The 144179-nt window shown below is 41.2% G+C and overlaps 1 protein-coding gene across 1 annotated transcript; it reads left to right on the top strand.

The window, feature by feature from the left end:
- Nucleotides 1–49527: 49527 nt before the first annotated feature.
- Nucleotides 49528–112102, top strand: LOC136879305 (protein pangolin, isoforms A/H/I/S). The gene is made up of 4 exons (XM_067153125.1): nucleotides 49528–49822; nucleotides 50236–50314; nucleotides 111110–111235; nucleotides 111966–112102. Exons 1-4 carry the CDS (start codon nucleotides 49673–49675, stop codon nucleotides 112100–112102), a joined length of 492 nt encoding a protein of 163 aa, XP_067009226.1. The 5' UTR covers nucleotides 49528–49672.
- The last annotated feature ends 32077 nt before the right edge of the window (nucleotides 112103–144179 follow it).

The raw sequence follows: 144179 nt of genomic DNA, 5'->3' as shown, positions 1-144179 counted from the left end.
CTGAGATTTTCGAGTCATGAAGCTGTGAACTTGCATTCGGAAGATGGTGGGTTTCAACTCCCTTGCCGGTATCTCTAAGAAGGGGTTTTCGAGGTTTACTATTTTCACACCAGGTAAATATCTACATTATTTAAGACTACGGTTACTTTCTCTCTCATCCTATCCCATCGTCGCCATAAGATCTGTCTGAATCAGTGTGACGCAATTTCAGTGCCAAAAAATAGACAAAAGTAAAGAACCTGGAACCAATGGACGGAACATGTACAAACGTACAGTATACAGGTTGTACCATAACTTAAGAAATAGATTCCGCATGAAGCAAAGTAAAATCATCTCCGTATAGGCAACGAAGGCCGTTGGAGGGGTAGAAGGTAAAGGCTTCCACTATCCGTAACCCCGGCACTTGATGGGGTGGAGTGGTTAGCTCTGCGTCCCACCGCCTTTGTTCCCAGAAATTAACCTATTACTCATTTTTGGTGTAGGCTAAGTGAACCTCAGGGCCATTTGCAACTCCGGAAGAGGAAATCTCGTTTCTAAAATGTTTTGACTTCCTGGTAGGGGATCGAACCACGTCCTTCCGGGAGAACCGAACACGCCTTTACAGCCTCGCCCAGACAGCCCCTGTTTCGCACGTAGAGAGAAAAGGAAAAAGAAGTGTGATAACACATGTCTGGAACTAATTACAGAGTTATCCGATCTAAACTTTAGTGCAATCTGAACACTCCTAACACTGTTCCTCTGTTACACTGAATATGTCTCTAACCCCAGTTATAACACTCTGTTCACGAATCAGATGAAATGTCCAAAATGACGTTCTCCTATCAGAATAGGCTACAGGACTCCGCTCGCCTTCTCACTGAGTGGCAAACAGATGAGAAATGCATGGTGTAGAGCATAACGTGTGACACGCTGGAGTGTTGGTTCATCGTCAATACCAGTCGAATACACAACAGACTTCATGTCTCACCATCAGTCAAACTCCAGGGAGTAAAGTCAGGAGAATGTGGTGGCCAAACAAAGGCATTTATGCAATTATGCATTTCCGGACCCACGTTGTCATAATATTATTTTTCCCCTCTCTCTATGAGGAATCCAATCTTGAAGTTTTGACGTTGAGTTTATCTACGCTGCCCTTATTCCGCATGCCCTGCTACTGAATATGATAAATAACATACTTTTAAGATCGACCCTCACTCTCCACATCGTGCTCAGTACACGGAGATTGCCGAGCAGCGAGTGCCGCTGCTAGGAATGATAATGTCTCAGAGGACGGAATATCCCGGGTACTGGCGTAGCACGATGTTTCCTGTGTAATTCTGGTCTTGATTCTAAGGAAACTGACACAGAATCAACGAATTACAATTTGCCTTACGTCACATAGATAGTATTATGGTGGTGATGGGAGACGAAAGGCCTTGGACCTGGAAGGAAGCGACCGTGGCCTTAATTAAGGTACAGATCCAGCATTTGGCTGGTGTGAAAATGGGAAACCACGGAAAACTACCTAGGGCTGCCGCTAATGGGGTTCGAACCCAACATCTCCCGAAGGCAAGCTGACAGGTACGTGACCCAAACCACGCGACCACACGCTCGGTGACAAATTCGGTGTGAACATTGTGTACTGCTCTGAAATGGAACAGAATATATGTTCTTCTCCCAGTAAGGCCGTTTGGAATCTCTTTAAATTTCTCATTCATTATTATGCAAAAATGAATGGCCACCCCGCGTAAAAATGAAATAAAATCATTAAGTGCAAATTGAGCAAAACAAATCTTTAAATGTATTGTTTGTTTGGCATGAATAAGGGGATGAAACCGGGTAATGGTCTTTGACAAGGCAACACGGGTGTCATCTTTGTAATTCACAATCGATTTCAAATATTTTCGTGACAAATGTTCCGCATTGCGAGATTCACATTTCACACATTTATAAACAGCGATCAGCAGGTTACAAATTAATGTAGGTATTTAAAACTAATTTGCAATAAAAACAGACACAAATGTTAACCGTTCATCACTGATGCTTTATAATTATTACTATGCATTGCTAAAAATAAAATTGCTCACGTATCCTTGTGCGAATCACGTTAAAATTATAGTGAATGTAAATGTTAAATTTGTGTACTTTATATTCCCTGAACCGAAACCAGGGAACCCCATTGAATCAATCAATCATCGCCACTGATCTGCGTTTAGGGCAGTCACCTATGAGGCAGATTCCCTATTAGTTGTTTACCTAATTTCAAAGAAGTTGGATATTTACCGAACATTTCCCTTGGTAAATTATTCCAATCCCTAACGCTTCTTCCTAAAAGTAAATATTTGCCCCAATTTCTCCTTTACAGTTCGGAATTTTTCTTCATCTTTCCTACTTTTAAGAACACCACTCAGCCGTATTCGTCTACTAATATCATTCCACGCCATCTTTCCATTAGCATGCCGGAACATACCGCTTAGACGAGCAGCTCATCTCCTTACTCCTAAGTCTTCCCAGGTTGAAGTTTGCAACATATTCGTACCACTACTCTTTTGTCGGTAATCAGCCAGATCAAATCGTGTTCCTTTTCTGGGGTCTGGAGTATGGAGTCTACCACATTGAATATACTGTAGCTGCGTAACGTGTTACGTCAGGGAAACGAAACGTCTGATCTCTACCCGACTTAAAGAACATATTCGGCACACCTAGAACATAGACACAGATATTTCAGCTGTAGCCAAGCATTCCTACGAAACAAAATACGATATATCATTTGACAGAGCCAATGGAATCTTGAAAGGAAAATTCGTGAGGCTATCGAAATTGAGAAACACCCGAACAATATGAATTTAGAAGGAAATAAAATGAGCAATTCTTGGATGCCTATCACACACAGATTAAGAGATGCAGATTTGTAATTGATAAGTGTGGCCATTCATAACTGGTTACAATTGTGTGTGTTTCAATATGTGTGTGTGTGCATTTACTAGGTACCGGTAATGAAACAGATGCAGTTTTATTCGTAACAATGTTCTCCTTCACTGACTTCACTGGGTATTTTACTTGTATCAGGAAGACTGGTTTTCTGATTTAACATGGCAATACGATTCAGGATGTCGAGTGGATTCAAGCAATCCATAGTCTCCGCCGCAGGGTTCCGAGTTGTAAGTACGTAATCATTAGCAGTCCTAATGAGCGTGTTGCAGGCATTTGTGTGCTGTAAGTGACTACTTAGTGAGTGAGTGAGTGAGTGAGTGAGTGAGTGAGTGAGTGAGTGGGTTGGTGGGTTGGTGGGTTGGTTTGCTTCACGTCACATCGACACAAATAGGTTTTATGGTGACGATAGGATAGGAAAGGGCAAGGAATGGGAAGGGATTGGTCCTGGCCTTAATTAAGGTAGAGCCCCAGCATTTCCCTGGTATGGAAATGGAAAACCGAAGCAAACCAACTTCAGGGCTACCGACAGTGGGGTTCGAACCCACTATCTCCCGATTGAAAGTTCACAGCTGTGCAACCCTAACCACCGCATGGTCAACTCTCTCGGTATTTATATGAATATCAACTATTTATTTTCATCTTGAAGGCCTATTCCTCCAACACTGTGACCATACCATTCAGCAGCCTCTCCAGATCTTCTTCAGGCTTAGATAAAATAATATCATGGGCAAATCTCAGAGTTTTGATTTCCTTTCCTTAGATTGTGATTCGCTTTCTAAATACCTCTCTGATTTTCGTTATTGCCTGTTCTATATAAACATTGGCAAGGAGAGGGGACAAACTGCAGCCTTTCCTCACTCCTTTCTGGGTTTTTGCTTCTTTTTCATAGCCCTCGATTCTTATAAAGCAAAATAGTCCAGGAATTTTCACAGAACAGTTCCCTAAAATTATTAAATGTTCCAGAAATATTCTAAAAATGTAAACATATCCCTCGTGCATTTAGAAATATTCTCAATTGGCCAGGAAAAATAGCGTTCCTAGTACCGTATATTACGAGAAATATTTTCGAATATTCCAGGAATGTTTTAGAAGTAAATAATTGCATTACAGTATTATTCCTTTATAGAAGAGCAATAATAAGTTATTGCTATTTGGTGCCCTGGATCCGGTCCAACAGGTCCGTTTATAAATTCGTCGCTGGCCTTTAAATAAATACACCAATCCCGATCGGATACTTTCCCATGTTAATAATAATATAAATATCTGTAAATAATTGCATTTACAGTCGAACATCGATATGTCGAACCTCTATTACTTGAATTTCCAATACCTCGAAATAATTTCAATTTCCCTGCCATTTGTTCTATTCTACTCGTGTACTTATTTCTCTATTACTCGAAATTCGATTACAGAATTTCTCCGTTTCTCGAAGCAAACGTCTCCTCCATAGACACTCTAATAATTTCGTGTGGCTATTTCCAGCCGAGTTCAGCCCTTGTAAGGCAGACTCTCCGATGGGGGTGGGCCGCATCTGCCATGTGTAGGTATCTGCGTGTTATTCCATAGACAATGAAAAAATTCTGTAATTCGAATTTCGTACAACATTAACTGTGCAATACGGCATTTAAGGTTTGCATGTTATCGTGCCTTAACGTACTACAGTATAATCTTGCCTATCCACCCCTGGTGTGTTGATCATAGGCGGCTGGAGTTGTATGAATACTCACCTAGATCGTCACTAGACCAGGCGTTAAGTGCGCTGACTGTTCTTCGATCCTACCTACCAGTGTTGGCTACTGAATGCATGATTCGAAGCAGTGTATCGATTCATTCAAGTGTCCGAGTGAATCGATTCACAGGAACGGCAAGCTCACGGCACACGATTCAGCTTACTCCCAGCGGACAGTGCTGAGTGGCGCACTCGCTGGACGTTGACGGGGAGCCGAGCTTCCGCTGCAGCGAGACATACAGTGAGCCATGGCCCATGGCACACCGAAAGAATCGTGAACGAGCACGGCTCAGTGAGACACAAGATACACACTGCTCTTTATCGGCACACTGGACAGTGGACACTGGCGGAGAGCCGGGCTTCCTCTGAAGCAAAGTAGGTAGGCTATTAGGTTATACTATTTATTAGTTTAATGAATATTAGTACTATAACTTAATTGACATAGCCGGCCCCGTGGTGTAGGGGTAGCGTGCCTGTCTCTCACCCGGAGGCCCCGGGTTCGATTCCCGGCCAGGTCAGGGATTTTTACCTGGACCTGAGGGCTGGTTCGAGGTCCACTCAGCCTACGTGATTAGAAATGAGGAGCTATCTGACGGTGAGATAGCGGCCCCGGTCTAGAAAACCAAGAATACGGCCGAGAGGATTCGTCGTGCTGACCCCACGACACCTCGTAATCTGCAGGCCTTCGGGCTGAGCAGCGGTCGCTTGGTAGGCCATGGCCCTTCAAGGGCTGTAGTGCCATGGGGTTTGGTTTGGTTTCTTAATTGACATTTGACAATTAATTAAACTCGACTCTAGCCTGCCCTACGACTATGAGTCATGCTCATGATCACTACCTGTTTTATATTGGGAAGAACTTTCAGTATTGTCTCAGTTCGTATGTCACATCATTGCACAAGACTTCAATGTGGACAGCAAGTGAGTCGACTGACGCAACAGTATGTTGAATCAAAAAACCAGTGGGCTACTGTACATCTCGGGTAGCCTATACAAAATATGACGATTTAAAAATCCTCTGCTGATAGAAAAAAATACAATACATATTTTCAAAAATGACTTAGCGAGTTGGACGTGCGGTTAGTATCGTGTAGCTATGCGCTTGCATTCGGGGGATGGTGGGTTCGAATCCCACCGTCGGCAGCCGTTAAGATGGTTTTCCGTAGTTTCCCCATTTTTACACCAGGAAATTCTGGGACTGTACCTTAATGAAGGCCATGGCTGCTACCTTCCTAATCCAGGACCCTTCCCATCCTGCGTCACTGAAACCTTCGATGTATTAGAGTGACTAGCATTTTTTTTTTCTAAGAAAGGAGTTCATAGTATGAAGACCAGATGGCAGGAGCGAACAATGAATGCTGTTGCTGCTGTCTTACCATTACATACTACACAGATGCAGTAGGAGCGGTGACTGTAATGTGCCGTGAATCGGATCACTGTATCGATTCAGTGTCCGGCTCCATGGCTAAATGGTTAGCGTGTTGGCCTTTGGCCACAGGAGTCCCGGGTTCGATTCCAGGCAGGGTCGGGAATTTTAACCTTAACTGGTTAATTTCGCTGGCACGGGGGCTGGGTGTATGCGTCGTCTTCATCAACATTTCATCCTCAGCACGACGCGCAGGTCGCCTACGGGAGTCAAATAAAAAGACCTGCATCTGGCGAGCCGAACTTGTCCTCGGACACTCCCGGCACTAAAAGCCATACGCCATTTCCATTTCATCGATTCAGTAACGTGAACGGAATCAAATGAATCGATTCAGTAAAATGAATCGAATGTCCCATCACTACTACTTACAGTCAGTCGAATGTAGGTTTAAATGAAAATGTTGTTGAAAACTATGAAAAACATGTTCCTCTAGGCCTACTGTATATATTCTGTCTTCACCTGCTTGTAATAAGTGTTGTAAATACAATGGTAAAATGACACTATCAAGCCGTCGTTGACGTGATTCGGTTACGTGCAATATTCAAGTACGAGAATTCTCTATATCTCGAAATTTCGATAACTCGAAATAAAATTAAACTCCCCAGGTGATTCGATATGTCGAGGTTCGACTGTACTTACATACATCCTTTTAGTTGAGTAGGTACGTCTGGAGTGAAGGTAGGCACATAGTGAAAAATGAATTGGCAAGCCTGAAACCAGGGGCTGCCTGGCCGAAGCTGTAAAGGTGTGCTCGATTCACCCAGAAAAACGTGGGTTCGATTCCCCGTCAGGAAGTTGAAAAATTTAATAGAGGTGCCATTGGCCCGGAGATTCACTCAGCCTGCCCCAAAAATGAGTACCAGGTTAATATCTGGGGCAAATTGACCGGGCGTACAGTTAAGCACTCCACCCCATCAAGTGCCGAGGTTACGGATAGTGGAAGCCTTTGCTTTCCATCCCCTCCAATGGCCTTCGTGGCCTGCACGGAGATGACTTTGAAGCCTGTAACTAACCAATCAACGATGGGTTCACAACAGGAAGTTTTCGATAAAGTTCTAACTGTATCATTCCAATCACGAGGTCTCACCCATTTAGCACTATCCTGCTGTAGGCTAATTCCGACCTAGGCTGTTATGTCCCAAGTTTCGAAATGAGAGTTAATTTATTTATACATATACATACATACATTATCATTATAGACTGGTATGCCTTTCAGCGTTCAGTCTGCAAGCCTCTGAGATTCTACTAAACGTCGCCACAATCCTCGATTTGCAACTAGTGCTGTGGCCTCATTTAGTTCTATACCTCTTATCTTTAAATCGTTAGAAACCGAGTCTAACCATCGTCGTCTTGGTCTACCTCTACATCTCTTACCCTCCATAACAGAGTCCATTATTCTCCTAGGTATTCTATCCTCCTCCATTCGCCTCACCACCGAAGCCGGTTTATGTGTACAGCTTCATCCATCGAGTTCAATCCTAAATTAGCCTTTATATCCTCATTCCGAGTACCCCTGCCATTGTTCCCACCTGTTTTTACCAGCAATCATTCTTGCTACTTTCATGTATGTTACTTCTAACTTATGAATAAGATATCCTGAGTCCACCCAGCTTTCGCTCCCGTAAAGCAAAGTTGGTCTGAAAACAAAGATAGTTTCGTCTGAGAGCTGACTTCCTTCTTACAGAATATTGTTGATCGCAACTGCGAGCTTAGTGCATTAGCTTTACGACACCTTGATTCAATCTCACTTACTATATTACCATCCTGGGAGAACACACAACCTAAATACTTGAAATTATCGACCTGTTCTAGCTTTGTGTCACCAGTATGACATTCAATTCTGTTGAATTTCTTACCTACTGACATCAATTTAGTCTTCGAGAGGCTAATTTGCATACCATACTCATTGCACCTCTTTTCAAGTTCCAAGATATTAGACTGCAGGCTTTCGGCACAATCTGCCATTTATTTATTTATTTATTTATTTATTTATTTATTTATTTATTTATTTATTTGCCACAGCATTGTCTTTTACAAATGTAACTTATTTTCTTATGCAAGTGTTTACAAACTGCTTTAATGGCGTCCTTTGACTTCCAAATTCCACCAACGCTGGGTGGCAAATGGGCGAGAGTTTCCTGGCGTCTTGTAGAAACACGCTCGTATCATATTTCATTGCGTCCCCTGCTTCAGCCCATTAGCTCATGGCAGCCTGCACCTTGGGGTCCACACAAACATTCCACAAATTTCGGTTGCGTCATTGGCTCGTTTAGCGATACTTCACCTTTGAAAAGCGGTGATTAAGGAACCAGAGCTTTGACATTCATTTTACATCAGAGTTCAGTATCAATTTAACATGTTCTAACATGCTTGATGAGAATGAAAACATAAGGAAAAATGAACTGAAGTCAGTAGGTATAAGATACGAGGAAGGTCATCATCATCATCATCATCATCATCATCTGTTTACCCTCCAGGTTCGGTTTTTCCCTCGGACTTAGCGAGGGATCCCACCTCTACCGCCTCAAGGGCAGTGTCCTGGAGCTTCAGACTCTTGGTCGGGGGATACAACTGGGGAGTATGACCAGTACCTCGCCCAGGCGGCCTCACCTGCTATGCTGAACAGGGGCCTTGTGGAGGGATGGGAAGATTGGAAGGGATAGGCAAGGAAGAGGGAAGGAAGCGGCCGTGGCCTTAAGTTAGGTACCATCCCGGCATTCGCCTGGAGGAGAAGTGGGAAACCACGGAAAACCACTTCCTGGATGGCTGAGGTGGGAATCGAACCCACCTCTACTCAGTTGACCTCCCGAGGCTGAGTGGACCCCGTTACAGCCCTCGTACCACTGTTCAAATTTCGTGGCAGAGCCGGGAATCGAACCCGGGCCTCCGGGGGTGGCAGCTAATCACGCTAACCACTACACCACAGAGGCGGACTACGAGGAAGGTACTAAAATAAAATAAAATTAAACACTTTTCATGAAAATATGCCTAGAGTATGTCCTTTTTTTTCTAACAATTAAACGACACAAATATATAAATGAAAATGCATATTTATAACTAGCTGCAAGCCTCACTACGACTGTAGCAAGTGCTTCCAGAATAAATACCAGTATTTCGTTGTGTGTTCTACGCTGGGGTCCGTGGTTCATATCCCAGTCGCTCCATGTGAGATTTGTGCTGGACAAAGCGTAGGCGGGACAGGTTTCTCTCCGGGTACTCGGGTTTTCCCTGTCATATTTCATTCCTGCAACACTATCCACTATCATTTAATTGCATCTATCATTCATTAATCATTGCCCCAGAGGAGTGAGACAGGCTTCGGCAGTCGGCACAATTCTTCTCCTCGCCGCTAGATTGGGGCTTCATGCATTTCATTCCTGACCCGGTCGAATGACTGGAAACAGGCTGTGGATTTTGATTTCATTTCGTTGTGTGCTCTATGACGAGAACACACACTGCCTCGGCGTCGGAACGTACTATAACAGCGACCACTGAATCAGGCGGGTCAGAGAAATTACGCTGTTGCCAATGTTAACCAGTAACTGGTGTAGAAATTTCAGACAGAACACACCATTTCGCAGTGCAGGGCAGTTTGTTCTCTCCCGAACTCCTGATGTTATCTGCAAAACTGTTGGAAAACAAACTATATTATAAGCTTCAGAAAAGACTGCTAATTTCAATGGTATAACTACTTTCCATCCGCCTCTGTAGTGTAGTGGTTAGTGTGCTTAGCTGCCACCCCCCGGAGGTCCGGGTTCGATTTCCGGCTCTTCCATGAAATTTGAAAAGTGGTATGAGGACTGGAACGGTATCCACTCAGCCTCGGGAGGTCAACTGAGTAGAGGTGGGTTCGATTCCCACCTCAGCCATCCTGGAAGTGGTTTTCCGTGGTTTCCCACTTCTCCTCCAGGCAAATGCCGGGATGGTACCTAACTTAAGGCCACGGCCGCTGCCTTCCCTCTTCCTTGTCTATCCATTCCAATCTTCCCATCCCCCACCAAGGCCCCTGTTCAGCATAGCAGGTGAGGCCGCCTGGGCGAGGTACTGGTCATCCTCTCCAGTTGTATCCCCCGACCCGGAGTATGAAGCTCCAGGACACTGCCCTTGAGGCGGCAGAGGTGGGATCCCTCGATGAGTCCGAGGGACAAACCAACCCTGGAGGGTAAACAGAAGAAGAAGAAGAAGAAGAAGAAGAAGAATATCCAACCGGAGATAAAAAGAAACTGCAGGGGAAATTTTTGAAGTGTACAGACGCAATTATATTTAGATATTTCATAATTCCTATCCTGTATATCTGAATAATCTTTCGTACTAAGAGGTATTTTGTGCTGCTGCTGCTGCTGCTGCTTGGCTGAATAGTCAGTGTACTGGTCTTCGGTTCAGAAGTCTCCGGATTCGATTCCCAGCCGGCGGAGGATTTTAGCTGCGTATGTCATTATAAACGAGTGGGGGTGTTATACTAATGGCGTTCGGCCTCAGAGTGCCATACGGCGAGTATTTACCCCACTACAGTCTGATAGATGCTGTCTGACTTGCTGACTGAATGGTCAGCGTTGGGGCCTTTAGTTCAGAGGATGCCGGATTCGATTCCCAGCTGGGCTGAGATTTTAATCGCATCTGGCTATTCCTTCTGGCTCGGGGAGTGGGTGTTTTTGTTTGTTCCAACGCTTTCCTCTTTATATCCAGTCAACACACTACACTAGCTACCACCACAGAAACACGCAATAGTGATCACATCCCTCCATACAGGGTTGACGTCAAGAAGGGCATCCGGCCGTAAAACATGGATTAATTCCATATTTGTGCTACAGTTCGCACCCACGACTCCACAGATGTGAGAAAAGCGGCAGAAGAATTAGAGTGCATAATTGTGGAGTTAGGTTTGATGAGAAGATGATTATTTGATGTTGGCACTGGGGTATTTAACTTTACTAGAAAAGAGTACAGGTGGTTCTACTGTTAGAAGTACTTTTTTCATGACAGTAGGATTAGGTTCAAATCGGCTATTTTTCCAGGGTCTTCTGGGAAGTGAGGGATGTCCAATACATTCATGAACCAGTGTCATTGTAACCTAGAATTATCAGTCGAATGAGATGGAAAATTATATACAACAAAATTGGGCTTATTTTAGTTTATAGGCTACATATTTACTTTCAAGACTTACATTAAGCGGTAAAATTGAAGTACGTGCAACATAAAATACAGTATTAAATATCATAAGAGAATGAGTATGTGTGTCCGATTCATTGACTGAATGATCAGAGTACTGCCCTTCGGTTCAGAGGGTCCCGGGTTCGATTTCCAACCGAATCGGAGATTCTAATCGCTTCTAATTAATTCTTCTGGTTCGGAGACTGGATGTTTGTGTACGTCCCAATCCTCACATTCAGACAACACACCACAGAAACACGCAATAGTGATTACATCCCTCCAACAGGGTTGGTGTCAGGAAGGGCATCCAGCCTTAAAAACAGAGCTAAAGCCACATGTGCTACGTAGTTCGCACCCGCGACCCGACAGATGTGGGAAAAGCGATGTGTCGAGCGGTGCGGCTGTCTATGGCCTATGGGGCCTGCTGGGAACTGTTCTTTGGTTGGTTTCGGCACCATTTGACGTTAAATGTGGAAGCAATGCTGAACTTAAGAGCAGGGCGGAAAATAGAAGGGACTGGAGAGTTGCTGCAAACCAGTGCACGGATTTAACAGTTTTTTATTCAAGTTGCTTTATGTCGCACCGACACAGTTAGGTCTTATGGCAACAATGGCATGGGAAAGGGCTAGGAATGGGGAAGGAAGCGACAGGAAGGTACAGTCCCAGCAGATGGGATTGTAAATAAAGGGTACAGATCTCTGCACATGGTTATGAGGGTGTTTAGGGGTTGTAAGGATGTAAAGGAGAGGGCATATAAGTCTCTGGTAAGACCCCAACCAGAGTATGGTTCCAGTGTATGGGACCCTCACCAGGATTACCTGATTCAAGAACTGGAAAAAATCCAAAGAAAAGCAGCTCGATTTGTTCTGGGTGATTTCCGACAAAAGAGTAGCGTTACAAAAATGTTGCAAAGTTTGCGTTGGGAAGAACTGAGAGAAAGAAGAAGAGCTGCTCGACTAAGTGGTATGTTCCAAGCTGTCAGCGGAGAGATGGCGTGGAATGACATTAGTAGACAAATAAGTTTAAGTGGCGTTTAAAAAAGTAGGAAAGATCACAATATGAAGATAAAGTTGGAATTCAAGAGGACAAACTAGGGCAAATATTCATTTATAGGAAGGGGAGTTAGGGATTGGAATAACGTACCAAGGGAGACGTTCAATAAATTTCCAATTTGTTTGTAATCATTTAGAAAAAGGCTAGGAAAACAACAGATAGGGAATCGGCCAGCTGTGCGACTGCCCTAAATGCAGATCAGGATTGATTGATTGATTGATTGATTGATTGATTGATTGATTGATTGATTGATTGATTGATTGATTGATTGATTGATTGATTGATTGATTGATTGATTGATTGATTGATTGATTGATTGATTGATTGATTGATTGATTGATTGATTGATTGATTGATTGATTGATTGATTGATTGATTGATTGATTGATTGATTGATATGTGAGCGAATCTGATCCACGAAATGTCACTATAATATTTGTTCCAAATGGATGATAATAATTGCTTTTACTCAAATAAAGTCTAAAATCTGAGGTAAATTAATAAATAGGCCTACCGTCGTTACTAGATAAATATGTATATGTAGTTACGGGCTGTAGACAGGACTCCATTATGTTGCATTCCGCTGCCCCCGCCGTCTTTTGTTTCTTTCTTGAGGTCCAGGGCTACATAGCTTCAACTAATGCTAGTGCTATGTCTGTGAATTCTCATTAACTTTGTCCATATGACTAGCGCGGGCTGTTCAAACAGCAAAATAGCATGATCCCTGAACCAATAAATATATTACTGTTATGTTGTCCGGCTCCATAGCTAAATGGTTAGCGTGCTGGCCTTTAGTCACGGGGGTCCCGGCTTCGATTCCCGGCAGGGTCAGGAATTTTAACCATAATTGGTTGATTTCGCTGGCACGGGGACTGGGTGTATGTGTCGTCTTCTTCATCATTTCATCTTCATCACGACGCGCAGGTCGCCTACGGGAGGCAAATCAAAAGACCTGCATCTGGCGAGCCGAACTTGTCCTCGGACACTCCCGGCACTAAAAGCCATACGCCATTTCATTTCATTTCACTGTTATGTTGAAAGGAAAATAGCATGATCCCTGAACCAATAATAATGAATAAATTAGGGCACAAAACGAATGAGCAACATGAAGAAAACAACACCTAATTCGAACAACTTCAGTGAGCAAAGACATCATACATGACAGTGTTAGACAAACAAAACACTTACGGAAGCGCTGCGACGTAGCAGAAATACTGTAGTAGTTGTAAGGCAGTAAAGTATGTATTCTCTACAAATCAAATATTTCGTATTATTTCTTAATGTACCTCAGATTTCAGACTTTATTTGAGTAAAAGCAATTATCCTCAATTTGGGACAAATAATACCGTGACATTTCGTGGATCAGATTCGTTCACATAACCGTCCCAGCATTTGCCTGGTGTGAGATTGAACACATGACGAGATGGTTAATTCCTCTAGTTCGGGGACTGGGTATTTGTGTTCGCCTCAATACACCACATTACTAACCACGGTCGGCGGTTGCAGAGTGGGCTTCGACCTACGAGTGGTCCGACAGTTCTGCACTCCGAGCGGCCAACCGAGCAACACTCTGCGTTCGGGTGACGGAGAATGGTTTTCCGTGGTTTGCCATTCTCCTGCACTAAGGTGAATACCGGGACAGTTCCTAGTACAGGCCACGGCCACCAACCCCCTCACCTTCTCTACGCATCACCATCGCCACCACAATTCTCCTGGACTACCGGGCTGAGTGGCTTAGAGGGTTGAGGCGCTGGCCTCTTGATCCCAACTCGGCAGGTTCGATCCTGGCTCAGTCCGGTGGTATTTGAAGGTTCTCAAATACGTGAGCCTCGTGTCGGTAGACTTACAGACACTTAAAAAGAGTCCTGCGGGATAAAATTCCGGTACCTCGACGTCACCGAAAACCGTCAATAAGTAGTTAGTGGGACGTAAAACAATAGCAGTATTATTATTATTATTATCTATATATTAAACGAGTTTACTAAAACAGCTTTGGTAAACCCGTCCGTCCGTTCTACTAGACCGATTTGGTTCATTTCCATTTTATTTCTTCTTATTCTTTTTTTTTTTTTTTTGCTATTTGTTTTACGTCGCGCCGACAGAGATACGTCTTGTGGCGACGATGGGATAGGAAAGGCCTAGGAAGTGGAAGGAAGCGGCCGTGGCCTTAATTAAGGTACATCCCCGGCATTTGCCTGGTGTGAAAATGGGAAACCACGGAAAATATTCTTATTCTTAATCTGCTTTCACTCCAGGGTCGGTTTTTCTCTCGGACTCAGCGAGGGATCCCACCTGTACTGCCTCAAGGGAAGTGTCGTGGAGCTTCAGACTCTGGGACTTTCAGTAATCATAAAATCAAATCATTGAATAATCACTCCAATAATTGCAGGCGAAGTCTTACCCTAATCCGCAATATATTCTGTATTAGCAGCTTGCTAAGCGACCAACACTATCATGCACAACATCAAAAAGGACCTTGCGTACTTCAGTCGTATCATTCGCAATGATAAATATAGACTCCTTCAGCTTATCTTACAAGGGAAAAATGAAGGAAGGAGAAGTAGGGGAAGAAGGAAAATACTGTATCTTGGCTACGGAATCTACGAGAATGTTGTGCATGCATGGGGAGGATGATCAGTGCCTCGCCCAGGCGGCCTCACCTGCTATGCTGAACAGGGGCCTTGTGGGGGATGGGAATATTGGAAGGGATAGGCAAGGAAGAGGGAAGGAAGCGGCCGTTGCCTCAAGTTAGGTACCATCCCGGCATTTGCCTGGAGGAGAAGTGGGAAACCACGAACACTTCCAGGATGGCTGAGGTGGGAATCGAACCCGGGCCTCCGGGGGTGCCAGCTAATCACACGAACCGCTAAACCACAGAGGCGGACCATTTTCATTTTCATCTCCAGAATTACCTCGCGGTGAATCATGAGACATTGATTGGTCTCTAAGTTCAGCCAACTTTGAGTAATCATAAAATCAAATCATTGAATAATCACTCCAATAATTGCAGCCGAAGGCTTACCCTAACCCGCAACATGTTCTGTATTAGCAGCTTGATAAGCCACCAACACTATCATGCACAACATCAAAAAGGACCTTGCGTACTTCAGTCGTATCATTCGCAATGATAAATATAGACTCCTTCAGCTTATCTTGTATGTACTGTATGTATGTATGTATGTATGTATGTATGTTTAGTCATCAGCCCGAAGGCTGGTTGGATCCTCAACAGTTCCGCCATGAGCTGTCATAGATGGCCTAGGCATCACATAAGACGCGTACTAGGGAAATGAGGAGTGAGGTAGTTTCCCGTTGCTTTCCTCGCCGAGCCAGAAGTTGCTATTACATATCACTTTGCAAAGCCCACTGAAATGCATGCACCAACCGACCCTGTGAGCAATATTTTCACACCATTCATAGCAGGGACTGGCTGCGTAAGGAATGGCATTACTAGCATCGCTCATACCTCAGTCACTTTCATTTTGTCAAAGCCAAGGGTAACACAGAGACAGATCAATGAAAGTAACAAAATGCTCTAGCTCATACCAGAAGACATAGTGCACTGTAAACACTAGGTCCCGCCAGCAAAGGCATCAGCTTATCTTACAAGGCAAACATGAAGGAAGGAGAGGTAGGGGAAGAAGGAAAATACTGCATCTTGGCTACGGAATCTATGAGAATAGTATGTGCTCAATACGCCCACTCTTTTCCGAGTTGCTGAGACGAAGATTCAGGTCACCCTGATGACAGCCGACATCCAATGAGGATATGGTACAAGAAGAAGAAGTGCTTGGTTCCAAAAGCCGTAGCGCACAATCCCGCGACAACTCCGCTCGGTGTGCCAACCCTATGAATTACAGTTTAACCTCGATATCTCGAGTCACCTCGGGAGCTAAATTTTATTTCGATTTATCGAAATTTCGAGATATAAAGAATACCGTTTTTTGAGCACGTATAGCACATAATTAAATCATACTGTATGTATCTATGAGCTTATACTGAATACATCCTTGTTGTGCATGCATGACCTCTAGCTCTTTGTTTAGCTCTGCATTCGGAAAACGCGTGGGTTCATACCCCACCATCGACTGTCCTGAGAATGGCTCTCTATGGTTTCCTATTTTCACTCCAGGCAAATGTCGGGGCGGTTCAGTTTCATAGACCACGGCCGATTCCTTCTATATCCTTACCCAGTTTAATTCACCACCATTCATTTAATCTCCATTAGCTCCTCAACTGCGACTGGCGTCAGGAAGGGCATCGGATGAAAAACATGCTATAATCAGCAATCTGTCTATAAATATAAAATAAGAGTTTTGTCTGTACATTGCTCAGAAATTGAAAAGATTGGTACTTCTGTATCGGCTATATCCACAGTAACAATGAAATGAATGTTTTTCCTTTCTGTAATGTCTGTCTGTCTGTCTGTATGTATGTATGTATGTATGTATGTACACACATCACGAGGAAACGGCTGAAGAGAATTGAATGAAAATCGGATGTAAAGTCGGGGGTTGAGCCACTACAATTTAGGCTATAAATCATTTTATTCACATTGAGTGAAACTGTAGTTTAGGGGAAGACCTAAAATGTAATTTTCAGGTATTTATATTGTTAATGGGCCCGCAGTATACGGGGGAACGTGTTCGCCTATCACCCGGCGGCCCCGGGTTCGATTCCCGGCCGGGTCAGGGGGTTTTAATTGTAAATGATTAATATCCCTGGCCTGGGGGCTGGGTGTTTGTGTCGTTCTTAACGTTCCTTTCCTCACATTCAACACTTTACACTTCCGACATTTACATAATACACGCAGGTTCCTCACAAATGGTGCAAGTAGGGGCAAAAGATCTTCATAGGTTGACGCCCCGAACAAATAGCATTTACAAAAAGTGATATAGAATTAAATTTCCGATCATTTATGTCTTATATATTTTTACCGTACTGGCAATGATAACACAGATATTCATGAATTTTTATTTTTGTTGCTAAGTCCGTATCAACGCCGAGCTACGAGAAAATGGGTTAACAGAATTTAATTAAAATAGGTATATAGAGTCGGGGAATAAGAAACTACCGTCTAAGATATAAACAATTTTATTCACCCTGGATGAAATTGTAATGCTGCCATTATAATGAAAACTCCCCAACCTGATTGGCGGACAAGCGGGCCTACCATTACAATGAAAATTCCCTAACCCAGTCTTCACATGAGAAAAGACATATGGTGAATTTCCCACCGCGTTTCTAGGGTAACGTTAAGAGCTATGCAGTTTTATACAATCTTGCTCACAACGTGTACACTACCTAACCTAGAATTCTGTATACATTGTAGAATTCTGTAGCGAAGCACGGGTACATCAGCTAGTCTTTCCTAAAGCTCTTACTATAATTTGTTTTGCAACATTGTAGGAGTTAACATCAGGAGCTTGGGAGAGAACGAACTGCCTCGCGCTCCGAAATGATGTGTTCAGTAATAGACAAGGTTGTGTCCCATTTGCCATCACAGCAGAAATTGTCCCATTTGCGATCACTCCTATTACCGTGAAAAACAAGAATGTGAAGAAAAACCTGTTCGTGTCCCATTTGCGACCACTGTAAAATTATCAGCAGCCTATCAGGGTTTTCCAACGTCCATGCAGCAGGGGGACTGCTAACTGGGGCGTACTCCACACAACCTCTCTCTTGAAAGGTTTTTTTTTTTTTTTTTGAGATAATATTACTCTATAGTTTTTAACATACTGTAATTATTCCAGCTGTAGACATCCATCGTTGATGCAGCTTTTGTTGTTGTTAGGTTCTGCGTGCTTGCCTACGACATGCAGGTCATTGAAACGAATCGAGACAAGCCTTGTGCTTTATATAATGGATACTGTTACAGAAATTTACTGAAAAGTCAGGGATGTTTGGTGACATAGGTTTCCCATCGCTGGCTTTACATCGCACCGACATAAATAGGTCTCATGGCGACAATTGGATAGGAAAGGGCTAGGAGTGGGATCGAAGCGACCGTGGCCATAATTAAGGCACAATCCCAGCATTGTTTTGCTTGTTGTGAAAATAGGAAACCACGGAAAACCATCTTCAGGAATACCGACAATGGGATTCGAACCCACTATTTTCCGAATGCAATCTCATCTTTTCGCGCTATCATTATAGAATTATCATTTCTTCAACTTATTTTAATCTAAATATTTTCTTGACATTAAGTTCTAGAGTCTTGCACATCTAATCCGAGCGTAGGCCTACAGACAAAAATTATCGTTTTATTTATGTAGGTGAAAGTAAGCTGAGTGGCCGCGCGTGTTAACGCGCTACGGCTATGGAGCCAAACTCTGCATTCGGGAAACGTATGGGTTCGAACCCCACCGTCGGCTGTTCTCAGAGTGGTTTTCTGTGGTTTAATATTTTCACTTCCAGGCATATACCGGTACATAGACCAGAGAGTCCTCCCACCCCCACATTTCATCTTCATTAGGTCCTCAACTGAGGTTGGTGCCAGGAAGGGCATCCGGCCGTAGAAACATCCCGTGTAAATTATTCCCATCTCATCTTGACCCGGTGTCAAGAAACGGGACTAAAGGGTAGACATACGTACAGATAGGTGAAAGTAGACTAATTATATTTTGAGCAGCTTCTTACTTAATGTTTCAGTATGATATTTGAACAGTTTGAACATAATTTAAGCAGTAGTTTAATAGAGTCCCCTATTGTACAAGAAAGTGTAGGTTAACTGTTAAGTTTGAGATGAGCTACAATTGCTTCAAAAGGGTAGCACACCGAGCTCGATAGCTGCAGTCGCTTAAGTGCGGCCAGTATCCAGTATTCGGGAGACAGTAGGTTCGAACCCCACTGTCGGCAGCCCTGAAGATGGTTTTCCGTGGTTTCCCATTTTCACACCAGGCAAATGCTGAGGCTGTACCTTAATTAAGGCCACGGCCGCTTCCTTCCCACTCCTAGCTCTTTCCTGTCCCATCGTCGCCATAAGACCAATCTGTGTCGGTGCGACGTAAAGCAACTAGAAAAAAAAAAGGGTAGCACTATCGAAGAAGTAAAGTGTTACAGCAAAATCCTTTGTTTTGAAATTGGAAAGTGTAAAATTCAACGTTTCAATACGCCCATCTTTTGTCCTACATCTTAAAACTCCTTTAACCGCCTCTGCACCCACAACCATCTAGTAACTCTAAATAACAGGTTCATTTGAGTCCTGTTTATTCTCTGTCAATACCGATATTAACGCATCGGTTTCAAACGGTAAACATAAGTAATTTAATGACTTTCAACGTACGATTCGTAAGAATCCTCGTGTTTAGTTCCGCCAGTTACTTGAGGGATGTCTTCCTGTACCAGTCCTTCCTTCCCTCACAGCAACCTGACTGTTTGTATGTCACTGATAAGAGAGATCGCAAATGGGACGACACCATAGACAATCGGTACATAACCTTGGCAACAGCGTAATATCTCTGACCCGCCCGATTTGGTGGCCGCGACAATAAACTTAAATCGTCTCCTTATACAAAATTAAACACTCTAAATTTCAGTTATGGTGTATTGTTTGACTAGCCGTATGAACTTTTCGACAGTGAGTAGCACAGCAACTTAAAACCCTCCTTTAGGCCACTTCGCAACCGCCAGCAAGCGGTTTACATGCAGTACGGTGACAGTCCTCAGTTGACGAGGACACATATGGCGGGGTTAATCTCTTAGAGAATATTGCAGGGAGCACACGATTACAGATTACTTTTCAAAAATATGGATTTGTAAATAACTTATTCTAAAATGACAATGTTGATTCGTATGGCAACAGAAAACTTTTAATACGATATCCAATAATGTGAACATTTTAGATATTAAAGAAAAGAACTATGTCTAAATCAGGAACTAAACATAACAGTACAGTTGACATTTTTTTCTGGAGCCGTAGTAATATGGGCTTTTTTTAATATCGCGAAGTATTTTCAGCCTCCTCAGGCAGAGATATCGAAGTTCGACTATAATTAACGCAAAGCCCGGATTTTCATGCGGTAATAGATTGCAAGCCGGCCTCTTACCCGGAGGCCCCGGGTTCGATCCCCGGCCAGGTCAGGGATTTTTACCTAGACCTGAGGGCTGGTTCGAGGTCCACTCAGCCTACGTGATTAGAATTGAGGAGCTATCTGACGGTGAGATAGCGGCCCCGGTCTAGAAAGCCAAGAATAACGGCCGAGAGGATTCGTAGTGCTGACCACACGACACCTCGTAATCTGCAGGTCTTCGGGCTGAGCAGCGGTCGTTTGATAGGCCAAGGCCCTTCAAGGGCTGTAGTGCGATGGGGTTTGGTTTGGTTTAATAGATTGCAAACTAATTTGATTAGTGGGAAATGCTGGCCATCCGCAATTCCATAATGTAGAAAGAGTAACATAAATGATAGGGGTTCTGATGGGCCGTACCCCTAATGTTTATACAAACCCCATAGCATAATCGTTGTGAAGGTAGACTATACTTGCTTCTCGCTTCAGTAAGTTTGCATTCTAACCTATTAGTGCATAAAATTCTGGGCTTTAGTCATTGGCAATGTACTGTACGTGGGAGCTAGTCCCCTCTGCTAATGCTAGACTAACGTTGTGCAAGAGTTGTCAGTTTGGACGCTGTCTCCTCCGGGGATTTCCTAAGTAACAACTTGTCAAGGTGATTGCTATTAGGGTGAGGAACAAGGTAGGTTTGGGATTCCAGAGCTGTTATCACGTTCAGTCATCGGGTTCGTCTGCGGAGTGGGGAGAAGGTGGGGTGTCAAATTTAGAAACATCTTCTTGCTTCAGGGTTGGTCGAGCCCAGCTGAAAAACATTGACCTCTTCAAGGTTATAACCGCAACATGAAAGTACGATTGTTATGATCATTATGTCGTTAGTCAGATGAATGTATTAAACAATGGAACGTACCAAACATAAACCACAGACTGTTCGGATAGTGCAAGCTACTGGGAACTGTTCTTTCTTTAGTTTCGATACAGCCATTTGATGGAAATTATAGCTGAGTCTGTCCGGCTCTATGGCTAAATGGTTAGGGTGCTGGCCTTTGGTCACAGATATCCCGGGTTCGATTCCCGGCAGGGTCGGGAATTTTAACCATAATTGGTTAATTCCGCGGGCACGGGGGCTGGGTGTATGTGTCGTATTCATCATCATTTCATGTCATCTCGACGCGCAAGTCGCCTACGGGTGTCAAATCAAAAGACCTGCATCTGGCGAGCCGAAATTGTCTTCGGACACTCCCGGCACTAAAAGCCATACGCCATTTCATAGCTGAGTCCGTAAAGCACGTGCTGCAGTAAACATTTTAAGAATTAAGTACGGTACCTATAGTCCGCCTCTGTCGTAGTGGTTAGTGTGATTAACTGCCACCCCTGGAGGCCCGGGTTCGATTCCCGGCTCTGCCACGAAATTTAAAGTGTTACAAGGGCTGGAACGGGGTCTACTCAGCATCGGTAGGTCAACTGAGTAGAGGGGGTTCGATTACCACCTCAGCGATCCTCGAAGTGGTTTTCCGTGGTTTTCCACTTCTCCTCCAGAAAAATGCTGGAATGTTACTTAAGGCCATGACCGCTTTCTTCCCTCTTCCTTGTTTATCCCTTCCCATCTTCCCATCGCGCTACAAGGCCCCTGTTCAGCACATACTGGTCCTCCTCTCCAGTTGTATCCCCAAAACCAAAGCCTCACGCTCCAGAACACGTAGAGGTGCGATCCCTCGCTGAGTCAGAGGGAAAAAAAACAACCCTGGAGGGTGAACGTATTAAGAAAGAAAGTGCATATACTTAGAAATCGGATTAGTAAAAACGTACTTTGTTCCTTAAGAGATAACTTAAAATGAAGTTGCATTTATAAGGTTAAAGACGGTGGTCCTACAATGCTTAAGAAACTGCCTAAATTGGTTAGAACCTATATCTGCCTACAGGCCTATTCCAGTAATTCCTATTTTTATCCCTAAGTCAGTTAAAATGCTTATAATTTATTCCGAGAAAATAAAATATTTGCCGATTCGTTTTAAGTACCTTACTACTAACATGTTTTCATTCCTCCCCTGAAGGAGGAGGCGGGCCTCTCAAACCGGGGCTCTTGCACAGTATTGAACCCTTACATTTACCGTTCCATCGTTGGTCGTCTGCCTCGGCTACTTCGGTAGAATAATATTGATTCTCAGATCTAGGGTCGTGTAGATTCTATTTCAGTCACTTTATTGGCAAGGGAGATGTTCAATAAATTTCCAATTTCTTTGAAATCATTTAGGAAAAGGCTAGGAAAACAACAAATAGGGAATCTGCCACCTGGGCGACTACCCTAAATGCAGATCAGTATTGATTGATTGATTGATTGATTGACTGCTCGACAGGGTTCAGAGGAGAGCTTAAGTTAACTACTTCAAATGAGGAGCAAAAGTGTACTTACTAAAAATGTCAACAAAATCAACATAATAATGTTTTAGTGAGCATTCCCCCCCCCCCCCTCCCCAAAGAAAAGTAATTTAAATTTGTCACAACATTTAAAAAATTGTTTTTGCTATTGATTTTACGTCGCACCGACACAGATATATCTTATGGCGACGATGGGACAGGAAAGGAAGTGGCCGTGGCCTTAATTAAGGTACAGCCCCAGCATTTGCCTGGTGTGAAAATGGGAAAACGCGGAAAACTATCTTCAGGGCTGCCGACAGTCACAACATGTTATAACGCAGTCAGTCACAATGCATAATGTGAATGGTGAAAAAATCTTGAAATTATTTACATTAGTGTCTTTCAAAGCGTGAAAATGCAATGTAAGACTTGTTGACAGCAAAACCAGAAAATGAATAGAAAACCTGAAAATCGGGCAACATTGACCCAAATGATAACTGAGAGTAAACCCACACGACCCGTGGAAAATCTGACCTTCAACAAGCAGAATTAAAGATTTATAGAAATTTAAGGTTATCCACCAGTCGACTATCCTCTCGAATACACGAGCATATCCCGAAGGGATCCTTAATCGAACCAAATTAATAATCAGTTGCTTTGGAAAGGTTGAGAAATATTATTTGAAAGCATTGTGTTTATTACAAGTTAACTGCAATTATCACAATCTGAAATAAAATTACATCACGTGTTGTCATCTCATGACACCCTTAATTAAGTTGTAGATGAGTCCAGATGCTGAAACATGCATTACCCCACACAGATGTTCAGAATGAACCAACAACACTTGATCCGAGGGGATCTTACGTTACATCGGTCTGAAGGAACAAAACTGCGAAATGCAGGGAAACACTGATTCAATATGCGTTTAGAAGAAACGCCAAACGCTGAAGTTAAATAAAAGTAATAAATCACCCGAAAAATCTTACCAAACCAACTTTCAGGTTAGGAAACAGTTAAGTCGTTAAATTTGTTAAAATACAAGACCACAATATAAAACAAACAGCATGAAATATTTCCAGTTCTGCGTAACTACAACAACAATTACATATCGGTCTACCTATACTTGTGCCCTTAAACTAAACTACAAATGATCGGTAGATCAACGTCTCACCTAATTGATGTGAATAATGTAAAATTAAATTAAAATATTATAGCAACTGACGAATCGTATCGGGATTCGTAGTGTAAATTCTACAATAATAATAATAATAATAATAATAATAATAATAATAATAATAATAATAATAATAATAATAATTGTCAACACACTGCACTATCCTAACATACCGCACACCCGAACAACGAATCTTGTGAAGTAAAGAAAAGGAAACAAATAGCAATGAAAATTCATTGAACTTGAACGCGCGCGGATAAGCAGTAGGGACCAGTCTCCATTACCCAGGTTTCCAAGTGGGACAACCCGTACATTTATGCCACTACTGATGCAACGCTATTATGGGAGCACCTTCCATCTAGAAAAGATTATGCCGAAACATGGTCTAAATAACACCTGCTAATGTCTTCCGTACTTGTATCCACTACTGCAGACACTAACATCGTACAAGTCGATTCACAAACATGCCTAACCTATGACTTGGCTATGTACAGACGGCGTCCTAATCCTGTCGTTGAGTCAACGCTAAAGTGTTTACACGCCTCTAACTACACAGTTCAAAAAAATTAGGGGAACATGCTTTTGAACGTATGCCATGCTCCACAACACAATACCTCACACCCAGGTATATCACCAATAAACCTTTATTCTTTACCGTTGAAGTACACAAAAGAACATCGATGGATTCGCGTTCATTGTCAGAACACAAACGGAAATGTCCAAATAGTGGCGAAAACAAAGTGATAACAGTCCTTCAGGGTAGATTTTTATCACAGTTGGAGAGCTTTACTATGGAGTATGTCCCCCACGAGCATTTATCACAGCTTGGCAACTACGTGGCATGCTCCGTATAAATCGACGGAGGTCACGTTGCGGTATCAGGTCCCATTCTTTAATGAGAGCTTATTCGAGGTCTTGGAGAGTCTGTGGTGGAACAGGACGCCCACGAACGCTTCTGTCAAGCCTATCCCACACATGCTCGGTGGGATTATGATCGGGACTCACTGCTGGCCATTCCATCCCTTGAATGTTCAGTTCTCGCAAGACAGGTCTGGTGATGCGCGCTACATGAACCCTGGCATTATCGCGCATGAGTACGAATTCAGGGCCAACACCGTATGCAGCAACCAACACGTGCTGTAGAAGTATCTTTTCGATGAACCCCGCAGCGGTAAGATTACTACGGACGACGACAAGATCCGTACGGCCATCAATACTGATGCCACCCAACATCATCACAGAAACTTTTCCGAATCGGTCACCTTCCTGGACAAAATTTGGCATGTACTGCTCACTACGGCGTCTCCATACACGTTGACGTCCATCACTCTCTGTCAAGGGAAATCTGGACTCGTCTGTGAACAACAAAGGTCTCCATTGGCGAAGTTGCCAGTTGACGTGGGTACGGGCAAACAGAAGGTGAGCTGCGCAATATTGCTTCGTTAAACGGTGCACTCAAAAACAGGACGTCTGGGTCGTAAGGACACTTCTCTTAACCTGCTCCGTACTCTCTGGTCAGACACCGTGACCCCAGTGACCCTCCTGAGGTCTTGTTGCAGTTCTCTGGCAGTTGCTCAACGACGCCGAAACGCACAGATGGTCAGATATCGGTCATCCCGTGGGGTTGTTATGTGTCCACGACTTGTCCAACCCTCCTTGTGAACTGGTCTGTCTCATTATAGCGATTCCACAAACGTTGAATAACTGACGGAGAGACATTGAGATCCACAGCAACACGACGAAAAATCCATCCTTCCTGGATCAAAGTGACGGCCCTTGCAACTAGAACCTCGTTAAGATGTCTCATGGGATGTGATGGTCTACGTACAACGTGCTTATATGACTGCAGTAGTCTGTGTACCTCACAACGACACACGGACGCACCTCTATTCACTTTGCTTTGAGGGGTCAGCTGACAGTTTAATGCATGGCTACGCCTACAGATGGAATATAACTTCGATTTGACATATTCTCAGTAGCTAAGATCTCAAGGTATGTTGTACGACCATTGGAACACCATCTACCAAATTACCGTTCACATACTAGACGTTACAAAACATCTTTCCCTAATTTTTGAACTGTGTATAATTATATACACGTGGCATCCTGAACCTATCGTTGCGCCAACGTTATGGTATCTACGCTTCGCGCATTCTGCCGGGCGAAATTGAAACTTTAATACAATGTCAGGATATTTAAATATAAATCTCGTTGAAATTTTAACACATGAAGTAAAATTCGCTACAGAAATCAACTCGAATCTGGTAATATTAACTATGTCTAATTCCTAAGATAAAGCGTGAAATCGAAATCAAATAACATATTTGAATAGTTTAATCTATTACTCATTACAATTTAAACACATGCGGTGAAGTTCGCTAAATAAAAGTAAACTCAAATCCCGTTTGATATTACGTAATATTACTGAAAACAATAATCACAACCATCACGACATTCACGGCATAACTCGAGTCTGAGGCCTCAAATGACCTCCAATTACAACACTCCAAACATGAATCAACGTAAACTCCTCATTGAAGTAAGATCTCATCAACATACCCGGGATAAACTCTCAATCTAATAAAATTCATTCTCTCATCCGCAATATTTCCAATTAGCTATGCTTTCGTCTCGTAAAGGTACAGAATAAAATTCAATTCACGATAAGTAAATATTATCTCAAGCGTGGGTAAGAATGTATTTTGTTCGTGAGGTCGGCTATCACAAAATGCACGTCGCTGGTATCAAACAGAATCGTCACCTTGACTTAACTGACGTTACCTACGGTCTTATATAAAATAATAATCATGGGAGAACATCAACTTGTACTTAAAATGTGCGTTACAACGCTTACACTTTCAATATTTCTGGATCACTACAGGACATCGCTCCTCTTATACAGCCTGTCTCAGAAATATTACACCAACATATACACCCTGTTATAAAAATTCCTCTCCATCGAAATACAGGGCCTTTTCTCCTCGGCATCCTGCTTGTTACAAATCACTCTAAAATACAGGCTTACTCTGCCTTAAACTTTCTTCCTAATTATTCTCGTAATAGTTCATTTTCGTTACAATCCGTTTTCTTCTTGCTTAAAAATGTTTATGTGCAAATGATCCCATAACCAAACAACTTTATAAAGATCTCAAAATTAACTTCTCGATTTTTTTCCAGACCTCAGGAGCAAAATAGCATGCCGTAATTCTCTATCACAAATACATGATGTCTCAAAAATTAAATTTCCAAAATTCCAAAATTTATCTTGTTTCACTGGATTTCGATATAAACTGCAAATCTCGCTTACCTAACTGCTGAATGCATTATTATCTCAGTTTACTCTTAACGTTAATATTACTGTTATTGTTGTCGTTATTTGACTGCATCACACTTATAATTTTTTTTGCTAGTTGCTTTACGTCGCACCGAAACAGATAGGTGTTATAGGGACGTTACGATAGGAAAGGCCTAGGAATGGAAAGGAAGCGGCTGTGGCCTTAATTAAGGTACAGTCCCAGCATTTGCCTGGTGTGAAAATGGGAAACCACGGAAAACCATCTTCAGGGCTGCCGACAGTGGGGTTCGAACCCACTATCTCCCGGATGCGAGCTCACAGCTGCGCGCTCCTAACCGCACGGCCAACTCGCCCGGTCTTATAATTGTTATCTTTATCATTATCATTATCATAACTTTTACCGGGCCGAACATTGTTTCACTGATTTTCATTGCAATATTTAACTTAACATTTTTTAAGAAATTTAAATACAGTTTAACGCTTTGCGCGCCGACACAAAAAAAGACAAATGCACCTACAATGGAATACCGACAGGACACATCCACGTCATTGCAACATACTTAATTCTACACACGCCACATATACAACGCGGTGTTATGATGTATTAGTTAGTTTAAAGGGATAAGCATTTACATATCTAACTACAAAAACATAATATTTGAATTAGACAGACCTGTAATTGTGCCATTTGACGTGGTGTCATCCTGGCTGCATCTTAGCAAGCCAGCAGCCTCTGAATTTAGCCTCTCGCAATGGTAGGAGGTATTATTCGCTTAAATACTACCTTATCAATACACTTATTCTGCATTTCTCTTAAGGCAACACACGTTAATTTTCTTGAACACGAATTAACCTAATAACCAAATTTTATTATACACATATAAACAAAAATGGGCCTCACCGCATCGACCAGTCAACTGGTGCAGTCGTGGAAAATTTTCACCTCCTCTTCACCAGGTGTTCCCCAGACGAAAATGACCGTGGGACAGTAATGCTATCTCTCCCAGAACCCAACAGTTCTCCCTTACAGATTATCAAAATAACCTTGTCAGCAATAATTCCAAAGAGCTATCTGTGACTTCGCTGCCTTCCTCGCAGAAGTTCATGAATCCTACAAATAAGTATCTATGATATTCCCAATACCAGCATGGATGTTGTAAATGCAATGTTTAAATTTCTAAGTCATCTCCTCATTAATACTTTGTAAAATTTTTCGTCTCTCAAGCCAACAGGCTATTGAGGTCCCCCAGTCTATCTCCTATACTTTAACTTTTGGAAGTCCTCTTCTTGATTTCAATTGACGTAAGTTCTTCCTCTCGGACCACTGAATGCTGAATGACTGACTGTCTTGTTATCGTCGGGGTATTTATGTACGATCTAGAGACGTGGTACACTGCATTTTCTATCTATCATTGTGCAATCGTTCCATTTGATGATCGCTGGACCGATTTCTTTGAGACTCACCCCCAGAGATTCCGCCTACTTTTCCAATCATAACGGTGTTCTTCACTGATTTATCCAGCTTCTTTCAAGGGCGTAATTAATTAATTGAGTGTACGATGATTCCCGCGTATTTTGACCGTATGTCCTTGACACGTGTAACTTCACCTGCCGACAGACATGTTAACTTCTCTCTGGGTATAATTAAATATATTCCACCCTGCAAAGTTAGCTTCACAAACGTTTCCCAAAATTCTTTATTAATTATTCCCTCGCTAATGACAGTGCCGAAATCTCTCACAATGAGGGTTATTAGCCAGAATTTAATTATTAATTTCCCGAGATCTTCCAAATGTTCCGACCTCGCTCGATATTTTGGGGATCGCCTCTTGCTGTGAGTTCACAAGCCACGGACCTGAGGATAGCTTGCAATCAGTGGCGTATGCTGGTATCAAGACGTGGGCTACCACTAGACTTAGGCTACCCCTTTCGCGATAGTTGGTTTAGGGAACATCAACCCTTAAGCATTTTGAGCTGCAGCTAACAGGCAACGGAGCTGCCCGCTGTGTTGTCAAGGCTGCTTCACAAGCTACTGCCCTGGCCTCTGCCACCGCCAATACTCAACACCTGACCAATCGAGTTGGTAGCCTAAGGTTTAGCAAATTGAAGTCCAGCTTTGAGGCTAAATGGATAGAATGCTTGCCTTTGGTCCGACTGCCCCGGTTCAATTTTCAGAATCAACCCCCTCATACTGTTAATTCCCCTGGCTTGGGAACTGGGTGTTTATGACATCTTCGCCATTCATCTTATCCTTATTAGGTCACCAACAAGCCTATGTAGATGTCATGCACCATTATTATTATTATTATTATTATTATTATTATTATTATTATTATTATTATTATTATTATTATTATTATTATTATTATTATTATTATTATTATTATTATTATTAACATCATCATCATAATCGTTAAATAACAATGCTGAATTTGACAGCGGTCGAACCCATCGTTCAATGGTTAATTATCTTCCTCGGAAGATCAGTGGTGGTGTCCGACCCATGATCACGGCTTCGATTCAAACCAACAAAAGAGAACAGTAAACCTGAAAGATTGCGTTTCATTTTAGCAGATCTACCAATAAAAAGAAAACGATATTACTCCTATAACAGTAGCCCTGCAGTATCTTCCTACAAGGATGTAGAAGAAAACGGGAGTGAAATACCAGCACTCCGTTATCTATATATTTAAGACAGAAGGATGAGGTGAGGAAGTATATACAATGAGTAACGCATGGTGATAGCAGTGGCGATCTGACAGACCGAAGCCTAGCACAGCTATCCTCCGCCGGTCCCCGCGCCTGTAGGCACACAGCAGCAAGCCGCGTGACTCGAGTCGATGGGAAAGGACGAGAGTCTGGGCTGCAATATCAGTTTCCGAAGCCTTGTTCTCAGAAATATGTGCGACGTGTTTTCTCATTGCTTCCAAGGTTTGCAAATGGAACAATGTGTCAGATGCTTACAATATAACGTGCTTTAGATTTCCATCGCTCGCATTTGCGGTTTGGGCTTCACTGATAGCCTTGGTAGCCCTCAGTATACGCCACTGCTTGCAATTCAAGATGGTTTTTTTTTCCTCTCTCTCGCAGTTGGCCCTACATAGCCGTGCGGCGGTGTTTTCAGCAATGTAGAATTATGGACTCTGTATATTCTTGAAATATCTTTCAAACAAATCTTAAAACTGGGAACCTGTACACCATACTCAGCGGAAGTCCTTAAGAACCTCCTGCAGTACATGCCCGTAGCCTGTGTCACGAGTGTACATTGATCTACTGAAAAAAAAAAAAAAAAAAAAGAAGTGTCAGCTTCCAAGTCGTCTGTAAAAAAATGGTTACAACAGTTTCCACGCCTCACATCGGATGGTAAAATTATATTCTGTGACGTTTGTGGCAAAGAGGCGAGTGAAATTTGTTAAAAAGAGTCATTATCAATTTAGCAAAATAATAGCTGTGTTTTAACTGATAAATGTATTAATTGAAGCTGCCTAAAATATATATTTTAGAATCTATTGTTTCGCCTTTGAAAACATATTTTAGGCACCTAAAATATTTCTTAGTAGCTAAAAATCCGAGGTCAACTTATACTCGGTCTTTGGCTGACCTGGTCAGCGTAGTGGCCATCGATTCAAAGGAATTCCCCTCTCAAACATTTTATTTAGCCAACTTAACAGACTGTGGCTTTACAAGTATTTTTCTTTGTATATTATATTAATTCACCTGAAATAATGACATAAAAGAAAAGAAATACCCTTCACACGATAGTTCCGCGGATCGAACACGTCTGTCGAATACCGACCGCACACGCAATAATTTTCAACACGATAACATTTATTTTTACTTCAATTACAGGATCGCGGCATCAGAATGACCGCTTATTTACCTCTTAATGAAATGATGCGATACTTAGAAAAGACTATCTCCCCTGGGAGATGATCCAACAGCCACCTCCTCCAAAACCTATCTTCCTCTGTTGGACTTAGTCTTACAATCGTTGGTTTATGGAGTTGAACGGAAGTGCGTGATCTCTCCTTGAACTCAATACACAATGGGTAATTTCAAGATGGCGCACCCTGCTTTCATAGTTTTTATCCCCACTCTCATGCAATTTTCCCTCGCCGCCAAGAATTTTACATACATTTCCCTATCCCATGAAAATGTATTGAAGGCAGGGTTCACGGTAACACAGTACTTGCTAACTGAGTAGTAATATTATTTATGAGCATTTAAGATTTATTCTTAACAAATTGACTAGTTATATTACCTCATATAATAGGCACTATATTTTTGTTTATGTAACAGAGGTAGAACGAACAGGCGTGTCTTTCACCAATTTCCTCCAGAAACTGTTTAGCGATCTAAAGTCTGTATCATTAAGCAACAAATTGTTTCACATACAATTTCCTGATATTTATTATGTTAGTTTCGTTGCCAATTGCTTTTAAAATGTACTTTTATTAAACCAATAATTCCCCTGTATCCTTGCTTCCATTCCACGTGTGGTTGACGTATTTCTATGAGCGTGGGAAAGAGAACTACTACCCGTTCTGCCACGTGCCGTCTCTGCGAGATAAAAATGTAGTTAAAGCTCCTCGCTCGTGATTGATATGGGGCCTCATGTAATGACTTTTGGATTCTGATTTCAATATATATCCTTATTTATATTGTTAATGGAAGCATCAAAACATTGTTGGCAAATACGTAGTTCAAATTAAAAGGAAAACAATGAGCTAACTAAAATCTTCATTTACATGGTTGCCACAATTAATTACAAGTTCTAAACTGCAAAATTTAGGGGGAGGGGATTTATCCCCCCGCCCCCATCCCCTTTTCTGCGTAGGCCCCTGTACAGAGAGACCATTGATAACTAAATGGATAGCCAACAATATAAGAACCAGTGTCCTTGTTATCGGTCACTACCTTTCTCTTGTATTTCTTTTAGGCTTAGGGTAATTGGCGATTTGTGAAGTTTAGTCTTATTAATTTTTCACCCATTGTTCGATTAATACGATTAAGATAGTACTTATCTAAACAATCGCTTCAATATCAGAAATATCATTAAATTGTATCGATAACTTAAAAATATTGAAATAAAATATCGATACTAAAATACCCAATATCGATAGAAACAGTCATTAATATATCACTTTGGGAGTGGCGACCCCATCGTACTAACAGACTATATATGCTTCATTCATTACATTCCTGACCCGGTCAATGACTGAAAAACAGGTTGTAGGTTTTCATTTTCATCGATGAAAAATATCGATATTTACTTTTTTTTTTTTTTGCTATTTGCTTTACGTCGCACCGACACAGATATGTCTTATGGCGACGATGGGATAGGAAAGGCCTAGGAAGTGGAAGGAAGCGGCCGTGGCCTTAATTAAGGTACAGCCCCGGCATTTGCCTGGTGTGAACATGGGAAACCACGGAAAACCATCTTCAGGGCTGCCGACAGTGGGGCTCGAACCCACTATCTCCCGATTACTGGATACCGGCCGCACTTAAGCGACTGCAGCTATCGAGCTCGGTCGATATTTACTTATATCGATAATATCGCAATATCCCTAGTTATAACGATATCCAAAACACCTGATAAATTGTGTCATTATAAACGAGTGTCACGGTAACCGAGAATTATTTTATCAGTTGAATTAGGGGGGAAATGATACTGGTAGAAAAAAATAGGCTTATTTTAGATTGCAGGCTACGTATTTATTACCGGGCAAGTTGGCCGTGTGGTTAGGGGCGCGCAGCTCTGAGCTTGCATTCGGGAGATAGTGGCTTCGAACCCAACTGTCGGCAGCACTGAAGATGGTTTTCCGTGGTTTCCCATTTTCACACTGGGAAAATGCTGGGGCTGTACCTTAATTAAGGCCACGGCCGCTTCCTTCCCATTCCTAGGCCTTTCCTAGCCTATCGTCGCCGTAAGACATATCTGTGTCGGTGCGACGTAAAGCAAATAGCAAACAAACAAACAAAAAAAAGGAATTAGAAATATGTTTTTGAAGACATTCGTCTGGAGCGTGGTTTTGTATGGAAGTGAAATATGGACACTTGACGACAGTTTTAACTCACGACCATCGTCGAAGAAAGCGCACACCTGTGATCCAGCAACTCTTTACAATACTTGTGACTGTATTGGCGATAACTAGCTCAGAAGGAAAGAGTATGGAAGCTTTTGATTATGTGGTGTTACAAAAGAATACTGAAGGTGAAATGGGTAGATCGAATCATAAATGAAATACGGAATTAAATTGGCGAGAGGAGAACGAAATGGCTAAGTTTTACGAGAAGAAGGGATAGAATGGACAGGACAAATCTTAAGACAGCCAGGAGTTGTTCGGTTGGTTTGTGAAGGAAGTGTAGCCGGTAAGAACGGTAGGGGTAGACGAAAGTATGAATATGACAAGCAGATCAGAGCAGATGTAGGATGCAGTAGTTACGTAGATTAGCACAAGATAGGGTGGCATGGAGCCCTGCATCAAACCAGTCTATGGATTGATGACTCAAACAAAAAAGCAACAACATGTCGGGTATACCCTAAAAAATTATGGAATTACTTTTGTGTCGGTAGAAAATGAAGTTCAGTAACAATACAAATATATATATATATATATATATATATATATATATATATTGCTAGGGGCTTTACGTCGCACCGACACAGATAGGTCTTATGGCGACGATGGGATAGGAAAGGCCTAGGAGTTGGAAGGAAGCGGCCGTGGCCTTAATTAAGGTACAGCCCCAGCATTTGCCTGGTGTGAAAATGGGAAACCACGGGAAAACATCTTCAGGGCTGCCGATAGTGGGATTCGAACCTACTATCTCCCGGATGCAAGCTCACAGCCGCGCGCCTCTACGCGCACGGCCAACTCGCCCGGTCTATACAAATATAAAACTGGTTTAAGTTTGTAAGGAAATCTATACCATATTTGTGTTTGTAAGATGTTTGTAATGTGACGTGGAGAGAGAAGATGTCAAAAACCAAAATTTTAGACACTGTGAACCAACTGAGATCAATATTGCGCACAATTCGTATCCATGGTTGCGGTCACCTAAAGCGACATTCCAATTTAATTAGAACTGTGGCAGAAGGCCACGTAGAAGACCTAGAAATAGTTGACATCCAGGCACAGAATTATGTTTCAATGAAGGAAACGGCGATTGATTAGATGATCAGGAGTGCAAACCAGTGATGATTATGATGATGATCATGAGGAGGAGGATGATTGATCTTCATTACTTTTACACTTCTTCATAAACACATAGTTAATCATTTCATGCTACAATGTCATCGGCGCGGGGTCCTGGCCGAAGTTTGGCAACGCCCCAGGGAGCCACGGCACAAACTTTGGGAACCGCTGGTGCAGTGTTTGGCGTGCTGATTGTAATTTATTTATATATATATATATAAAATTCGCTGGGGCCATCAAGGACCACGTTAAGTCTTGTTGCATTTGACACTGAACTTGGCCTTCTTTAGAGCCCAAATTTCCCTCATTCTTTGTGAGTGGGCCTGCTTACGCTCCTCTGTCCAAGGGGCACCGTGTCTTCTCTTCGGTTGCTCGTCTCGGTTTAGCCCGTTCGTCAATATTTTCTTGCGGAAGAGATCTCTGTTAAAGGAGTCTTCAGCTGAGATATGTAGCATTTGCAGGTCTTCTTTGGTATTTCTAAACCAGGGAATTGTGGTTTTGGGGTTTGAATCAAAAAAGTGAAAGATTTCTTTAGTTAACTTTCTTCTGTCCATTCTTTTCAGATGACCGTAAAATCGTGCCCGTCTTTTTCTGATTGTGTCGGTAATTTTCTCTATTTTGCTGTAGACTTCCTTGTTGGATCTCTTGTGATGGATTCCATTTCTGTACTTTGATCCCAAGATTCTCTCACAATTTTGCGTTCTCTTTTCTCCAGTTCTTCAAGGAGTCCTTTGTTGGCATTTAGAGACAGGGTTTCGGCTGCATATAGAACTACTGGCTTCAGAACTGTTTCATAGTGACGTATCTTGGTGTTTTGGGAAAGGCATTTTTTGTTGTAGATTGTGCGGGATGTTTGGTAGGCTATTTCCAGTTTGCGTACTCGCTCCTGAAGTGCTTCTTTGTCCAGTCCATTTTTCATGATGATCTCACCCAGATATTTGAATTTGTCTACTCGGGTGATGTCCCCGCATTTTGTATGGAGTTTTGGTGGATCCTCTTTGATGTTAGTCATTACTTCTGTTTTCTCAAACGATATCTACAAACCAGTTTGTTCGGCAATTTCCTTTAAAATTTCAACTTGAGCTCTAGCGGTTTCTATCTCGGTTGAGAGAACAGCAATATCATCGGCAAATGCTAAGCAGTCTGTTGCGATCCCCTTGGATTTGGTTCCTATTCTCAATGGACTGTAGTTGGTTTCCTGTAATCTCACCCGCCAGGTTCTGATGATCTTTTCAAGAACACAGTTGAAGAGTATCGGGGATAGCCCATCACCTTGTCGGACTCCTGTTTTGATGTCAAAGGAATGCGAGAGACATCCGTGGAACTTCACCTTGGATTTTGTATCGGTCAGGGTGGCTCTAATTAATGCCAGCAGTTTCAAATCAACTCCAAATTCATGTAAGATGTTTAGCAGGACTTCCCGGTCAATTGAGTCGTACGCTTTCTTAATGTCCACAAAGACAGACACATACTGCTTGGAACTTAGTGTACAATATCTGATTATCGTTTTGAGATTTTGGATCTGTTCAGCTGTTGAGCGACCTTTTCTGAACCCCCCTTGGTATTCACCTATTTGATGTTCGACTTGTGCTTCCAAACGCTCCAGGATGGCAAGTGATAGAATTTTGTAAGTCACGGGTAGCAAAGATATTCCTCTGTAGTTGTTGATGTTCTTCATGCTGCCTTTTTTGTGTAATGGATGGATCAAAGCTATTTTCCAATCTTCGGGTAGGATCTCCTTGTTCCAAATTTCTTCTATTTGCTTTTGCAAGATATCAAGTGATTCTTCTGGGGCATATTTCCATAGTTCTGCTACTACTGAGTCTTCCCCCGGCGCTTTGTTATTTTTGAGACGAGCAATGTGGCGCTTGATTTCATCTCTGTCGGGTGGTCTGGAATCTGGGTACCTGAGTAAGGGTTCCTTGGTCTCAATGGCGCTTTGCGGTTTAGAACAATTAAGTAAATTCTTGAAGTAGTCTGCCAGAATGCTGCAATTTTCTTCATTTGACGTCACCAGTGTGCCGTCCGTTCGCTCAAAGCATAGAGATGGTGGTTTATAGCCAGTGAGTTTGCGTTTGAAGGCTCTGTTGTACTCTCTGCTTTCATTCTTCCTAAAGTTTTGTTCTATCTTTTCAATGAGAGATTTTTCGTATTTACGTTTCTCAGTTCTGAACACCCTAGCTGCTTGGGCACGTTGGGTTTTGTAGGTTTCCCAATTATTTTCTGATTTCGTAGAGTTGTACTGTTTCCACGCATTGAGTCTTTCATGGAGGACTGATTCGCAGGTACTATTCCACCAGGCATGCTTTTTGCTTCTCTTGATTTCTGCAACGTCTTTGGCGGCCTCAACAAGGAGACTTTCGGCGTTGTTAAAGTCACAGTCATTTGGTCTAGCCTTCTCCTGGAACTCCTCGACCCTTTGCCGAAGTTTATCATTGTCGAAGCGTGTGATCTGTTTGGTTGTCTTCCTTGTGTTTGCGGGAATTGGTTTGAATTTGATAAGAGACATATAATGATCTGAGGCCACACTGATGCCCCTCTTTACCTTGACATTCATAATCTCAGGGCTGTTTCTCCTGGAGATCGCAACATGATCAATTTGGAACTCTCCGAGAGCTTGGACGGGAGAACGCCAAGTCATTTGCTTTCTGGGTAGATGGCGAAAGTGGGTCGACATGACCTGCAGGTTGTGATTTTAGCAAATGGTCACCAGTCTTTTGCCGTTGGGATTGGTTCTTTTGTGAGCAGGGTAATTTCCTATAACTTTCTTGTACTTCTGCTCACGACCTAGTTGGGCATTGAAGTCACCCAAAAGAAGCTTGACATGGTGTTTTGGGATTTTGTTCAATTTCTCATCCAGTAGGTCCCAGAAATTTATTTATTTATTTATTTATTTATTTATTTATTTATTTATTTATTTATTTATTTATTTATTTATTTATTTATTTATTTATTTATTTATTTACAATTTGCTTTACGTCCCACCGACACAGGTAGGTCTTACGGCGGCGACGATGGGATAGGGAAGGGCTAGAAGTGGAAAGGAAGCAGCCGTAGCCTTAATTAAGGTAGGCCCCAGCATTTGCCTGGTGCGAAAATGGGTAAACCACGGATAACTATCTTCAGGCTTGCCGACAGTCGGGTTTCAATCCACTATCTCCCGAATGCAAGCTCATAGCTGCGCGTCCCTAACCGCAAGGCGAACTCGCTCAGTGCTGATTACAAGAAAACCGAGCTCGATACCTGCAGTCGCTTAAGTGCGGCCAGTATCCGGTATTCGGGAGATAGTAGGTTCGAACCCCACTGTCGGCAGCCCTGAAAATGGTTTTCCGTGGTTTCCCATTTTCACACCAGGAAAATGCTGGGGCTGTACCTTAAGTAAGGCCACGGCCGCTTCCTTCCCACTCCCAACCCTTCCCTGTCCCATCGTCTCCATAAGACCTATCTGTGTCGGTTCGACGTAAAACAACTAGCGGGGAATTACAAGAAACTCTGGGAATGTTACATCGAATCAAACTGCTTTGTCTAGTTTTGCATCTCTAAGGACAAAGTCTGCAAAATATCGGCATAAGACGAGAAAATCTGAAGAAACGCGTTGATTTGTATAATTGATTTTCTTTTTCAAGAACAAAAAAATGGTAAAACTTTTTTTTTTCCTCGCTCCGAGTTGGTGTGGCTATGTTTAGGCACATCCCCAATAGAAGTGAACTAAATGTACTTTTTTTAATTACACAGCAGACACACCTCCTGCCAATTTATGCAGTGGCGTGCACTGAACCCCATCTACCCCAGCGCTGATGGGGTAAATAACTTTGTATTTACATTTTCTTATTATTCCTTAGAACGCTTTTCATGAAGTTAAAAAAGCTGCGAGCATCTAAGACAAGTACAGCTGTGTCGACAATCCGCTCGCACTACCGCAGTTCAGCTTCTCCAGCGAGCTGGGTTTTCTTGCTGGCGCGAAAGAGAGCTAGCTACTCCTAGCGAAATTTAAGTCGCTTGGTTGACGCATGCACTTGAAGCTTCCTTGTCCTGGGAGCGGGGCGGAGCTGTGAGCCCTCCCCCGACAGCAATTTACGGTGACAGGCCAGCTAGTTTAGGTGACGCATGTTAGTTTTAATACTTGACACTCGAAGTGATCAGCGGCACACAGTAGAGACTACAATAAAAATGTAAACATGTTAACAGTATAGCCACATCGTCTTGCTAATAAAATTAGACCCAATTTATGAAATCAAATGTAATATAGAAGAATATATTTAATTTTTGGATTTCGGCTGTATAAAGTTTTTTCGAGTTATTCGTTGATGGCACGTGTAGAGAATTAAACACGAAGTAAAAGATTTTTTTTTAATTTGGTTGTCTAAGATAGTGAATTTTTGTAGTGTTCCTCTTGGATTATAAGTGAAGTTTTCGTGAGTTCTGTGCCATTCAACATTATTATAACGTGCGTTATACGTCGTGACGAATATTTTCCCTCGTTTGTCGCTGATGTACGTGCACTCAATAAGCGAGCGAAACTATAAAAGTTCGGCGAGGGTAAAATACCAGTTAATTTTTTGCTAATTCAGTTTAGGTTAGGCTTTTTAAATTAAAAACAAATAGTCCCAGTGTATTTTCGTGGAAACCATGACTGTACTATCACGAAAAGTCACCGGGTGAAACTGTAAGTACATTGTTTAAAATCTGCTATAGATTAGGTTGTGATGGTGTCGTAATTGTCATGCATATCAGTTTTGAAATATGAGCGAGTGTGTAGTTGAAACCGGTCTCGAAAGCCCAGAATAACGACCGAGAGGATGCGTCGTGCTGACCACACGGCCCGTCGTAATCTGCAGGCCTTCGGGCTGAGCAGCGGTCGCTGGGCAAGCCAAAGCCCTTTCAAGGGCGTTAAGTGCCGTGGGGTTTGGTTTGGTTTGGTTTGGTTTGGTTTGGTTTGGTGTAGTTGAAAATGTTATTGAGAGACCTTTCTCAGGTAGACCTTTCCACGAAAAATGCAGCCTCATAAAATGCTAATATTGACTTTAGAGAGTGTAGTGGGGCTACGATGGCTTATATTTTAAGAAACATTTTTGCAGTTGGGGTAACGAATGTGTTCACCGCACGCCACTGAATTTATGACAGTACCGGGAATCGAACTCAGGCCTAACAGCAGCTAATAGCGCTAGCCGTTACACTGCGAAGAGGCGCAAGAATAATATAAGTACATTTCTTTGTTTTGCTATTTGCTTTACGTCGCACCGACACAGATAGGTCTTATGGCGGCGAAGGGACGGGAACGGCCTAGGAATGGGAAGGAAGCGGCCGTGGCCTTAATTAAGGTACATCCCCAGCATTTGCATGGTGTGAAAATGGGAAACCACGGAAAACCATCTTCAGTGCTGCCGACAGTGGGATTCTAATCCACTATCTCCCGGATGCGTGCTCACAGCTGCGCGCCCCTAACCGCACGGCCAGCTCGCCCGGTAGTACATTTCTTTATCAATGACAATGTGATATAGGCCTAATCTATTTCCTTCCTTCCTTCCTTCCTTCCTTCCTTCCTTCCTTCCTTCCTTCCTTCCTTCCTTCTTTCTTTCTTTCTTTCTTTCTTTCTTTCTTCTATTGGATCTAACACAATACTAACACGACTTTTAGTACCAGGAGTGTCTGAGGACATGTTCGGCTCGCCTGGCGCATGCCTTTCTATTTGACGTCTATGGGCGATCTGCACGTCTCGTTGTGTGATGATGTTGATGAGGTAGGGAGAGTGTGAAACACGGTATAGGCACATAGCCTACTCCTGTCGAATAACATCAAGGGTCTGCTCAAGGATTAACGTGCCCATCCGATGGAAGATTGATTCTCAATCCATATGAACACGGCGGAAAGGTTTTGAATTAAATCCAGCTTTTTGGCATGCAATCTAGTGATTGGAAATTGTATAAAATCTCTCCTTCTCTGCCGCTCAACATTCACGAACGGGACTGGAACCGACAAAACACGGTGTCTGAGGATACAAACGTAACACCTTAACGATAATAGCCACTGGGTGGGCGCACAAATTCATAACGAAGTTGAGTTGCAAATAGATCTACGTCCCACTAACTACTTGTTACGGTTTTCGAAGACGCTGAGTTGCCGGAATGTAGTCGTTCTTTATCGTGCCATTAAATCTACCGATACGAGGCTGACGTATTTGAGCACCTTCAAATACCACTGGCTCAGAAGGCCAGCGCCTCAATCGTCTGAGCCACTCAACCTGGCTGGAAATAGATCTAGAACAGGGAAGGAAGCAACAGTAGCCTAAGTTACGATGATGATAATGATTGTTGTTTTAAGGGACCAAACATCATGTTCATCAACCCAAGCCTCATTAAAGTACATACTTATGCATCTCAGCGTTCAGTCTGCAAACCCTCTTTGAACTGAACGCCGCCACAATCCTCTGTTTACAACTAGATTTGCAACCTTGTTTAAATCTACACCTCTTATCTTTAAATCATTTGAAACTGATTCTAACCTTGATAATTTCCGTCCCTCTTTACTTCTGTCACCACCGGGCGAGTTGGCCGTGCGATAGAGTCCCGCAGCTGTGAGCTTGCATCCGGGAGATAGCGGGTTCGAAGCTCACTGTCGGCAGCTCTGAAGATGGTTCTCCGTCGTTTCCCATTTTCACACCAGGCAAATGCTGGGGCTGTACCTTAATTAAGGCTACGGCTGCTTCCTTCCTACTCTTAGGCCTTTCCTATTCCATTGTCGCCATAAGACCTATTTGTGTCGGTGCGACGTAAAGCAACTAGAAAAAAAACTTATCTTACTCTCCATGACCGAGCCCGCTATTATCCTAGGTAACCCGTCCTCCTCCCACCACCGAAGCCGTTTATGCGTTCAGCTCCATCCACTCAGCTTTCAGTCCCGTAAAGCAAAGTTGGTCTGAAAACAGACCGGTGTAAAGATAGTTTCGTTCGGGAGCTGACTTTCTATTTGACGCCCATGGCGACCTGTGCTTCTGGGTACTGGTAAGTACCGGTGCGAAGTAGGCAACCACAGAAAACCATATTTAGGGCTACTGATGAAGGTGCCGATGACCACCGGATGCCGAACTGAGTCTCGTACTTGAAATACTTGGAATTGAACTGACCCAGAGCGGATGATTAGCGTGCACTGGAAAGTTCTACCGGCCACAGAGACTTAGATCCCTGCTAACAGAACAATTATGACCTAGGACACCACAGCTCAATCAGGAGAACATCCAACGTGAATTTCGAAAGATGTTAGTTCGGATCCCACCGATGTCCCGTTGGCCATTATTGTTCTGTCTTAACATCTCTTCCGCATGTATTCGAAACGACCTAATATATTCCTGTGAGTCGAAGCCGGGACTAAACTGCTAACTACTGCAAGAATCCTCCCCTCCTTTTCTACGTTGTGCAGTCCAAACAATGCTCAGTAGTCATTGTGCGCTAATTACTGAAACTAACGACAAAATGAATTAAACTAAATAATAATAATAATAATAATAATAATAATAATAATAATAATAATAATAATAATAATAATAATAGTGATTTCGTATGGCTATTTCTTTTTTTTTGCTAGTGGTTTTACGTCGCACCGACACAGATAGATCTTATGACGACGATGGGATAGGAAAGGCCTAGGAGTTGGAAGGAAGTGGCCGTGGCCTTAATTAAGGTACAGCCCCAGCATTTTCCTGGTGTGAAAATGGGAAACCACGGAAAACCATCTTCAGGGCTACCGACAGTGGGATTCGAACCCCCTATCTCCCGGATGCATGGCTATTTCTGGCCTAGCGCAGACCTTGTAAGGCAGATCCTCCGATGAGGGTGGATGGCGTATAGGAAACTACGTCTTATTGTAGTAGAGGATAGTATGTTGGGGGCAGTTCAAACACTCAGTTACCGAGCCAACGTAATTAACCATTTAAGGTTAAAATTTCCAACCCGGCCGAGAATTGAACCCGGGGTCCTTTGAACCGAAGAGCACTACGCTGTGCCGGACCTGTGCAATCTATATTATTATTATTATTATTATTATTATTATTATTATTATTATGCTATTATTGTTGGATTTGCGCCGCACTAACTACGGCTAGGTTTTCAGAGATGCCAAGGAGCCGGAATTTTTTCCCGCACGAGTTCTTTTACGTGCCGGAAAATCTACTTACACGGAGCTGTTGTTTTTCTTTTCTATTTTGCAGAAATACCACTGGACTGATACAGGTTCTAAAAGCCAGCTTGGGCTCAAAAGGAGTTCTTTTGGTGTCTGAATTCGAGTATATTTGTCATTATTTGGGAAAAAGACTCCACGAATTGACTTGCTTTCATGCTGGGTTTTGAATGACTCTTCCCCAATAACCGTTCGCCAGAAAGAGACACAGTAACAAATTTAGAGGAATATGAGCGATTTACAAATATGTACAAAAATACACAAATATACACACACTCTCAAGTTAATCCACTCAACGGCTTCTTGTGTTAGGTTGTGGATATCTTATTAGACACTGCAGTCGCAATGAGGTGAGGACTTCCATCTCAAATTGTTCAGTATTGCTTCGCATCTTCCCTGGTCAGTCATTATCCTATTCAGTACACACCACTGTCGTCGAGGTGAATGAAAGCCTGCGGACTGCTCCCAAGGAGTTTTAATTAAGTAATGATGTGTCAGGGAGTTTTGGCTCTGCCACTGATTGTTCCATGCATCTAGTATTTTGAAGAGATTGACATGCAGGCTGATTACTGTTCGCCACGATGGTTTTCTAGACTTTAATCGCAGCGGTAATAATACTGCACAATCTAAATGTATTGGCAACAGTGGGTTGTTTTCAATTTTCTTCCATGTGTTCAGCAATGTCTGGGATCTTCTTAGGAGTGGGAGTGGAATGTTACGTAGAACAGCATTATTCTGAGTACGAAAGAGCCAGAGCTGTGGATCTAAGGACTGATGCATTGGCACCTCAGGTGGTCCCTGTTAACTTCTGTAATATGTTGTTCCGGGTTTTAATTTTAGCTGCTACATTCTTGAGATGCATTTTGAATGTTAGTGATCTATCCAGGGTCATCCCCAGGTATTTAGGCTAACTGCAGTATTGGAGAATCTCATCTCTGAAACTGATTGTAGGATTGTAATTTGAATGTTTGTTCCGCAGATGGATAGTTGATACAACAGTCTTTTGAAGATTCGGTCGAAGAGAATTATGTTCGAAGTACTCATGCAATATCTTCAGATCTGATGTTGCTTCAGCTTCGGAGAAGCTTTGATCCTGTGCTATCAAGGCAATATCATCAGCGTAAATAAACTTCTTGGACTTGGTATTTGGAAGATCGTATGTGTACAAATTAAAAAGGAGTGGATCCAGCACAGATCCCTATGGGAGCCCATCATTTATTTTGTGCACCCTACTGGTAGAGTTTTCTAAGAAACACTTGGAAATATCTATTGCTCAGCATATTACCTATTAGAATGGTTTGTTTCCGACAAGGGATGACACTTATGAATTTGAGCAGCAGTTTGTCATGCCAAACGGTATCATAAGCAGCAGTTATATCTAGGAAGACACCCATGCTTATCAACTTCTTCTCAAAGCCATTTTCGATATGAGTTGCTACTGCCAACACCTGTTCCTCACATCCTTTTCCTGGTCTAAATCCAGCTTGTTCTATAGAGGTAACCTTGTTGATGGCTGAGGAGATTGTATTGTGAATCAGTCTCTCTAGCAGCTTGAATGTGACATTAAGGAGTGCAATGGGGCGGTAGTTTTCAACTTTTTTAGGGTCTTTGTTTGGCTTTAGTATAGCAATGATCTTGGTTTTCTTGAATAGTGGAGACATATAACCTGTTTCTACAATGTTGGAAAATAAGGTGTTCAACCATCTGACAGTGGCTAGACCACAGTGTAACAGAAATTCGGGGTAAATTATAACAACACCTGCTGCCTTCCAGGTTTCATGCACTTCGTAGCTTCTATAGTCTCTTCTAGTTGAAATGGGGCAGAGAACTCAGAGGATTGTGGTGCTGACATTTTCCTTTTAATCAATTGTTGTCTGACTTATCTTATGATATCAGTTGTTGTCTGACTTATCTTATGATACGTTTTTCTTTTCTTGACTAGGAGATAATGATCATGTGTTTGGCCATATCATCTAAGTTGTCCGGCTCCATGGCCTTTGGTCACAGAGATCCCGGGTTCGATTCCCGGCAGGGTCGAGAATTTTAACCATGATTGGTTAATTTCTCCGCAACGGGGGCTGGGTGTATGCGTTGTCTTCGTCATCATTTCATCTTTATCAAGACGTGCAGGTCACCTACGGGTGTCAAATGAAAAGACCTCCATCTGGCGAGCTGAACTTGTCTTCGGACACTCCCGGCACTAAAAGCCATACGCCATTTCAATTCAACTAAGTTTATGTTATATTTTTGCCTGATGGTATTTTTTGCTGTATCCAGTTTCCGGATTAAGGACCAGGCCTTTCTGCTGGTGTGAGTATGGTCCAAGGATTCTACGGTTTCTTGCCATTTGCTTCGTCTGTTTCCGTTTAGTGATTGTAAAAGGACAGAGGCAGTTGCAGGATCACCATTATCTTCATATTCATTGAGAAGGTTTTCGCTGTCTTCATTCCAGCCAGGGATGTATTCTTTGCGGTAACCTCTTGGTATGCGTCGTTTGCTGCACCTTTGAAAATTCTGTCCAATTTCCTTTGTTGAAGTTCCATCGTGGTCCCGGGTAGGAAAAGATAATGGGTATGAACAGATCTGTCTGGAGAATTACTGGCTGGTGCTGGCCGTGAGGGAACCTGGCTAGTACTGTGCGATGCACCTCATAGGAATCGTTTGGAGACTGCGTAATGAAGCACAGCTCAGGTGTATAGCCATGATTCCATCGTGCAGAGATAAAATTTGCCTTATCTTTAGCATCATAAACGAGTTTGAGGTTTACTGTATCGATCTAGTCAACAAGTTTTTGTCCATTTTCAACGCACTCCTGATATCCCCAGAGAGAATGATGGCTAATGAAGTCTCCAGCGATGATACTTGGCTGTTGCTGTGAGGGTAGGGGTGGAGAAGGCCAGATGAATCCTGGTGGTTTGTATAAGTTCATTATCGTCAGGTTACCCACCTTAACTGTTGCTGCAAAGACATTGTCATCTGAAGTTGATGGCAGGACTTCGTAGTTGCTGATATTATTTCTTATATAAGTTGCTAATCCGTATTTAGAATGATTGTTTGTAGCCACAAGCTTAAACCCTGGAATCCTTCATCTGCTGTAAAGCGGTAAGTCATCGTCAGCATGGGTTTGTTGGAGTAAGATGTCGTCAATTTGATGGTTCTTCAAGCTTTTGGATAAATGTTCGCATTTTGCTCTGCTTATACCCTCTACATTGAGTTGGTAAATTTATGTTGATGGTCCAATCGTACGAACTTGACGGTCCTGAGAAGGACCAATTCAAGTATTTTTTCTCCTTAATCGTTGACTGAGAGGTAAATTCTGCGGACGTGAGCAACAGTGGATATCCACAGTAATAAATAGTAATGAAAGATTTAAAAATGCGTAAACGGAATGTTGGCCTTATTGTCAATGGCTCTAATGTGTCGTTTGGACATAATCGCGTTTCCTAAAACTTTAAGATATGACCTAATAATCCACCTTACAATCCCGTTTGAACACAACACTGAATAAGCGGCGTTCGTCAACGACGAAAATAAGGTAATATAAGATCCAACAATTCAATACTTTAAGATGTGAAAATGGGGATACCACGCAAAAATATCTTCAGGGCAGTCATTAGTGTGGTTCGAACCCAACATCTTCCAAATGCAAGCTAACAGCCACACGTCCCAAACCGTACAGAAAACTCACTCATTTCTACGCTACCCGTTACGTGCTTCGGTGCACCTAACATCGAAAATCACGAGTTTCTGACAAACGCATTGTTTGATAATGTTAATTAGCGAAAGTTTTGTGTGTCAAAGCCGATGTGAGACAAATCGAACCTTAGAAAGGTGATGATGGTGTTGTGGCGGTCATTCTTCTTCTTCTTTTCCTACCGCCTTTTCCCAAACCTGTAAGGTCGCGGATGCGAACTGCGTTGCAATGTGGATTTGGCCCTGTTTTACGGCCGGATGCCCTTCCTGACGCCAACACTATGTGGAGGGATATAATCACTACTGCGTGTTTCTGGGGTGGTTGGTATTGTGGTATGTTGTCTGAATATGAAGAGGAGAGTGTTGGGACGGACACAAACCCCCAGTCCCCGAGCCAGAAGAATTCATCAGAAGCGATTAAAATCCCCGACCCGGCCGGGAATCGAGCCCGGGACCCTCTGAACCGAAGGCCAGTACGCTGACTATTTAGCCAACGAGTCGGACGATGTTGTGGCGGTTATTATTGTTGATTAACAATGTTACTGATTTTATGTACCATTGACAATTTTCATGGAATTTTGTCCCACAGGAGTTCTTTAACGTGCCAGTAAATCTGCCGACTCGAGCCTGACGTATTTGAGTACCTTCAAAATACTACCGTACTGAGCCAGGATCGAACCTCCCAGGTTGGGCTAAGAAGACCAGCTCTCTACCGGGGGGGGGGGGGGGGTAGAATAACACCCATGGTATCCCTTGACTGTCATAAGAGTTGACTAAAGGGTCCCCAGGGGCTCTCAACTTGAGAGCGTAGGTTAGCGACCACGGAGCCCTTAGCGGAGTCCTGGCCTTACTTCCACTTAATTGTACCAGCCTCCTCACTTTCATCTATCCTATCCGAACTTCCTTGATCAATTCTTGTTCTTTTCTGACTCTGACGATATCAGGTTCCGAGGGCTAAGGGGTCTTTTTGATGCCCTTTGTGGCCCTTGTCTTTCTTTGGCCGATACCTTCATTTTTCAAAGTGTCGGATCCATTTTCTCTCTCTGTTGTACTTTATCTTAAAACAATAATCACCACCACCAACTGAGCTACTCAACCCGGCATGATTATTGTTTAAAGAGGAAGTACAACTGGACAACCATCCTCTACATAACATTAATCAGAGAGAAAAAGGGCGAGTTCCTATCGTACGAAGAATGAAGGTATCGGTAAAAGAAAGGGAAAGACCACACAAACTCCTTGAAATGAAAGGCACTCTAGGCCTCGCAAACCTAATACCGTCAGGGTCGGAAGACAGCAAGTGTTGAACAAAGGATGTCGGATAAAAAAAAATTAAAATGAGGACTCTGGCACAAGTAAGTGGAAACGATAGACTCAGCTACGGAACCCGTGGTTACACCCACGCTTCTAAGTTGAGAACCCCTAGGGTGCGCTCTCAGTCGCCTCTTAAGACAGGCAACGGTCACCGTGGACTTATTCTACTGTCTCCACCAAAAGGCGGAGATCCTTGGACAGTATACCCGCACTTCCAAATTGGATCAGCAGTAGATTTCAGACCTGTGAATTCCAAAATTGTGAAGTCAGACCTTGTAGAGGTAGTCAGAATTCTGAAGTTGGGAAAAGTCACTTCTGCAGTCCATGTCATGCTATTTGGCATGTAAAAGATCTGGCTTTAAAAAAATGAAAAAAAGATTTGGTGCTCACCCGACAAAATTAAAAATCAGCCATAGGTCACCTAATGTAGAACCATTTCATCTGCCATCTGCTAGAGTAAAATGGAACGTGGAATCTGACACACCGACAGCCTAAATAGCGTCAAACATATGCCTGCTGAGTCCATACGATATTATTATTATTATTATTATTATTATTATTATTATTATTATTATTATTATTATTATTATTATTATTATTATTACTGATGTTGCAACATAGGATACATAAATGAAGAGAAACTCTTTTTAAAAAATCTCGAACAACTTTCATAGATGAATGCTGGAACAATAAATGAATGTTCTCATGTGGTTCTGCGGATGATTAACAAACGAAGACGAGAAACGAAATTTTGATGACCTCATCATTGATTTTTCTACAATCAAATTTAAAATAATAAATCCATTCTCAGCGAATACGATGTCCCAAGTAATTCCATTGGTGAAGAGAAGATGATGTTCGAAACAAAAATAACATTTCAGTTCTATCTTTTTCACCCACACGCTTCCTCGTAGCGCAACTGGCATTATTAAGTTACTTTCTTATATATTCGATTATTATTATTAGGGGGCTTCGTGATTAACGTTGTGGCTTAACTGGCAGCTTCCCACTCAGAAAGCTGAGGTTCGAGTCTCGGTCGATCCTAGGTAGAGATTTTCGTCTCAAAAATCACGTCGTCCCGGCCAAAACCTATATAGGGCTGGGTGGCTCCAGCGACCCCAGGAATACCTGTGATAAGGTGACGAACGTTCAGAGGGTCCCGGGTTCTATTCCCAGCTGGATTGAGGATTTTTATCACGTCTGGTTAATTCCCTTAACACAGATACTGGGTGTTTGTGTTTGTCCCAACACACTCCTCTTCAAACACACACAACAGACCGCATTACCAAACAGCACAGAAATACGCAATGGTGAAAACATCCATCCACAGAGGGTTGGTGTCAGGAAGGGCAATTGACCGTAAAACAGGTCTATATTTTTCACCCGAGACCTCATCAGGATGTGTGAAATTATTACTGGACATAGGAAAATTGACAGGAGGACTCGCATATCTCTTTATGCTGGAGGGGCGGGGGATGCCTACGGGGTGTTGATTCGGCCCTAATTTGATGAGTCCAACTGACAAAGTGAACGCCCCTCTTCTTGGCATTACATTATTGAAAATTAAAATGAATCTAACCCAACTGAAGGCGATTTCGAAGGCAATTACATAATACCAATATCTACCTCCAACTCTCTTTCTAACTTCTGAATGTATCGCTAATGAATGCACACAGATGTAATACGGCAACACTTCTAGGAAAGCATCCTTTTTCTTCTTGAATCTCCCATCGGTGATCATATTCGCGCACGAAGCAGACAGCGCCTCGCTCCCATGTGACGGCCACGCGCCGAACTTGGTGGTTCATAATAAGATTCGTGTATGTCCGTTCCAGTTCGTTTGGCGCTCGGGTTTGAACTGGCTGCCATTACCGTGTTCGAGGCGGTCCGCGCTGTTCTGTCTGAGGGGGGGAAACCTTTACTCCCGTCAACATCAAAGCGGCACGCTGATTGGTCGGCCGCTCAGCCTCGTTCTAGCGGCGGCCCTGACTGCAAAGCGCGCCGGCGAAACTGTTCTCAGTCAGTCAAGTATCCAGTGGGATGGCCGCTGAGCGAGCCTGTGTCAGTGCTGTTCTAGTACCAGATTTACTTATAAAGTGATTCGGAATTCCTTTCTTCTTTCTCTTCCCCCTACTACAACCGCACTTGGGGGTAGGGGAAGATCAGTGTTTTTTAAAAAAGTGTTTTTGAAAATGCCGCATGTGAGTAGCGGGGGTGGTGGTGACGACCTAGGCAGCACAGATGAAGTCAAAGTATTCAAAGATGAGGGGGAAGATGAGAAGAGGTCGTCTGAAAACTTAACTGAAGAGAAAAGTAGCTTGATAGACCTTACAGAATCTGAGGTATGTAATGGTCTTATCTGTCCCAGTTTTCCAGTCGACCTCGTGTTTTCAGAGTGTTCGTCTCTTTGTTGTCAATATTGTAATCTCTGTGTTTATTTTAGTGATGGGTGTTGTGTGCATTGCATTCTCTGTTGTTGTGCTTGGAGAAGTTTTGATGACGTCATAGAAGTCACGTGTGTAATCAAATTTCTGTGTATAGGTGTCGTGTGTCATGATCAGGTTATGTTCATATTTATGCATGTAGATGTTTTGTTGTGAAAATATTGCGTGTGTTTAATATTGGTGTTTATAGTTCTTTATATAAAAGAAATGAAAACAACGAAACTGCGGAAGTATCCCGAAGAATCACATCTTGATGTTGTAAAGATTCCTTGAGGAGACCTGTGAGATGTGTTCCTGGTTTTCTTTTCCAGGAAAAGAGCGGCTCGTTACCTGGCCAGAGTTATTCCTCCAGCAAGAATGCGTCGCGGACGGATCACAGTCCTGTGTTTGGTGAGTCAAAAATTACCTGTTTATTATTTCTTTTATCAAGGTCACTCCACCTGTATACAATTCAACACAACAACAGCAACAACAACAAAGATACTTAAAAACAGATGAACAAGCTTGGTGCGTTTTTAAAATTGACATTTGGCTGTTTAAAGGACTATTCTGGGAGTGAAAATGTGGAGCATGATAGGAGTTAGTGGGTTACTTACTTTCATTGTAGTTCTCCTTACGTGCATTCTCCGATTTATTTATTTCTTAGAATGTTAATTATATTACTTCATTTTAGCTATCTGTGTTAATCTGAGCGATGTTCAGGTTACCATTTGTTTTCTTTGTAGTTCGTAGTCAAAAAGGGGTAAGGACAGTAATACAATTTGAATTCGAAAACAGTTGAGAGAAGTGGTTAGACAACAAGGCATCGTTGAGCGCGTGTTAAGTTTGTAACAGCCTGCTTGTGAGGTTAGATAGATTGGATGGTTGTTAGGAAGGAGAGGTTTTTGAAGGTCGTTCAGAGCAGCGCAGCACAGCCTGTACAAAGCGAACACAACGCGGTGAAAGCAGGCTGGCTGGTTGTGGCTTGCGACGTTGCCCGTTAGCAGGCTGCCCAAATGACGGCACTGAGGAGCCGAGAGTAGGCCTAATGCAGTGCCCGGGGCCCGATCGGCTTCTAACCCGGCGAGCGACCGCCTACTTGCCCAACAAGTTTACGACTTGCTTGCGGACGGAAAACACGGGGTGTGTTCTTTCTACCAGGCCCCAGTTTTACACTTGCATTATCTTAACCGCATGTTATATAATTATACGTGTTACAACCCTATTCTATTTCTAAACAAGGGTGTGGGATCTTAGTTCAAATACAACCTATAGCAGTATTCATTAAGAACAACCTGTAATTAGCATTGTACTCTCTTTTGGCAGTTTAAACAAGGATTTTATCCTTCACTTTGTCATTGTTGTCATTTCATGTTGCCTGTATTATTGATGTTCTAGTGTTTTCTAATTTACCTAAGTTCCTTGCTAATTTTACTTCTTTGAGGCCTAGTGTAAGACACATTTATGACATTGGTTAACGATTTGTGTAGGACTCCAATAATTATAGGAGGCTTAGTCCAAGGGAGATGCCATAAATAATAAGATAGAGTAGTAATAAACCAGGTATGCTTTTATGGTCCAGGATCCTATGAATGGCTGTTTCAAGCTAACATTCACCCAAGCTTGTAAAGTTAACAACCACCTTCCTCTCCTCTCTTAGGATTACCCCTAAACCATTCATGAAAGCCCAAATAAGGCCTATAAGTTAGGGTTGCCCAAACGTGTAAACATATCCTCATGGCAAATAGGCCTACTATAAATGGCAGCATACATTATACATGGATGTGTTACAGTTTTAACGACAAGTTACGTAGTTTATGTTATCCTAAAATGAAACAATCCTGTCCAGTTTTGTAATTTCAATATTTCTGTCAAGTATTTCTTCTCGAAGTGCTGTACGAACGTAATTTTTCGGATTTTTCTGATGTCCGACCTCTTTTATTCCTATTCCTGTATTTAAAAAGAATCCTTGGGAATTAAGGTCGTCCATTGACAGATAGGACGATTTTCGAAGTGCATCTGCAAGAATCACGAAGAAACGAATTTCTTGTATGTTGTTGGCAGATCGTGATAGTTGATCAGATGAATGATAAGCTTTCAGATTTTTCCCACAGAATAAAATGAAGCGTAAAAATAATCACCCTAGGTAAACAGTTGATGGGGAATCTGTCTCCTTGGCGGCTGCCCTGAATGCAGATCAGTGGTTGTTGTTTGTTGATTGATTTATTCATTCATTCTTATTGTAATTCGTTACTGAACATATGAGTAGATTTCGCTATTGCAATCATTAATAATTTTTAAAATCTTCAGTTGTTTTCATTTCATTCTTACACGCTGGAAATCCTTTTTTCCCATGTTCACATTTTTCTTCGTTGCTATCATCTTTATCTGTTGTGTAACAAATATTTACACAGGGTAATCTCTGGAATTATACAGCAGGTAAAACTGTAAGATATTCTTAGACTTCGTTCTTTGTTAACTCAACAAAAACATCCTAATTTTGAACACGATTTTATAGATTTATTTTTTCTGATTGTAATAAATTATCATTCGTAATTTCTTTTTATTTTCCATATGTGGTACTTTTTTTTGCAAAATGCCCCAGGTTTCTCTACTAAACTTCGTACGAAGTTTATGAATCTTCATGTCGAATATAAATGTTGGTTTTTGTAATGCCTGGTCATTGATGCACGACTGTCATACGTAAACTGGAGACCCAGAAAATGATTATTTTTCGGTTTTTTAGTCATTCTCCCTTCAGTTCTTTTCAGTGTCGTTCAACTCGGAAATAATTTGCGGACTGTGTTTATTCAACTGTATACTATATTTTATTGTTACCACTATATTTTCCGTCAGGTTGATCACGATCATCATTTTAATACTATTTCATAGATTTGTAGTTTTATTTAAAGTGATGCCTGTTATGGTTGTCAAAGAACAGGTTTAGATTCCCATAGTAATGACGCTAGAATTGGTAAATTCTACCACCCGCTCCTGCGTCATTCGTAGGTTTGAGAAGATATACCGTAAATTTATACTTAATTGCTAGCTAACCGTTGATTTAAAAATGTTAATTGTATATAATATAACGTTACATTTTTTCTTATGATTGCAGCTGCATTTTATAACATTTTCCTGTACTTTTGCTAGGATTATATATCGGAGATTAGATAGGTATTAATCCTGTCTTTCTGTCCCGTTCCATGTATCTTCTTTCAATTTATCACCATTATCACTAATATCATGATGCTGTAGAAAAGTAGGAAACATATTGCAAATACGTACGTAGAGGCGATTTCCTAAAATTTTTTTACCCACCCTCCGTTCTTACATTTCGAATTAAGTTAATCCTATATTTAGGCCTAAAAAGGGGGGGGGGGCATTCAGTGCTGAAAAAATCTGTATTTAGTTTTAAATGTCGTTTTAATTTACTATTAAAAAGCTAATTGTTAAATGTAGTTTGTCTTTTTGCCTATGAAAAACGTTTGGAATAAAAATAAAAATAATATACGCCTTAAGTAGGTGCCCGACCATTTCTATCGTGTTGAAAGTTATGTAGTTCTATGGTGTTATTATTCTTAAAATTCTTTTAGATTTTAAACAAATGTGTTATTTCTAAATGAGTCTTGTGTGTGCTGAGACCTATTCATCATGGCTTTAAAACCGAAACGGGTTCTGTTAGGCTGCATGCCAATGTATAATTAGATATGCTAATGCTCATCCATTATTCGTTAAGAAGACTGGGGTACTTAAGTCTTCGCAACAAGTCTTGTCAGGCGGGTGTACAAATTGCGCCTCCCCACCTTCCTCCCTCTTAATATCATTCACGAGATTGAAACACCTGTTCACGTTTTGAGTTATGATGTACAGTCTAGTGCTTAGAATAGAGTTGGAAGGTTGTAGATGGCAAATAAACTGAAGAAAATTATGATGGATATCTTCACTTCTCACGAACTTCATGTTTATACGATGTTCAGATTTAGTCTAAAATTCGTTAACAATTTTAGGTAGTTATCTCATCAGATTCTCCATTGTTGAACTAAACGTACATTTTAAAAATGTATTTACATTTCTTCCTAATATTGTTGCACCTTAGAATGGTTTAGTGTCCTAGTGCCTCCATGGATTTAAGAATGCAACGTTTTCTTTGTAAATAAGCGTGTCTCTAAATAATTTTTCCTTTCGAGACGGATACTCATGCGCGACTTTAGGCTAGTTGCATTTAACAAGATCCAAGGTATTTGTTTATAATAAGATTATACAATTCCTTCATAAACATATCTTGTCAAAATGTTCTTTTCTTCAGCCCTCGTTTTTGTATATGTCGTCTCTGTATGCTACATTTTTATAACAGCATTATATCAGGTCAAATCTAATAGTGAACTACAATGTAAATAAGTTATTATGTCCTTACAGTTGGGCTCAATCCCGATCTAGTGCCGAACCCAAGTAAATAAAAAAAAATGATTAGGAATAATAAAATATGAATTTGCAGGTGTTAACGTCAATTAAGTTACATTTGGGAATTTTTTTTCGCTAGTGGCTTTACGTCACACCGACACAGATAGGTCTTATGGCGACGATGGGATAGGAAAGGCCTAGGAGTTGGTAGGAAGCGGCCATGACCTTAATTAAGGTACAGCCCCAGCATTTGCATGGTGTGAAAACGGGAAACCACGGAAAACCGTCTTCAGGACTGTTGACAGTGGAATTCGAACCCACTGTCTCCCGGATGCAAGCTCACAGCCGCCCCTAACCGCACGGCCAACTCACCCGGTTTGGGAAAGATAGAGCCTTTTCATTTACTGGTTGATATGATTCTCTTGAATCAAGATTTATTCCTATAGACATTTAGGCATATTTCTTAAAATTTTAACATTCAGCCTATTTTGGATTCATCAATTCAACACTAGGCCTACTAGCTCTGTTCTCACTGCTAGTCTCAAACTGCCTGTGAACTGGAAACACTCGTGCCGCATTTTTGCACTGATAGAGATATATAATTTCGTGGGAGTGTTGATTTAGGAAACATTTTTACGAATTTTGCATTGGCCTATACTGCGAATTAATTATTTTACTCGTATTTCTAAATTGTCGTTTCAGTGGATTTCTTCAGGAACAGAAAATCTCATAAGTTACGGTTCATGAATATAAAATGCAATCAAGGACATTTACAAACAGGCCTTTACGCTCTTTGTGTTAATTTATGATGCCCATCCACCCCGCTTTTGTATAAACGCGAGACCAAATAATATTTGTTCAAGATTTGTAATGAGAGTACAAAAATAATTATTGGTGTAATTCTGATTTAGTTCTCGTTACGATTTATTCTTGCCTTTTTTTCATGCAAACTGATTCTTCGAAGAAAACTGCTTGCAGAATAACCATTATTGTCTGAGGACGAATTCACTTTCCCTGGTTCTCTGGGCTTTTTGCATGAGTTCAGTGTTATAATTCGGGTAAGGTAACTCTTCGGTGTCCTTACAAGTTTGAGTAAATCCCTTTTCCAGATACCGAGAACAGCCTGGAATAAAATGGAATAAACCTTGGGGCTATTCGGACAGCAGTCAAGAACTTCCTTCAGGCCTCGGCGGCAATCCTTAAAAGACTGACCTGAAAATGTGGATAAGATGATGAAAATGACAGTGTAAGATATTGTGCTGAATGCTTAACTCTCGTGGCAATGAGAAATTGTTATTGTATAGTACGGCGACGAAATGAACTCTGCTATTTGTATCTTTTAGTAATATTTGTTGTAAAGTAGGCCCACGTCAGTGCGATTTTATTGTAAGTACTGTATATAATCTATAATTCATTTTAGTATTGCTCAGTTTCGTCTTATTCGCGAAATTCGCGTTATTCTGAAGTTTGAGAAACTTGAGAAAGATACCCAAGTTACTCAGAAATACTTGAAGGCAAAATAAAGCCCTCACGACTCCAACGAATATGATACTTTTAGCATGTTATCTATTGTTTATTTTGTGTTTTACGTTTCGGATTTAGTTGTTATAATGAATTTTATATGACCTGCCCAGTACAACTGATTATCATAAAATTACTCTTATGTCTGAAAAATACCGGTTATCTCTAGTTACAGTAGGCAGCACTGGATGATAAGTCATTTAAAACAACCCTTGCAAAATGTTAGTCGTGATAAATTCACTCCCTGGCCGTTATGCGCGAAAGCACTCGTGAAATATGAGATTATGTCGGTTGAATACCACTAATGGTTACTTCAATAATTGTAACCATATAATTAACTCTACGGGCATCACAATATGTCATTGCTTCAAGTATGTTATTACTATTAGATACAGTGCTATCTGTTAGGGACTTTCTTTCCCTATAATATTAGTACTATTATTTTATTTCTGCTTGTTTCTCTTCGCGTTGCGTTATGCCGAAAAACGTTCCACCTGCAGCATCCCATTGATGAACTGAGCAGAAATCGGTATTGCCATAAAAGGAAGTAATGCTGCAAGTTATGCTTGGCAGTTTACAACGCTTTATACAAATTGACAAATAAACACTGGCAAATGAGTAAATTTTATTTCTAGGATAATTACTGAAGTGTAGAATATATATTTTCAAGAAAAATGTTGTAGTTAGTTGTATGAAAATGAAGCTTATTCCGATTTTAGAAGCTCTTTGTAGACTCTTCACTCTTCTTATAAACGTTAACACCGACTGGATTAATTTGTTACAACGCACTGTCCATGGTGACAGGCTTGTCGGATTCGTGAAATGCATAGGTTCGAATACCATCATCGGATGTCGTTTACATGGCTTTGTTATGCTTCCCAGTTTACAACTTATGCGACACTGAGACTTACCTTTCAGAAAGTCCACAGTCACTTTCTTTCCAATATCTTACGTAGCTTTTCCTCATTCCTCTATCACACAAAGATCCATATCACCTGGGTGATACGTCGATCTACTGTACCCTGTCGTCGTCAGAATAAAACTATTTACAAGCTACCGGTCGAGTTGTCATTGCGGTTAGGGTCACGAAGCTGTGAACTTGCATTCGGGAGACAGTGTGTTCGAACTCCACTATCGGCAGCCCTGAAGATGTTTTTCCGTGGTTTCCTCTTTTTCACACCTATTTTTCCTATCCTATTCTCGCCGTAACCTTTGTTTTTGTCTAGTGGTTTAATCTCGCACTAACACATCGAAGGTTTTCGGCAATGCAGGGATAGAAAAGGCCTGGGACTGAGAAGGTAGCGGCCGTGGACTTAATTAAGTTACAGTTAATTAAGTTAAGTTACAGTCCCAGCATTTGCCTGATGTGAAAATTGAAAACTACGGAAAAACATATTCAGGGCTGCCGACGACGGGATTCGAACGCACCATCTTCCGAATGCAAGCTCTCTGATTATAACAAAACACAAAAGTAAAGCAATAATGATCACAACCTCCTCAACGCTGTCTGTTACACTAGTAGGGAACCATTTCTCGCAGAGTCCGAAAGTGTACCCACGTTTGAGGAAAAACCTACAAAACAATAAGGTGGACTGGAATCGAATTGCAGGTCAAGACAGACGAAAGTCTCTTCATACAGAATTAAGAGTGGTGTGATATGCTTGATATTATTATGATATACCGTAGGTTTTAAGTCCCACTGAATACTTTCACGGTTTTCGGAGCCGCAAAGGTGCTAGAATTTTTTGTCTCGTGGGAGCTCTGTTACTTTCCAGTATATCTAATGACGGGTTAGGCGTATTTGAATATCTTCAGATTCCGCCGAATTGAGCCGGGATCGAAGTCGGCAACTTGACCTCGGAAAGCCAGCACTTATACCGTCTGAGCCACCCAGCCTGGCAAGCTTGGTTTGAAATAATTTTTTATTACTAACATGGTATCCGTCTCCGTAGCGTAACTGATAGTCCTTTTAGCTGCCATCCTCGAAGGCCCGGTTTCGATTCCCGGTACCTCCATAGATTAAAAATAGCAGGAGGGCTGAGATGTTTGAAAAACGGTACAGGCAGCTTACCTCCAGCGGAGATACACCTAAAGAGAGATGTACCACCGCGGAACGAGGGTACGAGTTTACTTTGCTGGTGTGGTTAGACCTTTCTTGACTATTCCACATGCTCATTCGCTATTCAGAGGTAACGTGAATTTACAGCGAACCCTCTGCGGTCTATATTATTACATGTAGAAACTAATGGAAATACATTTCCGAGTGTTAGCTGTGGTGGATTCCAATTTATTGAATAATTACTGTATAAAGAAATAAGCTGCAGAAAATGCTACAAGTTAAATAAATGTATAAAATGCTAAATTTAAATTGCATTATTATTATTATTATTATTATTATTATTATTATTATTATTATTCTGCCGCTTTTCCCACATCCTGGTGGGATCGTGGTTGCGAACTGTGTTACACATTTGGAATTTACCCTGTTTTACAACCGCATGCCCTTCCTGACACCAACCCTAAGCAGAGAGGTGTAATCAGTATGGACATTCCTGTGGTGATTTGTAGTGAGATTTGTTCTGTGTAAATGAAAATATGTATTACGACTAATAGAAACTCCATATTTCCGAGCTACAATCCCCGGCTCGGTCTAGAATCGAACCCGGTGTCCTCTGAACCGAAGGCCGCTAGGTTTACATTCAGTATTATTATTATTATTATTATTATTATTATTATTATTATTATTATTATTATTATTATTATTATTTGCTAGTGGTTCAACTTCGCACCACAAAAGTTTTAGGCGACTGAAGGATGGGGATAATAATAATTTAGTGTGGCTATGTAGTCTATTATTGAAATTAGACTTTCTTCTCTGGGTGGGCGACGTCTGCCGTGTATGTGGAAACTGCATGCCAATGTGGTCGAAGACGGCGTATTTTTGTAATGCGAGAGTTGCAGAAATGTTGGGACAGCACAAACACCCGGTCCTGAGGCAAGGGAATTAACCGTTTATATTTAAAATCCCTTGACCCTGCCGGTAATCGAACTCGGGGGCCACAGAGACTAAGACGTTGGTCACTCAGCCATGGAGCCGAATGACATTTATAATAATAATAATAATAATAATAATAATAATAATACGTAGAACCGCGAAAGTCGTAAAATTCTTCTTATCCTACCGCTTTTCCCATAACAGGGTTTCGCGGGTGCGAACTTTGTCGCATATGTGGATTTGGCACCGATTTTACGGCCAGATGCCCTTCCTGACGCCAACCTTATATGGAAGGATGGAATGTCGTAAACCTCTCGTAGTAATAATAATACAAATAATAATTGGATAATATAAGTGACGGCTGCGCGGTTTAGTGGTAGCGTGCCTGCCTCTTGCCCAGAGGGCCCGGTTTCGATACACGGCCAGGTCAGGGAGTTTTACATGGATCTGAGGGCTGGTTTGAAGTCCACTCAGCCTCTGTGATTTCAATTTAGGGACCTTCTGATGGTGAGATAGCGGCTCCGGTCTAGAAATCCAAGGTTAACGGCTGAGAGGATTCATCGTCCCTACCATACGACACCTCGTAATCTGTAGGCCTTCGATCTGAGCAGCGGTCTCTTGGTGGGCCACTTGCTAATTTTACTCTTTTTTCTAGATGCCAAGGTGCCAGAATTTCGTACAGCTGAATTTTTTTTTTACTTGCATGTAAATCTGTCTACACGCGGCCACCTGATTGAGCCGGGGTCGAACCCGCCATTTTGGGTTTTGGAGGCAAACGCTTTTCAGTCGGAGCCAATCAACCTGGTTGATACGTTCGTATCAGAATTTGTAGTAGAAGGATGAATTCCAAGAGCTATTTTACCCCCCGCCCCTCTTTCTTCTGTATTGTTGATCGAAATAATGTAAATTATATTGTGAACTGTGTTTTATTTATGGTCTATTTGTGAATGGGTCTTCCTAGTTAAAATTGAATATCGAATGTTTGATAGTAATTTTTGTCCTTTCGGATGTATTACTGGGCATTTTGCAATTACAGAATGAGTTGTAATAAATCGAGCTTTTTTATTATCGTACTGGTTTTGCGGCATAAGAGTTTCACCTCTTCTTGTTACGTTTATTTTCTGACAGTGCGTTTAATGGACTAGAAATGAAATCTCACAGCCAAGATCATTACAGAGCGTGTGAGATATCCTAGTACCGATTACGCGAACGTTTATTACGGTTGCTGCACTCGCACTACATTGCCAGCAGGTTTTCCCTTTTTTTTCCCCTTTGAGAAAAATGCATTTACTCGTATGTTTTGTCTGTAATAGTTCGCGTATTTGAATCGTAATATTTAAATTGTTACTTCGAATAACATTCCTTCACTTGAGAATACTTTCAGTTGTACTATAGATTCAGCATTCAGAAACTGAACACAAAATACGGACAGATAAAACGGGTTCCACACTTCAAATACCTTGGTGAAATTTTAGAACCAACATTAGCTTTTCTACTGTACTAGAAAATTATAAAGTCTGCTGAGAACGTTGGAAGTTGTATTTTAAATTTTAGTTCTCTTTCTCTGTCGCGTATCCTGTCACTTCTGCGTCTCTCAATCCTTTATCTGCTTTTACATTTACCAAATGAAATTCAATGATATATGTAAAGATTGCATTTCCTGAAGGATGAAGAATTGTGTCATACAGTTAGCACAGGGATATAAAGTTTTAATTGCATACAAATAACAGATACTCATATACTGCTACCACAGCCTTTCTGTCGCAGTGTCGTTCAGATTCCATCAGCTCGTCCTTGCATTTGACAACGTGAGTCCTTTCTTTTTATGCCAATCATCAGATTTTTGTGAATAAAGATTTCTGTTCGTATTTATAAGAAACACCATCAATTTTCAAAGCCAGTGCTGTAGTTGCAAACTTTATTTTCAGAGAGTACTGTTGAACTCACCATTATGTCGAAGTATGTTGAAGTATGGCTATGTAATATATTTTCATTTTAAAGCTAAATAAATTCTATGGCTAAATAATTCTTCAGAACGGTTAAATTAGCCACAAGTGGTTGCATTGGCAAGACTGGTAAGTTCATTCCTTCTCTAGCAACCTGACAAAACGGCGCCTTCCCGATTATTGAAATGGAGGAATGACTGCAGCAGAATATTTACAGGTGTTTCATCATAAGTGTAATGTGAATTAGTCAGTTAGAGGATAAGTCACGAAATGTTGAAATTAACTAATTACTTCACAGTAACTCTCAAGACACTGTCCAGAAAATTCAAGAAAAGCAACCAATCGACAGGTGTTTCAACTAAGGGAATATTCATTTAATAAAAGTAAAAAATACAATACAGTAGTTGTAATAAAGTTTCAGACAGCTAATAAGTAACTTCAGCTCCTTATAAAAATAAAAGAAATATTTTTAATTGTATAATTTTTCGCCGGTACGCTTTCGGCATATATCCTGGTACGCTATATGCCTAACTACAACACTGCCCAAAGTATATTATTAGAGTCACCCGGTAATATTTTATAAGTTTATGTAAATGTACTGCTAACACAACTGTAATCCAACTTTCTTGATAGTGGGTTTGAACCCCACTGTCGGTAGCCCTGAAAATGTTTTTCTGTGGTTTCCCATTTAGACACCTGGCTGTACCTTAAATAAGGCCTCGGCCGCTTCCTTCCCACTCCCAGGCCTTTCCTATCCCATCGTCGCCATAAGACCTGCCTGTGTCGGTGCGACGTAAAACAAATATCAATACTAAATGACTTTCTTGACATCTCCTTGGACCATTATTTGAAGAAATCATCAAGTTAAGAACCTGATTTTATTTTACTTGCCAAGTGCAGATTATTAGAACTCAACACATTCGAGTATTAATTACTCCTCATTCGTTTTAAGTTATTTAGCTGCGTTCTTCTTGATATCATGATTAGTTTTACCTACGTACAGTTTTCTTCATAATATGTTGAGAGATTGTTCTCATTTTTATTGAACCTGAAAAGGAGTGTTAGTTGGCATTATGGTTGGTAAGTCCCTTTCACTCGTTGCAAATCTGTAGGCTACTTCGGAGTGATCATAGGAAGACTAGCTGTACTACATGTTATTGAACAATTTACAAACCATGTGGTTAGCAGGAAAAGCTAATTTTATACCACCACTGCCTTCGTGATGTACTCCAATGTAAAATATTTTAAACTGTATAGAACTGATATTACCAAAGGAATTTGGAAGCTTATGAGGAATGTAATAATCGCGAATATTTCCGTTAGTTTATTCCCCGCACGATAAAAACGAATTAAACTTAAAGATCGGAAATGATATTTTGCATAACTTTGATTCTTTTTCATACTCGGAATATATATTTAACAACGGTTTATGGTAAATACGTGAGCAGCAGTCACTTGATAGGTCATGGCCCTTCCGGGCTGTTGCGCCATGGGATTTGGTTTGGTGTTTATCGTAACTATGATTACTATAATTTTTAATTCCTTCCCGGATTGGGGAGATGAGTCTCTAAAAGGTAACGCCTTCTCTCTGGCCAAGAGATTCAGGTGGGTTAAAGCTGAAGTGAAGGATTTAGGAGCTGGGTAAGAGATTTGAGGAAAGAAGTAGATGGAAGAGGTTTTATTCTCTTGGCTAATAGTATTTGTTCTTTAAAAAAAATATTATTCAGTTTATATTTACAATGTCAGTTTATCAATATGTTGCATGATAGAGTACACGCGTCGCTTTTGACCAAGTTGTTAGTCTTCTATAGGAAAAAAGTGGTCTACGTGATTATTAAATAATATCGTGCGGCTTCCGGAGAGGCCTCGTGCAAGTCTTTCGAGTTGACGCCGCGGAGGCGGTCTACGCGTCTGTGAGGGTGAGGCCATACGTACGATGAATTCTAATGCTGAAGACTGCACAGACACTCAGCCCATGAGCCAGGAAGTAACGAAGGTTAAAATCCTCGACCCGACCGGGAATCGAACCCGGGACTCCTCGGACCGAAGGCCAGCATGAATTTGGCCATGGAGCCGCGTACGTGAATATTGTTATATGTGTTTTATTCGATTTTAAGAGACGCCAGATTTATGAAATGTTTGCCCTGAACGAGACATTTATCACATGCCAGTAAATTTGCTGATAAAAGTAGCATATCTTGCGTTTAAGAACTCGTAAATACTACTGTCTGTGTCAAGATTAGAATCCCCAACCTTCAGCATAGACGACGAACTTATCCAGCAGAATGAAACTGCTCAATATACCATAAGAACTGCGTGGGTTTTTAGTATGCTAGAATAATTAAAAAATGTGGCTGTGACAAGAAACATGCTAAAAATAACTCGGATAAATTACTTCTACATTCACTCTGACACGCAGGTTTTCGGCTGCGCTGGGATAGGGAAAGAAGCGGTCGTGGCTTTTATTAAGGTAAAACTCCAGCATTTTTGTGGTGTTAAAATATGAAACCATGGAAAAGCATCTTCAGGACTACCGACTGTGGAGATCGAACCTACCATTTCCCGAGTGCACTTTGTTAGAAGAAAAGAAAGCGTGACCGTATATCCTATTTCTGAATGTTTAGGGTATTTCCGTCCACCTCACTTTTCACCCTTACAACGTGTATCAGTAAGTGTTTTTTTTTTAATTTTTTTTTTTTTTTTTTTGCAGCCTAGAGCACATCATGGTTCATAAAAGGAACCTTCATAGGCCCATATATATTCGCACACATTATAAACTAAAGGGTGGAAAGGGAGATGGTTGGGAATACCTCCATGGCCAGAATTACTCCAACTGACCCTAACCAATACGAAATAATTCATTTTTGAGCAAAGTAGAATGTCAAATAGTTGGTGGCCTAGGCATCACTGAAGAGGCGTGCTTGGGAAATGAGGAGTGAGGTAGTTTCCTGTTACTTTTCTTACTGAACCAGAAGTTGCTATTACATATTAGTCTGCCAGGCCCACTGAAATGCACGCACCAATCGACCCTATCAGCGACATGTTCACACCATTCATAACAGGAACTGGCTGCATAACATCCCTCATATTTTGATCACTTTCATGTTGTCAAAGCCAAGGATGAAACTGAACAGAAGAAATGAAAGTAACACCATTTGTTCTAGCTCATGCCGGAAGACACAATGCACTTTCAACACTCTCTCACCAGCAAAGACATTTTATTGCTAGACTGCAGTAATAGGAGAATCTTTGCACGAAGCTAATGGCAATAACATTTTGAATCGGGCTGTATATGACAAGAAAACAGAAGATGAAGAAACCGTTAGGCTAGTTTCATAAATATACTTTAAAACTTTGAATATCAATATGGGATAATAAATTAGCAAGATACCAAAACTCTTGCTTTTCACACTGATATTTACTTGATTCCATTTGCCAAAATGTGTCCATTGTAAAAATCACAGTATGCTATTTTCCATCGATTTATATTTTGCTAACGATAATTTCGTTTAGGGAACATTTTATTTTATGTTCATGGATTTCATAGAAACTCGTATCTTAAGCCTTCTTTTTGCAAGAAAAACTGTTGGCCTTCCTTCATGCTGAGTTTTGGAATTGGATTGGTGTTTGTAGAAATGGTGCGCTGGCGTGAACCACAGAGAGCCTTGACTTGGGACTGAAAGCTCCTCTCTCCTTGACGTTTATGTTCTCAGAAATATTTGTTCCATGTCCAAGTTTGAACTTGCTAACCCAGAAGCCATATTTCACTTTTGTAGTCATGTTACACGCTGTAGATATTGGCCCATAATGTTCCTTTAAACTATGCTTCTAGGTTATAGTGCTTTGAAATGATGAATTGATTCTTGAATTACACTCACCAAGGCTCTAACTTCTCTTCAGTCATTCAAACATTGTTGAGGTGAATAGAACGCATAATTAGTATCATGAAATAGAATCGAACTTGAACAGTTTATGAAAACCCCAAATGAAACGTAGTTGATTATTGAAGAAGTGTTCACATTTCTGCTTTGATTACGTCTCAGCCCTGTGCTCCGTTTGAAGGGCGTAAAAAGTCCATTCGACACGCCACGTTGTATGATGCCGCCTTGTGAAAGATCTCTGGTGACACATTTGGTGTTCAACCGACATAATTATTTAAAAGTCAGCCATAGTTCTTAATCTTTAGTACTCTGCCATCTATTAAAATAAAACGGGACCTTGACATACAAACAGCTTTTATGGAATCTAATCAAAATGTCTACATATCTTGTTATTCGTGTTATTATTATTATTATTATTATTATTATTATTATTATTATTATTATTATTATTATTCAAAATAATACACAAGTGAAATAGCTTATTTGGAAACAAGTAGGTTTTTTCTTACAGGCTTTTAACTTTTTTTTTGTGTGTATTACCCAGTATTCCAATTGTGTGTACCAGAACTTGGTGTACTAACTGAAGGTTAATTTTTCTGCAGCCCGTCAAATTAGAATTTTGTTCATAACCAAGTCAACATTTCTAGTCAAGCGCGTTGGGCAACTTGGATTTCCCACTTGTTCGCAATCTGGACTGTTCGCAATTAGGACACCATTGGAAGTCCACAGTATGTTTCCAGTCGTTCGACCGGGTCAGAAATGGAAAGAATGAAGACTGATAGATGAAACGAAATGATGTTGGAGAGTGGTGCTGTAATGATAGGTGACAGGGAAAACCGGAGTACCTGGAGAAGAACCTGTCCCGCCTCCTCTTTGTTCAGCACAATTATGGCATGTAGTGACCGGGATTTGAACCACGGAACCCAGTGGTGAGAGGCCGGCGCGCTGCTGCCGGAGCCACGGATGCTATAATAATAATAATAATAATAATAATAATAATAATAATAATAATAATAATAATAATAATAATAAACAACATAGTACTTTTGTTGAAAAGTACAAGATTATTCTAACATACATTTGCAAATCTCTTTAATTTTGGAAATAATGAATTTTGCAATAATAATAATAATAATAATAATAATAATAATAATAAATAATTGTATGGAACTTCCTCACCTCTCTGACGCTAATATTTTTAAGACAGTGATTGGGGATTACTTCGCGATAAAGTTCTGTTGTTCTACAAGAATTTCACAAAAGTCGTCACCAAGGAAATGCTCCTTTGTCCGTGGAATTACTGGGGTTTTATTGGGTGTATAGATCAGTATTGGTATTCGGGAGATAGTAGGTTCGAACCCCACTGTCGCCAGTCCTGAAGATTTTTCGTGGTTTCCCATTTTCACACCAGGCAAATGCTGGGGCTGTACCTTAGTTAAGGCCACGGCCGCTTCCTTCCAACTCCTAGTTCTTCCCTGCCCCATCGTCGCCATAAGACCTATCCGTGTCGGTGCGACGTAAAAAAAAAAAAAAATATCAGTATTGCCCATAAATTGCTCTGACCATCTGTTGAGGTCTTTGTAAGTCCAACTATCAGTCTTAATTGTCATTATCAGTCACCCTCTTCATTGTCAATTTGCCATCAGATCCGTAGGAACTAGTTACTTCCGACGAAATTCCGCGGTTATTACAATGTTTAACGTTAATAATGTATAATTCACTTAATAGAATCACTAAACTTAAATCTTCAAAGTCACTAGGCACATCAGAGAAAATATGCACATGCAATACTTCCAAAATTTCAACTGTTCTGCAAGCTGACATTGCAACGGCGCGCCATACCGCGCGGTAGAATTAACATAATTCATTAGACTTCATTTCAGGAATCGGTATGCCATCCGTGTGAAAATATGTCTAGTCCTGGAGTAACCTATAGGAATTCATTTATTACTCAGCAGAACTGGAGAAGGAAAATGTACAAAAATTAAAGGCGGTCAAGTAACGTTAATTCACATAGCTCATCGTGTGTTAAGATTTCCTTATTGAACTTTTGATAGCTGAAAGATGAAGTAAGGTAATTCCTTCGTACAGTATTGAAACTAGGGAACTTTAGAAGTTCTGTAAGTAGCGTAGTGCAGCATGTATGATAACTACGCAGCTCAGCAAGGACCTACTAACCAACCAGTCTAGCGGATGGGTGGGTGTGGCGCAAAGCGTGGGTGACCACTGACCAGATGGCTTGCGTGGAATGTGAGAAGGAAACCCATACGACTGGAGAACCAAATCTGCAAATTGCTGACACTGGTCACTGCCCTTGAAGACATGGTTGTTCCGTTCCGTGTCTTTATTCAAGCTGCTGTGCTTATCACATCCAGCATGCCGTGAACGAGGACGGCAAACATCTGTTCTTATTGAGTCAGTTGTATTTTTAAGCCTTAGATTTCAGTGCTTGTATAAGCATAATTTTCCTCTCGGGACTTATTCCATTTATTTGAAGTTCTTGGAACCACCGAGACTAATAAGTTCGCAACGTTAGCCTAGAACTGTGAAATTCCAGCACTAAACTACTATCCCAGTAGTTCCACTGCTTTCCTCCCCCTTCCCTTCTGTTTCCAGTCGTGTAAAACAGGTGTCAGGCTGTTGTCTTTATTTTGTTATTTTTCGTTTTTTCCTATCTGCTCTCCCATGACAAATTTTGTTTTCCCAACCCGACGTTATAACGTTCTTAAGGTTTACGCTGTATTATTTTCCGGTCTTGGTAACTGAACTCATTCAATTCAACTTCAGCTATTAGGTCTGACATTACTTTCACTTGTGGCTCCATTTCCTCTCATTTTTCCTGTTTCTCCCCCTCTTATTTTGTTTTCCTGGTTTGAGTGGCTTCGATGGTAGAATACTAGCTTTCTAAGCCCGAGTTGGTGGGTTCGATACAGGCTCAGTCCGAGGGTATTTGAAGGTGATCAGATACATCAGTCTCGAGGCGGTAGATTTGCTGGCACATAAGCATACTTCTACGGAGCAAACTTTCGTCACCTTGGTGACTCCGAAATCCGTGAAAGTAGTTAGACTTAAAGTTATTATTATTATCCGCCTCTGTGGTAAATGAAATGAAATGGCGTTTGGCTTTTAGTGCCGGGAGTGTCCGAGGACAAGTTCGGCTCGCCAGATGCAGGTCTCTCGATTTGACACCCGTAGGTGACCTTCCCGACCCTGCCGGGAATCGAACCCGGGACCCCTGTGACCAAAGGCCAGCACGCTAACCGTTTAGCCATGGAGCCGGACCGCCTCTGTGGTGTAGTGTTTCGTGTGATTAGCTACCACCCACGGAGGCTCAGGTTCGATTCCCGGCTCTGTCACGAAATTTGAAAGGTGATACGAGGGCTGAAACGGGCTCCATTCTGCCTCGGGAGGTCAGCTGAGTGTGGGGGGGGGGGGGGTCGATTCTCTCCTCAGCCATCCTTGAAGTGGTTTTCTCTGGTTTCTCACTTCTCCAGGCGAATGCCAGGATGGTTCCTTCCGATCTTCCCATTCCCTCACAAAGGCCCTGTTCAGCGTAGCAGGTGAGGCCGTCTGGGCGACGTACTGGTCATCTTTCCCAATTTCCTCCTCTCCCCCGACCCGTAATCTCACGCTCCAGAACACTGTGGCAGTGGAAGTGGGATCCCTTTCTGAGTCCGAGGGAAAAGCCAACCCTTGAGGTTAAACGGATTAAGAAAGAAAGATTATTATTATTATTATTATTATTATTATTATTATTATTATTATTATTATTATTATTATTCTCTCCCGCATTAGGGTATTTCAGACTGATGTTATCTTTCATTTTAACTTTTATTCAGAGTGTATCAACATTCAATAGGCTACTCCAACTTCTAGGGATGATTGAAGAGGTCGAAATATACGTGGTTTTTTTTTTTTTTTTTTTTCTTCGGTGAATAACCATGGGTCCGAAACAAATTTTAATTGACAAAATAAAAGACTGTACTGCAAGGGTATATCAGTATTGCATACTCATTTTGTTCAACACACCATGAGGTCAGAATGCTGTGCCTGTGTTTTTGACAATACGCAGTACGGTTTCGTTCTTTTAGAGCAGAGCGAGAGAGTGTATGAGACGCCAAGGAAGAGCTCTTCGATCAGGTGCTTGCAGCTGCATAGTCGCTGCATCACATGCCTGGGATCTTCGAATGTGTACGTTGTTGCAGAGCGTGTTGAGGATACAGTTTTGAACATTTTTTTTAATAGTACAATTAAATTGATGAGTAATACAGCAAACTCTCGATTATCCGGGCTAATCACCAGACATATTCGCACGAATAACTGAAAACACGGATAGTACGATTTTGTGCATTTTAATGCACAAGCGAATATTTAATAAATACAGAACATACAATACTGTCTGGAAATGCAATAATGTCAAACAATTAACACAGTCACTAACCACTTTTATCAATATAAAATTACTTACAACGTCCAGTGTTGGTAAAACACTTAATAATGTTATTTGCTTTACGTCCCACTAACTTCTTTTACGGTCTTCGGACACGCCGAGGTACCGGAATTTAGTCCCGCAGGAGTTCTTTTACGTGCCAGTAAATCTACCGACACGAGGCTGTCGTATTTGAGCACCTTCAAATACCACCGGACTGAGCCAGGATCGAACCTGCCAATTTGCGGTTAGAAGGCCAGCGCCTTAACCGTCTGAGCCACTCAGCCCGGCTGGTAAAACACTTGAGGTGCAAAAATGGTACAAAACGTCAGTTTTTGTCGTTTGGTGAAAAATAATCAGTAATGTTCTTTTGCTTTCGAGATTCGTGTAAGTTATTTGATATACAGCTATGAATGTTCCGAAGTGCAACGACGTCACTATAGTTAAAATCTGTTTGTTGAACATAATGCTGAAGCATGTCACACACGTGCACCAATAGCACGGATAACTGAAAACACGGATAATAGATTTTAATGCACAAGGAAACTTTATTAATACAGAACATACAATAGTATCTGAAATGCAATAATGTCGCCAATTTCTTTACCGATTCTCCTTTCGCAAACTTTTCAATTAACTCGGGCTTTTGTTTTAAAGTTAAAAGCACTTTCTTTCGCTTTGTAGCCGTGGCTGTTATCACAGAACACCAGAAAAGAACTACTGAAGGGACCGTGCGCGCACGAGATTTTTAGTAGCTAGCGCCCCTAACGGAAACAGCTGCAGTCGTTTGACGGGGCACTCACGAGACCTTTGATAGTGCAGTTCATTGCAACCAGGCAGTAAGCTTTGACTTGTGATTGTAAAATAAAAAGGTAAAGCCAGACAATAATGATTTCGACAGTAGCAGCGACCGGTACAATTTATGTAGGGTTTCAGACAGTGCAGCACTCCGATTACTTCCGGAAATCTACGTTAAAGAAAGATGAAGATTTAAATAGCAGTAATCATGTCTTTGACGTGAAGGAAAGTTTAGGGCAATAAATATACGGCAAGTGTCTAAGGGAAAAGAGTATTAATCAGCCACCATACAACGTTGAAATTAAGTTATTTACTATATTTTATTCCTACTTCGGGAAATTGTTAATTAATTATTTATTCACAATAACTTTAGTTATACACCAATGAATCATTGCGCGGGGCTATTGCATACACTGAGTCTTAAAAGAGTTATAATCATGAATTTAAAGTCGGATGCCTTTCCTGAAACACAATTCTTTCAACTGAAAATCGCACTTCAATGACACTGGGGTTCAAACCACGGTCACTAAAGTCAGAGGCTAGCAGCTAAGCTAAAATAGGGAAAGCAAGCCAGTTTTTCTCAGTTATTCTACTATTACAAAGGAGGTAGCGAGCGGCTTGCCTCAATTCCCGGTGACTGTGGTTGAAATTCCAGCAGATTTTCAGTTTATAAATAATGAGTGAGGAAGGGCAACCGACGTGCAATTCATGGCGACAATTTCTTCTTGAGTGTACTTCCTCTGCGCAGGCGGGATAAGCTGTGAAAGATGATGAGATGGTTCAAATATTGATGTTGTTTGAGTCATCAGTCCATAGACTGGTTTGATGCAGCTCTCCATGCCACCCTACCCTGTGCTAACCTTTTCATTTCTTCGTAACTAATGCATCCTACATCTGCTCTAATCTGCTTGTCATATTCATACCTTGGTCTACCCCTACCGTTCTTACTACCTACACTTCCTTCAAAAAACCAACTGAACAAGTCCTGGGTGTCTGAAGATGTGTCCCATCATTCTATCTCTTCTTCTCGTCAAATTTAGCCAATTCGATCTCCTTTCGCCAATTCAGTTCATTATCTCTTCATTTGTGATTCGATCTATCCATCTCACCTTCAGCATTCTTCTGTAACACCACATTTCAAAAGCTTCTATTCTCTTTCTTTCTGAGCTAGTTATCGTCCATGTTTCACTTCCATACAATGCCACGCTCCACACGAAAGTCTTCAAAAACATCTTTCTAATTCTTATATCAATGTTTGAAGTGACCAAATTTCTTTTCTTAAGAAAGCTCTTTCTTGCTTGTCACATTGAGGGGCACGTGTATGCACTTTTGCCTCTTTATTTTGCACACTGACGTACTTACAGTGACAAAGATACATTGTATTCGGTCCCAAACGCTTTCAGGGGTTGAAGAGACATCGCTTTCTCTGTTTTGGCCAATGTTGAGAGGCTTACCATGCTGTAAAATCCACCTTATGTCTCATAATAAAGCAAGGTGAATAAAACGAGGCAAGTTCATTTTAATCTGAAGTAGAAGTCCCCTTCAATAAATGTTAATGTCAATTCCTTGCTGGGAGATGAGTGAAAGTTTTTTTGCTTTTACTCCTTCGACTCTCCATTCTTTCAGTTAACACCGACATAAACTAACTGGAGCGCTGGCCAGCAGCTTACCCCATCAATGGTTTTCTGAGGTAGTCGCAAGAGCGCACCACTCGCCATTCGCACGGTCCCTTGTGTTCAGTTCACGAAAAAAGTATGCCTCCAACACACTTGCAGTCGAGAGTCACGCTGGAAGTTCAAGCGCCCATTTCACACGTTTTCACAATTCGTGACAAGAATAAAGGAAATAAAATAAAACATTAAACCTGGGGGTGCACGGATAATCCGTATTCGGATAAGCGGGAGTTTGCTCTAGTTTTATTCTCAGCCGCCTCAGAATGTATATTCGCTCAAAGAAAAAAAAATGAGCGCATGGTAATGTAGATTATGCCCCTCGCATTTAATATTTTATCAGATTTAATTTTAATCATCTTCATCAGAATATAATTCACTCCCATTTAGATACCCATAACACACATTATATCTATAGGTTCAGTTGTTTCTGAGAACAGTATACCTGCGACGAACTTCACACACTCGTTTCTTTTTTGAGCGGCTGCAGCTTAAACTATTGATTTCTGACCTATGATTATTTAATTTTAATAATCTGCTTTTGTCTCCTCTGTCATCCCTAGAAGTTTGAGTATTAAGTTTTGATACACTTTGTATTTCATGGCTTGTCATCTGTGACATCCTCATATCCACAATTTTGCAACGATTGATGCCCTTCACCATGGAGTTGTCGACCTAGATATTTATGCCGCAAAATGTTTAAATCATCATCCAGTTCATACTATGGCACGGATGGAAAAAGAAAGCCGAAGCACTGGAGGCGACGTCTTAAAGGCCTGATCCCGAACTTGTACTATAGAAGTAACCACACCGCTAAGAACACAGAACGCTCAGATCTGTTGGCTCAACAATTGCGTAGACTGCCCCATTGTGTACGCAGACGTGTTAGACCCGCCACTTGCTTTGTGTTTACCTTACCTTGTGTGAATATTGGAAGGATTAGCAAAGACAGCAGCGGCTTGTGAAGTTGGGTATATTTATTCTCCCGCCTGCCTGGCCAACATGTTCAGCATATCGCTTAAAAAACAGAGCTACTGTTGTGGTAGATTCGTTGGAAAATTTAAGTCCTGGTCACATTATAGGTCCGGCTCCTTGCGTGAATGGTCAGCATAGTAGTGTTGGGTTCAAAGGGCTTCGTGTTCGATGTTCGACCGGACCGTAGATCTCATCCATGCCGGTTAATATAATATAATCGTCAGTTTCGACGTTCGTTTCTCTACGAGATGGGAGAATAAACCGCATCTTTTCTGGGTGATCTGTGGCTCAGTTTTGAATAATTTGTTTTCGGGTAAACACCACATGTATCGCCAGAGATCGTTTCCACGCGGACATCGTTCGACATGGAGCATCAAATTGCTTCTTCCCCCTTAAAAAATTAGACTACTTCTGCCGGATTTGAACCCGCGATCTTGAGATCCGGAAGCCGTACTCTACCACCGATCTTCAGCTGGAACTATACTACTACTACTACCAACAACAACAACAACAACAACAACAACAACAATAATAATAATAATAATAATAAAAATAATAATAATAATAATAATAATAATACGAGACCGAGCGAGTTCGCCGCGCGGTTAATGTCGCGCATCTGTGAGTTTGCATTCACGATATACTGAGTACGATACCTCGTAATCTGAAAGGCCTTCGGGCTGAGCAGCGGTCGCTTGGTAGGCCAAGGCGCTTACGGGCTGTAGTGCCATGGGGTATTATTATTATTATTATTATTATTATTATTATTATTATTATTATTATTATTATTATTATTATTATTATTATTATTATTATTATTATTATTGTTTTTTCGGAATTGGACGGGGCTTGATTAACGTATTGGTTTATTACTAGCATTTCACTCAGATGACCGGGGTTCGAGTCCTGATGAATATCGGAATTTTCGCTTGGAAAATCGCATTGTATCAGGAAGGGCGTTCAACCAGAGACCGCAGAGAAAATTCAAACTGAATCGGGGTGAATTCAGTGATCTCAGAACTAGGATTAGCTGAAGGTCAGATGGAATTCGAATAAGTACCCTTAGGTCTTGAGAAATCTATATTATCGCATTATTTGTCTGGACTGAGTGAAGTGATGGAGGGGAACTCTAGGAAAGGCCGCATTATTTCGCCACTAACTTTGGATCGAGACACTTGAAACTGTCTTTCCATTCACACCACGGAACGTGAGTTCGCACCTTTGTGATTGTGGATGCTTGGCTAGCTGTGAATTGGAAGTCGTATTTGGAGAAATAGCATTAAAATTTCTGGAAAATCGTAAGGGAAATTGAGTGTCAATACATATGGTTATACATCTTTGAGACGGACTGATTTTTGAAAAGAGGATACGGTGAGCCTGGTCCCCACTGAAAAACTGGCGTACGCCAATAATAATAATAATAATAATAATAATAATAATAATAATAATAATAATAATAATAATAATAATAATAATAATAATAATAATAATAATAATAATAATAATCATCATCATTTCCAGCAAGTCGTGTGCTGTTGTTTATCTTGTACTTTCACTCCTTTCAAATTAAGTTTAAAATACTCTGAATATATATTAGTAATGAGTATAACTAGTTATGTACACATTGTCATTCTAGTTTGGTAGAATGTTAGTTTTTAACTGCAGCAGTAATGCCATCTAGCAGAGATGAGTGGCTGCAGAAAAACAAAAACACACCTCAAGTAACAACAGTAGTCAGTCATTTAGGAGTTGAGGACATTGTAGGTCGTCACATTTTGTTTTCTTCCTGCTCGACGGCGTTACGGCATTCGAGGCTTGGGCTTTCAACCCGCACATCCTATTCCTCTTTATGATTCCTTGCACTCTCATTCTTCGAGTGGTCCCTCCTTCACCTTTTCCTTCTCATTTCGATGATCTTCATTATCTTCCTGATGAATAGGGGCTAATGACAATTCAGTTTTGCAGCTTATAAAAAAGAGTCATGACAACAACTTACCACCATCGCCAGTTAGTTCGTTACCATGACGCTGAACAGTATTTCAATGCCTGCGATGTGAGCCAGGTCTGTGGTTCGAATCAATGATGGCAGCTTGTCTGAGGTATCTCCGATGGGGCATTATCTCTTTCATTTTACTTTCGCTTCAAATTAAACCAAAACGGTCAAACAAGTCGGGGCGTTATATTAATTTCAGAAACACGTTTTCTCCATGGTCATTGAAAAATAATATCCCATATGTATTGTTCAGCAGCTTATCAACAGTTCAGTAAGTGGTGGTGTCGATGGATCTTCAACGTTTTCATGTGAAAGTTTCCTTATTTACAAAATGCCCGCATAACTCTGCTTTACAGATGTTTAAAAAGTGATACCTTTAATTTTTTTTTTTACAAAATGCTTTACCTTGCACCGACACAAGTGGGTCTTATGGCGACGATGGGATAGGAAAGGACTAGAAGTTGGAAGGAAGTGGCCATGGCCTTAATTAAGGTACAGCCTGGTGTGAAAATGGGAAACCGCGGGAAACGATCTTCAGGACAGCCGGCAGTGAGGTTCGAACCAACTTCTCCCGAATGCAAGCTCACAGCTGTGCTGCCAACTCGCTCGGTGATACCATTAATAGTAAAAGGTGTTCGTTGAATACAGATAACATATGGTAGAACTTTTGGAAGGAATCTTTCCACAATTCAAGATGGAAGATAGTTTAAAAAATCCCCTTTCTGAACATACTGTTAGAGTACGGCGGGTTTATAAAGACTAAAAAAAAAAAAATGGTTTCTATTTTTCTAAGCGTTCAAGATGCGGTTCATCGGTTTTTGCCTGATCGAGTTCCAGTTAATACCGACTCCAAGCGAAACCATTCTTTAAAAATTACTTGATGGCCTGACTTAGCCTTTGTTTCATTAACGAGGTCAAGTTGTTGTTGAGGGGAAGTAATTTCACGTATGGATAGCGTCATAATTCCCCTCCTAGTTCAGTATTATATCATATTTAAAATGACCCCTGTCACTCGTTGTATTGACCACTTGGATAATAATAGCCCACTTGTTTGCCGTGTCGAATGGTGGCGCCAGGTTTGTGCACTCCTGGGCTGTAGGATGTCTTTTTGTTACCCCTCCTAGCCACCCTCAAGCAACCTGACACGTTTTGGAATGTCCCAGATTAGTGACTGGCCCGGCCCCAGCTTGTATGGCCGGATGACTTGTCCCTCTGACTTCTATTGCTCGCCCGGATCGTAAATTCTAAAGCGTTTGACAGTCTTGCTTGCCTGGCTGGCATGGTTGGGCCAACCACTGCTGCTTGTTAAATGTTAACTATCCGTTAAATTAATCAAGCTTTTTAAACCGCGTGAAGGTACCTTTTCGAATGCCATGAGAAACCTTGAACGGTTTCAACTATGATGATGAAATGCTAACAAAAAATTACCAATCTGTGGACATTTAAAGCGAACACACATTCCTTCGATAACTATAGAATATCCCGTAATTCTCCTTCGGATAAAGTTTATTTGAAAATACCGCTATGATGATGATCATGATAACATTTTTCGAACTAACCGCCGTCAAATGATGTGGAACAGTGATATTAGAACCAGAACGAGTACATTTGGAGACATCTGGTATTTTTCTTATAAAAACTAATACTTATAGGGCACTCCTTCCAGTTAATGTTTACCCTTTCTCAGACCATACCATTCCAAATAATTTTCAAGATGGTACTCACAATTTCTAGAGATTTACTGTTTTCCTTGTGGAGCGAATAATTGTTATGGAAAATTTCTTCGATTCTTCAGTAAATTCTAGTTTTCCTCTGACCGGGCGAGATGGCCGTGCGGTTAGGGACGCGCAGCTTTGAGCTTGCACCCGGGAGATAGTGGTTTCAAGCCCCACTGTCGGCAGCCCTGAAGATGGTTTTCCGTCGTTTCCCATTCCCACACCAGGCAAATGCTGGTGCTGTGCCTTAATTAAGGCCACAGCCGCTTCGTTCCCATTCCCAAAAGCCTTTCCTATCCCATCGTCGCCATAAGACCTATATTGTGTTGTGTGACATAAAGCCAATTCTAAAAAATAAAGTTTTCCACTGACACCGAAGCCGAATAGCCTCTTTTTTTCGCCCTCTAGAACAAATTATCATCATAATGGTTCTTCAGTTTTCAACATATTTCTCAGTTATATTACTTAACTGAATATTAAATTTCCCTTTGGAAAAATAAAATGATCATAAATATGTTTTTCAATAAAATGTGTGACAGTATGTTATCTAGCAACCGTGCAGGCTGTGATGTGAAGTAGTGTTGGATGGTCATGACATACAGATGCACGGCCTGACCAAAAATATGGCTTCGGATTGAGGTAGCTAAATAACATTCAGGAAACTCAATCGTCAAAAATTACCAGTGTTTATCGCCCCAGTGTGGCATGGGCTCATCCTCATCAGTTGGATACCGCACCTTACCAAGACACTGGCCGGCTAGCACGCCAGTAGCCACACCACTGCAAGTGATAAGCACAGTGCAGTGCCGACGTACTAGGGGAGAATTGCATCTCCACTTGCTATCCGTCGCCACTACATTTTGCTTATCACATGTACAGTATAGCTTGCAGTGCTGTCGCTACTGGCGTGCTAGCCGGTTACGTGCCAGATGCGACCGTGCCAGATGCGACCGTGCCGGATGCGACCCGGCCATTATCGTGCCAATAGCGACCGAGTGGATATGCATCGTGCCGCATGCGACCCATCAATCACTTACAACTTATCTGTATTAAGGGCTGTCACCAAGTGGCAGATTGTTTATCAGTAGCTAACTTGGTCTTTTCTAAAATAAAGGTCTGACACCGTTGTTAGCAGGTTCGAGTGCCGTTGGACGAAAGAAAAATATAATAATGTTGCTGGATTTACGTCCCAGTAACTACTTTTATGGCTTAAGGAGACGCCAAGGTGCCGGAGTTTAGTCCCGCAGGACTTATTTTACGTGCCAGTAAATCCATCGACACAAAGCTGACGTATTTGAGCAACTTCAAATACCACCAGACTGAGCCAGTATCGAACCTGCCAAGTTGGAGTCGGAAGACCAGCATCTCAACCGTCTGAGCCGTAGAGCCACTTAGCCAGGATGAAAAAAAAAATCACCATCATAATGTAGGCCGGCAGGGTAGGAAAGTTGGTGTATACAATCTGTAATCACTAGATTGCGTACCAAAAGCTTGGATTCAAATCCAAACCTCTTCGCAGTGTTCAAATGAAGTGAGGGAATATGATGCTGTTGATGGTGATTCGGCCTCGGGTGGGGACGTAAAGCATTGAGCAGACCCCTTGGTATTATTCGAAAGGAGTAGGCTACGTGCCGACATCGGGTTTCATCTTTCCCTACCTCATTATCATAATCTCACATCCAGACGCGCAGGCCTCCCATGTGCGTCAGGTAGAAAGACCCGCACCAGACACGTCCTCGGACACTCCCGGCACTAATAGGACACGATAAGTAAGTAGGCCTAAGTCGTAAATAATTTCAGAGAATTAGGATCTTTCATTTTTTTTGCTAGTGGTATTACGTCGCATCGACACAGACAGGTCTTAAGGCGACGATGGGATAGGAAAGGGCTAGGAGTGGGAAGGAAGCGGCCGTGGCCTTAAATAAGGTACAGCCCCAGCATTTGCCTGATGTGAAAATGGAAAACCACGGAAAACCATCTTCAGGGCTGCCGACAGTGGGATTCGAACCCTTTATCTCCCGGATGGAAGCTCACAGCCGCGCGCCTCTAACCGCATGGCCAACTCGCCCGGTGGTAAAAAACGTAAACGCATCACTATATTTCGTGTTGTAAAACGAGTTTCCCCCAGAAGTGTTATGTAAAGTAGGGGCAGTAGCTGCTTAAATTACATTGCACTTCGTTTAGCTTACCTTATCTTGGGTGATGACACAACTTATCAAATGACAATTTGCTTGTCAACGCCGGTCGCATCCGGCACGGTTACAGATTATGCGGTCGCTAGTGGCACGGGTCGCATGCGGCACGGTCGCATCTGGCACGCCACCTGCTAGCCGGCCAATGTCTTGGGAAGTTGCGGTATCCAACTGATGAGCCCATGCCGCTCTGGGGCGAAACACTGGTATTTTTTGACGATTGAGTTTCCTGAATGTTATTTAGATGCACGGCCTGTACAGCTCTCTTTACACAAACCCCTGGCCCGTGCAGGAATCAAGGCACTGTTGCTAGGTAATGAAATGAAATGTCGTATGGCTTTTAGTGCCGGGATATCCCAGGACGGGTTCGGCTCGCTAGGTGCAGGTCTTTTGACTTGACTCCCGTAGGCGACCTGCGCGTCGTGATGAGGATGAAATGATGATGACAACACATACCCCCCCCCCCCGTGCCAGGGAAATTAACCAATGATGGTTAAAATACTAACATCCCGTCTCACATTTTGTTACAAGACAATATTTCTTTACACAAATTTTCGGAGTACCCCCAGTTCTATAACATAATTATGCCTATGTCAAAAAAAAATGCAAATGTAATTTTTCACTTACGGTACAGGTGCATGCGTGTGTCATTTGTTATGGAAAACGTATTCTGCGCATGATGTTCTCTTGAAAACTTTTTTTAAAAATCCTTGTTGCCTGTCTCCTATGTACGATGATAATTACAGTAATCATTAAGTCAACATTGAAGTTTTCACTGCCCGTACTCCCAGTGTCGGCGGCCCTGAAGATGGTTTTCCGTGATTTCCCATTTTCACACCAGGCAAATGCTGGGGTGTACCTTAATTAAGGCCGGCCACGGCCGCTTCCTTCCCATTCCTAGGCCTTTCCTGTCCCATTGTCGCCATAAGACCTATCTGTGTTGGTGGGACGTAAAGCAGCTAGCAAAAAAAAAAGTCAACTGCCCGAACTTGTCTATATATGAAAAAATTTATGAAAACTAAAGTCAGTCAGTCAGTCCGGCCATTCTATTCGGTCGATTTCCTTCATTTTTTTAACTGAAAGATAGTCGTGCACATATTTGTCATCAGGTACTGTCAATCACTTAACTTCCGCCTTCCTCAAATTATTTGATTTTTTCAATGTTTTGTCTCTTTGAAGCAATCATGTCTTCGGTTGTAATTGAGGTACGGAGTTCGTTTTGGCCTAAGAACGCTCAGTGGATCAAGCTCTTTCATTTCAGCTTTTAACTATTCAAATTGGTTGATTCTGAGGGGTTATGAGTGCACATTCAATTTGACGTCTCATTTCTTCAACATTTTTTTCTCATTGAAGCAATCATATCTTTCGTTCTAATTGAGGTACGCAGTTTGTTTTGGTCTAAACACACTCAGTGGATCAAGTGCTTTCTTTTGAGGTAATAACTACTTAAATTGGTAGATTCTGAGAAAAGTTATGAGTACATTTGTCTCCATGATGAAGATCTCCTTGTGTGATGTGTATTCAAGTGTTTTGTTGACATAATATTACATTCTCTTACAACAGCAGATCCTGTGCTTTATTTCATTAACTCGAAACTTTGCAAATACATCCCTGAGGATAGTAATGAACAACACCATACTTTGTACATTGCGGGCGGAGCCAGCGGGAAATTGCTAGTAGACATGAAACTCTTTACGGTTCGCAGAGAGAAAGTGTAGGTGGTAAGAACGGTAGGGGTAGACCAAGGTATGAATATGACAAGCAGATTAGAGCAGATGTAGGATGCAATAGTTACGTAGAAATGAAAAGGTTAGCACAGCATAGGGTGGCATGGACAACTGCATCAAACCGGTCTATGGACTGATGACTCAAACAACAACAACAACAACAACAAATAAACATGTTGACTTTGACAGCGGTCGTACCCATCCTTCACTGGTTAATTAGCTTCCTGGAGATCAGTGGTGGTGTCCGACCTGTAATAACGGGTTCGATTCCAAGCAACAAAATAGAACACTAAACCTGAAAGAGGGCCGATGATCTTTGATTTTAGGCCCCTTAAAACAACAAGCATCATCATCAAACCTGAAAGAATGCATTTCATTTTAGCAGATTTACCAATAAAAAGAGAACAATATTACTCTTATAACAGCAGCCCTGCAGTGTCTTCCTACAAGGATGTAGAAGTAAACGGGAGTGAAATACCAGCGCTCTGTCATCTATATAATTAAGGCAGAAGTATGAGGTGAGGAAGTATATACACGATGACTAACGCATGGTTCATTGCAGCGGCGATCTGACGGAACGAAGCCTAGCACAGCTATCACCCCGGTCCTAGCACCTATCGGACATACGTCAGCAAGCCGCGCGAGGTGGGTCGAGGAGAGAGGGACGAGAGTTTGGGCTGCAATATCAGTCCCTGTTGCATTGCTCTCAGAAATACAGCACCGTACGTGCGACGTTCTTCCTCACTGCTTTCAAGTTTTGTAAATGGAACAATGTATCGAGATGTTTACATTATAATCTGCATTAAACTTCCATCATTCTCAATTCAGGTGTGGGCTTCACCGATAGCCTTGGTAGCTCTCAGTATACGCCACTGGTAGAATGATGTTACCTCAGTGCTAGTAATCTTGCATGTGACAACGCCTGTTGCACTATTGATCTTAACTTTATGGTATCTTTATTGCTTCAGTGCACCATGAAACATGTGCTGGTAGAAATACGTGCACAATTCATAACGAGGTCGGCGAATTGCACCTATGCGTCTGACTGGCAAGTGTACAGACTTAGCCTATGTTTAATAGCCTCCATAAACCTGATAGTCGCTTCGTGGTTTAATAGTGTTCTCGGCCATTCTAAATGCCAATTTTATTAAAGGAATCTTCTGACTGAATCACTTATAGAGGAGGATGCATAAATAAAGGGTACAGATTTCTGAAGATAGTTTTCTGTGGTTTCGCCTTTTCACACCAGGCAAATGCTCGGGCTGTACCTTAGTTAAGGCCACGGCCGCATTCTCCCCACTCCTACGCCTTTCCTATTCCGTCGTCGCCGTAAGGCCGCGTTCACACTAAGGCGATATAAGATAAGTGATATATCGTAAGCGATATACGATACGCGACACGCACAAATACTTGAAATCTAAAGGGAGGCGATAAAAAAGGTTCACAGCTACCCGATTTCCCAACATATCGCAAGTGATATATCTCTCGAAGTGCAGCTTGCTAGTCTCGTCAGCGATTAGTATCGTACGATATTTCGAGCTGTGAACATGACGGGAAGAAGAGAAGACAATTCTGTAATACCTTTCATTAATTTAGTGGAACTGATTGGTACAATTTGTAAAAAAAAAAAAAAAAAGTAAAATATCAAATTAAAACTGCTAAATTTTATTAATACTGCTTTTTTATATTCATATCTACTTATAGTAATCAGAAGTTTTTTATCTGAAGAAATGGTCTTCCTGAAGGGCGTATCATTTTTTTCAAAGGTTCGTGACACTAGAATTTTCAGAAAATTGAAGTTTTCAGGATTAATTTGATAAAACTCCCTGAATTTTGATTCATGTTGAGACAGCTTTCGAGAAACAACAGTCGAGCTATGGTGCAGGTTGGTAAGATTGTAGGGATGTACCAAGTATTTCCGTTTTCCTATCATTCTACGCCTGAACCAATAAGCCACTAGAACGTCTTCCTCACTTGAACTCATATTTGTAACTGATGTAGTGAGATTTGTGTTCCCACCAAATTTTTATCGCCCAGATCGCGCCGATTTATTGCCCAGTGTCATGAACCTACCTAGCAATATATCGTCGCAATATATTCCTTACTATATATCACTTATCTTATATCGCCTTAGTCTGAACGGCGCCTAAGACCTATCTCTGTCGGTGCAACATAAAAAAATTGTAAAAAAGCTTTGATGTCATTTTTGTTTTCTTTTCTTCCTTCTTTAAATTTCGTTTAGATGTTTCTTTTGCTTAGTCATCCTTGAAGAGCTTCGTCGTGACGGGAAAACAACGATCTATAGAGAAATGTAATTTCCACCATTTTCTTTAATACGGACGCCCATGTTTCATTGTCGTATGTGTTGGTCCCTCTATTGAATAACGTGCGGAATCACTTTGAAAATAGGGGTTGTATATTTGATTGCTATTGGCCGCTTGCACAGCATTTGATGTTATGAAGTTTATCCTATCGTGGTTTGTATCTTAGCCCGCTTGATACTTCTATCAACATTTCCAATCTCTGAAGTAGGACTTTGTTTATTACAGTCTCTTTCTAGTTAATTCATCAGTAATTGGGGAACTCAGTGAAAATAAGAATTTCCCCATTTCTCCAATGATACTGCTTAAAATACATGAAGGGTCGATGACCTAGATGTTAGGCCCCTTTAAACAATAAGCGTCATCATGAAAATACATGAATGGAAATAGCGTTTCAATTTATTGAACATAGGTGTATGTTGTTTTTTGTTCTCTCGTAATTTATCGTTTTGAAGAACACCTACAGCAACAGCAGGCATTGGAGGAGCTGCTCAGTTAACCTGGAAGTCGAAAAATTTAAAAACGAGATTTCCACTTTTAGAGAGGCACATGGTCCTAAGGTTCGCTCAACCTGCGCCAAAAATGGCTGAGCGTCAAAAGCGGCCGAGCATAAATACAAAGGCAACGATGTTATCTCACTTAGTGCGGAGGTTAAAAAAGAGTAGCAACCTTTCACTTTCCACTCCTTGGATCTTCAAATACCACCACGAAAGGTTTTGCAGTTATAACGAAACCGGCAGATGCAGTAAAGGAAAGCAAAGATGAATTGGAAAGGGAATCACGATCCAAGCAGAGGAAATCAAAACCATGAGATTTGCCGATGATATTGTTATATTATCTGACTCTGCAGAAATTGCTGAGTGGTATGGACGGTATCTTGGGTAAGGAGTACATAAGTAAGGAGGACATAAAATGCGGGCTAGCACAAGCAAGCCTTTCTTAAGAAAAGAAATTTGCTCACTTCGAACATTGATATAGGAAATAGAAAGACATTTTTGAGGACTTTGCCTGGAGCATGGGATTGTACGGAAGTTAAATATGGATGGTGGTGTTACAGAAGAATGCTGAAGGTGAGATGGATAAATCTAATTACGAACGGAGAGATACGAATCGAATTGGTGAGAGTAGATCATTGTGGCTAATTTTTGACGAGAAGAAGAGATAGAATGATGGGACATCTTAAGTCACCCAGGACTTGTACAGATGGTTTTTGAGGTGTGTGCGGGGTAAGAACGGTAGGGGAAGACGAAGGTATGAATATGACAAGCAGATTAGAGTAGAAGTAGGATGGAGCAGTTACGTAGAAACGCTTTTTTTTTTTGCTAGTTGCTTTACGTCGCACCGACACAGATAGGTCTTATGGCGACGATGGGATAGGAAAGGCCTAGGAGTTGGAAGGAAACGGCCGTGGCCTTAATTAAGGTACAGCCCCAGCATTTGCCTGGTGTGAAAATGGGAAACCACGGAAAACCATCTTCAGGGCTGCCGACAGTGGGGCTCGAACCCACGATCTCCCGGATGCAAGCTCACAGCCGCGCGCCTCTACGCGCACGGCCAACTCGCCCGGTACGTAGAAACGAAAAGGTTAGCAGATGATAGGGTGGCGTGGAAGCTGCATCCAACCAGTCTGTGGACTGATCACTCAAACAACAAGAACAAGGAAATTGCGAAAACTAATGGAGAAAGATTGTTATGACATTTCTGGGTAACTGAAATGCGTAAGCAGTAAAATACACAGTTCTCTCAATTACAGTATATACATCAATGACACTGCTGTAAATCATGCCGCAGAAAAATCTTCCTGTGAAACGTCCCTAAGTTATATTCATTAATTGATAGAACACAACAGTAATACAAAAGGGCAAGCTATGATTTCATCGTTTCTCTAACTCCCAATGCTGTGTTTGTCCTTTCCCCATTAAATGCAGCTTATTTCCTAACCTGTATGGTTTGGTCATAATTAGTTGCAAGTATTTTCTTTTCATTGGTAATTTCCTGGAAGTCCCTTACCCTACTCCTGTGGACCTCCCAGCCTGTCAGCTTTCGACTCAGCATGGAGCCGCCTCAGCCACTTCAGTTGTTTTTGTCTCCAGTTTGCATCATTCTTCCTTGCACTGCCAAACTACTTACAGAGGGTTGAGAGCTGGGGTTCGCAGCAGGAGCACTTTCCTAACATCTGCAAGCCAGGCTAATTAGAGCTGTGCTCTGCAGAAATCTTTCTAAACCTCATATTGACTTGCTGGATAAAAACTAGGGAACTGGTCCGTTTCGTTTGGTCTCACTTTATAGTATTAAGCGACGAAATTTAATACTCCACATGTACATTTCAGAATTCTTGTTTTTTACGTTGATTTATAGACGTTACAAATATAAACGGGGCTGCCAAACGAAAAATTATCCTTGCAACGAACGTTCGGTTATCAGTCCGTCCTTGCTGAAGACTGGGTGAATTCCGGGTATCGTTTTCATCAGTTGAAAGTAGCTGACAGGAAAGTAATTAGTACGATCGCTGGTTCAATTAGGTGAGAACATTGACTCGCAAGGCACGTTCGTATGTGGGGCTATGCCCTTTCTCCGTTCACCATCCCTGAATTGTACCTACAATTTGTGGGAATAATAATAATAATAATAATAATAATAATAATAATGAGGCGATAACGGCTACATTAGGAATGTTTGCGGTAGATGAAGTTGTGTGTACGAACAAGGTGAGGTCATGGGAGGCGAACGAAGGAAGATAAATTTCCTAAGAGAATAACGAACCCTGCCATAATGGGTAAGAGATGTGGAGGGAGATCAAGAAATCCTTCAAGGATTTCAAAGTAAGTGTGGAACTAGATCTGGGTGCAGTGCTAGTTGCAAATAGGGACGCTTTACTCATTCACATACGCTTGCAGACTGAACGAGCGCTGGAAGGCATAAGAGTCTATAATGAAGATACATGCATGTTCAAATCAAAGAACGAAAACTTGTTAGGGTCCATCGAATTTACAGCAGTCCCTAGCCTGGCGATCGGAGTGTATTTGTCACTTTGTAGCTTCCTGTACTTTCTCTTATGGATGTGTACATGTACACTGACTGACAGAGCAAATGCAACACCAAGATGGAGTGGTCAGAACTTTATGCCAATTGCAGGGTAGACTGACGTCACTGAGGTATGCTCATGATGTGAAATGCGCCGCTGTGCTGCGCACGTAGCGAACGATAAATGGGACACGGCGTTGGCGAATGGCCCACTTCGTACCGTGATTTCTCAGCCGACAGTCATTGTAGAACGTGTTGTCGTGTGCCACAGGACACGTGTATAGCTAAGAATGCCAGGCCGCCGTCAACAGAGGCATTTCCTGCAGACAGACGACTTTACGAGGGGTATGGTGATCGGGCTGAGAAGGGCAGGTTGGTCGCTTCGTCAAATCGCAGCCGATACCCATAGGGATGTGTCCACGGTGCAGCGCCTGTGGCGAAGATGGTTGGCGCAGGGACATGTGGCACGTGCGAGGGGTCCAGGCGCAGCCCAAGTGACGTCAGCACGCGAGGATCGGCGCATCCGCCGCCAAGCGGTGGCAGCCCCGCACGCCACGTCAACCGCCATTCTTCAGCATGTGCAAGACACCCTGGCTGTTCCAATATCGACCAGAACAATTTCCCGTCGATTGGTTGAAGGAGGCCTGCACTCCCGGCGTTCGCTCAGAAGACTACCATTGACTCCACAGCATAGACGTGCACGCCTGGCATGGTGCCGGGCTAGAGCGACTTGGATGAGGGAATGGTGGAACGTCGTGTTCTCCGATGAGTCACGCTTCTGTTCTGTCAGTGATAGTCACCGCAGACGAGTGTGGCGTCGGCATGGAGAAAGGTCAAATCCGGCAGTAACTGTGGAGCGCCCTACCGCTAGACAACGCGGCATCATGGTTTGGGGCGCTATTGCGTATGATTCCACGTCACCTCTAGTGCGTATTCAAGGCACGTTAAATGCCCACCGCTACGTGCAGCATGTGCTGCGGCCGGTGGCACTCCCGTACCTTCACGTACCTTCAGGGGCTGCCCAATGCTCTGTTTCAGCAGGATAATGCCCGCCCACACACTGCTCGCATCTCCCAACAGGCTCTACGAGGTGTACAGATGCTTCCGTGGCCAGCGTACTCTCCGGATCTCTCACCAATCGAACACGTGTGGGATCTCATTGGACGCCGTTTGCAAACTCTGCCCCAGCCTCGTACGGACGACCAACTGTGGCAAATGGTTGACAGAGAAAGGAGAACCATCCCTCAGGATAACATCCGCACTCTTATTGACTCTGTACCTCGACGTGTTTCTGCGTGCATCGCCGCTCGCGGTGGTCCTACATCCTACTGAGTCGATGCCGTGCGCATTGTGTAACCTGCATATCGGTTTGAAATAAACATCAATTATTCGTCCGTGCCGTCTCTGTTTTTTCCCCAACTTTCATCCCTTTCGAACCACTCCTCCTTGGTGTTGCATTGTCACTGTCAGTCAGTGTATATTCCAAGATGACATCAGTTCACAATTTGTGAGTAACCTTGGGGATCCTGAATTCTAAATGGAAGCCAAATTATCTATATATATAAAAGCAAGTCGGGCTGGAGCGATGTATATATAAATATTTAAAAATGAAAAAAGACGTGAATTAATGAGGCACTTCCAAAAATCTCAGAAATTTGAAACTTGGTACGGAGGAAACTGATGACCCCAGGATCCCTAGAAAAATCGGAAATTCTCAAAATTCCCTGAAGGGGGCACGCTGGGGGGGCTCAAATTTTGGGCTCAGCATAAGAACACAGTCGTATAGTGTATCCAAAACGATAACCTATAGGTTTCGTGGGCTTAAAAATTTTCGAGAATTTCCTCATTTTTATCCCCTATCCCCCCAAATCAAAATGGCGGCACAACCTGCCAGACGAAGTAGACAATTGAAATTTGGTGAAATTATAGCTTTTGGTCCCTAACCGACGGGAAAATTCCAAGATGTTCAAATTTTTCACTTTTTACCCCCCAAAGATATCGAAATATGGAGGCAATTTTAATGACTGTGCAGACATTCCTTTTGAGCTATTTTTTGGCTAAACGGTAAGTCGTATCACAAAACGGATGGCACAATGTCGCTTCAATTCGGAGTGATCTACAACTTTGGTCCTGTGACATTTTGTCGTATCTCTCTCCCTTATACGTTAAATTTGGCCGTATTTCTGGATTGTTCGTAATTTTGGTGATTTTTACAAGTATATAAATAAATATAAATAAAATCATAACGACCGTGTGTCTGTACATTGATTATTTTGGCGAAATTTCCGTACAGTTATCCGTTTCACCTGTAATGATGACCATCTGCATCATTTTTAGCTTTGGTGTCCGTTTGTCTGTTTGTTTGTTTGTCTGTTTGTCTGTTTGTCTGTCCTTCTATAACTTGAAAACTACTGGATATATTTCCACCAAACTTCATATTTAGAATCCACCTGTCCTTGGGTAGGTTTTAGCGCAAAAAATAAAATCGTAACGACCGTGTGTCTGTACATTGATTATTTTGGCGAAATTTCCGTACAGTTATCCGTTTCAGGTGTAATAATGACCATCTGCATCATTTTTATCTTTGGTGTCTGTTTGTCTGTTTGTCTGTTTGTTTGTCTGTTTGTCTGTCCTTCTATAACTTGAAAACTACTGGATATGTTTCCACCAAACTTCATATTTAGAATCCACCTGTCCTTGGGTAGGTTTTAGCGCAAAAAATAAAATCGTAACGACCGTGTGTCTGTACATTGATTATTTTGGCGAAATTTCCTTACAGTTATCCGTTTCAGGTGTAATTATGACCATCTGCATCATTTTTAGCTTTGGTGTCCGTTTGTCTGTTTGTTTGTCTGTTTGTCTGTTTGTCTGTCCTTCTATAACTTGCAAACTACTGGATATATTTCCACCAAACTTCATATTTAGAATCCACCTCTCCTTGGGTAGGTTTTAGCGCAAATATCGTTTCTAAATCCCTGAACTGAGTGGGGATTTTTACGAAACCGAAACCGTGATTTTGCACTCCCTCAAAGTATACACAACCGAACTTAATGGAAATCAACCTGCCTTAATGAAAATGAATTTCTAAACCTTTTTTTCTCATGTGCATCATTTCGATAACAGGATTTAGTAAGGGAGATATCATTAGCGGACCGTTTTTCGGTACAAATCCCAGCGGGTGCGTGTAAAGCGTACTTCTTACAACTTGAAAACTAACAAGATATTTGAACCAAATTTTATATATAGCATCCATCTGTCCAGGGGTAGGTTTCCTTGGTGTCTGTTAGTTAGTTAGTTAGTTAGTTTGTTTGTTTGTTTCTTTGTTTGTTTGTTTGTTTGTTGGTCTGTTTGTCTTTCTCTAACTTGAAAACTACTGGATATATTTCCACCAAACTTCATATTTAGAATCCACCTGTCCTTTGGGGAGGTTTTAGGGCAAATATTGTTTCTAAATCCCTGAACAAATTGGGGGTTTATACGAAACCGAAACCGTGATTTTGCACTCCCTCAAAATACACACAGCCAAACTTTATGGAAATCTACCTGCCTTAATGGAAATTAATTTCTAAACCTTTTCTTCTCATGTGCATCATTTCAATCACTTACAGGAAAGATAGTATGATCAAACTCTACACGAACATTGCCCACCCAGTACCCATATGTGAGCCAAATGCTATGTCACATAATTATCCGAAAAGTAATGCAATGTAAGATATTCTTACACAAATTTCAACCTATTCAACGTTTTTGATTCAATCTGACCCATGAATAGATTAGATGCGAGAAAATATCATAGGACCAGCCATTTAGATCGCTAAATACTGCGCCTTACGGTACAATCCTTTGTCGATATGACGTACCGTTTAGCAGCAGTTAATCTGTAAATGAAGGTCTGCAATATTGTAAACATTCATATACTTTCGTATGTCCATCTGTATATATATTCATTGATGTCGATTTGTAGCGATCGAGAAAGGATGTGTCTGCTATTGTAATCAGTACTCCCTACACCGACTTTGACTGCTGGCAGTAGGAATGGGGTCCTTCTCCAACTCCTGTGTAACTGGCATTAGTAAGGAGGGCCTACCATCTTAATGAATAATTCACTTTTCGATTTGTCTTGCAGAAGGCAAGGGATCATGCAGTTTTGTTCGAAAGTCCCCTACTCTATTGTGTTTGGCTCTAGGCCAGGGTGCCCGCCATTATAAACAAATGTTCCAATCTAAAATTTGACTAGCATTAGGCATAGTGGCCTGCTATTTTCATGGAAACTCACTAATTCTGTGTGACTGGCAGTAAGCTGGCTAGCAGCAGTAAAAAGGGACTGTCATTATAATGATAACTGCACAACTCAATTTTGACTGGTGGTAGGGAAGTTGCCTGGTATTATAATAAAAACTCCTCAACTGTAACCTGTCTGAAAGTAGGAAATGGGTCTGCCATTGTAACTAAAACTCCCCAAATCGATTGTGACCGCGCAGTAGGCATTGGGGCCTGCAATTATAATGTAAACTTGCCAACTCGATTGTGAATGGCAGTAGGCAAGTGAGCCTGGCGTTATCATCACAACTCCGCAACCCTCACTTTACATTGGAAACAACGTACGTGGACCTCCCCATGCTATTTCTCGGATAAGGCTAAGAGACATGCAATTTTAAAACAATCTCATTTGCTGCACGCACAGTATTTACGTCGATATCCGTATACAATGTAGAATACCGTAGCGAAGCACGGGTACATTTGCTAGTTAATTATAACGGCGCGTACTACTCTATAGAGTAAAATGACCCACAACAATATTGTGAATAGCACAAGTCAGAACCTATAAAATTTCGTGACCTGTACGTAATAGAGACGGTGATTTAGAATGCTGACTGAGTATTTTATGATATTTAAAATGATCTCCTAACGTAGGATGATGTATATCCGAAAACTTTATATGAGACTCCATGTGTACCTCTGCAACCGAATAACAAGCCTTTTACAGACCATCTGTCTGGACGGTGATATAATACAAATTAAGATTGGTGATATAAAACAAATTATATTTTGACAGTTCCCCTTTAAAGTACATTGCTGGAACAAAATTATCTGATGATAAAGTGTGACTCTTAGTAGTCGAGTAAGAATGATTGGTTATGTAACTTCTGGTATCTGTTCCTGCTGCAGAGGCAAAATTTGTAGTTATGCTTCTCTTCACTTTTATTCTGTATATATAACACGCCTCAGAAAAGAAATAAAAAAATCCCTCAGTCAAGGTCTAGTTTCGTTGAGACAGTTTTGGAGGAGTGTGTTTCTCTTCGTCTTTCTCTGTTTTGTGTGTTACTACACTCAGTACAGTCCATTGAAAGCTGTGAATGAGCGAGACGAAGTACGGCTTTCCGTTCAGTGGCAGGAAAAATTATTCCAATTGCTACTTTATAAGTTTATAGACGTAAAATTGTCCAAGAGTAGGTGAAAGCTTAAATGCCGCCGGTAACGCGCGCTTTTCTTGGAGTTGGAAGAGAATGATAATTGTAATAACAAAAATAATGTTAAGGTGTATAAAAGTCAAAAGTTGGCATTTATACGAGTGGTGGTACACATCTCTCCTAGTGCACTGTTCTACAAAGGAGGCTTGTAGTGGTCTTAACGGCGCTAGCCGCCAGCGCCTTGGAAAGGCAATACGACTGAAGAAACCGCTACCACACTGGGGCAAAGCGATTGTAATTTAACGATTGAAAAGGCCTAAATAGCTGGAATGCATAAATCCATTACGCCTTCTGTCCAGGTGTGTGTCTGGCGGAGGATTTTTACCTACTTCCTGATTAGCTAGCAAGTTCAAGCTTTGTGGAAATATTCCTTCTATATTGTATTTTCGCTCAAGCATCATAAAACTGACTAAAGTTTGACGTTAATTCTTTACAATAATAATAATAATAATAATAATAATAATAATAATAATAATAATAATAAAGTTCATGTATATACATCCCCTAGCCGGGTGAGTAGCTCGGATGGTAGATCGCTGGTCTTCTGAGCCCAACTTGGCAGGTTCGATCCTGACTCAGTCCAGTGGTATTTGAAGGTGCTCAAATACATCAGCCTCGTATCACTAGATTTACTGGCACGTTAAATAACTCCTGCGGAGAAGCGGGTAGTTATGCGCCTAGAAGTATTCATTCTCTATGCTGTATTGATATCTCACTAACTACTTTTATGATATTTGGAGACGCTGTGGTGCCGGAATTTTGTGCCGCAGTTCTTTTACATGCCGGTAAATCTGCCGGCGTTAGCACCTTCAAATATCATCTGACTGAGCCGTGATCGAACCCACCAGTTTGAGCTCAGAAGGCTAGTGCTCTACCGTCTGGCTGTCGGAAGTTAGGGGATCGTAATGTCTGAATATATCCAGCTTAGCTTCATCGGTAAAAGTCTCACCAATCCAAGTTCGTTCCTTGTTGAGGTATACGATTTTTGAAGGATGGTTAAAAATATTGGCATTCCATGTCGTTGATGGCATGTTTTAATACAGTTACTCCATATTGAGATAGATAAAGATCTCCAATCACCCACTCAGTTTCCTCCGACAAAATTAACTCACTTATAAAATAGTATCCGTTCCAGCAGAAGTCCGCTTTCGTCAAAAGTTGTAGGCAGGTCGCTTTCATGGCACCATTTCATAAGATCGGCTGAGGCCAAACGACCATGTCGATGTTTATTATTGTTGTTGTATCCATCGTAGGAGCGCGAAAATAAACTCGTGTTCTCATCCTGAGGTTGTGCAGCTCTTTTTAAGAGCACATCCTCTATGAAGGTGAGCTGCGTGTACCCTTTTAGCCACATACAAGCCCTCGTACTGATCTTACATTTCTTGCAGTACCGGGAATCGAATCTGGATCCCCGAGGACGCATCTAATAATGCTAACCGTTACACTGCGGAGGTGGACAGCACAAAAAGGTGAAATGGTATTACTTCGAGATAATCAGCTATTGAACGCGTTCGTTGTTTCTTCTGCTGGGTCTTGACAAACAAATCGTGGGTTTAGTTTTCAGTCTTTCATTCCAGTACATGCTTTAATAAAATTATGCACTGGATTTGTTACAGTATCTAGAATAGCGCTCTGCTATTGTGAAATTGTATCGATGTATTTTGTATAGATCTCAATTGAGAATATTACAAGTTAATACTAATTTTTCTCAGTTTCAGCATTCTACATACTTTTAATGCCGTATTTAATGTTATTAATTTTCTTAAACTTTATTTTAATTAAGCATTAAAAATGAATACGCATGTAACTAGCTTGCTTTTTTAGAAGAGTCCTAGCCTTTGCGTTGCAAGTGCCTGCAAGTTGTGTCTAGTAGCAACATATCGTACATCTAAATTTAGTGGAATGAGGATTTTTTTCTGAAGAGCAACGCAGATGAAGAAATGCGGATGGTAGTTTCAGAAAGAAATTGCAGTATGTAGTGTGTAATTTTAATTATTGTTTTGCTGTATACCTCTGTGTGCAGTTTTATAGTTACGCTGTAAATGTTGAGTTGTTCTTTACACTGTATGCTGCGACATATGGTAGTAGGGTTCAAAATCTTGAGAGGTTTCCATTTAGGATATCTGTATCTTGTTATATCATTGTTGTTATGTCCGACTCATTGGCTGAACGGTCAGCGTACTGGCCTCCAGTTCAGAGGGCCCCGGGTTCGATTCCCGGCCGGGTCGGGGATTTTAACCTTAATTGGTCAATTCCAATCATCATCATTTCATCCTCATCACGACGCGCAGGTCGCGTACGGGAGTCAAATAGAAAGACCTGCACCTGGCGAGCCGAACCCGTCCTGGGATATCCCGGCACTTAAAGCCATACGACATTTCATTTACCTGAATGAAATATTCCTCTCCTGAGACATAGCAATAATGTGAAAATGAGAATTCATTAACCAAAATGACCTCGTATGACTTACTGGATATCAGTAGTGAATAGAATGTAAATCACATTGGGCAGGATGAAGATGTCAAAAACTCAAAAAATGATTTAATGTGTTTTGCTTGTAAACACACGGAATACAAATGCGCCAAGAGTTGTTACGGCGAAAGGGTCGATGCCGCCCGCAGGTTTCCGTTGCAGTTCTTACTGTTTGCAACTTGAAGCACGCATACCCGCTTGCATGTAGAAATTCACAAACGTAGTCGTAGTTAAGTGAGATATATCTTAATGTCTCATTGTGTTTATGTAATTAGGGAGTGCAGAAGGCGGCAGCTTAGTGGGCGGGGTTTGATGGTATGAGTACTTGGGAATGAATTACTGGGACTGAGTACCTTCTCATCACAATTTTAATTATCTGCTGCACTTCATAATTTAGCGGACTGTACCTGGTTGAAATTATTGTATTCTCCCTTTGTAACGAGGTATTCTGTATATAACTTATTTTTCTTGTCATTTCATAGCCTGCTTAACACTTCAGGCAGTGGGTAATGAGGATGACTTGTATCACATTGTATATTCGTCCAATAAGAAGACCTATCATGTAAAATAAGGGTTTTCTAACGACGGTGCAGCCCAAAGAGGTCGAAATTTGGTCAAGTGAGTAAGGGGGACCGAGGAAGAGAGTTCCCAGAAAAGCACATATCTCCTCGAGTCAGAAAATGTACGAATTAGTATAATTTTAATGTTTGTGGTACTGAGTGCAAGTTATATGCAAGAAGAATTTTTCTCTTTTGTTATTAATTACAATGTTATATATTCATATACATTCATTCGTGCGCGCAGCTGTGATCTTGCATTCGGGAGATAGTAGGTTCTAACCCCACTTGTAAAAAAAATAAAAATAAATAATAATTCGTTACAGTAACTACGAAACTGCAGAAGACGGTAGCGCTGTTGACGAGGTTTATAGAACAGCCTGGATGGAAGTACTATCCTAGCCGCATAACATTTCCTCGTGAATGGTTCAGTCGTAATTTGATCTGTTTGGGTGCATGTGAGTCTTCGTTAAATTGATAAAAGCTAGTGTTAAGCCGTATGTTTTTGTTAGGTCTCTCTCATTTTTAAATTTTTTTTTCAAAGTACTCTTCTAAAGTGTACAGTATATTATGTTGTAGTGCATTGCAGGATGAGGTAGCGAATGTTTTTCGCAAAAGTCACGAGCACTGTTACGCACGTGGTTAGACTATGTGTAGGCCTATACTGATTACAAAAACTATAATTACGGTGTTCGTAATGATGTTAAGACTCAATTTCGTCCAATTTCGTGGTACTTAGAAACCCATTCCACATTAAATTGATAACTTTTTAAGCAGTGACGATTTTTTTTGCTAGTGGCTTTACGTCGCACCAACACAGATAGGTCTTATGGCGACGATGGGGTAGGAAAGGCCTAGTAGTTGGAAGGAAGTGGCCGTGGCCGTAATTAAGGTACAGTCCCAGCATTTGCCTGGTGTGAAAATGGGAAACCACGGAAAACCATCTTCAGGGCTGCCGACAGTGGGATTCGAACCCATTATCTCCCGGATGCAAGTTCACAGCCGCGCGCCTCTAACCGCACGGCCAACTCGCCCGGTGAGAAGAAAACTAGAAGTAATTTACTGAAGAATCAAAGAAATTTTCCATAACAATTGTTTTCGCCACAAGGAAAACAGTAAAACTTTGGAAATTGTATCGTTTTGAAAATGATTTAGAATGGTATGGGCTGAGGAAGGGTAAACATTAACTGGAAGGAGTGCCCTTTAGGAATTAGTTTTTATAAGAAAAATACTGGATGTCTCCAAATGTGCTCTTTCTGGTTCTAATATCACTGTTCCACGTAGTACTGTGATATAATTGAGTTTTGTTATGATTGAATGGCACTTTTTTTATCCCTCTGGAGTTTTAAATTCTAGGTTTCTTGTAGAGGACATAAAAAAGGCTCTTCTCGTTCCGATTAAAATACCTAAAACACGGAACAAGTAAAATCATATTGTATATCGTGCCGGGCTAGACTGTTGAGGCGCTGGCCTTCTGACTTCAACTTGACAGTTCCATTCTGGCTCATTCCGGTGGTATTTGAAGGTGCTCATACACGCCAACTTCGTGTCGGTAGATTTACGGGTACGTAAAAGAACTATTGCGGGACAACATTCCGGCACCTCGGCATCTCCGAAAAGTAGTTGGTGGGGCGTAAAATCAATAATGTAATTTTTGTATACCACCCTTAAACGCAGGAAGAATGTGGGTATAATTTGGTGTGATTAGTCCACTCTTTCAGTTTCTGTTATTTAAACTCAAGTACCCATACTCGAAATAAACTTTAACCGTAAACGGTCGTGTTCTGTACATAGGATGCTAAGTATAGAACTAAATTGGCCAACCAGACACCAGTGGGTTCCGAAACCACAGCCTCCCGATTTCGCATAGTTTGCGCTATCCAATTGAGCTATGGCGGCCTAGATTATATTTACTTCTGTTGGAAAGGATCTAAGCTACAGCACGGCCGACTTGATGCGTCGCTCTAGCTATAGTTGGGCCTATGAGAGTTGAAGTCTGACATTTGAGCGGCGAAAGCAGTAACTGCGAAGTACGCTGCGTTGTCATAGTTACCTCAATCAGCGGCATATCACCCTTTCATACAGCCTGAATATTTAATGAGCTATGTTGGCCTAATGCAATTCAATAAAGTTTGAACTGTCCCTAAGCTCGTGCTAATAAATCCGTCATTTTAGACAGAACACGTCATTGGCGATAACTATGAGATTTGATATTCACTAAACTGACAATAACTTCAACAAATGCACATGTGAAACAGAGAAGAGAACGGTACATGTAGCCACTAACTTACAAAAGTAATAACCTAACAAAAAAACACTGAAATTATTACATAAACCAGCAACAACTAACACAGCTAACACAGTACTACGAATAAAATCACAAAAGCGAATGAGAGCGAGCCAACCAACGTGGCGATTGCATCCTTAAATGTGGCATCTCTGTTATCGTTGCCATAGCAACAGACCATTTTCGAGCAGTGTTAATCAACTTTTTCTCGCCGGTGGCGCTAAACGCCAATTTCAACTCTCGTGGATCTAACTAGCTCCTTACATAAGGAGAGCCACGAGGGATCCAGTCGGCCGTGGCTACTACTGCCATCACATTGTAGAGTGCGTGCAAGTCGCCCCTTTTGGGCTACGACAGTAAGTATTGCAATTTAGACACAACTTCGTCCGATTCTATATTCATGGAATACCCATACTTTCGAATCCGACGGTAGGAGCTGTTGATGTGACAGGCAGAGGAGTTAGGGTCGGTCAAGAAAGTCAAGCAGTTGCCGAAGAAGTTGTTACACTAAATGCAAATTCGTGTCCTGGGCTCCGAGGCGGTGCAACTGTTTCAGGCACGCCACCTATGAGCATAGGCTGGTACCTTTTGAACCACATACCAGACGTCTCGGCAATCTTACATGTCTGGCAGTACCGGGAAGTGAACCCAGCTCTCAGAGGACGGCAGCTAATAGCGCTAACCGTAACACTAGGGAGTTGTTACACTAATCTCTTGACATTGCAGTATAAGCACGTTATCTGGCTGGATATCAGTCACCTTGACTGAATAAGGTGTATGTGCCACAGGGATATTTTATTATACTCATATACATTGACTCCTACTTTCTCTGTAAAATGTAATTTTGGATTATATTGTACATCAATCACAGCAATGCTATCTAATCCTAACGCGTTTTGATATCTCTGATTTAGATAATCTTACCTACCCAACTTCCTAGATAACTCTGCCCATTACAACACTGGTCGGTGTTTGCAGGTACTATGAGAGCAGGTGGGTTGAATGTCAACGTCGGTCATTCTCTTTTTCATTTTTTAAACATTTGTGTGAGTGCATTTATGGCTTAAGTAAATTAAAATGCACTTACTAGAACAAGGAAAGCCAGACTATCTGTTAGAATTTCCTCTGGCTTGAAGAATCACGAAGTTGCCTGCATGGTTCGGGTCTTGTAGCTGTGAGCTTTTATTAATGAGGACCACGGTCGCTTTCTTCCCAGTCCTATCCCTGATCTATCCCATCGTCGTGACAGGACAGTCTGATTCGATGTGACATAAAATTAATAGCATAATTGAATAATCACAATGCTGATGATCATGACGTATCTTGGTTATGACAGTTGATGCTACTCGATGTAGTACTCGAAGAACGTGAACAGTAGTCGGCTCAGACAGTACAGCATTGGTCTAATAAGCTCAGTTAACCGGTTCCTTCGGCTCTATCTCTGTTCAGTCCAGTGGTATTTGAAGATGCCATTGTCGGTAGATTTGCTGGCACGTAAAAGAACTGTGGGACAAAATTCCGGTACCACGGCGTCTCCGAAAACCATAAAAATAGCTAGTTGGACGTAAAACCAACAACATTATTATTACTTACCTGTGATAGTGTGACGTTAAATACTGTATAGCGGATGACCAACACATGGGTAGAATTACAATCACTATATTGGAGGCGGTAAAAATTAACATAAATTGCCACCTGTTTACATGAGCTTTGGCACGTAAATTGTCTCCTTTTTACCCGAGAGAGCGAACGTGCCTCTCTTTTATAAATACGTCACCGTAACCCTGTCTTCCTTGCCATTTGCTGACTTGGGACAGTCGGTAATATGGGCTTACGTACATAATTCGGATAAATTACAGACAAGATTAAAAATATTGGTCAGCGTTGTCTTTTGTTAAAGTTTCTACACCACTCTTAGAAAGTTCTTGACGTATGGCCTGGTACACATATCCTCCATTGCTTAGAAGCTTAACGTGTATCAGTCGATGATGTCATAACTGTTTAGTTCTTTCACCCTATCTTCATTTTTAGCGAAACACATACCATACATTGAATTGTGTACGTGTATACCCTTATATGAATACCGAAACGCTACCCGTCACTACGTTATTTACGCTGATTAACTAGTAGTAATCCGTCTCTGTGGTGTAGAGGTTAGTGTGATTAGCTACCACCCCCGGAGGTCGGGTTTCGATTCCAGGCTCTGCTACGAAAATTTGAAAAGTGGTACGAGGGCTGGAACAGGGTCCACTCAACCTCGGGAGGTCAACTGAGTAGAGAGGGGCTCGATTCCCTCCTCAGCTATCCTCGAAGTGGTTTCCCATGGTTCCCCACTTCTTCTCCAGGCAACTTAAGGCAACGGCCGCTTCCTTCTCTCTTCCTTGTCTATCCCTTCCAATCTCCCCATCCCCCACAAGAGCCCTGTTCAGCATAGCAGGTGAGGTCGCCCGGGCGAAGTTCTGGTCCTCCTTCCCAGTTGTATCCCTCGACCCAAAGTCTCACGCTCCAGGACACTGCCCTTGAGGCGGCAGAAGTGGGATCCCTCGCTTAGTCTGAGGGGGAAAAGCCAACCCTCGAGGTAAACAGATTAAGAAAGAAAGAAACTAGCAGTACCGTGTGGGATGCACTCTGGCAGATTTGAAGATTCGACGTCGTAGGCAATTTATATCACCTCAATTACGTCAAAAGAATCATTCAAATCTGAAAGTTACTTTAAGAAACTGTCTCTTCCCTGGACTTACGCTGTCGAAGTAAATTCTTCTTTACAAACAAACAAACAAACAAACAAACAAACAAACAAACAAACAAACAAAAACTCTCTTCTCTGGACACGCTGTTGAAGTAAATCCTACCTTAAGAAAAAAAAATCTAACAAAAAACAACAATCTTTTGATGGCCGGCGTTCATTATTATACTCTTTTAACACCTTACCCTCGTTATAACGCGATTTGTATATTCTTTTGCCTGTATTTTGATATAAAAGGACCGTTGATAGTTCTCTCTAGATTCTAGGAAAGCATATCGGGCTGTTCCCCATAAATATCTCATTTCCCGTTAATAGACCGACACTGACACAGGGATATCAGATTATACAAAGTAGCAACATCCATTAGCATGTCTCCATTAGGTCAATCCGGATATTTATTGCGACTACAGACTACAAAGGGAGCATGTTAACTGGGAGGGCGTACGGTGCAAAACCAATACGTTGAGAATAACACAGAAAAACAAATTGACCTAAGGAAGAAGTTTGTTGCAACTAATTAGTTGAACATATTAGTTTTTTAGTTCATACTTTGGCATTCTTTTCATTACATTTTCATTGGGAATCGAACCGGGGGCTTCACGGTAAGAGGCAGGCTCGCTGTGGGTAGAATGCTCATACTGATTCATTTAGTTTTTGGCTGGGGTTTTAAGGCCGGCTGACCTTCCTGATGCCACAAGGTTTTTCGGGTGAAAATTTCAACCCGGAAACAACTGGGATTCGAGCCTCGGACGTCCGGATAGAAAGCCAACTCCTAAACCACGTTGCTTATCACACCCCCAAATAAAAAGACAGATGATTCTTCCAATTTTTAACGTAGAATACGTCTTTTCGAAGGACCTACTTGATCTAAACCGACACACGGACGCTATCAACAGCTCTTCCGTAGTCGTTGTTAGCATAAACCATTGTTAAGTATAAATTCGCTGACCTCATGATTAATGTGAATAGTGTCAGTGATTCAGACGGTAGAGCGTTGGGTTTCTGAACCCATGCTCGTGGGTTCGATCCTGCCTCAGTCCAGTTGTATTCGAAGGCGCTGAAATAAGCCAACCCCTTGTCGGTACACGTAAAAGAACTCCTGGAGGACGTAAAACGAATATGATTAAAATGCATGTGTTTTTTAAAAGAGGAAGTTTAGGACCTTTTCTTGATTAATCCAGTCTCCAAGACCAAATGTTTGACAAGGCTTTACTTGAAAGATAAATACTTTTCCTAAACATACCCCAAACCATTAGTCCATTACTGTGTTAACGGAGCTTTTGTTCATCGGTGTGGCCATGGACCCCTATGAGAATCACACCTAGAATGTTTTCTCAACCCAAACCAAAATCGTTTCTCCAATCCTAGATTCGTCAGCATTTATGGACACCATGAGAAACGAAGAAAATGCTGCTGTCAATAGTTACCATTTCTTAACCACCCACTAAATGGTAGGCCAGAAACAAAACTCTAACACTGCCCTGATTATGGTGAGCTAGGACTGACATCAGTAGCGGTGCTAAGAAACTCACTTCCCCCCCCCCCCGCAATCATTGAAAATGGGCCCCTCGTTTCCTTGATGAGGAAAGTTGCTAGGTTATTTCGTAGTGTATGGTTGTATATTATTACAATGAAAAGCAACTACATTAATAATAATAAGTTACACCATTTAGTTTTCAAATCGGAAGGACTAAAAATAATACGCCTATATGGTATGCACACACACACACACACACACACACACACACACACACACACACACACACACATACATACACACACATACACACACACACACACACACACACACACTAGAAATGAATATTCCAATTATAGTAACCAAAACACGCTGACCGTCACAATATTAAAAAATAATATCGTCCTTAGGACCAAATAATTTACTACTATTTACAACTCAACCGTCCATTGTACGTCTACTTAGCCTACTTAGCTACACTGACTGCCGAGAGTTATAAACAGGCTCGAAACTTCAGTATTTAGAGTTTAGATAAGGAGGATGTCTTTGTTATCGCATCTTCGCCGACTGCTGGGATCTCAGAACTGGCTGATTACTTCAAAAGCCTTGTTGATTGTTGTGAGCGGCAGCAAGGGATGGCGGAAAACCCACATTATTTCAAAAATAATTACAGTACTCCTATTGACGAAAGAAGCTCTGCACTACGACGGCCTAAGTTCGGAATAACCCTCTGTAATACAAATAATACTATGTTGTGTGCTGTAGCTTTATCAATATATAAAATCACTCTTCAGCTACTGAAGTAAGAAACAGTCATGGGGGCCCTCACTAGCCATGGGCCCTCCCGCCCCGCAGGGTCTGCGGGGTTCTTATCGCCGCCACTGACTGTCATCACTGTTAAACAAACTGTCGGGTCTTAAGAGATGAAGCTTCCACGGTGTGTAGAATTATTTAGTTTATTTTCCGGATTGAACCGTGTTGTTGTTTTCTGCACATTACGCACAGTTTGCCGACGTTTCGAATACATTGCAGTATTCTTTGTCAAAGTGACTGTACGCCCCGTTGGCTGAATGGTCACCGTACTGGCCTTCGGTTCAGAGGGTCCCGGGTTCCATTCCCACCCGGGTCGGGGATTTTAATTGTTTCTGATTAATTCTTCTGGCTCGGGGACTTGGTCTATGTGTCCGTCGCAACACTCTCCTCATCATATTCAGACACCATGCCACACTACCAACCACCACAGAAACACGCAATAGTGATTACATCCCTCCATATAGGGTTGGCGTCAGGAAGGGCATCCGGCCGTAAAACAGGATCAAATCCATATGTGCGACGCAGTTCGCACCCGCGACCCCACAGGTGTGGGGAAAAAGTGGAAGAAAAAGAAGATTATTTGTCAAGGTGACTCCTACTCAGTCTCTCAGCAATCACAGAAAACATCAACACGGTTCAAGCGGAAAATAAATTAAATAAAACTGTCGGGCATTAATCACTTTAAAATTCATGAGGCTAATGATCGCGTTGTTCGGAACCCCTAAAATAAACTGCGACGATGATTTTTTATTCATTCCTGCTCCTTGGCTGATTGGTTAGTTAACATACTGGCCTTCGGTTCTAGGTTCGTTAACTGCGTATGGTCAGTTGCTCTGGCTCGGAGATTAGGTTCTTGTGTTTATCTTAATACACTTCTCTTAATGTACACACAACACGACACACTACCAACCACCACAGAATCACTTAGCATCAGTGAGAGGATCTAACCGTAAAACTTTGCTGAAATCCACATTGTGCTGACCCCAATAAATTGGGGAAACCCCAGGAAGAATGGGACAGAATAAGTGTAGTGTTTGCTGCTTTATTATCTTACTGGAGCATACGTATACTGCATAACGTGGCACTATCGTCTACTACCAAACCAAACCCCCTGGCACTACAGCCCTTGAAGGCCCTTGGCCTACCAAGCGACCGCTGCTCAGCCCGAAGGCCTGCAGATTACGAGGTGTCGTGTGGTCAGCACGACGAATCCTCTCGGTCGTTATTCTATGCTTTCTAGACCGGGGTCGCTATCTCACCGTCAGCTAGCTCCTCAATTCTAATCACGTAGGCTGAGTGGACCTCGAACCAGCCCTCAGGTCCAGGTAAAAATCCCTGACCTGGCCGGGAATCGAACCCGGGGTCTCCGGGTAAGAGGCAGGCACGCTACCCCTACACCACGGGGCAGGCTCACTACCGTCTACTACATTTTGAATATGTTAAAGTAACTTACACCATACTTCCTCAGTTACTTTTAAATGTCTAACTAGGGCCGTAAAATAAAGTGGAATAAACAGAGCGCAAACATACCGGTAATTAACGGAGAAAAATTGCTATATGGTTCTAAGGTTATGTAAACACAATTAATATGAATGCGAGACTCAGAATTATATTATTCATGTAGGTATTCAGTTTTAGCATTTAAAGATCATATGGCTTTCAGACGTGGTGGATTATAGTGTGTCCAGTTGTGTCCAGGAAATGCTAATAATTCAGTCTAAACATTTCTGAGTATTACAGAAGGCGTTGTAAATTAAAGCTCTAACCGCTTTGTTACATCAGCTAATTAATAGGCCACTAAATCCAAGCTTGTAGTTTTATGTGAATGTTTGTTGATACCTTGCTTATAGCAACGGGACCTCAAGATTTATGCGGAATCTAAACCACAGAGACTGGACATTTTAATAGACTGTATTTTAAGCATTCTGCTCTTACAAAGCAGTGTTCAAATTTCAAAAGATAATCCATGTGTTTTACTTTAAATACCAAAGTTGTATAAAATGTCTTGATCAGTACAGATCCGCGCATACTAACCACTGTTCGCCATTAGTAGGTGATAATTACTATGTTGTGTGACCTACGGAGAGGCCTGGTGCAAGTCTTGCTAGTTCTAGTTGACGCCAATGGGCGACCTGCTCTCTCTCTCTCTCTCTCTCTCTCTCTCTCTCTCTCTCTCGGCACGTAGCCTACTCCTATCGAACAACATAAAGGGGTCTGCTCAAGGCTTAACGTCCCCATCCGATGGACGGTTCATTATTAGCAGCCTCATATGTCCTCACTCTATATGAACAGTGCGGAGAAGCTTAGAATTGAATGCGGGTTTTTGGTACGCAATCTGTTAATTAGAAATTGTGGCTAGTCCCTGTTATGAATGATGTGAAAATATCGCTCATAGGGTCGGTTGGTGCATGCATTTCAGTGGGTTTGGCAGACTGATGTGCAAATGTAACTTCTGGCTCGGTGAGAAAAGCAACGGGAAACTACCTCACTCCTCATTTCCCTAGTATGCATCTTCACTGAGCTATCAATGATTGCTTTTGGTAGAGCTGTGGAGGATCAAACCAGCCTCCGGGCTGAATACCCAACATACGTTCCACTAATTCTACCCTGTCGGTCAACATTCGGATGACGATTGTTTCTCCGCCAACGGGACTCGAACCGGTTGAATACGGTGTCAGACCATAAAGGCTTGGTGCCTTAACGATCATTGCCATAGGTGGACTACCATCTATAAATCAGATACTTATAAATGTAAACCCACACTGAAGCAAGCCAATTAGACGGACGCTACTGGCTTTTTTTTCTCTCTTCAAGATACCGGTGATTCACTTTCTAATGTTAGAAACTATTTATCGTATTACTGTCATTTTTTTACCACTATTTGCTACATACTTCCTCGAAGTACTTTCAAATTTTGAAGTAAACTGTTCGTGGATTTCCAGAGTTTAAAAATATTTTATGAAATTATTAACTACGCTACACAACAGTTCCTTGTGCACCAATTTTGTGATGCTGCCATTTTAAGATTTACCTCTTTCTTTGAAAAAAAAAAACCATGGCACTACAGCACTTGAAGGGCTTTGGTCTGCCAAGCGACCGCTGCTCAGACCGAAGGCCTGCAGATTACGAGGTGTCGTGTGGTCAGCACGACGAATCCTCTCGGCCGTTATTCTTGGCTTTCTAGACCGGGGCCGCTATCTCACCGTCAGATAGCTCCTCAGTTCTAATCACGTAGGCTGAGTGGACCTCGAACCAGCCCTCAGGTCCAGATAAAAATCCCTGGTCTGGCCGGGAATCGAACCCGGGGCCACCGGGTAAGAGGCAGGCACGCTACCCCTACACCACGGGGCCGGCCTTTCTTTGAAATATAATGATTATTATTCGCATTTTGGCTTGAAAACTTTTAGTGTAATATTTTTTTCCTTCACAAAAGATAACTTTTTATGTAATTAAGACCATACTCCAATATGCAACTGACTTCAACCTCATAAGATAAGAGTAAATAAATTCAGTTTTGAGAAATAGATGACATCTTGATACAGTGTACTGAATTTCATGTAAAAATGTCCAGAATCTTACGAGGATTCTTCTGTTAGTGTCTTCTCGTCTTGTGACATCTTATCCATTCTGATGCTCTCTCTTCTAGTAACTTGGATCGGTAGAGCATCCTTGTTTACTCCTAAATCAAACGGAACTAGCTCAATATAACTCTACGTTAACACTCTTGAGTAAAATGAAATGGATAGAACACCTCGTATACGACACAGTTCATCGCGCGTGGTGGCCACAAAAGTGCATTTTTAGTCGAATGTCAGTCACATTTCACCCATGGCTATCCTTCGAGATGGTAGATTTTTGCAATCGCGATAAATGCAAAATATGACGAAACACTGTAAAAGTAAATGTATATGACGTTTAAAATACAAATACGAGTATCAGTGTGTTTCTTATTCCGCGATAAAATGCGAAATGTATGTTTCTACTAACTTACTACTAAAATGTTTTAATTCCTCCCCTGAAGGGGGAGGTGGGCCTCTTAGACGGTGACGCCGTTTCTCAGGCCGGGAGATTTGTGACGGTGAAGGAAAAATGAAATGGCGTATGGCTTTTAGTGTCGGGAATGTCCAAGGACATGTTCGGCTCGCCAGATGCAGGTCTTTTGATTCGATTCCAGTAGGCGACCTGCGCGTCATGATGAGGATGAAATGATGAAGACGACACACACACACACACACACACACACACACACACACACACACACACACACACACACACACACACACACACACACACACCCACCCAGCCCCCGTGCCAGCGAAATTAACCAATCATGGTTAAAATTCCCGACCCTCCTGGGAATCGAACCCGGGACCCCTGTGGCCAAAGGCCAGTACGCTGAACATTTAGCCATGGAGCACGGTGAAGGTGAAGGGGTTAGCGGCCGTGGCCTATACTAGGAACTGTCCCGGCATTCGCCTTAGTGCAGGAGAATGCAAAACCATTCTCAGGACAGCCGACGGTTGGGACCTTTTTTCTTTTGCTAGTTGCTTTACGTCGCACCGACACAGATAGGTCTTATGGCGACGATGGGACAGGAAAGGGCTAGGAGTGGGAAGGAAGCGGCCGTGGCCTTAATTAAGGTACAGCCCCAGCATTTGCCTGGTGTGAAAATGGGAAACCACGGAAAACCATTTTCAGGGCTGCCGACAGTGGGGTTCGAACCTACTATCTCCCGAATACTGGATACTGGCCGCACTTAAGAGACTGCAGCTATCGAGCTCGGTGCGGTTGGGACCAGCCATGTGGACCAGCCCTGTCCCGTCTCCCGAGTGCAGAGGCGTAGAGCCACGGTTGAGCTGTGGCCACCCTTCCTCTGCTCGGTTGGCCGGTCAGAGTGCAGAGCTGTTGGACCACGGACCAGTCGTGGCCACTTATGGGCCGAGTCCCACGCTGCATTTACCGACCTATATTTCTACGAAATAAGAGCAAAATACGTGTGGTCACCTGCTAAGGTAGTGGTTGTTGTTTTACGAGGAAGTATAACTAGGCAAACATACTCTATTTACATTAATCAGAGAGAATAATGGAAGAGATCCGACCCTTCGAAAAATGAAGGTATCGGCCAAAGGAAGAAAAGGACGAACGAAGGGCGTGAAATTGAAAGACACCTTAGGCCTCGGAAACCTAATATCGTCGGGGTCGGAAAAAATTAGAGTTGACCAAGTGAGGTCGGAGAGGAAAGTGAGGAGCCTGGCACAAGTAAGTGGAAGCAGTGCCAGGACTAAGCTAAAGGCCCCTTCGTCGCCAAACCACGATCCCAAGTTCGGAGCCCTGGCACCGCTTTTAGTCGCCTCTTACGACAGGCAGGGGATATCGTGGGTGTTCTACCGCTCCTACCCACAGCAGGTCACTTGCTACTAGCGTAGGTGCAGGAATACTTTTAAGCAAGTACTCTTCACGTGTCACAGATTGATGAAACGGACTGAAAGAAAACAATGTCGAAATTTATTTGTTAAACTTTCGGCGAGAGCTTGGAATTACTTCATTTCCATATTATCTTGAACAGTGATGTTTTCACCGAATGTCAGCCGAGAAAGGTAAATGGCTGGGTTGAGTGGCTCAGACGGTTAAGGCGTTGGCAGGTTCGATTCCGACTCAGTTCGGTGGCGGGTGGTATTTGCAGATGCTCAAATACGTCAGCCCTATGTCAGCAGTTTTACCGGCACGTAAAAGACCTGGGTGTGTCTGAAAACCGTAAAAGTAGTTTAGGAGACGTAAAACGAATAACAAGTCTTTAAATTGTGCATTTTATGAATAATCAGGTCTAAATCAGTTTACATGTTTCACTTTCATGGTAAAACTCTATAAAGTGCTAAACGCTGCCATTTATAATGCTAGAAAATGCTAAATTTAATTTTTAGAATGTTATTTTAAAACGCTAAAATCTACTATTTCTAGCCTATTCTTAAATGGCACTGTAATGAACCACATAGGGCAGTTATATTTCATAATTTCCCTCTTCTGTAAGAAAGGCGTACATTTCAAATGCAGTTGCGATTCTCTTTTCTACTAATTATTTCAGTGCTACGTATCAAGTAACTTCTAAGAAGAATAAATTATCCTATTATGAAGTTCGAGTGCATTGCATCCATATCGTTACAATCAGCGTTTCAAAGGCTCTATAATAGACTGTATCGTTTCTATCACCAAGAAAACGATGCGTCATTAACGACAGTTCTTATCGATTTCTGCGTTACTCGTTATGCCCAGTGACTGACTTTTCCCCTTTTTTTCCGTCTCCCTTACTCCACGGTACTAATTGCACGAGGTCTTTCTTTTAAAAGAAAAAATCGCTCGGGGTTATTCTTTTGATGTCGTGTAGTTGTGTGTAAAATCTTCTCAAGTTACATACCATTTCGAATGTAATTGGTTCTTTTAACCTCATCTGTAAGGAATTAAGAGATACACTCCAGTATACCGCTAAAACTAGTTTAACCACTATTCACTTCATTGTGTCCATTCTCAGAGAGCACCTTGATGCCTGAACTACTTTTTGAACATTTATATATATTTAAGGACCTCGTTCCTCATGAATAATTACGAATTGCATAGCTAATAATTAGGAAGATCCATCACTTTTCATTGGAGATGGAAGACGACTGTAGATCAGCAAATACATGATGTTCGACAGGACTGGAAAATGAGCTAGCAAAATTTCTCAGGAGCCAGGCATTAAAAGAAAAAATCTTACCTCTGTATTATTAACCAGGTCAATCTGTTCACCTTCAGCTATCACTACGGCTTCATTTTATTCGCTCATCCTAACTTGTCTGTACACTTTTGTTTTTACCAGCGCTATGCTGATTTTGTCGGTTCGAAATCTTATAGACTTGGGCCATTCATATTGATAATCATTAGGTGATTCATGCTATCTGTTTACATTGAGGTAAGGAGACACAGGAAACCTGAAAAACGAATTTTACTATCGAAATTTTTAAAACACCACCAAATGAAATTTGTATGTTTTTATTTCTGGTGTGAAAAGAAATCCTGGAAGCTTAGTGTTGCCCTCAGACTGGAATCGAGCTGCCACAATTAGAACATTTTGGGCGGTTACACACTTTTCCGTCGCCCTGCTGCCTGGAATTTTCCTTGCCCTGTTGTACAGAATAATGAATTCGTAAGCATTATGCAGGACATTAACATTCAGCATACACTATTGTTGACAATATACAGAATGTTAATATTTTTATCTGAAATATATTAGCTTTTTTATCTTTTAATTTTAAATTAACAATTCATAACTAATTATTAGAGAAAGGATTTTAAGGTGAAAAATATGCTCAGAAAAGGGGGGGGGGGTTCTGAAAATACATACGAAAAGGTGCAAGAAAGGTGTTGACGAAATCACGTTAAATCGGTTACATGAACTTTATCCCATTTACTGGGTTCTAACAATTAATAAACTTATTGTATTGGATTACACGCAACATGTCATGTCTTTGACAGTAAGTCACTGGCGTATTGAGCTCAGTAGATCCCTGAAGAATTCATAACGGACAATATCAGAGGATGTATGATATTTCACTCAGACTACGTATTAATACGTGGATAATAATAATAATAATAATAATAATAATAATAATAATAATAATAATAATAATGCAAGATCCTCGCTAAACTCATACAATGACAGCTGCTTTTCAGACCTGGAAGCGAAGGCGTGTGTCAGAATAGTTTGCTTAGGTTTCGACTTCGAAGCTTAATTTTCTTTATATTTGCTGTACTGGATATGCTGATTTATTGTTTCTTTGATGCTTGTCATAGATAGCAATATTTACTTCGCAAACGACACATCGAAGAATGATGCCATCAGTTTCGATAAACTGCATCTTGAATTCTTCTGAAAGTGCATGCAACTTCTTCTCCTTAACCATCCACTTGATTTTGTGTTCTGCAAAATACGATTTTATCCGAACTGGCAAAACCCTAACACGGTCAACAACAGAGTACACAGTCGATAGGTGGAACCGTTAAATTCATGCCAGTACTAACTAAACTTAGTTTAAACTTTTGCAGCATCATTGCTTAACTTTTAATTTGGCAGCTCGAGGTTGGCCATTGTTCCTGGAATATGAATTGTTGGTGGTTTTTATAAATTATATTTTAATATGTATTTATTGACTATTGTTGACTTCTGATTAAACAAAATTTTAACAATTTGTTCAGTAAGAGAAAAAAATCTGTCTTATTTTTTAAGAACACAGATAAAATGGGGGGGGGGGGAAGGTGCTGAAACATGAAATAGATGGGAAAAGGGGGCAAAATGTAGTAATCTCACAAAATGGTGCAACAAATTGTGTCTGCACCATAATACCCTTTCAGTACTAATTATGTTGGTAGAATCCATGATGTACTGGACTCTTCTACGACCAGTTGCACTGTACGAGGTCGGATACTCTTTAAAGAGTTGAATACAACTTCTTCTTCGTGCCATGCTCAGTTTCCCGGACGTTGGCGATCAGTACAGCTAATGCTTTTCAGTCTTATGCAATACGGTAGATTTTTTTTACGTCGCATCGACACAGATAGGTCTTATGGCAACATTGCGATATGAAAGTGCTGGGGGGGGGGGGAAGGAAGCGACCGTAGCAATAATTAAGGTACAGTCCCAGCATTTGCCTGGTGTGAAATTGGGAAACTACGGAAAATGTATTCAGGACTGCCTACAGTGGGGCTCGAACCCACTATCTCCCAAATGCAAACGGTACAGTTGTTCAGTGCTCCGTATATCAGTCCAATCTTTAATATTGCTAGGGCAAGATGTTCGTCTTCTCCCTCCTATTCTGTGCCCTTCAATTTGTCCTTTAACATACGTTGCAGAATCTTGTATTTTTCGCCACAAAGTATATGGCCCAAGTAGGCTATCTTTCTGCTTTTGATAGTAATCAGTAGTGTTTTACTTGTGTGGCCGTTGTGAAACCTCTTCGTTGCTTACATGTTGAACCCAGAAGAAAGAATGTGGGTGATACGGCGGAGAAATTACTCGCTGGACGATCAAGCAACAGATAGCTGTGGTTCTATTCAGCGAGAAGCTGCGTGAAGTGCCTACTTTTATGGAACGGATTCGTCTTGTGGAGCATCATTTGGCACCATTATAGACACTGCCTACAACCTGTTGAAACAATGTTAGATACGTAAAACCCCACTGATTGAGCGAAGTTGCGTCTATAAACATTTTAAAATAAGCTGTTTAAAATTTAAATTAAGAGTGTAATCAAGACGTCTTGATTAACTACTTGGTGAACTAAGATATTCTTTAGACAATTGTGATTATATTAAAATAACTGTTACTTTTGGGTAATATTCTGGAGACATCCTGTGCGTTAAAAAATACCGGTAAAATGTTGGTATTACTATATGTTTAATAATATACTTTACTCCGCGTATATTAGTATTGGTGGGTATGGATATAGGAACCTTATCGGGTGAACTCAGATGAACTCCCCGGAGTTACATATTGTTTTATTAACCTTAATTTACAATCCTTAAAATTTGTGATTATTGGTAAGAACAAGTATAGATGCCATGAGAAGTACTGGAAAGAAATAATTCTTGATAATAATTATATTATTATTATTATTATTATTATTATTATTATTATTATTATTATTATTATTATTATTATTATTAATAATTCAGCATATCTCAGGTTGAGAGTGCAATGTTTGTATTTTGTTGTGGATTCTGTACCTTGGCTATTGTTTGTTGTTATAATAATGTATGTTATTACAGGGAAGGTGGATCCTACGCCCCATACGTCGTCCTTCAACATGGGCTACCTCGTGTCCCCGTATCCGTACCCCAACGGCACAGCTGGGCCCATCCCCGTCTCTATGGTGAGTGCCTATGAAATTACTAGTGCATGTTATAGTTGATCATCCGACAGGAAGCGACCGTGGCCTCTATTAAGGTACAGCCCCGGCATTTGTCTGGTGTGAAAATGGGAACCGAAAGAAAACTATCTTCAGGGCTACCGGCAGTGGAGTTCGAACCCGCTATCTCCCGAATGCAGGTTCACTGCTACGTGACCTAAACCGCATAGCCAACTCACTTGGCATTTGGTTTAGTAAAGTGGAGGTTGACGATCCGATCATATCTTGTTTATATCTCTCTCCTTCCTCGCGTATCCCTATGTACGGGGTCCACTGTTTTGCTCCACTATTTCGGTCTGTTCCTGACATCGTCAGGTTTTGAACCAGCGTCATGCATGTCGGCCTGGATGTTACCGGTCCTCCACTTAAATGATCTTCAACGTAGTTGTATTCCATCGGGGTCTAATTGGAGAGTTGTTTTTACGGCTGAGTAGACCTGTCTTCTCATTACGTGATCGTACCAGCGGAGATGAACTTCCCACTTTTTTTTTTTTTTTTCGTAATTGGACCAACATCAACTCTTAGTCGAACGTCTGCATTTCTCACGTGGTTACAACGAGTATCAGTCTAAGAGCTCATCGAAGCATGTTCATCTCTATGGTATGAAGAGCCTGCTCGTGTGTTTTCGTCTTTAGACGTCATTCTGTCCCCTAAATGGCTGTTGGGCTGTATTTTTTTTGTTTGTTTTTTATATGCTGAGGAATCTTTTATTGCAGAGGACTTCGGTAACTCGTCTCGTCTCCACATGAGCCAAGCTGCGTTTACCCTCGCCTGGGTAACAGAAGTGGCATCGTGGTTTGAGGTGACAGTGGATCCTAAGGATTTAACATGCATGGTCTTCTGCATGTCGTGATCGTTAATTCTGGTGGTACCACTGGCCTGGGGGCCACATTCTAGGTATTAAGTCTTCTGGATTTTGAGGCGCAGTCCTTTCTCGGCCATTCTGTCCGTCCAAGTTTGCTCCTGGTGTTGGAGTTCCGCGGCTTGTTTTTTGGGCAAGTACCACATCATCTTCGTAGAGAAGGGTTCAGGGGTGCGGTGTCTGTATGCCAGCTGTTGCTGTATCCAAGCAGAGGATGAATAATAGTGAGGATAGAGCAGAGCCCTGATGTACAGTCATAGTAATACCAAAAGGTAGAGTTATTCCGGCTGGACTCTTGACCACACTAGTGGTATTGTGATATATAAGTTTTACCCAGCTTACATCGACTTTTCGGTGGTATTTGAAGGTACTCAAATACGTCAGCCTCGTGACGGTAGATTTACTAGCACGTAAAAGAACTCCTGCGGGACTAAATTCCGGCAGCTCGGCGTCTCCGAAAATCGTAGAACTAGTTAGTGGGACGTTAAGTTAAAACATTATTATTAACTTACTAATTTCTCTCGATTAGGTCTTATTGAATTTAAGGATTTACCTTGGATAACAGTTGTGCGATTCATTCTACATTATGTCCATATATGCAGCTTCCAAAACCACCAATGGTGATTATTCGGTTGGATTCAGTGGATATTGAAAGTAACCACCTGGATTTTTTTTATATGATCGGGCGTATGCTATATAAAAATTACGGCATAGACCCTATTTGAGTTTCACTTGCAAAATTATTGGAAAGAAAGACAACATGTATCATTTTCTTCCTTGTTGTTGTACTTGGTGGGTGTTGACTTTGATAACATCATATCTATTTTTACAGTGGAATTGGATGTATGCTGGTTTTATTTTGGCTGCAAGTGAGCGGCTGTTAGAAATTATTAGAACGATTATTTCCATTGATATTAATTTTCAATACCAGGTGTATTTCAAATGTTATGCTTTTTTTTTTCTGCCAGTGCTGTTATAATATATCATTTACTAAAAATGTGGAAGGCATATTCAGCCAGGTTCAAAACGTGTTTTAATTCCTTTGAATCTCTTTTTTTATCAGTAGATAGATTTTTTCACTTTATTCCCCTCTGCTATGCTCTCAGTGTTCTTGTGTGTATCAAGTGCCATCCGTAATCACCACTACACTTGTATTCATTTCGAATCCACTGCCCAGTCGAGTCATCGAATCGTTCCATACAAAATATTTTAGTATGAACTTGTGTGTGTATATGTATCCCTGCCGTACTCAATCTGTATACCAATTGAGGTATTTTAATTTCTGCACAAAATTGTATGGAAGTGTCATCGTTCGTTTGCTTTCAGTCCTTTTTCATTTTTCATTTTTTGAAACGGCAAATTGAAGCGATGGAAGAGATTTTCTGGCCAATGTTATTGCTGCAAATGATCGATCTAGTTTAAGGGCTGATATATCATATGTTAGGATGTGCTAAGTATCCATAACCCTGTTGCTGCCACCGCGTCATACGATATAAAGCGCTGAGTTTCTATTCCATTCAATCTATTTCACAGAATAATAAATAGGCTAATAATAATATAGAATCTCGACCCACCTAGTCCACTGAGTTCGAAGACCACTACCAGTCGCATTATAATTCGAAAATATCAACAGATAATGCGGACCTTGCAAATAATAGAGCATTTATATGTTAGAAATAACGTAGTTTATGTTGCATTTTTAGGGGCTACTGTCCAGTGTCGCCATATTCCTCATTACCACGAATACATTTGCGTAATTTACGTCCCACTAACCACTTTTACGATTTTCGGAGACGCCGAGGTGCCGGAAATGTTGTCCCGCAGGAGTTCTCTTACGTGCCGGTAATTCTACTGACATGAAGCTACCGAGCTCGATAGCTATAGTCGCTTAAGTGCGGCCAGTATCCAGTATTCGGGAGATGGCAGGTTCGAACCCCACTGTCGGCAGCCCTGAAGATGGTTTTCCGTGGTTTCCCATTTTCACAACAGGCAAATGCTGGGGCTGTGCCTTAATTAAGGCCACGGCCGCTTCCTTCCCACTCCCAGCCCTTCCCTGTCCTATCGTCGCCATAAGACCTATCTGTGTCGGTGCGACGTAAAGCAACTAGCAAAAAAGTACACATGAAGCTAGCATATTTTAGCATCTTAAGATTCCGCTGGACTGAGTCGGGAGCGAATCCGCCATATTGGCCTCAGAAGGGCAACGTTTTACCGTTTGTGCCACTCAACTCGGAAATTCGTGTATAAAGTATAACTGCTGTGTTGTTATAATGCCTGTTCTTGTATGTGGAACCATTCTGTTTTTGGACCGGGTTCGGGAAAACTGCTGACGATGTTAGACATTAACCTAGCATTTCCTTTTTGAGTCGATAGAACATGTGATACAATACTGACTCCAACATTAATATAAGGTTCGGATTTCTGTGACCTAAAAACTCTGGAAATATGAATGCACTTTTGCCATAAAATACCTAAATATGACCTAATAACTTGGAAATTGTCTAAAATTTGCGTAGAAGTTGCTGTAAATTGGCCACGTTTCTTTTATCCTTTCTATGTTGATGGCTTGCTGCTCTCAAAATCTTCGAAGTTCATTTTACCACGAACTATTTCGAAGGAATGAAATCCAAAATAATCTAACACAAATAAAGTCTCTTGGTATTGTCGGCTCAAAACACGCGAATAATACTTGGAGAGCGGCTAAAACTATAATAACATCACCAAAATATGCGTTTATACTGTTTTTGGGTCAAATATGACTTAATGATAAAATACAGTGAAATATGTCCGCGACTTTTACCTGCTCAACGTCGGGCTCCTTGGCTGAATGGTCAGCGTAGTGCTCTTCGGTTCAGAGGCCGCCGGGTTCGATTTCCGCCTGGGTCGGAGATTTTAACCTTGAATGGTTAATTCCCTTGTCTCGGGGACTGGGTGTTGTGCTGTCCCCGACATCCCTGCATCACCACACATAACACTACCCTTCACCACAATAGCACGCAGTTACCTACACAAGGCAGATGCCGCCCACCCTCATCAGATGGCCTGCCTTTCAAGGGCTGCACCCGGCTAGAAATAGCCACACGAAATTAAAATTACCTGCTCAACACCCAAACTCCGCAACTAGCAGCAGACCTGTGATTCTCTCGTGGCCACTCCGTGGAACACATCAGTAAGCCACATAATAGCGAGCTTCAGTTGCAAGTGCTTTTAATCGGAATATATTTTGAGGCTAACGATAACATTTAAGCTTTGTACGAAACACATTTCAAAAAGTACAATCTATCCATTTTATCATTTTACCATTGCACAATTTTCTTCTGGATGTTTTTTTGGGTTTTCTTGTCGGTTCTTGGTACGAAACCAGAGCCGACACTATTTAACCGAATGCAAGAGTCTGTACTCATCTGAAGATGGATCATGAGTGTCATTTCCCATGTGCGTAGACAAAATATGATCATTCCCCAGTGCAAACATTTTGTCTTTACGGATCTTCTTCAACAAGCATCTCCAACCCTGATCACCAGTAGATTTCACTTTCCTATAATGTCTGAATGTGAAGTTTAAATATGACATTATTTCTACAATGTTCTCCACCTTCAGTATCACTATCGTACATGTCTAACAGAACTTTTCATTGCCTTACTTTCTCGGCACTAGTTTCACCACTAATATGTATGCTCTTCTCTGGCGCCACGTTCTAGCTAGCTAGACACTTTAGTGGACAATTTCTCGACCTTTTCTGATTTGCGGAGTTCATGTCCGTCATATGACCAATAAAATTAAATTTAACTTGTGTTTGTAAACAGAGACAAGTATTTGATGCGGGAGAGACAAAATTTAGCACAGCTGATTGAAACGTACAAAGAGTGTCAATCAGTGGATGCCAGAGGATGTCTTCTAACACTCTGAAGGGTGTGCTATCTTAGCATGTAGACAGGCTGTTGTTGTAATTACGGAGATACGGTGATAATGGCTGTAAGTAATTTATGGCATAGACCCGGACATGGACTGCAGTAGTAGTTCTAACTAGCTGGCACAAACTTTTTAAATGGTTTGCAGATGTGGAGGTCTGCACTGGATTGCAACCATAACATGTGCATGTGTTTCTTAGTTTTAAAAATTGTTTACAAAGGTCTGGCGTGTTCATGTAAAATGGAACATCAGAGACCTGCTTTCAGTTTCAACTTCTGAAAATTTAAATAATGATTTTAACTAGTAAAACTAAGCTAATTAACAGTCGAAACCGGTTATAACGACTCAGAGCGGACCGCCAATTAACGGTCGTTACAGGTGATAGTCGCACAATCCGGTCTCTTTTTTCTATTGCTAAAAATGTCATATATCTAAGTTTTATGCTGCTCACTTACAGTGTATGGTTAATTAACAGAATAAAGTTAAAACTTCAAAAAACATAAGTGAAATATAAGTACAGTACTTGCAATACAGTATTTGTGGAGTGAGAATGGCAGGATTTTTTCTTCTTACGTTAACACAGTACGTACAGCAATAATATGCCAGCAAAATACAAAATAATAAGTGAGGAAAGAAGAAGCAGCAATGTAAATTGGTCTCTAATGTCGCACACGGTCTTGGCTGATAAATGGGATGTTTCTCTTTGTCCTTCCAAATTATAGAAATCGTTGAGTGATACATCCGATTTCTTTGGGATGCTGAAGTTTGTTTCCCCAGTCTAATCACCATATTATATATGAATTTTTTTAGTATTAAACACTTTTCCTTTCTTGTGAGACATCTTCACAGCGATGTTTGCCTTGACTATTTTAAGTGACAGACTGATTTGAAATCTATACTATCTACTGAAAACAAGAATTTGAAGATGATCTTTACATTGTTGTCAGCAATCCCCAAATACTTAAGAAACAAAAATAAACATCGGACGTTATTGTCGGTACATTTCTCCGACAATGTAATAAAATACGTCTTTTTATCCGATATGTCGTAATAAGCAATTATTTAAATACTACGTTTGTATATGATTTGGACGCGACTGTTAGATTTCGCCGTTATATCCAATACGTCGTTAAAAGCGATGTCGCAATAAACAATTCGACTGTCTATTGTATCTTCTAGGAGGTATCGAAGAGAAGCAATATTCAGACAACACTGAGGCAGGGTTACAATTTGTCTACCTCTCGTTTTTAATAGGTGCATAGAAAAAGCATTCGAGAGTGGGTACTGTAGACCTGTTGCGTATTTGAGGATGCATTCTCAAAATATTCGAACTTGAAATTGACAGAAAACAGTATCAAAATATCCACAAGAAATATGTAGCCGAAATAAATAATGCCAATAAAAATACAAAAATACGAAGAAAACTGCACAAAGTTTGCACTAAAATGACATCCTGGTGATTCCACAAATGCACCCAAATCCTTGATTTTTGAAGCAAATTTGGTTCAACAGTAGACAACAACTTGGATTGAACAGGAGCCTGTTGGAAACCTTAGAATTAAGCAGATGATTATGGTATGGGCAAGTGAGAAGGATGGCTCCAATTAGGACCCCAAGAGCATACTATGAAAGGTATTTTGTTGGTAAGAGGCCCAGAGGGAGGCCTCCTGATAGTTGGGAAAAGCAAATTTTCAAAGACCTTATCAAACGTGATATAACTTGGCAGCAAAAGGTAGAAAATCACCTGTGAATGGATAGGACGAACTGGAAGAGGCCCGTAAATACCTGCACCCGGCTTGCTGGAGCGGAAAATCGATGATGATGATGATGATGATGATGATGAGCGGTGTTGACAATAAAGAAGGTTGAAAAAACGGTGGTGTACTTTTGGCGCGAACGTGGTGCAGAAATTGTCTGTTAATGTACTTCATTTTTGGTGTAACTATGGTGTAAAATGTCACTTCTCCTACATTATCTTGCTGGTCTTAGAATGGTGTAAATTAATGTGAGAAAATGTATGGTGTAATTATAGTCCAGTTTTGGTTCATTTTACATTGGTGTTAAATCGGCGCATCCATTGTCGCGTTTGCACCAAATTAGCGCCACAAATACACCACATTTGCACCGGTACAAATGTTGCACCAATTTTGCACTATTATCACACTAATGTTTGGTGCAAACTCCGCCGCCAGGGGCTGATAATCAGGCAAGTCTTGGTTATAAAATAACCTGCAAGTTTGCAGTTATGTTCTAAATTAAGTGCGAGAAGTGGGGTGGGGTGTACCGGGATTTAGGGGTCCGAACTCCTTAAATGCTCAGGGGCCCGAGAATCTTGTAACCGGGCCTGGTAGCTGTATACATGATAGGGACTTAAATAAAAACGAACAGTTTTTAAATTCCCTAGCTGGGTGTCCGTATTTTGCTACGGTGAGGATGAATGTTGATTCATTTTTTGGAAGATTTTCAGATTACTTCGACGATTGGCTAGACAGTCCACAGTTGCCACTTGAGCTGTGGAATTGTCATGGAAAACGACACCGAACAAACAACGCCATTGAAGGATGGAATTCTAAGGCGAAACCGTCTGATAAAAAGACCTCACCCCTGCTTCAAGCAGTTGGTATCTTGTTCGAAAAATGAAGCTGAAACATGTGATTTTCATATAGCCAGGGTTGATATGAATCTCGAAGGTTCGAAGAGAAGAAGTAAATATTACATATTTTAGACGAACGAATCAAAAGGCCCTCAGATAAATATGAGGGAATTGGAGACATCAGTTAGATTATCTTTAAGAACAAATCTCTTACGTCATCAAACTGGCATTCTGACGAAAAATTTGTAAACTTTTTCATAGTAAAATTTATTAATGATGAAGCTTGTATATGACAAAACAATAGCTGCATTTTAAAACATGGAACTAGACCTAACTTTGTATGCTGCAAGATTGTACATGTACGACAGAGCAATAGCTGCATCTATGAAAAAGTGACTAGGCCTAACTTTTCGCGGGTTTATGGCGTTCGTGGGTCTACTGATTCCCTGACGTACATGTTTGTGCGAGGCAATATGGCAGGCACACCTCAAGATTGAGGTACTATTTTGAGAAGCGTGCATGCAGTCCCGGTGCTATGAACCTGTTTTGTACTACGTCGCGTTCATTATAGCAATATTGTATACTTGCAGGATGTTTCAAAACCAGTGGAAATTCGGATATTATGAGACTCGTCGTCCAGGTATCAAACTGGCTTGTTAAACCGTCGTCTAGAATTCGGATATTTTGAGACGACACGGTATTTGACGTTCTGATTGTAATCTGTTTTTAAAAAAACGTTGAAGCGGTAGAATTTTGCCCTGAAAGGAGTTCTCTAAGATGCCAGTAAATCTGACATGGGCTACTCGGATGTAAGCACTCTTAATTAATACAAACCAACTTCATCGGTATTCTCTTCTGCAAGCATGAAAATCTGAGGTAAACTTAATGAACTACACTGTATACCGGTAGTTTATTGATAAAAATAATTTAATATTTTCTTGGCAATCCACGAATAATGCATTTTGTTTCATAGTATTTTACAACACAGCAATCTTCGTGGGGGAATGTTTACTTTATTCTCAACAAGGCAGGCAATGGCGAGAGATTTGTTTTAATCTATTTTCCTTTCTTCTACAATTCGAAGGCTATTTACGGAAATGTTTGCCTTAGATAACTTTCTGTGGGTCAGAACAGAAATAAGACTTATCTACCCGTTTATTTTGTTCCATTTGTTGGAAAATTACCCTGGAGAGTAATGGAATATGCAGGAATTTTGTAGTGTTGAAAAAATGAGAAAGTTGGATTCCATTTGCCAAGAAGATGTCAAGTGGTTCTAAATTCAGCTGCTGCTCTTCGCTTGTCGGGATGTTGACAGTAGAGGCTTATCGAGTGCATCGTGACCCTTGCAGCACGGAACTGCTGTAGTGGATGATGTTTGGCATTCACCTCTTGTGTTTATAGAGTGACGAGAACATCGGCACATCTCAGGCCATACATCACCGTCTGGTGCTCTTTCCCAGAAAATGCTCTCTCAAATGCACCTGGCCTTATCATCATGAAATCTATTCACCAAATCTGAATATATCTGTAACCTTGGAGCTAAACTTATCTCTTCTGTTATGGTGCCCACGTTCGCGGATGCTCTTTTTTACCGCTTAAGGGAGTGAATTTCGCCTTAAATATTACCATATGTCGCATAAGAATTTCCAGCAGTGTGTCTTTTGATCAGCTGAGTAGTCATGCGTAAATTTAGCTGAATGCATTTCTTTGTCGCAGTTTGGATTTAGGAATTCTAAGTCTTGATGTCATTCGAGATAATGTTTGTTTTCCACAGTCTTGAGTTTGAATTCAACTCTTTTGTAACAAAGATCTTTCGTTTGTGCTCTGCTGTAAATTCGAGCATTGTACCTGTTTCCTTGAGGAGTCTTTCTTTTTTAAAAGCGACTGCTACTTTACTGTATAAAATATAAAAATGTATCTTTCGTGGATCAGAATAGTCGAATTATTCAGAGTCCCGATTGTGCGGCTCCTTGGCATAATGGTCAGTATAGTGCAGCGGTTTTTAAACTTTTCTTGGTTCCCGACGCACTACTGCGCCTTGCGAAATATTGCGCAATATCAGGCCTGCTGTAGGATTTCTAACGCTAGGGACGAAGTTCTGATAGATTAAGAACCCTAACGGAGAAGTATAGGAATTACTGAAATGTTCGAGAAATATGTCGGTCACCTATGCCGTATCTATACAACTTCAGTTTTCAACATCGTACCTGTGAGAGCAGGGATTCACGGGCGGGAGTGATCAGCATTAAAATAACGAACGGATGAGATTTATTTCTCTAAATAATTACGGCTGTGTTTGTGTTTCTTTCCTGTATTGCGCAATTGTGCTAAAGCAAACCACCCTATATTTACCCACTGGTTTCCAACAGTAATATCATTATTGATAAAATATTCTTAATTTTTCGGTTTCTGACACATCCTTGGAGTTATCTGTGGTTGATAAATTAGTATACTAAAATATTTAATACACATGCCTTCTTCTTCTTCTTGTCATTTGGGCCTACTGAGGACCACGGGGCTCGTTTCGACTCCTTGTATGGAAATTCTGTTTTTTCTTCGCCCAGAAAGTTTTCATCTTCTGGCTGTGTGCTTGTTTCCTTTCCTCGGTCCACTTCGGTCGGATGGTGCCTGTACTCTGTTTGCTGGTGAGAGACTCTGGAAAGACACCAACATGCCTATTTTTACGTACTCATATTTGTTTTCGGCACAGCCCGGCAATTTCGGGGCTCACCCTCTCATAGAGCCCCGGTTCGATTCCGTCGGACCGAGGATTTCAGTCACGTCTCTAATTCTTGTAGCTCGGGGATTGAGTATTCGTGTTAGTCTAACACAGGGGTTTCCAAATGGCGGCCCGCGGGCCGCATGTGGCCCGCGAAGCCATTTTTTGCGGCACGCGAGAGCACTGTAAAAAATAATGCGAAGAAAAGTCACAAACATTTTTATTAGCTCGTTCAAAAACGTATTAATTTTTATACACCTTATAGACTCAAGTCAGAACTAATACTAGTTCCTCTTTTCAAGTATTCACTTGTTCTCAACAGATTATTTGTTATTGTTAAACATTTAAAATCCAAATTTCAAGTAATAATGTTGTTATTTTTGCGTCCCACTGACTAATTTTGATGGTTTTCGGAGACACCGAGGTGTCGAAATTTTGTCCCGCAGGAGTTCTTTCACGTGCCAGTAAATCTACCTACACGAGGCTGTCGTATCTGAGCACTTTCAAGTACCACCGGACTGAGCCAGGATCGAACCTGCCTTAACCGTCTGAGCCACTCAGCCCGGCTCCAAATTTCACTCTTTTATGCAATTTTAAAATAATGTTTTAAGCAATTAAAATGATCAAACCCTCATTTCAATAGAACTATTCATATTATTTCATAATATTACGAAAATTGGCCTATTCAAGTGCGGCCCGCGAACATGACTAAGGTTTCCAAAATGGCCCTCGAGCCCTTACAAATTGGAAACCCCTGGTCTAACACATATCTTTATTTACGTATAACACATCGCACAACCACAAAAACACTCAATACATCCCTCCACATAGGATTGCCGTCAGGAAACGGGCTTAATCCACACTTAGTGTCGCTCCCTAATTGGGATAAGTAGAAAAAGAAGTATAATCGATTATGACCTGTATTACCATTCCTTTGCTGTGCATTAAGGGAACTGTGTTCCACTACTTGATCTACGTTTCTCCATTATCTTTTCCCATCTGATCTATCTTCACCACCTTTATTTTCTTCTGACCAGAAACCCACGCTTTTATATGTGCCTTTCATTTCCCTTCTTATAACTGATAGTCTTGAAGTGTCCTGCAATGGTTCCTTAAGTCTTCGAACCACTCAAATGTAGGTTTCTTTGCCGTATCATCATGGCATCAACGATTACGCGTCGGTTGAGCTATGGTGGTCAAGGGCGTGGAATTAACGTAAGTAGATGAATACGCTTGAGTGTTGCTTTTACAAGTAGGAAATAACATAATAGGAAGAGAGAGTTGGAATTCGAGAGGACATATTGGGGCAAATAGGCCTATTCAGTTATAGGACGGGGGGTAAGGGATTGGAATAAATTATCAATTATGTTAGGTACATTTCCAAGTGCTTTGAAAATGTCTAAGAAAAAGTTAGGTAAGCAACTGGTAGGGGATTTGCCACCTCGGCGACAGCCCTAAATGCAGATGATTGATCGATTGATTGATTCATTCATTCATTGAGGCTAAGAGAAAACAGCCTTTAGTGTTGTCTCCGAAAATAATTGTTCATTTTTATAAAGTTCAAAGCCTGTTAGCAGTAGTGAATATTTTAATAAAAGTTGTAAATGCACTAATTAATACCGAATAGTGGGCCGTTATATGGACCATCGCTTTGGAGCGCAGTGTACGTTTAGTCTACTAAGAATTTGTTTGGTTGCTCTGTTCTTTTCTTGGATTAGGGCTTGTCTGGTTTGAATTTTTCTTTATTTATTATTCTTGCATGAGATTTTTTCCCCCTCCCGAGCTGTAACACAATGCATCGTTGACAGGCGACCTTACTGAGGGGGCAGATTGTGTGGAGAGGAAATGCAGTATTTATTTCGACTGCCAGCTCGGTTTTAATTTCTCCAGGCTTTCTTCACAGATCAGAAAAGCTCCTTTCTTCTCCAGTCCATGGAAGGTCGCTCTCACCGCGGAGTAATGGAATAAGGGGGAAAAAAAATCTTCAATAGGGGAACGCATTGCGTAAATCTGTCAATATGTCCTCTGCGCAAGTAAGAACAGACTGTGAAAATTCAGTTGTGGATGTATTACAATTTTCTTGGCTTTATTTCGTATACGTAATCTTTTGATTTGGTTAGCAATTGCATAGTAGCACGTCCTTCATGAGCTATTGAGTTTGTTCTGGAAGTATCTCCCACCATGTGGTCACTCACACCTTTGGAGACTGTGTTGCAATGAGTACAGTGCATACGCAGGTCAGTTAATGTAACGGTCAAGCCAACAATAGTGCACTGATCGGTCAACAAGAAATCATTATTGGGTTTGCACCAAGGGCTAAATATCCGATCCTGGCTCAGTCCAGTGGTATTTGAAGATGCTTCAGGTACGTCAGCCTCGTGTCGGTAGATTTACTGGCACGTAAAAGAACTCCTGCGGAACTAAATTCCGGCACCTCGGCGTCTCCGAAAACCATAAAAGTAGTTAGTGGGACGTAAAGCCAATAACATTCTGTTCGCTCAACCCTTGCGATGGGGGGACGAAACGATCGAAAAATAAAGCAATGGCGATGTCAAGACATTTTTGAAAATAATGTTCTTTTGTTCTTCAGATATGTTAGGTATCATAAAAGCTATCTTGATAAATCTGTTAAGATTAAAATACTTCCTATTCTTCTTCATATGCCATATCAAGTCCCGTAGACGTTAGCGATCACCCTGGAGAAATTACCCCGTTCTTTCGCTAATCTGAAGAGTTGTTCGGTGTTGTTAATGCCGGTCCGGCCCTTGATGTTTTGAAGCAATGATATCGGTGGTCCACCAGCTCCTCGCTTGCCTTGTAATAGCAGGTGTATTAGTCTATACTATCTACCTCGTTGAACGTGGCCTAAATTAGCTGTTTCAATGCCTTTTATGATTTTTGCCCTCTCGTGCTTTGCTCTAGTTCTGCTTAGCACTTCATTATTTGTTACGAGATCTATCGAGGGTACTTGGAGCATTCTCTTGTGTAACCACATTTCAAAGACTTGTAATCTGTTCATGGAGGAAGTTTTGGCAGTTCAGTTTTCTACTCCATAAAACAGTGCTGACCAGATAAAATATTTCGACAGCTTTTGCCGGAGTTTGAGCTTTGGATTATCGTCATATTTTGGAAAGATAATACAGAAATCTCAGATATAGGAAGTTAATTAGGCCGCTCAACCCCTACGTTGGAGGGACGAAAGGATCGGAAAATCAACACACACAAAAACGTACAATCTAATTTAAATACAGTTACTTTTATTTGTTATGATTGGATGCAAACAATAATTTTAACCCTGAAGCACACGCGCCAGATCTTAGGACGCAGACACACGCTTGTGGGTGCTTTCCACCCCACATATCATTGTATTGTAAAATATGAATTACTGTATTAATTGGAAATTTTAAGATAGATTATGTAAGAATGACTCTTTCTGCGGGGATCCAGCAAGAAAGGTACAAGAGCGGGGAGAGCACAGGAAAGTTATTTGTACATTTCACTAGGAAATAAAATGCCCTGGGGTGGATTCCATCCCATACGCGTGTGTTTGAGGGTTAACATTGAAAGGTATGACAAAGCAGTTAAAAGGCTTCAGATAGTTTCAGAGATTTTATATTTTTTAGATCCTTTTCAACAGAACAAACATGACGTAGGCCACTATAGCTCAGCGGTAGAGCAACCAACGCGAAATCGGGAGGTTGTGGGTTCGGATCCCACTGGTGTCCGGTTGGCCATTTTTGTTCTGTACTTAACATCTCTTCAACACGTACTGTATGTATTGAATACGACCTAATAGGTTGAAAGTAAATTTCAGTGGTGGTCAACTTAAATGAATACTGCACACAGCTTGTTTCCCTGTCTCCTCTCTTACAAGTCTTGCAGTAATGGTTGTGGTTGATAACATCTTGGAATCTCCCTAACCTAGGCCACTTTTAAATTGGGAAACCCGTCAGTGTCAACTTACTTGCAGACAAAGAGGGTTGCAAGAGGCTTGGAATGTGGCCTTGTAGCATTAATGAGGAATATGTGTATATTACCACATTTTCATTTAGAGTGGTCTACTTATGCCGGTGAAAAATGCTTAGAAAATAGCCAGATAGTGGTTAAGATTCAAGTTAGACAGCTGGTTATCCTACATAACAAATTGTACATGTAAACTAATGGGGATTTGTTGGTTCCATGAAAATGTGGTCAATTTTAGCAGGTGATCAGCTTGGCAGGTTTTAGTGTATCACTATATTCAACATACAGACAAGTATGGATCGACATTAACTAACTCCCCCCTTCAACTCGACAGATTATCTGAAAGATTTCCCTTAAACTGTAAATTCACTGAACCAGTGAGCACGATTTTCTTTCAGTTGTGAGCTACTGCTTCCGCGAAATCAAATCTATGATATCTATTGTTGAAAGGTGTACGTTTGCAGTAAAACTGTTTTTGAATCTGTAACAGTAGGTTGGGATTTTTACATTGGACTATTTCTATAACATATGTACATCTGGTGGTCATGATCATTAGGCGTCAGGTCTGTATGGTTTGACACCATGGTTAGCTGGTTCGAGTCCCGGTGTTTGAAAAAAAATTGTCCGTCAGGGTAGATCGCGTGCCAAAAGCCTGGGTTCAATTCCAAACCTCTCCGTGCTGCTCGTATGGAGTGAGGGCATATGTTGATGGTGATTCGTCCGTCGGATTAAGACGTAAAGCCTCAGACCACTTGATGTTATTCATTCAAGTGTCGACACACACACACACACACACACACACACACACACACACACACACACACACACACACACACACACACACACACACACCCTAGACGCGCAAGTCGCCATGCACGTCAACCAGAAAGACCTGCACCAGTCATTACAGACTGTAATGCCTTTAAGCATTCGGTCTGCAAGCCTATGTGGATTAACTAAACTCCTCTACAAGCATCTATTTGTAACCGGCTCTGTGACCTCGTTTAGTTCCTCGTAATTGAAAATCGTTAAAAGCTGACTGAGTCTGAACAGTTCGCTTTACGTCGCACCGACACAGATATGCATTATGGCGACGATGGGATAGGAAAGGACTATGAGTGGGAAGGAAGCGACCGTGGCCTTAATTAAAGTACAGCCCGGTGTGAAAATGGGAAACCACGCAAACCCATCTTTAAGGCTACTGACGGTGGGGTTCGAACCCACTATCTCCCGAATGCAAGCTGATAGATACGTGACTCAACCCGCTCTACTACTTGCTCGTTACTTAGTCTAATCATCATTAGTCACCTTGGTCTCTCTCTTTACTTCTCTTACCCCCCACAGCAGAAGTCGTTATACTCCTACATTCGTCTCCCATGGCCCCAAAACCGAAGTTGGTGTATCCGTACAGCTGCGTCCATCGAGCACATTCGTGCGTATTGCGCCCCTGCTTCCGATCATCAAGCCTATGGCTTGTATCATTTTTAGGTTATGCTTATTTCTAGAATATAATAATTTCGTGTGGCTATTTCTAGCCGAGTGCAGCCCTAGCAAGGTAGACCCTCCGACGAGGGTGTTATTGTGGTGGATGATAGTGTTATGTGTGGCGTGTGAGTTGAAAATCCCCGACCCAGCCGGGAATCGAACCCGGGACACTCTGAACCTAAGGTCAATATGCTACACCATTCAGCCAACGAGTCGGACGTTTCTATAATGGAATTGTGGCTCATATCGAAGTTGCTACCAGAAAAACCGCTGTGTGAGAATATCTCAGCTTAGAACTCTGGCCAGAAAGGTTCTGTCATCTAAGGTTCAGTCAGTATTGCAAGAACTATATCAACGAATTTTCGTTCTAAGTGATACATGTGCCGCAGGTCAGTATTTATATCCTCAGCATTGTCACATAACGGTATTTCGAGGTGCAATAACGATATACTCCTTTCTTCTCGCCATCAACATCGGCATGTTGACTCGCGGAGGATTCGAAGCGGACAGTTGGATCAATTATATTATTGTCGTCTTTACAGGCGGTCATCACGATCCTTCGATTATTATTATTATTATTATTATTATTATTATTATTATTATTATTATCATCATCATCATCATCATCATCATCATCATCATCATTCAAACAGAACACGCCTTTTTCACTAAAGAATTACTAATAAAGAATTTCGCCGCTCAACAATTTAGCATATTCCGCAGCAATTAGGTTGAGAATTGACACTCATCGAACATAGTTATGGACTTTTGAACCTTCACACATCTCTCTCCGTGACTCATAAGCATTGGTAATTCTTGGGAATATGTGGATGTTAACTCTCTACTGTACTTTGATCCGCAAATAAAGTCACATGAATTCAAAAGGATGAAATAACCAGTACCCGAACTTATTTACCGCCTCCGAAAATTTTAAGTGCATTCCTCTTGGATTGATGAAATCACCTTGCAGAATGCTACTACGTTAAGAGGGAAGTTGTATTTCCAGAAAGGAACATTCGATTTCAAGATCTGTAATTGTATATGGTAATATTTTCAGCTCTGTTTTGTGTCATTGGACTTTGATGTGTTTGTATTCTTCAGCGCTTTAATCGAGTTCAAAACTTGATTTATTTCTGTTCCCTGGAGATTGAGTTAGAGCTTTAGAACAAAGGTTTTATCGTAGTGTAATAGCACACACAAGTTTATATCCAAACTTTCTTGGAACTTCCCAACGAATCGTTCATGAGAAATACTTTGTTTTATGGTTAAGAGTGCCCAATAGCAGTTTCAGTGAACGATGTAAAATGATCGGCATGGCATATGAGCGGTATTAGGTGAAGTCTCAGTATTTTATTCAGGAATGTACTACAGTGTTTGCTATGCAGTCCAAAAAGAGATCGCTGTTGATTCACAACAATGCCCGACAACAACCATAAACAAGAGGACATTTCTTCGAAACCTGAAATAATACCTTTGCACCTTCCGACCATTTCCGTGTTTTGAGTCTCGTGTTACCGTATCTTCCGCAAATTAAATGAAAAATGTTCTTTGACATTAACGTTATCATTGACAAGGAGACCTTACCAACGTGTCCACACCGATTTGGCGAGAACTTGTACCGGTTCAAAATGCAAGGCGCAATCCTCACCCTGTTAAAAGAAAATGGAATTTGAATATTATATTTTAAGGTGTGCTTTAGAAACATTTCTAATATAATACGGAGTTAAAGTGTATAAGCTGTGCCTTTTGGTTATTTGGGTTTAAATTATCTGATAAAACTCACCAACAATCCAATCATGCTTAAAATAACATCGCTTAGGTTATTTATTTGAAGGCATACTGTATATCTACTGTATTTGGCAGATGCATTTACATTTTTGTTGCACTTTAGTAAATATCTGTGTCTTCACTCGTGATGAAACTCACTGGCTGTTGAGGGCTAGCTATTGTCATAGGACGCCTGATAAGTTTTAAATACTATTTTCAGAAATTCAGTGAGCAGAGAGAGTCACGTAACGCTACAACACTGTGCAAAAACAAACATTAAACTTGTTTAATTATTTAAATATATCACATTTTGCGGGTTGAATTACAGGAATTTTACTTTCCTTAATGGAAATTGCCATCCCCATCCAAGGAGTTGTAAGTCGTAGCTTTACGCTTAAACTCCGTATCATTTAAACTGTTACACAAAAATGATAACGTGTCGGTTTTCTTTGAATATATAAATATAAGAAAATAATAATAATAATAATAATAATAATAATAATAATAATAATAATAATAATAATAATAATAATAATAATAATAATAATTAGTATGGCTATTTCTAGCCGAGTGCAGCCCTTGTAAGACAGACCCTCCGATGAGGGTGGGCGGCATCTGCCATGTGTAGGTAACTGCGTGTTATTGTGGTGGAGGATAGTGTTATGTGTGGTGTGTAAGTTGCAGGAATGTTGGGGACAGCACAAACACCCAGCCCCCGGACCATTGGTATTAACCAATGAAGGTTAAAATCCCCGACCCGGCCGGGAATCGAACCCGGGACCCTCTGAACCGAAGGCCAGTACGCTGACTATTCAGTCAACGAGTCGGACATAAGAAAAAGTAAAATTATGACTTTATATCGAACGCAGTATAACTCAAATCGGAATATTTTGAAAAAGTCTGTTTTTCTTGTGTTTCTCATACATACATACATACATACATACATACATACATTATCATTATAGACTGTTATGCCTTTCAGCGTTCAGTCTGCAAGCCTCTGTGAATTTACTAAACGTCGCCACAATCCTCGATTTGCAACTAGTGTTGTGGCTTCATTTAGTTCTATACCTCTTATCTTTAAATCGTTAGAAACTGAATTTAACCATCGTCGTCTTGGTCTACCTCTACTCTTACCCTCCATAACAGAGTCCATTATTCTCCTAGGTAACTTATTCTCCATTTTTCAATCTTAAAAAAAAAATTATATCCCATTCAATATTTCGCGAAGTAGTGCGAGGAGATCTTCGCAGGCACAATCGAACGTCAATGCTCCACTTCCTTGCCAAGTGTGTTCGCTCTCTCGATTGACTGTGACATATGCTTGCTACGTAAACTGCCCGCATTTACATCAGGCCAGCTCGGCCGCACTGGGCTAGCCTCAACGGGCGCCCAGCTAGCACCTCTGGTGTAGAGAAATCAAGGCTTAGACGGTACGGATACGTAAATCGAGTGGAGGAGGAAGAGGAAACCGAGGGAGATGCGTTAGATGGGAGTGGAATACAGGAGACCAGGAGGAAGACCAAGGTCACAGGTAACTGCAAGGAGTGGAAGAACAGTTGAAGAAAATAGGTAATGAAATGGCATATGGCATTTCGTGCCGGGAGTGTTCGAGGACATGTTCGGCTCACCAGGGGCAGGTCTTTTGATTTGACGCCCGAAGGATGAGGATGAAATGATGATGAAGACGACACATATACCCAGACCCCGTGTCAGCGAAATTAACCAATTATGGTTATGATTCCCGACTGCCGGGAATCTGAACCCGGGACCCCTGTGACCAAAGGCCAGCATGCTAACCATTTAGCCATGGAGCCGAACAAGAAAATAGGCGAAGACTGGACCAAAGGGACGGCAGATAGGTGGTGGAAAGACAGAATACGATGGAGAGGCTTACGTTCTAAACAGACCAGGCCAGTGGCTGGAAGCTATGCAAGATGATGATGATGATAATATAATATAATATAATATAATATAATATAATATAATATAATATAATATAATATAATATAATATAATATAATATGTTATTATTATTATTATTATTATTATTATTATTATTATTATTATTATTATTATTTCTTGTTCCGTTTCGGCAAACTAAGGACCACGTTATTCAACTGTTTCCTTTGAGCTTTAATATTGGTCCAGTATTCCTGCATTCGTAGACGGTGTTGCTCCTTTCGCTCTTTCGTCCATGGCTTTCCAGTTTTCAGCCTTGGCTTTGGTTGGAAACTCTGATGTTCTTACAGAGCGAGTTGACCGTGCTTGTTAGTATCGCGCAGCTGTGAGGTTTCATTCGGGTGATAGTTGGTTCGAACCCCACCGTCGCAAGCCCTGAAGATGGTTTTCCGTGGTTTCCCATTTTCACACCAGGTAAATGCCGAGGCTGTACCTTTAATTAAGGCCAAGGTCGCTTTCTTCCCAGTCCTAACCCTTTTCTATCCCATCGTCGCCGTAAGACCTGTAGAGGAAATTAAACTGTTCATATTTTACTTCATCCGTTAGTTATATAAATCCAAGGAAAATGAGGATTTTGAAAGTATGTTCACACCGCTGTGTATGAAGATTGGCGTTAGCGAGTTGCCGGCAACAAAACAGTTGAGGAAGTTTGTCTTAGTTGATGTTAGGGGAACGCTCGCAAACAGTAAGTTTATCCTACAGACCAAGCTAGTTGGCGGCGAGAAGTTTGTACTTCAGACTCGAAGTTAATGAAGAGCGTAACCTGATGTGTACTACTACAACGCAACAGATAATTTATCCTCAACGAGATTTTGCGGTCACGGTAATTGAATCGGAAACCACATGTCAAGCAGGCCTATTTTTCTTCTTTCTTCACTTGAATTTACTAGGCTTTATAAAAATATAAACATTTCTTATAAAATTGTTGGTGATCAGGGGAAATGGGAAAATTCTTTCCCTCACTGTTAACTAATTTTGAAAATTTGTGTTAATTACAGCATTTTTATAATTTAAATTATATTTGGAAATATTGATATCCAGTTTTTGGAAATGACACTTGTCAGAAGGTGTTTGCATTGCAGTTGAGTGATTTGCATTGCAGTTGGATGACAAAATTCACAAAAACCTATTCCGGGACACCCCTTCCGGAAATTGAAGTATGATAAAAGGTACAATTGAAAACATCAAATCTTTTTTCACAAAGTAAGCGGAAGTTGCTAAAACAAAGTAGTCGCACCAAGACAAATGAATATTATAATAAACACGTTCTAATTAATTTTAAGTAAATCACAGGCGTCTGAAAACTTATTTAATAATATGTGTATCCTGCATGTCCATGTTACAGGTAATGTGGAATACGACTCGAGAACACCGTAGTCACTTTTGGCAGCACCATACTATTGTGCGAAGGATCGGGGGGAATTGATACAGTGTAGTGAATATTATAAAATAAGTTAAAAAGGACGTCATTTGAGCTGAAATCAAACGTTTTGAGGGGAGGGATGCACCTTTGGACATAGAAAAATAGGATGTATTAAACTTTATCCCACAGCAATGGTAATGAATACTAAAAGGAAACTTAGTATGACAAATGCATTATTCCTTAATAATATGCCTACATATTTAGAAACCATATAAACCTGACCATTATATATAATTAAATATTCAACATGGCGGTGTATCATGGCCACTATTTTGTCGTTTCCTTGATAATTTCCAAACACATGACTATTTTTATATGATTCTTTTTTATTATGATTAGTAATGTTATAGCTACAACCTGCACTAGAATCAGTGAAGCCATCAGGTATAAATAGTTTTTTCATGATGTTATTTTCAAGTAGTCAATTTTTTCATTAATTTTCATTTGATTTTTTTTATTTAACCAGTGATTCTGGTGTATATTCTTCTTCTCTGTGAAATATACATAAATGCAAACTTTCATCTTAATATCTTAATAACTCTCAAAGTTATTAGGGAGACGGTTCTGAAAAACAAAAGTTACGGGAAACCAGCAACAAACTTGCCGATAATGGGCTTGCTTGGGTGACATACCTTCACTTTTTTTGGTCATAATTCCGAAAGTATTGCAGATATTAACAGAACTTTTGCACTGTTATGAAGAAAACAATTTTAAATGAAAATAAATTGAAAAATCACATTTTTGGTGGTCAGTCGAAACTCGCTTCCCTCTTGGTGGTGGTCGAAACTAGTCGCTAATTTCTCCAGCCTCTACACTGGTTGACATACTGCTTGTTGGTTGTGTTCCCCCTCTAGCCCGTCACGGGTATTCCAAGCCTCCCTTTCTTATTTCTCTTTTTTTCCAACTCATTTATCGTGAACCCTCCACAACCCAGACTATGAACAAACAGTCGGTCAGGTGTGGCCGACAGGTAAGACAGGTAGTTTCTGGAAGAGACTTCCTCCACCCTCTCGCCGGAAATGTTATTTCTATGGCTTGCTGGGATTTGATTTTAAGAATAAATAAATAAGTAAATAAATAAAATAAATAAGTAAACAAATAACTTATTATTTCTTTTAATAAAATCGTTACTTTAGTGTGCTTATACCGTATTTTAATCTTTTATTTCTTTCTTGACAAAAATCGTGTATTGCGTAATAATAATAATAATAATAATAATAATAATAATAATAATAATAATAATAATAATAATAATAATAATAAATCTAAATATATTGAACATAGCCATAACGGAGAAAATGCTTAACAACACAACATGGACATATTCGAAAAGTTGATAAATTTAAATATCTGGAAGATTGGATCCAGTCAAATGGAATCTATAATTCAGCCTGCAAAGAGAGATTGAAGAAGATGGACATGGCTTATAAACTTACTCAAGACTGTTGCAACAAACGATCGATATCGTTCTATGCAAAAATCAGTTTCTACACAGCTCTAATTAAACCAGAGGTATAAATCGTATGGATCAGAATGTTTAACGTAGAACAAAAGAGGTGTACAAGAGGAGCTGAAAGAGAAAACAACGAACTCTGAAGATGGTTTTACGTTGTCTCCGATTTTCACACCAGTCAAATGTTGGGGCTGTACCTTATAAACGGCCACGGCCTCTTCCTTTCCACTCCTAGCCCTTTCCTGGACCACCATCGCCATAAGACCTATCTGTGTCGGCGCGATGTAAAGCAACTTGAAAAAAAAAAAAGGAAGAAAAAAAGGAATATACTTAGGAAAATTATGAGACCCCAAAGGAACAAAGATGTTTAGATGAACAGGAAAATTGAACACCTCACCCGCAATGTAGAGAGAATTACAGACACACTTAAAAGACAAAGACTACAATTTTATGGCCACCTTTACAGCACGATGACAGGCTAACTAAGAAGAGGATTTTTAATTATACAGTATTTCCACATTAAAATACCACCACCGATTGGCTGGAAGATATACGATGTTATCTACAAAGTCTAAAGATCGATCGAAGATGACATAATAAATAACGGAGTGGCCTTCTGGCGACAGATCACTTGTGCTGATTTTTCGTTGTTTTTTTTTTTTTTAATTCGACCGAGCTCGACAGCTGCAGTCGCTTAAGTGCGGCCAGTCTCCAGTATTTAGGAGATAGTGGGTTCGAACTCCACTGTCGGTAGCCCTGAAAATAGTTTCTCGTGGTTTCCCATTTTCACACCAGTCAAATGCTGGGGCTGTGCCTTAGTTAAGGCCACGGCCGCTTCCTTCCCACTCCTAGCCCTTTCCTGTCCCATCGTCGCCATAAGACATATCTGTGTTGTTGCGACGTGAAGCGAATTGTAAAAAAAAAAAAGAAAAAAAAAAGAAAAAAAAGTAAATCAGCCGTCAACCTCGGAGCGTGTTATCGGACGGACAGTCAGGTGATCAGCCGACATATATGGAGACGTGCTGGAAAGAATATAAAAATAATGTACTATAATTGTAGGTTCTAAGCGGTCTATAACAGGCCAAATTCATTAATTTAAGAAAAGAAAAAGAAACCAAGTAAAACTATTATTTTCTCTTTTCGTACTGAATTTTGCCATAGTTTGAGCCCGATGGAGCAACGCATGAAGGCTTTATCACTGACTGAATAAGCTGGGTGTACATTGTCTGCTAGGTTTGCATAGTTTTCACAGTTAGCGGGTCTGAAGTAGTAGGTCTGAGCAACTACAGAAGGATGAAAGTGAAGACTCAACGCTAGATCGTAGCTCCGTGCCAACAGATGAGTTTCAGGACTAGATACTAATAGATGGATATTTTCATTTCGATTTCATTTGGAAGATAATCCTAGTTGTGATAGGGACACCTCCAAACACGCGTTATGCTAATGTTCACTTGTTGATCATGAATAACTTGCTATGATTATAGAATTGGCTGCGTTATGCATGAGCTGCCTATTGCCCGTGAGATGCTCACCCTATCATTAGAATCCCATTTCATTAAGCTCGCCTCGCATGCCTTTCAACTCCTTTTCTCATACAACTGGCTCTTTTTATTTAACGTTAGCTGGAAAATTGAACGCTTTCTTAACTCCCAGCAGCTGTAAAGGAAAAGAAATCGCAGACTGTTTTTTATGGCTTCATTTCATTGGCAATCTTGTTACTTTATATTAATTGCATCTCTTCCCTGAACGCGGAAATACTTGAGTGTTTCTCTAATTTAAAAAAAATATATTTATGAATATGTTTGCAGTTACTAGAATTCATCCAGATCAGGGTTATTGCCATCTGTTTCTCCAAGTGTACGAAGCACACACGGTGTTGCAATAGCTTTGTCATAAACTTAGTAGAATTGGTCATTTGGGCTCATATGAGGCGCTACGAATAGAGAGGGGCAAACTGTGTTATGTATCCCCAGTAATGAGCCTTTGATTATATTCCCAAATATATTGAACATCTGGCAGGCTTGCAAACATCTTGCTTAACTCGAGGGTCCTCGGCTATCCGATCCTTGTGGCGATTAAATGTACTGATAGGTCTTATGGCGAACGATGGCACGGGAAAGGGCTAGGAGTGGGAAGGAAGCGGCCGTGGCCTTCATTAAGGTACAGCCCCAGCATTTGACTGGTGTGAAAATGGGAAACCACGGGAAACCATCTTCAGGGCTGCCGCCAGTGGGGTTCGAACCCACGATCTCTCGGATGCAAGGTCACAGCAGCGCTCCTCTAACCGCACAGCTAACTCGCCAGGTATCAAATAAGTAAGAACATCTCAGCCTTGTCCTATTGCTGTAGATATGCTCTTATCACGTCCGCTGTGCTTGCGGTGTGATCTCATTGATTGAAGTGTGTATGCTGTGATATCTATGTTGATAACAACAGTTCTTGGAAATAGGAATCTCGTTGCCTAAATCCAAGATCACCCTGCTTGTTGATTCGTATCAAGCAGTCTAAAGAAGTTCACATCGAACTGCATCTTGCTCGCAGATCTAAATTCTGTAACATACAATCAAGAGGTAATTCAGTTGTTAGGCTACTTCATTACACTCGATATTGGTAAGTTGGAGGGGCAACGTTTGGAAATATAGTCGCATCTCACAAGAGGAGGTTAAAATAATCCCTACCTATTACAGATATTGAGATGTAAATAATATTCTTTAAAATTGCAATCCAATATACAGGTTGTGGCGAATTTAACACTGACAAACTTTGAGATGGATTAAAGAACTTATATTTAGTCAATTTTCGTTAAGAATACCGTACTCTGCGAAATTTGATTTTCGGTGGAACACGATAGTGTGTCATTAACCGGGTAATCATGCAGGGGAACGTTAAGATATTGGTTACTTGAAAATTTTATGACTGATTTTAGTAACCAAGCCTTGAAGGTTCCAGGTATTCGTTTGACATAAATAAACAGACAAAGAATGACACAAAAGATAAAAACAACACCGTTGACACCAACTTTGTATGTCATGCTATAATGCAATGCTGAACAAATTGTAATGGAAGATTGATGTTAACTTACATGAAGACAACCATCTGGGTAGAAACATGAAGCAAGGTACTGACGTAGAGAATCAATAGACTAGGTGGAAGCACGGGAAACAACTAACAGCGTGATATTATGAAAATTGAGTACAGGAAGTCCAGTCAAACGTGGGGAGGGAAGTATGATCCTAGAGTCCCCTTTACATGGAGCTACTGAAAAGGAACTTAGTACATGCTTACTAGGAGATTGAACAATGACTGTCAGATTCAGAAGTATAGTTATATATTACTATTAAACGCAGAAAGAATGGAGCTATAACTTGGTGCAATTAAGATTGAAATTGGAGTACTCTCTAATCTTTGTAGACGTTTAAACTTGAGTATCCATACTTTTGAATTCGACAGTAGGCTACTCAAGTTGCTCGTTCCCCTCACACGATCTACTCATTTTTGAGTAGCGGTAAGATGCACGTCGAGAAAATGTCTGATTTTAGTAGTGAATAAGAATAAGAAGAAGCCATTATCCTCAATTATCATTACTCTAACAACTTCAGAAGTAGGTGAAACTGAATCTGCCTGTACATCGAAAGAAACAGTAGGTTATTCGTCGCTGCTAAAGAAGTACAAGAAACTGATTCCAAATTTAGTGCATTCTGTAGAACAGGGCCTCTCAGAGTGCATGCACCTGGTGCATGCACAGTGCACGGTGCAAAGGACGACTTCGCTTGGTTGACTAGAGTGCAGACCCCCCACTCCTCGATTTGAAGCAATAGCGCTGTCTCTCTCTTTCCCCACGTCTGTCTCGCTCGCTCCGCCTGTCTCGCTCTTCCTCACTTGCTCCGTAGTGCTCCAAATCCGAGCCGAGTTGAGCCGAGCTTAGCCGGGTAGCCAGAGACGAAGCGTTGGTCCGAGCCGAATGGGACCGATGCACTGTGCACAGGAACTCTGCGCCTCAATTTGCACGCGTGAGATTTTGGGCGTTTGAGAGGCCCTGCTATAGAAAGAGGAAGGTGACATACTTGGATGCCTGTTGCGGGTCTTTCGAGTAGTATGGGATTAGCAGTTACGAATACGTTAGCCTTTCCAATAACAAATACCGTAATGTTATTTGCTTTACGTCCCACTAACTAATTTTACGGTTTTCGGGGCGTCGAGGTGCCGGATTTTAGTCCCATGGGAGTTCTTTTACGTGCCAGTAAATCTACCGACACGAGGCTGACGTATTTGAGCACCTTCAAATACCACCGAACTGAGCCATAATCGAACCTTCCAAATTGGGAGGTCAGATGGCCAGCGCCTCAACCGTTTGAGCCACTCAGCCCGACTAGCCTTTCCAAGACTAGAGTGATGTCAATAGGGAAGAAACCTAAGAGAACTGAATGCCAGCTTGGGAATATGAAACTGGTACAAGCACATCATTTAAAGTATTTAAAATGCCACTTCCTCCCTATGGGGAGTATAGTAAATGAGATTGAATAAATGTGCAGACAAACTAATGCAGTGAGCTCGCAGTTGCGATCAGTGGTATTTTGTAAGGAAGAAGCCAGCTCCCAGATGAAACTATACTGTATTTACACCTGTCTGTTTTTAGGCCAACTTTGCTTAATGGGAGTGAAAGCTGGGTGGACTTACGATAGAAGTAATAGACATGAAAGTAGAGAGAACGGTCGCTGGCACAAACAGGTAGGAACAAAGACAGGAGGGTACTCGGAATGAGAAGATAACGGCTAAGTTCGGAATTAACTCGATTGATGGAGCTGTACACATTCGATGGTGGTGTCATGTGAGATGAATGGAGGAGGGTAGGTTATCCAGGAGAATAATAGACTCTGTCATGGACGGTAAGAGAAATAGAGGAGACCTAAGACGACAACTCAGTTTCTTAATAAGATGAGGAGTATGGAATCAAACATGGCCACAGAATTAAGTTACAAATAGAGGATTGTGGCGGCGTTTAGTAAATTCACGGAGGCTTGCTTGCACACTGAACGCTGAGAGGTATAACAGTCTGTAATGAAGATGGATGGATTAATTTGTTCAGAGAGGGTGCTTGCCTAGTTGTACTTCCTCTTGAAACAAAAATCACCTCCACCGCTCGTCTCTTATTTTGAGAAATTCTGTTAAAATTGGACCTCATTTTGATGCCTCATTATAATCAATATTCATTGTATCAGACAGAGTTTGTGGTGAAATTATCACTTGTCATTAAAAGGCATGTTGCTTTTCCTCATAGTCTGTAGCTATTGCCTGTTTCAGAGGCATAAACAAACGGAAAATGCAAATATATTTTACAGTACACTGCTTACGGAGGGGTGCTCCGCAAATAAATATGTTCTTGTTCCTATAAGAACATTCGTGGTCGTTTATTTTTTAAACCTTTATGTTCTTATATCTATATTCCAACAATGAGTAATTGCGAAGATACTGTGATTCTGAAAGGATTTTTAAAAATATTCCTAGCTATTTAGACGTATAATATACTTTTAAAATCGATGGTAAGCAGATTTGTCTTGGAATACTGTCATTACTGTTATACATCTTTACGAATAATATATTTACAACACAAAGCCCGTAACGTTTTACTCACCGGTTATTTGTTGCTTTAAGGAAATTTCCTTGAAATTCTCAAATGTGTTCATAATGATTATTAGGTAGAAACTTATGTGTCAGCAGTTTACCAGCGTTTGACATAAAAAGACACTGTCAAAAGCTTAAATATTCTAAATAATTTTCTGTGTCTTCTGCACACTAACAAATATCAAACCATTTATTGCAGTAAGCTCTTCATTGTAGAATTCTGTCTTTTTACGTGTATATCAGAGTAGATTGGACATTAATAAATTGCATAACCTTCTTTAATATTCATCTTAAAAGACATTAAGATTGAGGTCATCAGTTTCATGGTTAGATGGAAAATGGAACAGCTTCTCTTCGTGAAAGAGTTTTTTTTTAAATAATTTATTTTGCATTCGGAAAATAGCCATGCCACCAGCGAAACATCATGGATAAATACATAAAGTACATACCATATATAAAAGAACATTATATATAAAATACATGCAACAGATAAAATATCTCAACTCAAAAGAAATACAACGCATTTTTTTCACTTCACAGTACACGAAAAAAGAACCTTCGGCGATAACAGATCAGTCATATGTAAAAATTGAGCAAGTGTTAGGTAAATGTTGGTATCAGATCTTAGTAAAATTATACTGGTAAGAATCGTTGTGCCTGTCGATATTTACTGCAACCGAGAATGATGTAGTTAAGATCGGCAATTTCCTTTTGGTCCTTGTTGCACATAGGAGAATCCACTACTCTAATTCGATGAAGATAATTTGGGTAGCAGCCATGACCGAGACGGATGCGTATGATGGACGTATCAAATAAATAAGGGGTGAGAGGTATTAAAGGTAGCAAATGAACCACTTCAAGCCTTGCAAACGAAATACTGTTGAGGTAAAAAAAAAAAAAAAAAAAAAAAGTTGATCAACAGAATTCGGACGAAAAAGATGAGATATACAAAGGGTGTGAGCTTGTGTCTTCTAATAGCCCCACTATGTGTGTCCGGCTCTGTGGCTACCTGGCCTTTGGTCTGAGGTGTCCTGGGTTCGATCCTCGGCCGCATCTGGGATTTTAACCGTTATTGGGTAATACATTGGTCCTGGGGTTAAGAGAGAGAGAGAGAGAGAGAGAGAGAGGAGAGAGAGAGAGGAGAGAGAAATGTGTGTGTGTGTGTGTGTTTCGTCTTCAGCACTAGAAACTAGAATCCATCTTCGTGGGCGTGAAGGTCTCCTATGGGCGTCAACTCGACAGACCTGCGTCAGACCTCTCTCTAGCCCATACGAAAACAAAAAGCCGGAAAAAAACCCACGCTAATTGTTGGCTTTGTGTTCGACAACTAGTTCAACGTTCAGTTACCGGCAGATATAGTTACATCTTTTTCACAACGACATGGGACTCGTTCAAAACTCCTACGTAGGAGACTTCGTCAGTGCTGGTATGTATAATGGAATATCGATTTCGTTTTGTGTTACCTTGAAATGCCCATATCTTATTCCCGAAACGATACTTGTTTGAGGAACAGCTGGACCTATTCCAGACAGTTTATCACTGTTAAAACGATAAGAGATCGGTGATGCGACGTTATCTGCTGTAGATAGCAGAATGTGATAGACAGTACTCCTTAGCCTCAACTAAAATTGTCTTGTAGCCAATCTTTGCTTGCGTCGAAAGAACGTGCAGAATTTTAAAAATGTACTTATTCATTCATTGCTTCCAGCCAGTGACCTAGTCTTCTAGTGGATGTCAAGTTTGTTTCTAATATCCGAAGATCATATCTCAACCAGCCTGCCTGATTTCCGAACACTAGATTCTTACCTCGCCATCTACCTCTTCACCTAAAATATTCTGATATCCACTTAAGTTGCTCTGTCGGAATTTACATCGGTTTCTATAATCTTATACCGTGGTAAACATTCTTACGGAGTGCGAGGACCTGCCCGATCTCCTCCGTAGCCTATGTCTTCCGAGTACCGTCTCCCTCATCCTACGAAATGACGAGCAGTCAACAGATCTCGTCATCTGTTTTATGAGGGATAGTAGCCTGTTTCATCGTGTATAAAAGTAGTATTTTCTTCGTCTCTTCTTTACCTACCGATTTTTCCACACACGTGGGGTCGCGGGTGCACATGTGGATTTGGCCCTGTTTTATGGCCGGATGCACTTCCTGACACCAACCCTATATGGAGGGACGTAATCACTATTGCATGTTTCTGTGGTGGTTGGTAGTGTAGTGTGTTGTTTGAATATGAAAAGGAGAGTGTTGGGACGGACACAAATACCTAGTCCCCGAGCCAGACGAATTAATCAGAAGCGATTAAAATCCCCGACCCGGCCGGGTTCCCCTTTGAACCGAAGGCCAGTACGCTGACCATTCAGCCAACGAGTCGGACAAAAGTAGTATTTTCTATTCGTTTTTATTTAACTGTTTACTACATTTTATTCTAATGACTCTTTTACTTTGTGTTTGTGTATTTCAGTGTGTTATTTTAACTTCTAATTTGAATAATATACAGTAAGTTATATGAATGCACTTCAAAGCAATGCCTTATTCTATCGTAATCTATATTTTCTATCATTTTATCAGAAAATAAGGCATTAGATCCACTGATTGTTTTAAATTCATAATCAATTTTCATTATCATTCGTTTTAAATGCTAGCCAGTGGATGTATCTAAACTTTGAATTATCATGTCATTTCGTACCATCTCGTACCATTAGGGGCCGATGACCTAGATGTTAGGTCCCTTTAAGCAACAAGCATTATCATCGTAACCTATAATCTTAAAGAAATCCTGATTTGCTATTAACTCTAACGGCCGATCGCGGCGTTGAGCGCAGCGTTGATTAAGACCAACCAATATTTTGTCAATTAAATCTTTATTTCGTTCAATCACAATTTCAAAACCAGCCGTATGTCTGTTTTATTATGTTAGTAACGATGTCTTGAGACACTAATATCTGGATATGACATTGTCGTCATGTTCTCATCAAGGCGTCCGCGGTTCGAATCCCGGTCAATACACGTGGAATTTGTAACATGAAAAATTCACTTGTCTGTGGTTCGGATTACACGAAAAATTGGACCTGGCCGATTTCCGCCGGAGCCTAAAACTTCCGAGGACCATCTCCCTCATCCTACGAAATGACGAAATTGCTTCCCTCACCTCTCTTTTTTACCTCGTGAACAATATGCGGGAAGGAATTCGACAGTGTGTAGGTGCTGTGATTACGATATCAAAATGCAAGCAAAACTACAAACTTGCATGCTTTTCGTTTGCGTATTTTTATTCCTTGGTGTATGAATCTGATTAACGTTTTTGTTTCATAATTTGTTTCATATTGTTAATGGGCTTTCAGAGTTCATCCCTTGAGAACCTTAAAAAGAACAAAAATGTTTCAACCCTACGGATGAAGTTTGAGATAAACATGCTTAATGGATGTTGGCGCTAAAGAATTTTCTCCGGCTTATGAAGGAAGGGCTCGGCCTGTCAAGATGGGGTCGATAGAACAGGTTGCTTCCCTCCCCTCTCCTTTTAAGACGTGAACAATATGGGGATGGAATTCGACAGTGTGTGGGTGTACAGCTGACAGGCTTAAGATTTATACAAATGTGTTCCTATCCTACCGGTATACAGCATATCGCCCGCTCAAATAAGAAAAATATGAGTTTAGCCTAGCAAATGCAATCTAAACTCAACCAAACTGAACTATATCGGAGTCCCTTGATCACCACACTTTTTTTTTTGCTAAATGTGAATCGCTAAAGATGATGAATTAATTTCCTCATCTGTCATCATTTGTCTGCATTCGTTCCATTTGTTGTATTTATGTTTACTGAGTCCTCAGCCCGAAGGTGTATTGAATCCCTTCCGTATCCACTAACTTGCCATAGATAACCTAGAGAGAAATGATTTAGTTTCTCGTCTCTTTACTTTCTCACCGAGCCAGAAAGTGTTGTTACGTATTAGTCTGTCAAGATCACTGAAATGCTTACGCTAACTGACACTTCCACACCATTCATCACAAGGACTGGCTGTAGAAGGAATGATATTACCAGCACCATTGCTCATTCTTCTGCCAGTAGCGGTGATCGAGAATTAGAAGTGGGAGGGAGAATTACAGACAACAAATAGAACACAGGTTTGTACGATATAGAGGATTAGGGGGGGGGGGGGGTATATATAAGTTACATCAAAACTGAAGGAAAAAAAACCTACAAAATGGTAAGTTTTTAATGCTCTGAGCGAATTTCGAAGGGGAGATAAAGGTTGACAGTTTACCAGCTTAAGTGCGATAATAATAGTTCTCTTTAGATTTTGATTCAATATTATACATAAACACTTTCACCACAAGAACAATATTACACATGTATTACAATTAAATAGAAGTACGGTGTGATTATACAATTAAAAATAATTTAGTATTTGACGGCACTGACAAGCACTAAAGAGACTGCCAGACTGACGAATGCGTGCGGCAAGTGGGTGAATAATACTTCAGTGCCCATGACCTTCGCAAAAAATATATACCGCTGTTATCCTTCCCCGCAACACATGCGACGTCTTCACTACTTGCTGTGGCGGTATACAAATCGGTTAGCCGCGACGAACGACATGTGTGTATTTCCGTGAATAATTTTGTTAATAATAAAAGAAAATAAGAGTCTCCGTGGCTAAGACGGCAGCGCGTCGGCCTCTCACCGTTTGATACCGTGGTTCAAATCCCGGTCACTCCATGTGAGATTTGTGCTGGACAAAGCGGAGGCGGGACAGGTTTTTCTCCTGATACTCATCTTTCATTCCAGCTACACGCTCCATTATCATTTCATATCATTTATCAGTCATTAATATCACCTTGGGAGTGGCGACCCCATTGTAATAAAAGCCTATATCTGGTTCATTCATTACATCCCTGACCCGGTCAAAGACTGGAAAACAGGTTGTAGGTTTTCATTTTCAAAAGAAAATAAAGGAATGAATTAGCTGATAATACAATAGGGCTAGTACAAATTGCTTTTTTAGAAATAATTCCTATAATAACTCCTGTAATTCCTAGCTTCAGCCTGCTAAAGTGGAAGAAAAATGTAATGTTTCCTTCACCAAGCGAGGTGGGGGAAGGACTTCCACCCCTCGCGCTCCTCAGTCGCGGCTACTGTCCTCTGCTACTTCCATGGTGTTA

Source organism: Anabrus simplex, chromosome 8 (assembly GCF_040414725.1).
Source record: "Anabrus simplex isolate iqAnaSimp1 chromosome 8, ASM4041472v1, whole genome shotgun sequence".
NCBI classification, from domain to species: domain Eukaryota; kingdom Metazoa; phylum Arthropoda; class Insecta; order Orthoptera; family Tettigoniidae; genus Anabrus; species Anabrus simplex.
Note: the sequence above shows the minus strand (reverse complement) of the source record. Positions and strands in the feature narration are given on the sequence as shown.

Bases quoted from the DNA above. Each gene is read 5' to 3' on its own strand.
- LOC136879305 (XM_067153125.1), top strand. From the start codon at position 49,673: ATGCCGCATGTGAGTAGCGGGGGTGGTGGTGACGACCTAGGCAGCACA. The intron at 49,823-50,235 runs GTATGTAATGGT...TTTCTTTTCCAG, and splicing joins TAGACCTTACAGAATCTGAG to GAAAAGAGCGGCTCGTTACC. The intron at 50,315-111,109 runs GTGAGTCAAAAA...ATGTTATTACAG, and splicing joins GGATCACAGTCCTGTGTTTG to GGAAGGTGGATCCTACGCCC.